We start from the raw sequence: 123,089 nt of genomic DNA, 5'->3' as shown, positions 1-123,089 counted from the left end.
ATACACACATACATACACATATATATATACATACATACATACATATATATATTTATATACATACATACATATATATATTTATATATACATACATACATACACACACACAATAAAAAAAGAAATGCACCTTTTAATGCCCTTTGCAGTGTCTCTAAACAGTTAAGCAATAGTTGGTGTCCACCTGCATTAACGACTCCACGCTTTTCCTAAACAGTCAATAAAACAGAAATAGATTATTTTTTTAAATGGTAAATGCAACAACAGATAACTATGCTATCAATGGGATGACTTTATTATTGGGTTTTACCATTGCCTGCCGTATCACTTTGCTCGTCTCCTGCCAGGACCTGGATGAGCTGTGTTTGCAGTAGAGCCTTTCTAGCAGTGTCATTATACGGCTCTGTTTCTCAGACTCTGTGAAAAAGCACAAACAAAATATTTACAAAAAACAAAAGGGAATAATTTTTTGGAATGTAACCTTAAATGATACTATAAAAAAAAAAACATTTGTGTTTCTTTTAAAGGTGACATCAGATGCCCTTTTACAGGATCTGATTCTTTAGTGTCCTAAAGAAAAGTCTATAACTTTGATCAAAATTAAGGTATTGTAAATAAACAATTATAATTACACATACATACATTTATACATACATACATACACACACATATACATACATACATACATACATACATACATACATTATATATATATATTTATATGCAAGATTGACACCCAGTGGTTGAACTTGGTGCACTCCAAATCAAAACACCTTTTCAACTGGACTCCCACACGAAGACTCCACGGGAAAGCTATTTTCTTGTACTTATAACACTTTAATGCAAAGTTTCGTTTTTCTACAAGAATGCCATTCAAGGCGTGCTCAGCAGCCACATTTTAATAAAACTATAGCGCTTCACAGCGAAACTTTTTTTTAACAATATACATATTTATTGGGTAACAAACACCTTACAATGCAACAGGCTTCACACATGACTATAGATTTGCATGCTCTCATTAATTTAAGACACAACATTTTAAAAATTGTATTGTTCAAATAAGATGGATATAAAAAAAAAAAAAAAGTAAAAGCTTAACTTTACCCTGTTTCTGTTTTACATCTTGACTGAACAGTCTCAACCAATTATGCAGATAATGATTATCAGCACCATTGTAGGAATGAAACTTAAGCAAAAAGAGAGTGTTCGGCTCTTCTCGATTGAACAGTCAATCGAGAAGTAAACTTTTCTTAGCAGACAGCAGGTAAACAGAAAGAATAAATGATCAAATCATTGATACATGAGTGATCGGATACTGAATAACACCCAGCTGAAGTAACAGGCCTGCTGTATGCCTGGGTCTGTAAGCGACACTGCTGGGTCTGAAGACAGACCTCCATCTGCCCCTTAGTGACCAACAAAAAATAAACAGAAAGATTTAGCATTTGTTTTTTTGTGTCTGTCTGAATTTACATTGAGTGTCTGTTGAAACACAGACGGCAATGTGCTGCGTTTTGGTCTCACCTGCACTTTTGCTGAACTCTCAGAAACTCAACACACCGACACGTCAGGAAACGTCAGATTTACTATAACAGATTTACATACTAAGTAGGGCTGTGCAATTTATCAAAATCGAATCACAATCGCAATTTAAAAAGTTGTGATTAGTTAAATCGCAAAAGGCTGCAATGTAAAAAATAAATAAATATATATATATAAAATAACATCAAAACCAGTCCACTATGCTTCAGAAAATTAAACATGCTAGACTTTCTGCGATGGTGTCGTAAGGCATCGCAGACATAGTTCACGAAAACCGAAACCACGCCATTACACTAGAAGAAACGATTGAATCTTGTGTCACAACACCCAAGGAAATTAAGAGCTGTCACTGAATTGTTGCCACGGCTTTCAGATAATTGAGCTGAAGCTCGAATTGAATTAAAATCAGCTTGAATTAAAAATTGCAAAAGGTAAAAAAAAAACTAAGCATGCTTGACATTATGTTTTGGATATTCTGTTGAAGGATGGCTCCTCCTCCAAATATTACGTCACAAACACTGCTCAATGTGGGGGGCATTGTAATCCATAAAAACAAATGTGGCCACATTGCACCAGGATAGAGTTGGGCAACTGGCGTCAGAATTTCATCTCTATACCTTTGATTTTTCTGGTTGAATACCCACAGCCCTGTTGCATCCTGTAGGTCAGAGGTAGGGAACCTGTGGCTCTTTAACCAAAAATATGTGGCTCTCCAGCTGTCTATCTTCAATAATATTTTAAAGTTTAAAAAATCATAGCTGTCACTAGAAATCAGTTTCCTATTGAAAATACAATTACGCCTTTATATTGTATTTTTTTTTTACAGTAAGATGAATAAGAACTGTTTACAATAATAGGACATTTCAACCAATGCGCAGGTGTGGCACTATGGTTTACCTTGAATTGCGACACCAATAAAGGGCAAGCAACTTACATTTCAATGGTAACCTCACGCACGTAAATTCAAACAACATTTATGAAGGGCGATGACAAAATGGAAAAAAAAAAATCTAGAAATTGTCTTTTCTTCATACATTGTGAGGTGTCATATTTGTTTATTTTTGAGTTGTGCATGGACATAAATAAAGGTTTTGTTTATGAATAAATAAAGGTTTTGCTACATACCCACACCCTCAATGGCTCTTTAAAAATACATTTGAGAAATAAAAAACAAAAAACAGCTCTTTGCTGAAAAAATATTCCCAGCCCCTGCTGTAGGTCATCTTGCAGACTGACTGCAGACATTAAACTATTTTTTTTTCGGGCATGCAGGGTCAGGTATGTTATCCGTCTTAATCAATTTGGTATTGTTAGCCATTGTCTGCCTCTGAATCCTGTGGTCTACCTAAATTTGGCATTTTATACGCTTCCTGACCTCAAGCGAAGCTTTCAGAGCCATAAATGGTGAACTCTTTACAAATAAAGACATCTGTCAATTGGTACCTAATGACAAGCAATGATGTCTGACGATCACCGAATGCCATTAATGATATTTCAATAATGACAGCATTGACTAATAATTGATGTTTTGGATGCATTTTGAAAGAAACACATTTTTTGTTTCATAACAAATAAATAAAGTTTATATGTAGGCTTATATATAATAAACATGCTTAACACGCATAAACAGACACTAACCTTAATCAATAGATTTTTGTCCCAATCACCAAAACTTAGTTCTGGCTTTGGTTTTGGCACTCCTCTTATTATTAGATATAACTAAGGTTTTTCACAAACGGACAGGCCAAAATCTTAAGTATTACATAAATGTTTCATGCGTTGGGCTGATATTTTTATGTCATAGCAAGAAGGCATGGAAGAAGTTTAAAAAAAATGGTCCAACCACCTTTTATTCATTCTAACTAAATAACCCCACATGAACAGCAATCCCTTTATTTTTTCTGTTTATTAGTAATTTAATTGATGTACAGTAAATATTTACTTTGCAACACTGATGCTAACCTTCGCCACAACACCCCAAAAACACTCGAGATATCTGACCGACGACTCGGAAACCGTGCACAACCTGTAAATGTAAAATCCACTGGTCTTTTCTAAAGAATAATCAATGCATTTTGTAGATTTTAACTGACACAATTAAACTTTAAGCAAACAGGAAGTATGTGCTTGTACCGGATCCATCCTCCGCTCGGAGACGATCGGAGCCCGCGGCTGTGCCTCCCTGGGATGAGTCTGCGACCGGACTGCTGCTTTGCACCGCCGCCATCTTCAGAATTTGCATCCAACAGTTAACCCGATACCAGTAAAGCAGAAAAAGCTAAAAACATTACACCAAGACGCTGTCACATTAAAATCAGCCCTCGTTAAAACAGACAGCGAACAAAGCGCATTAAACCGGCGGAAATGCCGAACAACAGACCGAGAAACTGAAATGACGTCACGTCATCTTCTTCTTCCCTTTTTCCACAATGTATTTTGTCTATATATCGCCACCTGGCAAATAGGCTGTAGCAGATAACATTCGAACGTTCTTCTTCTTCTTTTGAGTTACTGGCGGGCTGGTGTCATATGCACATGCCGCCACCTACAGTTCATATAAATATATATACTTTTATGCTTACCTAAATTTCTCCATCAGGACTCAGCTGTCAGCTGCCACTACGTGTTCAGCTCCACCTGCTTCCAGACTTAGTCCCTCAGGGTCCTTTTGATATATTTTAATTTAAATTATTTATTATATTCTTTCGCTCAATCCTGTGTTATATAGATATTGTATTAATACCCTATACCCTAAACTATCACTATTAACATTTATCCCTAATACATATTCTAAGTTTCTATCTTTACGTCCATTATTATCTAAATATTCTATTAATTCCCTCCTCCCTTGTATATATTTCCTGCAATCAAACATAACATGTTCTACTGTTTCTCTGACTCCACAATGATCACACAAATAATTTTCTTTAACTCCCAGTATTGACATAGTTGAATTTAATTCAGTGTGACCAAGTGTAACAGGATAATTTCAGGCATATTGATTTCACTATATTTTTCTCCTGTTACTGTTCATTTAAAATTGTTTTGTGTTCATAATATAAATGTAAAAAGAGTCATGCGACAGTGACAGTGGTTTCACCTCTTCTCCCCCTTGGGGTTAATATCAAGATGGTATAGTCCAAGCGGCCATACCTGTTGCACTATTGTTTGAGCGGTCTTTTCCAACCTTTTCCCTGAACCAAAGAGTGTAATGGTACGAGCTGACGCTGCCGAAATGTCATAAACATAATAACATTCTCTGTGCAGACTCAAACTGGTGTCCTCTCATCATTCACTAAACAACGCAGAGTAAAAGAGAGTACGGTTACACTGGTGCCGTGACCCGCGCGATTGTTCAGCGGCTGCCGAACAACCGAGATTGCTGCACGGACCGTGAGGCGTCGGACCTCATGCTGGACGGACCCCGAGGCGTCGGACTTATCGTGCTTCACGGACCGCGAGTCGTCGGACTTCTCGTGCTTTTTCCGTGTCATCGATAGGACTCGTGGACTAAAGTTGCGGTGATTGGACGACGTCAGACTTTGCTGATTGATCGCGTCGTTGAGGGAGCACACAGACTGTATCCTTATACCAGCTGGACTGAATGTGTTATGTGGAGGTTAATTTAGTAATGTCTCGAATTTTAAGGGTTTGATTATGTGTACCTGACAAATTGAAGCTTGCCTTGATCATACAGCTTTGGGTTTATTTGGAAAAAAAAAAAAAAAGGTGTATTTTACTATCTTTTTTTTTTTATTTATTTTTTTATTTATTTTCATGCATGATAATTAATGATGCACTCTAACAAAGATACTGGCAGTTTGGGTGAATATCATTTGGGGAGGGGCAGAGGGGTTTTGCCATTCAGTAGTTTGTGTATTCCTGGGGAGATGTGTAACACAGATTCTGATGCTAATAGAGTACAATTTTCTACCCCAACGTCGCAATGATATTCCCGCCTCTAGAGATGAGTTTAACTGAACCATACAGTGACTTTATCTAATGAACAAGTGAGACAACTGAGCTCTGATATTGGTCAGTCGATTAAAGCTAGCTTATTTTCTAACAATCAGCTACCGACATCTAACTCGTGTTCTGACTGTCAGAAGGGCTCACATGTGACTCAATGTTGGTCCACAATCATTGATGCTTCAAAGATGAATCTTGTACTGAAGAGTGGTAAAGAACCACCATACTTTCGTGGTGACAGTGCAGATAAATGCTCGATCTTTGAATGGGAAGATTTAATGAGAGCCCACCTTGAAAAAGGGAAATTATTCCACACAAGAATGCATTGATGAGCTCATAAACAAATGAATGGGCCGAGCGAGGGATGTCATTCACATGTGGTTGCGCAACAGTGCCTCAGTTTCAAGAACTGTTGATGTAGATATGGTGTTTCGTATCCTCAAACAGCACTTTAGTGGTGTAATATCCACAGGTCTTCACCTGGCTGATTTTTACGCCACCAAGCCATTCCATAATGAGGATCCTTTTGATTATTGGATCAGATTGAATAAAGCTGCTGACTTTAGCTGAACAGCATCTTAAGAGTGAGGGTAGATCTTTGCAGGATCGGGACATGGAGATCGCTGTAATCTTCATTCATAATTATCCTGATAAAGGTCTATCAATGATGTTTTTGAGCAAACCACAGCGTGAATGGACAGCGGTTGAGGTGCAAGATCGATTGGATGAATTTGTGAGAGACCGTAAAGTATATGAGTGTCAGTATATGAGCAGCTAGTGCTGTCAGTACTGATGTATATGGCACACCGGCTAGTAAGTCTCAAACTGTTAGGCCGTCAGGAACTGCATTCGAGCCCGACCATGTAACATGCGAAACTAACACAATGGACAAAATGTTAAATATGCTAGAGAAAGCATTGTCATGTAACACACAGTCCAACAAAGCTACGGGCCATCACAAATACAATGTTAGGAGACCACAAGTGTGTAAAGTTTGTCAGAGTAATAACCACAGCACAGTTGCTCACTGCAGACTACACAGGCTGTGCTTCAGTTGTTACTTACCTGGACATACACGTGACATGTGCGAGAGGTCGGCATCACAGCCTGTGCCAACCAGTTCGACTGAAGCTGGTGACAGTTGCAGGCAGAAGCCCTCTCAGGGAAACTGTTGAGCCTCCATCTGGAGGAGGGCGATGGTAGGCACATGAGTTTAACCTCCGTTGATGATGATGATATTGAAGTCTGTATATGCTTTGGTGTGTGAAAATGTTCCTAAGTCAAGCAAAGTAATTTTGCAAAATACAATGAGAACTGCTCAAAGTGAGAGTTTATTCTATGCTAATGTTTTAGTGCAGGATAAAATTGAGTTAAAAGGAATGCTTGATACTGGATCGATGGCGACTACCATCAGTGCGGACACAATACCCATGTTAAAACAGGCAGGCATAATGACCGAATGACATGCTGGCTTCTGCGGATATTGTTTTAGTGGGTTGTGGGGGTAAAACAAACCAGTTCAATAGGACTTTGTGATTTGAAATTCGAGGTTTATGGGTACAAGTTTATAGTCCCTGCTATTATTTGTTGAAGGACAGATTGATCCCATTATTTTGGGTACAAATGTGCTTAAACCACTCATAAGTACATTTCAAGTCCAATGATGGATTTTGGCGTGTTATGGGTAAACCTGATGCAACATGCCAGAGTGACAGTAGTCAGTTTCTTCGCCTTTTGTCTAACCTGGAGAGGTGGCGAGGGGAGTCCATCCCATGATAAGGTTGGAACATTGAAGTTAAAGAATGCTGTAACTCTTCAGCCTATGACTGAGCATTTGGTGTGGGGTCGGTTGCCTACAGGTACAGTGTTATCAGCAGGCAGTACAGTACTCATTGAGCCATGTGCATCGCCTTGTGTGAATAAACAGATTATGGTTGGCCGGATAGTTTCTCCTTTGTGGGGTGATGGTTGGTTACCCATGAAGATTATTAACCCCACTTCCACTGAAATAACTTTGCGTAGAAACTCAAAAATGCAGATGTCGCCCCTGCATTGCCTTAGAGGATTTTGACCAGTCAGCTAACTCTTTCACTGCTTCAGCAGAATGTGGGAAAAATGCAAAGCAGTAGTTCCTGCTGTAGTCTTACCGCCAGAAGCCTTTGCAGTAACCTCAGTGATGTGAATGATAAGCTGGAAATGCTAGGGCTTAGCTCTATACCAATTGGTGACTGTGAAGTTTCTTCACAGTGTAAAGAGAAGCTTATTGACCTGATTGAGACTTACGAATCTGTCTTCTCTAGACATCACCTGGATTGTGGTGAGGCACAGGATTTCTGTCATCGCATCAGGTTAACTGATGACCGACCATTCCGGTTGCCATATCGTAGAATATCACCTGGCCATTATCAGAAATTGAAAGAAACGTTAGATGAGATGGAAGCAAAAGACATAATCCGCAAATCCTGTAGCGAGTATGCTTCTCCCTTGGTTTTGGTGTGGAAGAAGAATGGCGATCTACGAATTTGCACAGATTTTAGATGGCTTAACGCCAGAACTGTTAAAGACGCCCATCCTCTTCCACATCAAAGCGATGTCCTCGCTGCATTGGGGGGAAACATGTTTTTTAGCACCATGGATCTGACGGCTGGCTATTACAACATTCCTCTACATGAACTTGACAGAAAGTATACTGCATTTTCATCACCACTGGGATTGCATGAATACAATCGTCTCCCACAAGGACTATGTAATAGCCCAAGCCACCTTATGCGCATGATGCTGACTATATTCGGTGACCAGAACTTTTAAGTCTTCTGTGTTATCTTGATGATCTGTTGGGTTTTTGCGAAGTCTGAAGAAGAGAGTTTGACTCGATTGGAGATGGTATTTCAACGCCTTAAAGTTCATAATTTGAAACTGTCACCCTCCAAATGTCAGTTTTTGAGGCGTTCGGTCAAATTTCTGGGTCACGTAATTTCCCAGCATGGAATTTCAAGGGACCCAGATAAAGTGGAGTCCATAGTTAAGGTGACAGAGGCCGATTTGATGGAGTTGGATGGTGTGTCTCCTTCGCCATCTAAAATACGTTCCTTTTTAGGGATGGTAGTCTACTATCAACATTTCATCGAAAACTGTTCAGTGCTCGCTAAACCGTTGTTTTCCCTGATAGGTGGACAGAAAAGACCTCGGAAATTGAAAGGCAGAAAGAGACCGGTGTTGTGCCGCAAACTTGGCCCAGATGATTGGACTTTGGAGTGTAAAAAGGCATTCGAGGACCTTAAGGCAGCTCTCGTTGAGGAAGTACTTTTAGCTCACCCTGATTTTAGCAAACCATTCATATTGTCTGTTGACGCATCTACAGCTGGACTTGGCGCAGTATTGTCGCAAATTCATAACAACAGTGACAAAGCACAACCGATAGCTTTTGCGAGCAAATCTCTAAATCATGCTCAGGCGAAATACCCTGCGCATCGCCTTGAATTTTTTGCGATGAAGTGGGCGATTTGTAATAAGTTTAGCCATTGGTTACGGGGTCACAGGTTCACTGTGTGGACAGACAACAACCCCCTGAAGTACATACTGACCAAGCCCAGGTTGGATGCCTGTGAGCAGCGCTGGGTGGCGCAATTGGCACCGTTCAACTTTGACATCCAGTATATCCCTGGCACTAAAAATGTGGTGGCTGATGCCCTGAGTAGGGAGCCTTTTGTGCAGCCCAAAATATTGCATAGATTGACTAGGGCTCCGTATTCCACCCTTCTCAAGCATGCAGCCAATTTCAAAAATGATGATGTGCAGAACATGTTTCGGCTTTCAGCTGAGCTTTCAGAGTTGCGGGATGAATATGGTCAGGAGGTTGGGGATGCGGCTCTGAAGACTAGGTGTACTGCTGGATGTGTCTATGTGCATAGCGAGGAGATTTCTGCTGTCATGCAAAAACATCAGCATTGGGAAGATGCAGGTACGGTGAGAGCCATTTCACATGTGCAATATTTGGAGTCTCTTGCGGCTATGAGCCAGAACCCTGTGCCGGTTTTTAACCATGATGAACTTCTAGCTGAGCAGGTCAACGATGCTGTTGTCAGTCGGGTCAGGTTTTTCATTGACCGTGGTCGTCTTCCATCAAGGCGTGAAAAACTTCACGAGGCACTGGGCACATTAAAGATACTGAGACAGTGGGGTAAACTAACTGTGCGTCTAGGGATTGTTTATCGTGTGTCCAAACACCCGGTGACAAAACAAAAAATGTATCAATATGTTGTTCCTGAATCTCTGCGAATGACAGTGTTGAAAGGTATTCATGATGATGTGGGGCATCAGGGCCAACAGCGCACTTTAGGTTTAGCCAGGCAAAGGTTTTATTGGGAAACCATGGAAAAAGATGTTAAGGTATATGTCCATAATTGTAAAAGATGCATTGTGAGCAAGGCTCCTGAGCCAGAGGCTAGGGCACCACTAGTTTCCATCACCACTTCGTCGCCTCTCGAGTTGGTCTGTATAGACTTTTGGTCAGCTGAAGACCACAACAATAAGTCTATTGATGTTTTGGTCATCACTGACCACTTCACTAAGTTGGCGTGTGCGTATCCTTGCCCTAACCAAACTGCAAAAACAGTTGCGAGAGTTCTTTGGAACAATTTCTTTTGCATTTATGGCTTTCCTGTGAGCATTCATTCTGATCAGGGTGCCAATTTTGAGAGTTTGTTGATTGCGGAGTTGTGTCAGTTGGCTGGTGTTGAGAAAACACACACTACGCCGTATCACCCGATGGGCAATGGCCAGGTGGAAAGGATGAACCGCACTCTTGGTAACATGATTCGTGCACTACCGCCCAGATCTAAAGTCAGATGGCCACAACTGCTAAATACCTTGACATTTGCTTATAACTGCACGGTTCATGAAACAACAGGTTTTTCACCTTTCTTTCTTATGTATGGCCGTACCCCGAGACTACCGGTGGATCTTATGTTTAAGAGTGTGCTTCTGAATGAAGAAACCGTTAACATTGACAAGTATGTGCAGTCACTTAGACGGGACCTCTGTGAGGCAATTAAACTTGCACAGTCGCATTCAGAAAAGCAGCAACGGAAACAAGCAGACATGTACAACAAGAGATGTAAGGGACAATCAGTTGACATTGGTCAGAGGGTTTTGTTGGCAAACAAGGGTGAAAGAGGGAAAAAGAAACTGGCAGACCGTTGGGAGAGTACAGTGTATGTTGTGGTTGGCAAAAACTCAGTGTTGAACACGTACAAACTCAGAAACCCTTCAGGTGTGGTTAAAACTGTACATAGGAATCTGATTATGCCAGTTGATTTTCTGCCATTGCCGGATACAGATGCTGTTGAGGGACAGTTATCCGATGTGAGTGATGATGAACTTGAGACCTCCAGCATTGAAAATGTTGCGGAGGATAGAACCACTCAGTGGGTCGCTGACCTCTCTATCAGCACTGGAGGCGATGGGGCAGTCAGTAATGAATTAAATGAACAGAGTGTGATGTGTGAGGGGACTGATCAGGCAAGTGATCATACGCAAGGTGAAGGGGATTTTACTGCAATTTCTACAGACGAGTGTGATGTTGCTGATGTGGACTCCCAAGTTGAGGCTCGGTCAGTATGTGACGGGGGGCTCTGGTTGTGGACCTTCTCTTGCTGTACACCCATCCGCGTCGGAACAGACAGAGTTGCTTTTGAAAAGACCTAGTCAGAGTGTGGGTTTTCGCACTAGACATGGCAGACTTGTGAAGCCACTAAATAGGCTTATTCAGACCATGTCCAATCAATTTGTTAAGAATTTATTTGGGTGAACCAACATTAGAAACATGGTTGCTGTGAAGGCATTGAAAGTAGTTTTTTTTATTTATTTTTTTTCTTCATTGTTACAGTATTAATGTATTTTCTGTTCAGATTACCTTTATAAGGGATAAGATATTGAAGTACATTCTGCAAAGACTGGTTATGCCGTTAAATAGGCATGTTCAGATTGTCTAATCTGGTTATGACTTTCCTTGGAAAAAAAAGGAAAAAATGTTTAAGCTTTTGTGTATTTTTTTTTTTAAATGTACATATTCAATCTTATCTCGCAATAGAGTAATACACATTTGCGTGTAGGATATTGAGATAATTAATTATGCAATCTTGGATGTGATCTATTGAAAAGATGTGTATATGGCATGTCTTCCTATGGTTGGGTAAAGGAGTAGCTAACCTTTGTCTTTCCTAGTCCTTCAATGGACAACAATACTGTTGGTAGACTTTCTTCAGTCTGTAGTTTAATGATCACACCTGATTGCTGGGTAACTTGACTGTAGAGTTGAGTATTTTGTGTATGTTTTTAGATATTTCTCTCCTGATGTTATTAGTTTTATTTGCTGTTGTTATGTTAGTTTTTTTTTCTTTTAACTTCTCTCTGAGTATGAGTTACTCTTCTGTATGGGTTTCCGATGTTTATGTAAAATTTAGTGAAATCTGGTGGGGTGAGTGTAACAGGATAATTTCAGGCATATTGATTTCACTATATTTTCTCCTGTTACTGTTCATTTAAAATTGTTTTGTGTTCATAATATAAATGTAAAAAGAGTCATGCGACAGTGACAGTGGTTTCACCTCTTCTCCCCCTTGGGGTTAATATCAAGATGGTATAGTCCAAGCGGCCATACCTGTTGCACTATTGTTTGAGCGGTCTTTTCCACCTTTTCCCTGAACCAAAGAGTGTAATGGTACGAGCTGACGCTGCCGAAATGTCATAAACATAATAACATTCTCTGTGCAGACTCAAACTGGTGTCCTCTCATCATTCACTAAACAACGCAGAGTAAAAGAGAGTACGGTTTACACAAGCCTCAGTCTAGTTAATATAACTTCTTCCTTTCTGTTTCTACCATATACATTTATTTTGTCTCTACAATTTTTGAAATTTTATATAGATGCCGATAATTCGAAAGTTCCCAAATGGTTCCCGTTTTGTTGTCTTTCGGGGAACGTTATCTGTATTTTTTTATTATTTGTTTTTTTTGCTAACCAAAATCTAACCAAAATCTTCCCAGAACTTTCCCTTATTTTTTGATGGTTATTTTTTATAAATTAGGGAGAACCTTCCCAGAACGTTTCCTGGAGATTATTTGTAGTTTTATTTAAAAAACTAGAGAGAACCTTCCAGAATGTTTCCTTCAGGTTATTTGTGGGTTTTATTTTCATAACCGAGAGAATCTTCCCAGAACATCCCCTGTTGATTATTTTTTGATTGTATTTTTTAATGCGATTGATAACAGACACACACACACACACACACACACACACACACACGCACACACACACACACACACACACACACACACACACACAGTGTTATTTAAACTGAAACGCCTGGTTTTAGACCACAGTAATTCATGGTGTGAGGTAGGCATGGGCCGGTATAAGATTCTGACGGTATGAAAACCTTGGATAAAAATATCATGGTTTCACAATATCACGATATTGCGATTACTGCTCTAAAATAAGTTCTTTATATATTTCTGGGGAAAAAACTAAAACTTTTTCCATTTAACACAATATATTTATTTGTGAAAGATTTAATTATTTGGAGCAGTAAAGATATGAGGCTAAATAATTAAAATAAATCATTGACTCCTGCTGTCTTCATTAGTTTAAAAAACAGATTTCTTTACAATTTAAAACAGCATCTTTGGATATCTTTTCTGCTGGAGATACTGTTGTCTTAATAAATAATAATAAATAAATAAATAAATAATAATAATAAATCTTTAATATACCTTAGAACGGTATTACAGAAAATTTTGGCGGTTTTAAAACCTTGACTTTTCCAAACTGTGATACCTTGAAAATGGTTATCGCCCCATGACTAGTGTAGGGGCCTTCTTTTGTGGTCAATACAGCATCAATTTGTCTGTGAAATGACAGATTCAAGTCTTGCACAGTGGCCAAAGGGATTTTGAGCCATTCTTTCAGCAAAAAAGTGGCTATGTCACTACGTGATGCTGATGGACGAAATATGTGGTTATATGAGTGCAACAGATTTCATTGTGACATGTAACTAATTATGTTGTGAAAACTGGAACGTTGCTACAATGCAACTTAGCGACATTGCCAGTTAGTAATCAAATGTTGTGACAATGTTGTGTACTGAATTGTGACAATGTTGTGTACCAATGTTGTGTACCAATTTTCTCGTTTTTAGGACGGTTTTAGGATGGACAATAACTTAAGCTTGTTTGCCCCATAAATGCAAAATATTTTATCAATTACATAAAATTAGAAAAATCCACTTTCTTACCTACTTACTTCTTGAGTCAGAGCCATCAGAATTTGCTTGGGCCATTAAGTGGACATTTACTCAGAACCAATTACCTCATAAACATCTAGTTCTTGAGGTATATACCTAAAGGTTATGGTAAGTGATTGTCTAGCAAGATCGCAAAGATACATTGTAGCAACATAACTGGGATTTTCACTTTTCCAGTTGTCACAACGTAATTAGTTATGTTGTCACAAAAAAACTTTGGTCGTACGTATAATGGTTAGCTGGGATAGCCTATAATTAAAATTATAAAAATATGATAAAGCATTTCAGTGGTATTTAGCGATGTTTAAACTTAACAATATTTTATTTTTTAGAGATTACATACAGATTAATGATAATTAAATGCATGGAAAATATAAACATACAAAAGTTAGTCCAATGTTACATATTTGGAAACCAATACAAACCCTATAAAATTTTCAAAGACAGCCAAACACAGATACTGCATTCATCCATTAAAACATTATTCCGTTTTCCTTTGTACAAATACTAGGCCATTCTGAACATTATAGATTTTTTTAACTGTTGCCTAGTAATAAAGTGAACACATTAGTTGAAATAGTTAAACAAAACAATAAAAAAAAACATTGTTTATTAACATTTCCATGAGCCCCATGCTCTTCATAATGTGGTGCAAAAATTTAAGACGTGATAACAAAAGACAATTTCAGCAGTTACATAATTATTTTTCTTCTTTTTTAATTTAAAATATCTTACAATAATTACCTTTACAGTTTCAGAAATGTAAGACTTTACATTTGAAAATAACAGAATTGGAGACTTTAATGTGTGGCAGTTTTTTTTTTGTTTTATTTTTGCAGTGATAAGTCATATTGTTTCTGGATTATGGTGCGCTAACTCACAGAAGTTAACCCCCGCTTTTGGGCATCCCTCTTCCGACCTCTTTATGCAGCCCAAAGGACCGAGCCGTCCCGGGAGAGACCTGCAAAAACCCAGAGTTGGACCATGGGCCATATGGCCATTCAACGCCGGCGCAGATCTGGACAGTTTCATCCAGCCTGGCACCTCTTTGTGTTGAAAAAGGGATCATTTGTCCCGATGGGGTTTCAACCAAGGCTGAACCTGGACGCGGGCGTCCCACGTGACACTTTTACCACAGGAGACAGGGATCATTTGTCCCAATTGGGACTTTGCAAAGGCTGAACCTGGACGCAGCCGTCCCACGCGACACTTTTAACACAGGAGATAGGGATCATTTGTCCCGATTGAAGCTATTTTTTACTGCACAGATAGAGGAATAATAAAGACACTGAACACCATATGACCTTTATTGTTAAATATTTATTCAGGAAGATTCAGAGTCTTCTGTTGCTTCGAGGGGGTGTTTCCCCTTTGAAGGCTGCCATGGCAGTGTCCTCCTGCTAGTTCCCTCCTGAAAAAAAACAAAGGCCAGTTAGCTAACACCACACGTCCCTCTGTTGAGGTCCATGCCAAAAAGGAACTAATTTACCAGGGGTGACCCGGGACTCTCTGTCCTCTTGCGGCCCTTGCTTGAGTGGCGTTATCTGCCCGCTGCCTCCTCCTCCTCCTCCTCCTCCTCCACCAAGGCCCTCTCGAAGAGTCTGCGGCACTCACGTGCTTGGAGAGGGCCGAGGTGAAGCGCGTAGAACTTTTCTGAGGTTGAGGTGTTGTGGCACATGAATTGCGCCACCTTCCTGCGATCCTCGGAAGAATGTGAATTCTTTGCCTGCGTCAGAGACAGACAGACAGAGACTTTTTGGGGTCAAAGCCGCTGGCAGTCATGGGGGTCAGCGGGGGGGCACTGGCATAGATACTCACGTGGGTCGCGGTGGCAGTTCGGACGTCAGTGAAGGTGGGCTTGCCGGGAAGCCCCAAGCCCAGCCGCTGGTGCCCCAGAGCAAAGATTATCTTTTTGCCTTGGGGCACCAGTGCTATCGCTAAGTTTAAACCGTTGTGGTGTAACAAGTTGTTGGAAAAGTCTAACCCCACTTCAACTTCCTTCTGTCAGACGGCCTCGAGTCCAGCCAGACACCAAGGCAGCAGTGGCGCTTCTATGGTTTTCTGACCGGCTACCTGACCTGCATCACGGGCCATAGCTGTGGGTCTTCCAGAACCTGACCATCCAGGAGGTCGAAGAGGCCTCCAGGAGCCCGGACGAGTCCGCCTATGTCATTACAGTGAGTGGAACTTTGCGGGTGGGGGCCACCAGTGGTAGGCGCTCACAGTCATCTTCTCTCTGTTTTTCCCCAGATCACCACGCATAAGACAAACTGAGCCTTCGGCGCGGCCAGTTGTCTCTCAACAAGGAAGAATACAGCTGGTTCCGGAGGTTCTTGCAGCTGCGGGCTAGCCTCCCCGGGAGGAGCCAGGCCTCCTATTTTTTTTTACTTCCAGACCCAGTCCCTGTCGAACCCTGAACAAATATTTTCAATCTGCGTGGACCAGCATGGGGCTCCCGGCAAGCCCACCTTCACTGACGTCCGAACTGCCATCGCGACCCATGTGAGTATCTATGCCAGTGCCACCCCGCTGACCCCCATGACTGCCAGTGGCTTTGACCCCAAAAAGTCTCTGTCTGTCTGTCTCTGACGCAGGCAAAGAATTCACATTCTTCCGAGGATCGCAGGAAGGTGGCGCAATTCATGTGCCATGACACCTCAACCTCTGATAAGTTCTACGAGCTTCACCTCGGCCCTCTCCAAGCATGTGAGCGCCGCAGACTCTTCGAGAGGGCCTTGGTGGAGGAGGAGGAGGCGGCAGCGGGCAGAGAACGCCACTCAAGCAAGGGCTGCAAGAGGACAGAGAGTCCAGGGTCACCCCTGGTAAATCAGTTTCTTTTTGGCATGGATCTCAACAGAGGGACGTGTGGTGTTAGCTAACTGGCCTTTTCTCTTTTTCAGGAGGGAACTAGCAGGAGGAAACTGCCATGGCCGCCTTCAAAGAGGAAACGTCCCCTCGAAGCAACAGAAGACTCTGAATCTTCCTGAATAAATATTTAACAATAAAGGTCATATGGTGTTCAGTGTCTTTATTATTCCTCTATCTGTGCAGTAAAAAATAGCTTTGAACAGGACAAATGATCTCTATCTCCTGTGTTAAAAGTGTTGCGTGGGACGGCCGCGTCCAGGTTCAGCCTTTGCTAAGTCCCAATTGGGACAAATGATCCCTGTCTCCTGTGGTAAAAGTGTCGCGTGGGACGCCCGCGTCCAGGTTCAGCTTTGGTTGAAAGCCCATCGGGACAACTGATCCCTTTTTCAACACAAAGAGGTGCCAGGCTGGACAAAACTGTCCAGGTCTGCGCCGGCGTTGAATGGCCATATGGCCCATGGTCCAACTCTGGGTTTTTGCAGGCCTCTCCCGGGACGGCTCGGTCCTTTGGGCTGCATAAAGAGGTCGGAAGAGGGATGCCCAAAAGCAGGGTTAACTTTTGTGAGGAAAGGCAGGTAAGCACCAACCACATTTAAAACAATTTTAAACGTTTAGGTGTATCTTTGATTTTTATTTAAAAATCTCTGATTGGGGAAAGGTACATTTTATGAACAAACTTAAAATAATGTAATTCCATCTATGATTTGACCACTCCAAGAGCTTTGTCATGTTTTGAGATTAGAAACCAAAGTATCATTCAGTCTAGCCAATAATACATCAGCAGTTTTTGTTCAAGAGGATAAGCATGCTGACATGCTGATCTCAAGGGAGTATTTAGGATTTTTATGACTGCTGGAGGCTCTTTCAGACAGGGTTGGGGAGAGGGGTGCTGGACACCTGAGAGAAAACGGAAGTGTCCATCTTACCAAACCAGCAGAAAATAAGCTCTTTTGAGGAAAACCGGACAATGATCTCTGATGGACAGCTTACTCTTCATCTTTTCAGTGGAGGTTTTCAGTTTCTAAAGTGGAAACTGAAAAATAAAATATACTACTGTAGTTAATTTAGGTGCTTTTGGGTTTAAGGAAATTATGTGCATCATTGTCACTGTTGATGGGTTTGTGTGTTCTTTCTGTATGTTATGTGTCATGCCTTGTGTGTTGTCGTGTGCAAGGGTGTGTGATTTGTTTACCTTTTGTGTGACGGCGTGCTTTCTATCAGCTGACTTAATCATCCTCCAGCTGATCCTTGTTTGCTGACTATATATTTCAGCCTGTGGTTACTGCTGGTGATCAGTCCGTTGTTTGTCCTTGTTCCTGTCTATTGTTCCCCAGATTCCCTCGCTGTCTGTTGATGTCTTCGTGGTGACCTGTGACTTTCTTTTGTTTTGTGCTTTCTTGTCGCCAGAACATCCTGTGGTATCCTTTGATACTTCCTTCCTTTGTTCATTATTATTAAATACTTGCTTTTGGATCCTCTCTGTCTTAGTTTCATGACAGAACGGACTGATCAATCATGGATCCAGCGAGTATCCCCGGCCTGGCTGAGTTTGTCTAGCAAGCCACCACACGCATGGACAGGCAAGATGAACAGATGACCACCACCAGTCGCGCTATCCAAGCGTTGGTCACACAGGTGTCTGAACTCACCACACAGCTGCAGCATCTTCATACTGCTGGTGTCCAACAGCCTGTTGCTGCAAACATTAGTCCACCTGTTGTGTCCGTATCTGATCAAGCTGCTCGATCTTCCGAGCCTCGCCTCCCACCTCCGGCCTTCTACTCCGGAGAACCGGAGTTGTGTTGTGCCTTTTTAGCGAAGTGTTCCTTGTACTTTTCCTTCCAGCCTTCCTCATTTTCCACGGAGGAATCGAAAGTGGTGTTTGTCATCACGCTTCTCATCAGGAGAGCAGCGCTATGGGGTACCGCTGTGTGGGAGAAGAAACTCCCATGTTGTTCTTCATTTAAAGCCTTTTTAGAGGAACTCAAGAAGGTTTTCGATCGAGCCGTGGCGGGCAGAGAGGCGGCCCGGATGCTCACGGAGTTGCAACAGGGACAGCGGAGTGTTGCTGATTACTCCATTGAGTTCCGCACCCTGGCGGTGAAGAGTGAGTGGAACGCTCAGGCGCAGTGGGACGTCTTTCTTCACGGGTTGGCAGATCGTATAAAGGACGATATCTTTGCTTTGGATCTTCCTAAAACCCTGGATGGGCTCATTGATCTAGCCATTCGCGTGGACTCTCGTCTTCAGCTCCGGGAGAGACACACACGACACACATACACTCAGGAGAATTCCCCTCTTCCGGCTGCCACTGTATTTCCGGGGTTGGTGGACACGCCCCTCTCGGAACCTGAACCCATGCAGATGGGCCGCTCAAGGCTTTCGCTGGAGGAGAAGCACAGACGCCGCAGCGAGGGCCTTTGTATGTACTGCGCTGGTACGGGGCACATCGCGGCTCATTGTCCCGTAAAAGCCAGAGCCCGTCAGTAGGTAAGAGGTTACTGACGGGTGGGGTATCTTTGGACAAATCCTCTCTTGCAGCCACACTTCTGAAGGTTAAGTTGGAGTGGTCATCTGGGAATTTTATGACTAAAGCACTTATTGACTCTGGTGCGGAGGGAAATTTTATTGACTCTGATTTAGTTCAAAGACTTGGACTTCCTGTGATTTCTCTCTCCCAACCCATATCTGTTCATGCTCTCAATGGTTCTCTCTTCCTTCCATTACTCATTCCACTTGTCCTATAAGATTGATCACCTCTGGTAACCATTCTGAAGTTATTCATTTTCTTTTAACAGAAGCTCCTGTCACTCCAGTGGTCCTTGGGCACCCATGGTTGGTAATGCACAATCCACATATTAATTGGAGGCAGGAATCTATAATCTCTTGGAGTGAGAGCTGTCATGCTACGTGTCTGTTGTCTGCCTGTTCTTCTGTGTCTCGTTCTGTTTTTCAGGAAGAACACATGGATCTGTCAAACGTGCCCAGTGAGTACCTCGACTTGAAGAGAGTGTTCAGTAAGTCTCGAGCTGCTTCTCTTCCTCCACATCATCCCTATGACTGTGCTATAGAGTTATTGCCAGGTACGTCTCCGCCTAAAGGAAAACTTTATTCGCTCTCCGCTCCAGAGAGGGAGGCCATGGAGAAATATATTTCTGATTCTCTAGCAGCTAAGATCATCCGTCCTTCTTCTTCACCAGCAGGGGCGGGGGGGGGGGGGGGGGGGGGTTTGTGAAAAAGAAAGATGGTTCCCTCCGTCCTTGTATAGACTACTGAGGGCTGAACGATATCACGGTGAAGAATACATATCCTTTGCCGCTGATGTCTTCTGCCTCCGAATGTCTGCAGGGGGCGTCCTTTTTTACAAAATTATATCTCCGCAACGCTTACCATTTGGTCCGTATTCGAGAGGGCGATGAATGGAAGACTGCTTTTAATACCCCAAGGGGGCACTTTGAGTATTGCGTTCTTCCTTTCGGTCTGTCCAACGCCCCTGCAGTCTTCCAAGCACTCGTGAATGATGTGTTGAGAGATATGCTAGATCAGTTCATTTATGTCTACCTGGATGACATACTGATATTTTCCCATTCTCTCCAGGAACACATTCAACACGTCAGGCGAGTGCTTCAGAGGCTGCTAGAGAATGGGCTTTATGTCAAGGCGGAGAAATGCGTATTTCATGCACAGTCTGTTTCTTTTCTGGGACATATCGTGTCGGTCGAGAGGATGCACATGGATCCAGAGAAAGTTCAGGCTGTGGTAAATTGGCCAACCCCAGACTCCCGCAAGGCCCTGCAGAGGTTTTTTGGTTTTGCCAATTTTTACCGGCGTTTTATTCGCAACTTTAGCCAGCTCACCGCTCCTCTGACTGCCTTAACCTCCACCAAGACTCCGTTAAGGTGTTCCAATGCAGCACAAGTTACGTTCGACCGACTGAAAAGCTGCTTTGTTTCAGCCCCCATTCTCATTGCCCCTGATCCATCACGGCAGTTCGTGGTGGAGGTTGACGCATCAGAGGTGGGGGTCGGTGCTATCCTGTCCCAGCGCTCTTCCTCGGACGGCAAGATGCATCCCTGCGCGTATTTTTCACATCGTCTAAACAATGCAGAACGAAATTATGATATTGGTAATAAAGAGCTGCTGGCTGTCAAGCTTGCGTTGGAAGAGTGGCGTTATTGGCTAGAGGGTTCGGGGGTTCCCTTTATCGTTTGGACCGATCATAAAAATCTGGAGTATATCCAATCCGCCAAAAGATTGAACTCTAGGCAGGCAAGGTGGGCATTATTTTTCGGACGTTTCGATTTTTCCATCTCGTACCGACCAGGTTCTAAGAATGTTAAGCCTGACGCACTGTCTTAAATTTTTGATCATTCCGAGCATGCATCACCTCCTGAATCCATCGTACCACGCAGACTTTTTATCTCTGCTGTCACCTGGGAGATTGAGTCGAGGGTCCGCATGGCCTTAGAAGGGGTAACGCCTCCGCCTGGATGCCCACTGAGTCATTTATTTGTGCCAGAGGAATTACGGTCTGATGTCATCCGTTGGGGTCACTCTTTCAAGTTGGCCTGTCATCCGGGGGTGAGTCGCACTTTGTCTCTAATTAAACAACGATTCTGGTGGACAGTTATGGCTCGTGACAAAAGGGATTTTGTATTGGCTTGCTCAGTTTGCGCTGTTTCTAAGACTTCCAATCGTCCTCCCGCTGGACTCCTTTAGCCGCTGTCAGTGCCGTCGAGACCCTGGTCCCATATTGCGCTAGATTTCGTCACGGGTCTTCCCTCCTCCAATGGGAATATGGTGATTTTGACCATAGTGGACCGGTTTTCGAAAGCCACTCACTTCATTCCTCTGGCCAAATTACCATCAGCTAGAGAAACAGCGGCTGCTGTCATTGATCATGTCTTTCGTATCCATGGCCTTCTGACAGATGTGGTTTCTGACAGGGGGCCTCAGTTCATCTCTAAATTTTGGAGAGAGTTTTGTCATTTACTGGGGGCGACTGTTAGTCTTTCTTCTGGTTTCCACCCTCAGAGTAACGGTCAGACAGAGAGAGCTAACCAGGATCTTAAACGTATGTTACGATGTTTAGTGTCTTAGAATCCATTGAGAGCCAGCAGCTCTCATGGGTGGAGTACGCACATAACTCTTTACCAGTGTCTGCCACGGGCCTCTCTCCATTTGAATGTAGCCTAGGGTACCAGCCACCTGTATTTCCCAGTCTGGAATCTGAAGTCGTGGTTCCCTCCGCCCACGCTTTTGTACAGACGTGTCAACGCACTTGGAACAGGGCCAGACAGACCCTCCTTCAAGTGGATTCGCGCACCAAGGCTAAAGTCGATCGCCACCGGTCTAAGCCTCCCGTTTACGTCGTCGGTCAAAAAGTGTGGCTTTCATCTAGAAATATCCCTCTCCGCACCGTATGTAATAAACTTGCACCCAAATTCTTTGCAGCCTCAAACTTCCTCCAGCGTACAGGAGAATCCATCCCGTATTTCATGTTTCTAAATTGAAGCCCGTTTTTCATACGGCCATAAATCCGCCTACTCCAGTTCCCGGTCCCCCCAAACCCCCGCCCTTCGTGGTGACCTGTGACTCTTTTTGTTTTGTGCTTTCTTGTCGCCAGAACATCTTGTGGTATCCTTTGATACTTCCTTCCTTTGTTCATTATTATTAAATACTTGCTTTTGGATCCTCTCTGTCTTAGTTTCGTGACAATCATGTTCCCTTTCTTTCTCCTTGTGCTATTCTACATTCTGACACCTGCAGCTAAAAAAGGATACACAATGTACAGGACTGGTCAAAAGTTTGGAGTCTCTTCTGCTTACATCATTACAATAAAACAGAACTAATGTGATTTTTTATATATATTAAAAAAAAAACAGTTTTTGTTGGCGCAGCCATTTCGTGTATGATAACCGGTAAATAATCTTAGGTTATACGGAGGTAAAATAACACACTTCTCTCCTCGGTTTTATGCTGAACCGAATGCTGAAATTAATGCATTTATTTGCATATGTCCAAATATGGAATGCAGGTAACACGACATGTGCAGTGTGAGGGCACACCCAATAGTAACGCTAACACCGCCACTTGCACTCATACTGTACAGTATACAAACTGTATAAAGTAACACAAAAATACAGTCTTCCATCCCCTTTTTTTGTTGGATTTACATACCAAACAAGAAACCTTTAAATTATTCCAGCTTGAACTTTGTCACTGGTTTAGTCATGACATCTCTTCTGTGGGGCAATACCCAACAGTCACTTTTCCATCGCTCAGTGCCGATCAAATGAAATGATACCGTACATCCACATGTTAGCATCTTTGACGACACTGGATTCTTTGATAGTGCAATGGCACCTTGGTTGTCCTCAAAGAACTGTACAGGCATATACATGGAGTCATTTTCCATACTGTCCAACAACTGTACAAGGTACATGCTTTCTTGTGTGGTTACAGTCAGTGCCATATACTCTGCCTCACATGTCGATAAAGCTACTGTGGATTGTTTCTTTTACTTCCATGAGATCAAAGGACCATTTGCAGAAAGGCTGAAACAGTACCCTGTTGTGCTTTTTTCTGTCATTTAGATCTGATGCAAAATCAGCATCACAATATGCCACAAGTTTGAGTTTTTCATCACTTTTCTTGTAGCATAGCTCCTGAATAACTGTACCCCTCAAGCACCTCATGACATGTTTAACCGTAGACCAGAGCTGTTCATTTGGTTTGGACAGATATTGAGATAGTTTACTAAGAACCCAACTTAGATCAGGTCTAGTTCATGTCATTAGATAGATCAAACTACCTATTGCCTCACGATACCTTTTAGGATCAATAGGATCGCTATCACTGCCGTAATCCAATTTCTGCTCACATGGTGTTGATCTGGGTTTACAATCTAACATATTGAATCTCTCCAGTATTCTCAATATGTATCTTTTCTGGTTTACCCTTACAGTTCCTTTACTTTGATCGAAATCAATTCCCAGAAATTGTTTGAGCTTTCCCAGATCTTTCATTTCGAATTTTGATGTCAGCATTTCTTTCACATCCTTCAGTAAATTGTTGTCACCGGCAGCAATGATGAGATCATCTAACCAGATTATTATGATCACTCTGTCTTTTCCACTTCGTTTACTGTACACACAGTAATCAGCCAAATTCTGTACGAAACCATTTTCACTAAGATACACATGTAACATTTTGTTCCAATTTCTTCCTGATTGTTTTAAACCATACAGTGATTTGTTCAGTTTACAGACTAGTTTATCACCACTGTTTGATTTGACTTCAAATCCTTTTGGCTGCTCCATGTAAATCTCACAATATATCGGAGCGTGCAAGTAAGCTGTTTTCACATCCAGTTGGTGAAGTTCAAGATCATATTGTGCTGCCATTTGCATCAAGGCTCGTATTGATGTGATATTAGCTGTTAATGAAAAAGTCTCTTTGTATTCTACACCCATCACTTGACTATAGCCCTTAGCAACATATATGGCCTTGTACGTCTCTGTCTCGTCTATATTACGCTTAATAGAGTAGACCCATCTACCCCCCACTGCATGTTTAACTTCTGGTAGTGTAGTTAGGGTAAATGTATGGTTTTCTTGTAGTGAGCTAATTTCCTCTTTCATGGCCTTAACCCACATCTTAGACTCATTGGAACTCATAGCTTCCTCAAATGTTTGTGGTAAATCGCACATTCTGTAACAGTTATCAACATTTGTTAGAATCTGATCATCACTCTCCACATCAGATACATAGTCTGTCAAATACTGTGGGGCTCTCCTATTTCTCTTAGGATAATGTGCACATTGGTTATCACTCTCAGTTTGAGCATAACTCTGATTCTCTGTCTCAGTTGTCTTTTCTGGAATCTGATCACTAATGTTATGTGTTGACTGGAGAGATACATATCTTTCTCCATGAGAATCATCATCTGACATTGGGATTTTAGTCTGTGTCTGATGATCAGCGACACATCTTGTTATGAATTTCACAAGTCTGTGCTTCAGAACCTTTTCTGTGTCTGGATAATAAATCAAATATGCAGGGCTGTTTTTATCATACCCTACAAAAATTCCGTTTTCACATCTAGCATCCAGCTTCTTTTTGTCATGTTTGTAGGCGTAACATACTGTACCAAATATTCTCGTTATGGAGAGATCAGGTTCCTTCCCAGTCAATGCATAGTATGGGGTTTGGTGTATACGGCTATTGTAGCACCTGTTGCGAATTGCTGCAGCAGTCATTACAGCATAGGTCCACAACATCTTGGGCGGGCCGCTCTCTAAGAGCATGCATCTTGCCATCTCAAAAAGTGTTCGCCAATTTCTCTCAGCAGTCCCATTTTGATGGGGCGAATATGGCGCTGAAGTCTCATGGCAGATACCATTCTTACTTAAAAGAGACTGAAACTCTTTTGCCGTGAACTCTGTGCCATTATCTGACCTAACACACTTTATGCGCACATAAGGTGCTGTGTCAGCAATGAACTTTTCAGTTGCCCTTGCAGTGTCACTTTTAGATTTTAAAAAGTAAACAAATACTGCACCTGAGTAATCATCAGTAAATGCTAAAGCATACTTGAAACCTTCTTTAGCTTCTGGGTCAATTGGACCAGCTAGATCTGTGTGCACTAGTTCGAGTGCAGCTTTAGCTCTTTTATCGGGCTCCCTGTTTCGGCTCTGTACAAATTTACCCTGTGTACAAATTTCACAGTATAGGTTAGATTTATCAATCTTCCCTGTTATTTTTATCCCCTTCACTACATTTTGCAATTTGGAAATGTCTTCATAATTGCAGTGACCAAGAATTTCGTGCCAGGTTTGGATATCATAACCTGAGTTACAATTATCACTATCACCATCTTCATTTACAGTGTTCAGATAATACAGTCTATTGTACTCATGTATGAATAATTTTGTACCGTCCTTATGAGTCAGTTTGTCCTGTCCTTGATGGAAGCTGATCGAAGCTCCGTTTGTTGTTGCTGCTTTGACAGAAAAAATGTTTTGTGGACACGACGCGTTCCTTAGTATTCATTTCCCGCGCTGTCAATCAAGTGCACCTCTGCGTCACCTCTTCTCAGCGCAACTTCACTCGCCTTGGTTCCATCTGCCAGCTCAATGTAGTGTTTCTCTGGTTGGAATTTGTCATCAAATTGTTTTAATTTTTCAAGATCAGTAATGATATGCGATGTTGCGCCAGTGTCAACCATCAGCCCTTTTCGCTGTACTTCATATGATCTGTAATCACTTGCTTTGAAGATAAATGTGTGTTTGTCATCATCGTTTTTATCGTTAGCCAGTTTAATACCATCTCGCTTTTTTCGTCTACAGTTCTCATCTCTGTGTGTTGAGCTTTAGCTGTAATTACACCATTGTCTTTTGCAGTTTAAGGTTGGGCATGTACGCATTTTATGCCCTTTTTGTTGGCAGTTGTAACACGTAATGTCCGAGTATGCGAGCTCTTCTCTCCCCTTGCATCCCGAGGATGAGGCATTTGCTTTCATCACATTATCTTCACTGGAGTCACTGTGGAAGTTTTTAGTACTTTCAAAATTTCTTAGCTTCATTTTAAACTCAGCAAACGTTATTTCGGGGGCGCTATAGAGGATTGCATGGAGTAGACGTGTTTTGCTGAGCTCCTCCACACCAACTTTACAATTTAAAGAAATTAGCCGTCTTCAACTCTAACTATATATCATTGCTTTCTGAATATCTAATTGAACTGTTTTTTCACTACTCTGTCTATATTTTGATACACGAGAATGCCCTTAAAGCAACCAAAAGCCTCAAAAAGCTCTGGTCAGTTAGCAGCCAGCCACGAGGAAGCTAACCCCACCATCAGCCAAACAACCGTCGACGTAGACATACCTCCTGCGTGGGAAAAGATTTCAAACAAGATTCTTGCAACTATACATGAGAGATTTGACAAGTTTGAGGAAGACTTTCGATCTCTCCAGACGATGCGGGAGTTTTCGGAAAGAGTAGAGGCTGTCGAATCTCAGGCGCTGGATCACGATGGCCGACTGCACTCTCTTGAAACGGCTGTATCGGACGTGCAGAAATCTAACAAAAATCTCAAAGCTAAGGTCAACGACCTAGAAGGGCGATCTCGGCGAAATAATATTAAAATAATTGGAGTTCCAGAAGGAGAGGAGAAAGGGAGACCGACTGAGTTTATTGCGACACTTATTCCAAAACTACTTGGTGAATCCCACTTTCAAAGGCCACTAATTATTGACCGCGCTCATCGCGCGCTCAAACCAAGGCCGTCGGAGGGAGAAAGGCCCCGCATCATCATCGCCCGTGTCCATTTCTACCAAGAAAAAGATCTGATCCTCCGGCTCCGTCGCGATCGCACTCTAGAGTACAACGGTCACAAGATATTTATATTTCCGGATTATACCGCAGAAGTGATGGAGCTACGGAGATCATTTGGTAATGTGATGGGAGAGCTCAGAGAGTTAAAAGTGTCACACAGTCTCCGTTTTCCTGCGCGCCTCAGCTTTCAGCACAATGGACAGCTCGTGACCTTCTCAGACCCTGCAGAGGCGGCTAAATATGTGACATCCAGGCTAAGATAGAGGATCATACACAACGCTGATATCACAATCAAGGTACTTTTTAATGCTGCCGAGTAAGTCTTGTTTCGGCTTAACTAAGATGACGTACATTATACATTAATGGGGACGGCCTCATTATTATCAGAAACGTGGTAATGGAGCGGAACGGAACCACCGGAGCTGGGATATATCGTCACCTCCATGCGAATGGTGTTCTCCAGTCCAAGAAAGGATGTAGTGCTTCATGTTGGGGAAGCCTATTACGGGGGAGGGTTGTTGGACTTTGTTCGAAGTCGTGAAAAGTTCCACTTGTTCAGGGTTTCTATGTTTTTTTTTTTTTTTTTTTTTCCTTCGGAGAGGGGGAGGGGTCGTCTCGCCTCAGTGTTTCATTTTCTACTGTTTAAAGGGTAGATGACTACTAATAATCAAACCATGAATATAGTCTCTTGGAATGTGAGAGGGCTCGGTCATGTAATTAAAAGGAGCAGGGTTTTTGCACATCTGAAATCACTTAAGGCCGATATAATGTTTCTGCAAGAAACCCATCTTAATGCTGCCAACCAATGTAGACTTAGAGCTAACTGGATATCTCAGGTATATCAGGCCCCATTTAACGCTAAAGCTAGTGGTGTAGCTATTCTCTTTCGCAAAACTGTGGTATTTCGCCTCTCATCAATGGTTGCTGATCCTCAGGGAAGGTTTATAATGGTGATCGGTCATATCAACTCACTCCCCATAACTTTACTCAACATCTACGGTCCCAAATTTGATGACCCAAATTTTTTTCGGAAAATATTTAGCATAATTCCAGACACAAATACCACTAACCTTATAATAGGTGGCGATTTTAATTGCTACTTAGACCCATATATGGATAGACTTTCTACAAAACCACCACCCACGATTACTTCAGTGCAAATGCTTCATAACTTAATTAAATCTAGGAATCTAGTTGATATCTGGAGGCTTCAACATCCAACGGATAGAGACTTGTTTTACTCACACGGGCATAAATCATATTCTCGAATCGATTACTTTCTTGTAGCATCTGAACTGATTTCTAACATTGGCAAAACCAAATATAATAACATAATAATATCTGACCATAGTCCTGTCACGCTCCAACTTTAAAAAATATTCTGCCAAAGCGTAACTATTGCTGGCGTTTCAACCCTATGTTAATCCAAGATCCAACTTTTTTGTCATACTTAAATGATAAAATGGATGAGTATTTCTCAACTAATGATAATGGTGAGGTCTCAGACTCAGTCTTATGGGATACTTTAAAAGCTGTAATGCAGGGACACATTATTTCATACGAATCGTCTAAAAAGCGTGCTTTGAATAGCCGACTGCAAGAAATTGAAAATATACTCCCAAACTATGAACAAACATACAAAAAGTCACTATCCAATTCTGATTATAATAAAATTTTAAAATTAAAATATGAGTATAATTCTATCCTAAATAGACAGATAAGTACCCTACTTCTCAAACTTAAACAGAAACACTTCGAGCTGGGAGACAAACCTGGAAAACTACTTGCAAGACAACTAAGAGGAGAACAAGCCAACAAAGTAATTCATATGGTTAAAACAAAATCAGGTGATTTAATAACAAATCCTGATGAAATAAATGGTTGTTTTAGGGAATTTTATTCAGATTTATACACTTCTAAAGCTAATCACAATGACCCAAATTACGACAACTTTTTCTCAAAATTGGACATGCCAAAGCTCAGTGAGATCTCTAAACTAGAACTGGAATCCGAAATATTAATCGAAGATATATTAAAAGCAATTCATGCCTTTCCCTCAGGGAAAGCCCCAGGCCCAGATGGCTTTGGGTGTGAGTTTTTTAAAACCTTTAGCAAGAGACTAGCCCCCTATATGCTGAGAATGCTGCAAGACTCAATTAAGAAGAATACACTTCCAGATTCAATGTATGATGCAAATATCTGCGTAATTTTGAAAAAAGGGAAACCTGAGACAGATCCAGCTAATTACAGGCCCATTGCCCTTTTAAATTTTGATCAAAAAGTGTTGACTAAAATATTAGCTGATAGACTGGCACGACACATTTCTACAATTATCTATTTAGATCAGACAGGCTTTTTTCCAGGAAGGTTCTCATTCTGTAATGTCCGCCTTTTACTTAATATTTTATATGCAAAAGGTAAATTAACCAACAAACCAGCTGCAATTCTCTCATTAGACGCGCAGAAAGCCTTTGATCAGATTGAATGGCCGTATTTATTTGAAACGTTAAGGCAGTTTGGATTTGGAGACAAATTTATTAACTGGATCAAAATAGTTTATCTACGTCCATCTTCATCTGTTTTGACAAATGGCATCAGATCTAACCCCTTCGTATTGCAACGTGGAGTACGTCAGGGTGACCCTCTATCCCCTCTTCTTTTTAACATTGCACTTGAGCCATTAGCAGTAGGAGTTAGAACTAATCCACATATCCAGGGTATTCCTCTTGGCAATGCCAAAAGCTTGATCAGTTTATATGCTGACGACGTTTTACTTTACATCTCTGATCCAGTTTCTACTATCCCTAAGATTCTCAACTATATTGATAGTTTCAGTAAGTTGTCAGGTTATTCTATTAATTGGGAAAAAAGTGAATTTATGCCTTTAACAAATAATTTAAGTGACACTTTTTTAAACAATTTACCTTTTAAAATAGTAAACAATCATTTTACCTATCTCGGCCTGAATATTCCAAAGAACCCCAAACACTTATTCAAATTAAATTTCTTAGATATGATTAACAGAATCAAAGCTAACATTGAAAGATGGAAGTTGCTCCCATTGTCACTAATTGGCCGGGTGAATGTGATAAAGATGGTTGTTCTGCCAAGGTTCTTATATCTTTTTCAAAATCTCCCGATATATTTACCCATGTCTTTTTTTAAACAAATTGATTCAATTATTCTCTCATTCATTTGGAACTATAAAACACCTCGCATAGCCAAAGCCCATTTACAAAAAAATACAGATAGCGGAGGTCTTGGCCTTCCAATTTTCAAGCACTATTACTGGGCAGCAAATGCCAGAGCTTTCACATTCTGGCAAAGGGGTGTTCTGGAGGATGTGACATATGAGACTTCCCCATTATGGGTTTATGCCGAGGCCATATCTGTGCCAGAGTCCTCTCTCCCAACATTGCTTTTTACAGAGTGTAAATTAATTAAAAAACAAGGAAACTGTAATTTTGTGGTAAGGAATTCGTTACGGATTTTAAATCAGATAAATAAATTTTACAAATTACCTAAGGTTTCAGTCAATACGCCGATCTCACACAATCCTTCATTTAAACCTTCCCTGATTGACAGTACTTTTACAGCATGGAAAAGAAAAGGGCTATCTCACATAGGAGATCTTTACATAGACAATCAATTTGCATCCTTTACACAGCTGAAGGATAAGTTTTCTCTCCCGCAGTCTCATTTCTTTCGCTATCTGCAAATTAGAAACTATGTAAAGGAAAATATCTCACAATTTATAAACAAACCAGAAAGTCATATTATTCAGAAACTTCTATCCTCAAACCCTAATACTAGACACCTAATATCAAGCTTTGTTCGTGTTTTTGAGGCTCCAATATGCACTAAGCACATTAAGATAGCTTGGGCCATGGATTTAAATGAAGAAGTGGCTGATGAGATCTGGGAAGAAGCCCTGTCAAGAATAAAAAAGCTTCAATAAATTCAAGACATAAATTAATTTAATTTAAAGTTTTACATCGCCTTCATTTTTCTAAAACTAGATTAAGTAAAATCTTTCCCTCTGTATCTCCTAAATGTGACAGATGTGGTAGAGCAGAGGGGACTTTGGCACATTTATTTTGGTTTTGTCCTGTTCTTTATGAGTTTTGGTCCAGCATCTTTGAGTTGTTTTCCAGTGCTTATGGAACCACTATCCAACCTGACTACAATTTGGCTATTTTTGGATATTCAAACATAATGGACACTTTTCCTTCAACTCAACAGCAAGCCCTGATGGTTGGCATGATTACAGCTAAAAAGATTATCTTACTTAATTGGAAGTCTCCAAAGGCTCCCTGTTTTAAGAGATGGTTGAATGAGCTGCTTTATGTCATTCAAATGGAACGACTACGTCTTGAAACTTCACAGAAAAAAGCTGAAACCACATGGGGACCTATTTTAAGACTCTTGGGAATCTAGCATTTTACCTTTGGAAATTTTCATCTCTAACTCATATATTCATGACACTGACTTTGTAGAAATGTGAATACTGTCATCTTTAAAAAATTTGTTTATGCTACATATGTCATGTGTATACTTATATATATTTGATAACTGAGACGATTCCTCCCTTTGTTGTTGTTGTTTTTTTTTTTCTTTTTTTTTTTTTTTTCCTTTTTTTCTTTTTATTTTTTTTGAGGGGGTGGGATGGGGCTAATGTCAATTATTTTGTATTCTATTTATTATTATTTTTGTATTATTATTTGTATTGTACTGTGTTTGTTAAAAATCTTATAAAAATGGTAAATAAAACAAAATATTACAAAGCAAACGTTATTTCTATATCACTCTGTGTGATATGTATTGCAAACGCTTTAATTGAGTCCGGCAAGCCTTTCAAGATCATCGCAATTAGAAGTCCATCACTAAGGGTTTCCTCTGCATTTCTTAGTGCTGTAATTGCAGTTTCCGCTCTTATAATATAATCTGTGACACTCTCACTTGGTTTCTTTTGCAGAGAAGTTAACTCGGTATACAGAGAAATGATTCGCAGCTTCCCTTTGCCAGAGTAGTAGGCCCGTAAAATCCGCAGAGCTTTCCTACCGTCATCCACGGCATCTCTCAAGACAAGAGATAAACTTTTGTTATCCAGGTACTGGATTAACTCTACATATGCTTCTTCATTTTTATCAGCTCCTTCATCATCATCAGCAGCACGTGCGGAGGCCTCTGATAGCACCGTCTCTTTCAATCCTAGCAAGCGCATGTGTCCTAAAACTTTGTTTCCCAAAGTTCATAATTTTTCTCATCTCCGTCGAAACATAACCTATTCCATCAGTTACTCACATCTCTCCTGGTCCCATAACCTGTTGGCGCAGCCATTTCGTGTATGATAACCGGTAAATAATCTTAGATTATACGGAGGTAAAATAACACACTTCTCTCCTCGGTTTTCTGCTGAACCGGAATGCATTTATTTGCATATGTCCAAATATGGAATGCAGGTAACACATGACATGTGCAGTGTGAGGGCACACCCAATAGTAACGCTAACAGTTTTCTCTATTCATTATTCTTGGAAATCAAAGCTGTATTTTTTACATTATAACATCAGTCTTTGTCACATGATGTCACATGATCCTTCAGAAATCCCTCTAATAAGCTGAAAATAATTGTGCTACTTAATACCTGCTTAAGCGGAAATATTTGTTTTCAGGATGCTATTAAAATTTATTTATAATCCAAAGTTCCTAAAAATCATATGCCAAATTATAATGTCTTTTACTTTATAGAAATTTCATGCATTCTTGTTGTCATTGTAAACGCACAAGGAAAATATGTTTTAAAACATGCCATTATTTGTGCAGACCATTTCATACAAAATTGGCTAATTGGATAGCACTGCTAAGCTAAACTAAACTGTAAGCCTCTCTCGAAACTGTTACCACACCTAAATGCTCAAAACATTACCTTTTATAGACATTGTTTTTAAAGTGTAAAAATGCATTTCCACTTGATGTGGGCGTGCAAGGTCTGTGCGTGCTTGTTACATGCACTCTTGTCCTGGTGTTTGTTCTGTCTGCAGCGGTAATTCATTCTCAGCGTATCAGTCTTTTATTTATCGTTCTTGGTCCGATAACTGCTGCTTGCAGCTATATTTCACAATTGTATTTGCAAGCAGCCTCCTCATTGCAGTTCAGACAAAAGAGTTGAAGCTGCTATCAAGGTAAGATCTTTGCCAAATGTGCACTGATAAATTATGCGGTGCACCAAGGCGTCGTTCACGCCGACTCCCGGCTACCACGGCCCCTGGGTGCAACCGCGTAAGGTGCTTACCAGGTCCCGGGGCAGAACGTCTCCTCCTCCGGTGTTCGAGATCCCCAAGGAGAACCGCTTCGCCCCTCTCCGCGAGACGGGTCGCGATGTTGCCATCATTGGCGACTCAATCGTGCGCCACGTCCGCTCCACTTCCTCCAAAGGTAACAAAGTACGCACTTTCTGCTTCCCTGGTGCCCGAGTTAAGAATATTTCTGCACAGATACCTACTATCCTGAGCGCTGCCGAGAGCCTCGGTGCCGTCGTCCTCCACGTGGGGACGAACGACACCGGGCTCCGGCAGACGGAGATCCTGAAGAAGGACTTCAGGAGCCTGATCGAGATGGTTCGACGCACCTCGCCCGCCACGCAGATCATCGTTTCTGGACCGCTTCCTACCTACCGCCGAGGAAATGAAAGGTTCAGTAGACTTTTTGCTCTGAATGAATGGCTATTAACATGGTGTGAAGAACAGAAATTGCTCTTTGCCAATAACTGGAATCTTTTCTGGGAGCGTCCTAGGCTTTTCCGCGCTGACGGGCTGCACCCCAGTCGAGCTGGAGCTGAACTCCTGTCGGACAACATCTCCAGAACACTTCGCTCTATCTGACTAGTAAGTAAAAATTCACAAAATTCACAATTTAGCCACACAGACTCCTATTCGTCCCACATAAATAACAGTAATGCATACCTAGCTAACCCCATAGAGACTGTGTCTGTTCCTCGTATTATTAGATCAAGAAACAAACGTACTGTGTGCTCCAGAAATAATCTATTAAGAATTAAACCAGAAAAAACACTAAAAAGTGAAAATACAAATTTCATGAAGCTTGGTCTCCTAAACATCAGGTCACTAGCACCTAAAGCACTTATCATAAATGAAATAATAACAGATAACAAACTTAATGCACTCTGTCTCACTGAAACCTGGCTGAAACAAAATGACTATATTAGTTTAAATGAGGCAACTCCTTCAGGATTCTTATATAAGCATGAGGCTCGTCAAACTGGTCGTGGTGGTGGAGTCGCGTCAATCTTTAGTGATATTCTTAATGTTAATCAGAGAAACGGACTTATGTTTAGCTCCTTTGAAGTACTAGCGCTTAATGTTGTCCTTCCAAACACTATGCAAAAACCTATGTTATCTCTCGCTCTAATCACCATATATAGACCTCCAGGACCCTATGTCAATTTTCTAAAAGAGTTTTCTGATTTTATCTCTGACTTACTAGTTAAAACTGATGAAATACTAATTGTAGGAGACTTTAACATCCACATAGATGACGCTAACGACACATTAGGGCTCACGTTTACGGACTTGCTGGTCTCACTAGGAATAAAGCAAAATGTTATTGGTCCAACTCATCGCCTAAAGCATACACTAGATCTAATTCTGTCTTATGGAATTGAGGTCATTGATGTAGACATTATACCACAAAGTGATGATATTACAGACCACTACCTCTTACTATATAAGCTGTGTTTACCTGAAATTAGCAGATCCGCTCCGATATATCGCCCTAGTAGAACTATTGTTCCATCCACTAAAGATGAATTTATAAATAACTTACCTGATCTTTCTCTACTTCGAAATGCACCCGCAAACGCAAATGACCTTGATGTAGTAACCAGCAGTATGGATGCCATCTTTACTAGCACTTTAAATACTGTGGCACCCATCAAACTAAAAAAGGCTAGAGAGAATAAAACTACACCGTGGTATAATAGTCATACCCGCGCTCTCAAAACAGCAACCCGTGCCCTGGAACGTAAATGGAAAAAAAACTAATTTAGAAGTCTTTAGAATTGCATACAAAGACAGTATGTCCAGCTATAGGAGGGCTTTAAAATCTGCCAGGGCTGAGCACCTCCGCAAACTGATAGAAAATAATCATAACAATCCTAGATTCTTATTTAACACCATCGCTAAATTAACAAATATTCGGTCATCTTTGGAACAAAATGTTCCACCGCAAATTAGTAGTAATGACTTCATGAATTTTTTCAGTGATAAAATAGAAGGCTTTAGACAGAAAATAGGAGATTTTAAACTTTCTGCACCGCCTTATACTTCAGATCCAGTAAACACGCCTCTGAATCTAAATAACCTACAGTGCTTTAAAATCATAGAACAGGAAGAGCTAGACAAAATTATAAATAGCTCTAAATCAGCTACGTGTATATTGGACCCAATTCCGACAAAGTTACTGAAAGAATTGCTACCTGTTATAGGAGAACCTCTTCTTAACATTATCAACTCTTCTTTATCTTTAGGCCATGTTCCAAATCCTTACAAGTTAGCTGTTATTAAACCTATTATTAAGAAACCACAACTGGAACCCAGCAACTTAGCTAATTATAGGCCTATTTCAAACCTTCCATTTATATCTAAAATACTAGAAAAAGTTGTTTCTGCTCAATTATGCTCCTTTCTGCAGACCAACAATGTTTTTGAAGTGTTTCAGTCAGGTTTCAGAGCTCATCACAGTACAGAAACTGCATTAGTGAAAATAACCAACGATTTACTCTTAGCTGCTGACCAAGGGTGCATCTCGCTATTAGTTCTACTCGATCTTAGTGCGGCATTTGACACCATTGACCATGGTATCCTTATTTAATCGCTTAAAGTCTACAGGTGTCCAGGGACAGGCCCTACAATGGTTTAAGTCATACTTATCTGACCGTTACCAGTTTGTGAATATTAATGGACAGCCTTCACAAATCAGCCCAGTAAAATACGGGGTGCCTCAAGGATCAGTTTTAGGCCCTTTACTGTTTACAATATACATGCTACCCCTGGGAGACATTATTAGAAGACATGGGATCAGCTTTCACTGCTATGCAGATGATACTCAATTATATATTTCAACTAAACCTGACGAGACGTCTAATCTGTCCAAGCTAACTGAGTGTATTAAAGATGTTAAAGACTGGATGACCAACAATTATCTTCTCTTAAACTCAGACAAAACAGAATTATTACTTATTGGGCCTAAATCCTGTACACAGCAGATCTCACAACTCGACCTACAATTAGAGGGATACAAAGTTAGCGTTAGTTCTACTATAAAAGATCTGGGTGTCATATTAGACAGCAATTTAACTTTTAAAAATCATATTTCCCATGTCACAAAAACTGCTTTCTTTCATCTGAGAAATATAGCTAAGTTACGAAGTATGCTATCCATCTCAGATGCAGAAAAGCTAGTCCATGCTTTTATGACTTCTAGGCTGGACTACTGTAATGCTCTGTTTGCTGGCTGCCCAGCATCCTCTATTAACAAACTTCAATTAGTACAAAATGCAGCTGCCAGAGTTCTAACCAGGTCTAGAAAATTTGATCACATCACCCCAATTTTATCCTCCTTACACTGGCTGCCTGTTAAGTTTCGTATTGATTTTAAAATATTGCTTCTTACATATAAAGCTTTAAATAATTTAGCTCCTGTTTATCTAACCAATCTTCTGTCTCGCTACAATCCAACTCGCTCTTTAAGGTCTCAAAACTCAGGGCTTCTGGTAGTACCTAGAATAGCAAAGTCGAGTAAAGGAGGTCGAGCCTTCTCATTTATAGCTCCTAAACTCTGGAATAGCCTTCCTGATAACGTCCGAGGCTCAGACACACTCTCCCAATTCAAAACTAGATTAAAGACCTATCTGTTCAGTAAAGCATACACTTAGTGCACCACTTAGGGGGCTTCCACACAGGTTATGCATCTTGCTGATATACACTGTGAACATCAGCTACGCTAATTATTTTCTTTATTCTCCATTTCCACCTGGGGATACTCTTCCCGAGGCCCTCAGACTATGCAGAGTCACTGATTCGATCCAAGACCAACGACGAGATGATCCCAAGGTTTCCATATCCTGGACCTGGCCGAATCCTGAGCAACTACTGCGATGGTCATGGAAGAGTGGAGAACATGAGACTGTTTCCTGTGACGCTCCAGAGACAGACGAGTCTTCGCTGAGGCCAGCTTCCAGCCTCCGCCACTGAGACTGCAGCTCTGCACAAGACGTTTGGCCAGCGGAGAAATTAAAATGGTCATGCCCAACTGAGCCTGGTTTCTCTCAAGGTTTTTTTTCTTCACTTCCGCCTTTAGTGAAGTTTTTTTTCCCTCTCCGCTGTCGCCACTGGCTTGCATGGTTCAGGATCTGTAGAGCTGCGCATCGTTGGATTTGCTCTTCAGTATTTGGACTCTCAGTAGTGATTGTTAAACCACACTGAACTGAGCTCAACTGAACTGAACTTAAACACTACAAACTGAACTACACTGTTCCTATTTACTGTGACCTTTTATGTGAAGCTGCTTTGACACAATCTACATTGTATAAGCGCTATACAAATAAAGGTGAATTGAATTGAATTGAATGCACATCATAACCTTTTTTTCCTTCGAACCAGAGAGGCTTGCCAGTGGAACAAACGGTGACGTGCTTTAACTTTGTCATTTATGTGAAAATCGTGTGATTTTTCATGTAATGGACATTATTTGATTTGCTTGTTCATCAGGTAGCTCGACTAAATGCCCAGCATATTCAGACCAACTTTCTTTAACAGTCAACTAGCTTTAATTTACAGTAAATATGTAAAATGGCTGAAAATATCTTTTTTCTTTCTTTTTTGATCAAAAGGACTCTATTGACATAATGCAATGCAAGATTCCCTTGAGGAGGTGAGACTTGCTATCATCAGTGAAATTTGACCAGTCATTCACTATGAGATGCAAAAAACCTTTTCTCTTTGTCAAAAAGAAGTTGTTGAGATTCAGCCACTAGTGGAAGAAATTAGAGAAAGGTGGCCTGGACTTTTTTTAAAGGAAGAGGTAAGTCACTATATTGCAATTGCTTTGGTTTCATTTAAGGTAGTGATGATAGTGCTAAAAATAACAAACAACATTGTTATTATTATTATTATTATTATTATTATTATTATAGGTAATTCAGAATACTTCTGTATTCAAGATTTTTCTGAATATTTACATTGCTATATATATATATATATATATATATATATATATATATATATATATATATATATATATATATATATATATATATATATATATTGTGTGTGTAAATATTATGTATGTTTTTTGTATACTGTAGATTTGCATGGAGTTTTCTCGGATCTGTAAAGTAGATCTCCTGAGACAGTTCATGGAGTCACTTGATAAATATACAGCACCTCTCCTGAAACTCTACAGAAAAAGAAAAGATTCATTGGGTCCAGAGATGAAGACACTTTTGGACAAGATGAATGAGCAGGTACTCATTAAGATTTTTTTACTTATACACCTGTGTGATGTTTTTAACATGTGCAACATATTTTGTCCTGTCAAACACAAAAGCATGAATTTCATGGTCAGGTAAAACAGTCCAATAAAACGTAATTGCAACAATTTAATTGTCAAGCCCTTTTGCATTCATTCAAATTGTGTCAAGTTGTGTTTTGACAGTGTGATGGAAGTAAGTTAAGTAATAGATGTTTCACTTGTTTTGAGTTACCATTTCAAATGAATACATTCAAAGAGGAACATAGAAAATTTATGTTGTTTTTAACTCAAAGTAATTGTCACATGAAACTTTATGTTTATGGAATTTTATTTTCAATATTTGATAATGCAACCATTATCAAATACCATTGTATGGAAACCACAAAATTCTTTTTTAAATTCTTATTTTGTGTTTTACACAAAATAAAGCCACAAGGTTTTTCAACAGAATGAATAAAATACTATGCTCAAAGTACATTTTTACTTACAAAACAATTGTAATCCATTTGTTGAATTTACAAAACTTTATAAGATTGTAAAACACCCTTTGTTAATGACTTTCCTTTAGGTCACTGATATTGTCACCCTTTGAGAAAGAGCAGCTCTTGAGGGATTGACAATTTTTCTGCGTGAAAATTCTGCTTGCTTTCTCAAGATGTGTCTGGTAAGTTACCCATTTTCATACCCTATTCTACATTCATTAGTCTGCTTGGTAACACTTTATAGTAGCTGCACACTATAAATAACTTATTTAGCATTAGCAAATATTTAATTTATTATCTGTTAAGCATTAACTCTACATGAATAGATGTTAGTAAGCAGTTTATAACTACAGCTACAAATGCTGTAATCCTGACTTAGAAGCACATGTGTAAAGTGCTTAATCATTGTATTATTTTTACTTAAATGATTCATTTTTCATTACTAATTTAAGTATTGCATTATTTACAAACCAGTTATTTAAGAATAGTTGGTGTTTTTAAGATCATTCAGAATGCGTAAGTAAATGATTAATAAACTATTCAAATTAACATTTATATATCTTATTATTAAGGTATATAATAATAGTTACTTTTTATGTTAATAAATGCTTTATTAACTTAACTTCATCCAGTTGTGACCTACTCTAAAGTGAGGACTATTTATGCTTTATAAATCCCTTATAAATGACAATTAAAGGCTCAGTTATGTTCTAAACAGGACAATAAACAACATTTACAATATACAAATGAAACTATCAAATAAAAAATTAATCTTTGCAATCTTATGTAAAATAAAAGTTTAAACATTGCTAAATAACATTCAAATGTTGTCAATATATTGTTCAATAATTATATTGTTGTTGTTTTTTTTCAATTTGCAGTATGTTTAGATAAGATAGCAAAGATGTATTGTTCATTTAATACGGAGCCTTTAATTGTCATTTATAAGGGATTATAAAGCATAAATAGTCCTCACTTTAGATTAGGTCACAAAACTGGATGAAGTTGAGTTAATAAAGCATACAAAACATGCAAAGTAACTATTAGTATATGTCTTAATTATAACATGTATAGAAATGTTAATTGTAATAGTTTATTAATAATTTTAATACTCATTCTGAGCGATAAAAAAAATAAAAACTATACTTAAACCACTGGTTTGTAAATAATGCAATACTTAAATTGGTAATGAAAAATAAATCATTAACAAAGTATAAAAACACAATTATTAAGTACATTATAGATGCTTACAAGTCAAGAATAGAGCATTTGTAGCTGTATTTATAAACAGTTTACTAACATCTATTAATGTAGGGTTAATACTTTACAGATAAGCTATTAACCATTTGCTATTGCTTAATAAACTATTCATAGTGTGTAGCTATAATGTGTTACTGTATGTAAGTACAAAAGTATTACATGTTTCTTTTTTCATTGCATAATAATAATAACAATAATAATTAGTGATTAATATTACACATCAATTAATTTCCCCTTCCATTACTTAATCTCCTATAAGGACACGGACCCTGAAGACCACAGCACCAGAGATGTAAGGACAAGAATCCTCACTGTGGTGTAAGATGATGTTGGCACTTCTGCATCCCTGCTCTATGTGATGAACCTTGCTTGCTATAATCCTGGAGGAGGCCATAGTGCTTCAGGATATTACAGATCTGCCTGCAGCTTTCGCTTACTTGTTCGGTCTCTTGTATGCACTGACTATGGAATACCCAAAAGAACTCAAATATACTTTTGAAGTGATTCAGCATGTTTTCATGGAAGTTGGTGGCACATGCTCTGCGAGAGTTCAGTCTCTGAAGTCTAATTTTTAAACATGCACAAAGCCGTTTTGCAAATGGCATTGCAACAATCATTGGTTACAAAAAGTCGTGAGTGTAACTGTATAAGCTTACTGAATTTGATTAATTTTTTTTTCATTTAATACACAGGTATGTGATAAAGTTAAAATGTTATATGAAAAATACTGTACTAAGGTTTGCTGTTTAAGATGCAATATTACTGTATTCTCAGTTTTGATATACCAAAAAACACTAAATGCTTTATAGGTTGTTTGGACTGAGAATGTTTTGAAGTCTGTTTTTGGACTTGGTGTACTTTGTTGACAAAAGTGCAGTACACTTTATAGACTGTTTGAATGGAGTGGCTTTTAAGGTTTACTCTGATTAGATGATTTTATATTCATCTGGTTTGAGTGTTTGGACACAATAATAGCTTGGTTTTAGTAAGCTTGCCAGTTATTTTATGTTGAGGCAGTGTACAAACTTTTCAAATCTGGAAACATTCAGTACTAGTTGTGTACAAACTTGCCCAATGCTAAACACTGCTTATGTCAAATGCTGATTTTGAAAGAAAATGTTTGTATTGTTTTTTTAACACAGTTAAAAAAATTCAAAAAGTGAACTGACTTTTCTTGTGTATTTAATTTGAATCCTAAAAATTATTAGTGAATGCATAATGGATCAGTTTGTCCTATTTTGTTCAGTAAACAAAAAAAATCTTGTTGGGTAAACATGATAATTTTTGTTCAGCAAACAAAAGATCTTGATGAGTAAACATGATAATTTTTGTTCAGCAAACAAAAGATCTTGTTGAGTAAACATGATAATTTTTGTTCAGCAAACAAAAGATCTTGTTGAGTAAACATGATAATTTTTTTTAGCAAACAAAAGATATTGTTGAGTAAACATGATAGTTTTGTTCAGCAAACAAAAGATCTTGTTGAGTAAACAAGGAATTCAACAAAATATTTTGAGTTGACTGGTCTTCAGACCCTGTTTGTTGAGTTAACTCAAAAAGCTGTGTGTGATAGGTTGCCTTATTATTTTAAGTTTATTCAACTTTTTTTTTTTTTTTACAGTGTGAACAAAAGGCAGGTTAACAGAGTTTATTGTATCAACGTCAAAAATAGGCAAAATAGTCAGGGCACAGAGGGGAAAGACTTAACAAGGATCAAACCTGGTCCATGACAGCGTAATGTGGTCATATTATAATGTCATGCTTTACATTTAATCATTTAACTTTAAAGTACAAAATATTTGTTAACTTCTTTATGTCTTATTGGATTCATTTTTTCTACTAAAGCTATTTTTATTTAGCACGCAGGCACACAAGACTTAAGTGACTTCATCCTCAGAAGTTTCTGGTTTAGCTGACAGCCTTTTCTTTAAATATACTGTGCCAACACTTTTTTTCATTGACAGAAAGGATTGGACAGACTTAAAGGGCACCTATGGTGAAAAGTCTACTTTTCAAGCTGTTTGGACAGACATATGTGCATGTATGGTGTATAGACCGTCATATTGGGGTGAAACAAACACACCCACAGCCGCGTGTCAGAACAATTATAAAGGAAGACGCGGTTTGAGGACGTTAAATCAGGTTTATTTTGTACATTACCATAACAGATATTCATACAGCAGTGGAGATTAACCTGTATCCTGTCACATTTGCGTGCAAAAAGAGTGCAAATCTAAATGGGCACTCTGTCTGTCCGTGTGTGTGTCTACTGCGGTGTGTGTGTACGCGCGTGAACTTTGTGTGACCCTGCCATGCAACTGCACAATAAATACTAATTGGAAAAGTTCTTACTGTAGTATTTCTCACAAATGCTACGTGAGATCTGCTTCCTTTAAGTCTGTCTGTTGTCTGACGCTGTCGAGGGAGGACATTAAGGCACGCAGAAAGGCACGTAGAAACGGTGGGCGGGGAGGACTAGCCTTAAAGAGCCCATATTATGGGTTTTTGAAAATGCTCTTGAAAAGTGAAGTGAAATGTCCAGCTAAGGCTTAAATCTGTAAGTGTACAGTGTTTAAAACTGTTGATTCATCTATAAAAGAGTCGACTCATAGTGCTTCAAACGAGTCGTCTTGATAACGAGTCATTAGGTGTTTCGTGATGACGCGGCCACGAAACAATTAGTCGCGCGCGCAAACCCGGGAGATTTGAAACCTGCGACCCCGCCCACTAACAGAAAAAAGCAACACACACACACAGAGACCGGTCGAATGAAGTCAGGCTGTGCAGATTGATATTGACAGTCTAATTAATGATGAAACCTTAGCAATATAGCCCAGCCTTGAGCAGATCGAGTGCTTCTGGAAACTACATGCTTACAAAGAAGACTTCATCAGTTTGTTAAAGGAAGGATCAGTAAAGACTGTCAGAACATGGATCAGTGCATCATGAATCAGTTTCTTCACCCATTTCACAAGTGTAAGTACGTGCGATTAAAATTATTGCCTCGTTTACTCTAGTTTGCAAATTATGTATTTAGTTGTGTTTTGTTACTTGTAACCGCGTGTTCTGTATAAGGTTAACTCTTTATTTTCTAATATCGCGTGTAAAGCCACGTCGAAAACGCGACGCGTGCCGCTTTGTTTACGGATCGTCAGCTGTTCCTACACACATGCAACGGTCAAGTTTCAAAATAGTTCAGCTCAGGTTCGAGGTGAGGTGTCTAAATTGCACCCAGCAAGCTGAACTGGCGCTCTAGGCGTGTGTGTTGTGTTCTCTGGGGAGGAATGTAATGTGTGTGCGCCGCCCTCAACGCGATAGTGAAAACGAAAGGGACCCGTTAGTAAAGTGAGGACTGGGTCGCGGTTGAAATTGAAGAGGGGGGGGGGGGTTATTATTCGCGGATATAACTGTGGACGCGGGTGGTGAGGGAGGTGTCGCCGACGCCTCTATGGACGCGCTGGCCCTGTGTGTGTGTGAGTGTGTGTGAAAAGAGCAGGTTAGACTATGAAGCGTGTATGCACTGTGACTACTTTTATATTGTTGATTATCTGCTGGGCATTTCACTCTTTCTCGTGCTGAAGCCTGTCAGTGTCATCGACCAATCGCAGCAGGCTGTCATCGGTCCAATCAGCGCAGATTAGCTTCGCGCTGAGGACGGGTTTGGGAACAAATGAATCGCTAAACGATTCATATGGGAGTCGCTGGAATAATTAGGTAAAAATAAATGCAGATTATAAGACCATGAAAGTGTTTTTTGACCTTGCATGCATATTAGACTGTTGTTGGAGACCCTTACAACCAAAATATGACCCTATTTCATGTATAATATGGGCTCTTTAAAGTAGTAGTACACCAAAACCACCACCCAGTGAAAAAATGTATAAATAGGAATTTAATAAAAGGTATAATAAAAAATCTGATGGGTGTTTTGAGCTGAAACTTTACACACACTTTCTGGAGACACAAAACACTTATATTAAATCTGAAAAAAGGGCTAACCTAGGTGCCCTTTAAGGAAACGGCAGGTTGGACAACAATTTCAAGGCTTACAATGAACAAATGTATTATCAAAAGGAATACATTTTGTCCATCCATACTGCAGTATTGCATTTAGAAGCTTAATGTCAAAAACAAATTGTACAAAAAAGAGCTAAGGCCTATATTTCATTGCCTTGTCTACTGCAGATTCTGTGATTGCCTGCTTTGTACTGAAGTGATTGTACATGATGAAAGTACTCTTAAAGCATGGGTGACATTTCAGGGAGTGGATGTTTGCCATAGTAAGGATGAATTACAATGAAGACGTGTACAGGCTGATGAGCGTGATGCTATTGGCAAACAGTAAAAAAAAAAACATGCTTCCAAGAGCATAACATTAACAGTTCCTCAAAAAAATTAACTTTAATCCAGATGCCGAGATCAAGCCCCCACACCTGAAGTCCTCAAAAGTATAGCTTTCGATTCATGAAAGAAAGTCAGAAGACATAACAATAAATTAAGTCTTCAGCAACTGATTGATAATAAAAATATGAAGACAATTAAGTTCTCCAAAAGGTGTGTAATGAGGAGTCTGAGGCTGTGTTAGAATCCATATGCAGAAGTTTATTAATGGGATTAGACAGAGACATCAACGGGTAAACAAGCGGAGAGTCGGCAACATGTAAGCAGTCCAAACCAAACAACAAACATAGGGCCAATTCCAGAAGACGTAGTAGTAATTCAGGCAGAGGATCAGTGCAACAATAATGTCCAAAACAGATGAAGATACACAGGGGCAAATCCAGAAGACATGGTGAGAAGGCAGGCAAAAGTTTAAGGCAACAATAAGCAGGCCAATATAGAGCAAGAGGGCAAAGACAGATAACGTACTTGATCAAAGCAGGCAGGCAGGGTCATACACAGGCAGGCAGTCATAAGAGTCTTTTGGAAAAATGCTTGGTAAGGCAGGTAGACTGGCAATACTTCACCAGGAAGCATGGCCTGAGCACTCACTGAAATACAGCATAAACAGGAAGTGACTGCAGAGGAAGCGGAGCTGAGTCAATAATCGGGCGAGGGCTCCTGGTGTGGCGTTACAAGGTGCTATTACATCCAAAAGGAGTAACGTTGTGGGTCAAAAAACGCAATCCGACTTTTCAACCGAAGATGCAGAGATGATGTTGTTTATATTGATGCCACAGGAAGCATTATCCAAAAATTAAAAGGACAATCAGCACCTATTTATGTGTATGAGCTGGTGGTGAGACATCCTTGTAAAGGGTGTTCCCCAGTATTGGTAGCAACTTATGTCACCTGCCACCATACCACTGCAGTTGTAGGTTTTTTGGAGTCCTTTCAAACAGACTATTACAAGTTGTTTGGAAACAATCAGTGCGGAGACCATTGATGATAATTCAGTCCATTGCATACACTTTCTGCAAACATACTTTGGAGAGCTTGACCTGCATGTATTATGACATTGTCACTGGACAGTTGACAGAGGTCCAGAAGATTCCAATTCTTTATCGATTCCTCAGCCACATCATGAAGAAAGTGAAAGCAGTCTGCAAGAAAGAGTAAGTTTGTTTTTTATTTAAGCATAAAATGTTTTTGTTATGGTACAGAAAGAAACAAATATTTATAGTCATAAATGTCATTTTCAATGTTTGCAGTGAAAATGTGGAAATCAACATAAATTAGGTAGCCAATTATTTATTCATTCATTTTCCTTCAGTTTAGTCTTTATTTCAGAGGTTGTCACAGCAGAATGAACTGCAAACTTTTCCAGCATGTTTTACACCCAGTACTGGGAAACATCCATACACACATGCTGTACACTATGGCCAATTTAGTTTATTCCATTCACCTATAGCACATGTGTTTAGACTGTGCTGTAGCATTACTTATGAACACATAAATGTACAGTCATTCTAAGATGTAAGCATGATAATACTCATCATTCATTTACAAAATAAATCTTACTTTTGGACAGTACTATATGTTAACCTTCAATGTGTCATGTTTGTCAGTTCCCCAAAACACTACAGACTGCCCATGCACCACTTTGGACTCCTGAAAAGTGCAACCACAATGATGGAGATGAATTACATCACTGTTAGCAAGATAACTGTTAGTTGTGTTCTCCAGCTCCCATATGATGACAGCGTTCAAAAGCATTTCCAAAATCTTCAGAACAGGACGGAGAGAATGGTAAAGTATCAAGGAAGTTACTGGTTAAAAAAATGACTGTCAGGTTTGTTTGTTTTTTGACAGAATGCAACCATCAAAGGCAAAATGCTTTTTAGTATTAGTAAATACAGAATAAAATTATTGTTATTTATTTTGCAGATGAAAACAGCCATTCACTATTTTCATGTGTCATTCACCAACATTCATGCCCAGCCTGTTAAAATACTTTTTCCCTCAGGCACCTCTCTGGCTTGGTCTCATGTTGCGTAAATGGACTATGTTTGTATACTTTTGGTTATTGTTGTCAGGATTCTGCCACTCTGGTCTTGTTAATTCTTGTTTTAGTGGCAGTCTAGACACTAGTCCTGTCATGTCTTGTGTTGTGTTCGACTTGAGTTTTCTCAGGTCGAGCACTGCTTTTGTCATTTTGTGTGTGTGTGTCTCTGTAGGAGCGCCATTTGTGAACCCGCTTGGACTGTGTGCGTTCCTGCTTGCACGTTCACATGCACCGCGTGCTTGTGTTGTCATGAACACGCGGTTAATGAGTTCTCTCATTGGCTGTGTGTTCTTGTCTCGTTTGATGTGAGAACATGGCTTGTGTTCTCTGTCATGTGCTCTCCCGTCTGTTGTTTAGTGCCACCCTTCTTGTTAACCCATTATTAGTTAATTATGTTCATCTGTTTGTTTGTTAATTTACTACTGCTTATATTCTCCTCATGTCTGCTGTCCTGTGCTAGTTCGTCGTCGTTTATACCCCTGTCTGTTTGTGTATTTATTTGTTTTGTTAATGTTTTCCTCTTTGGGGTAGTTTATAATACCCATTTTCTTTGCCTTTGAGTATTCGCTCCTTTTCCCCAACCTCGATCGTGACAATTGTGGTATAAGGCCAAAAATAGTATATATTTGACATTGTTAAAGTGATAGTTAATCCAAAAATGAAATTTATGTCTTTATTTCCACATCTTTCACTTGTTCAGAATATTCTTCCTCTGACAAAATATGTCTTTTATGTGTTAGTCTATCATTTGTATCTAATTGTTTGCTAATTAAATACATTCCCCTTTTTTTAAGAATGCTCAACAGTATTACAATTTTAAATGATTACACTTTCTGGATTAAACCACACTCAGTGAAATCTTCAAAAATAATTAATACTGCAATTGTCTAGGTAATCTTGGCCACCATAGAAAAGGACCAGCCTATAAATCTTTGTCCGCAAACTTTATGCATAGGAGAGAATCATCCACACAGATCCATCTTCAAAAAATTTGTACAGTACATATTTGTTTTCTAAAACACATAATACATGTGTATAAAATTAAAATTGTATACTTTAAATTAAATTTATGCTTTAATTTTTTTAATAATGTAGAACTACAGAGAGGAAAACAAAACACAGGGTGTTATGGAAAAAAGTCAATGGGATAGACGGTGGTTTGGCTCAAGGAATTCACCTCATCCGTGGTATTGAGGGTGATGAGAGTGCTGTTTATTCACTCCCACTACCAACAATCCCTGCTGGTCATGGGACACAAACCTGCAACATTTCACCCACAAGTCCAACTCACTATTAGGCCATGGCTGCTCCCAAGGCAGATTGGTCTGGTAACATTCCCAATTAGTTTGTGACATCTCCATTTACATCATCCCTTTAGGGAAGAGAACTCCATAAATAACAGATGTTTTATATTTGTTGATTTGTCTGGTCAGCTGTCCAATGACACATAGGGTATATGTGGAACGATGGAAACTAAGAAAGCCCAGCAAAAAAAGAAGTCCCTTTCAAGACAACCAAAAACGTATTGTATTATCATACAACTTTGTTACATTTAAATGTAACTATTATGGATATAATGAATACCGTGGCATCATATATTTAATGATAATGTGTAATCGGCACATTTTATTCTAAATTATGTTTGTTTAGGCTGCTGTGAAAGACTGTCAAACAACTGTGGTCGGACCAAAGACAGGCACTGACACCACGTTAGGCACCACCTCTCTTGATCCAGGCAGTTTGGTGACGTTCTTTACTCATCAGTTGAATGTCAGAGGACGTAGAACATAAATACTTCTGCGAACAATGGGGCAAGAAAGACCTGTTGTGGGTTATGAGCTCACAGGACTAGAACTAGTTAGTTTAGATGGAAGTGTAAGCAGATCTTCCCAATATGTATACTCAATCCAAGATTCCTGTGTCAAAAGAGAACCTACTCAATCATGATCTTGAAAATGGCCCTATCTCAAAGGAACTAAACTGAAAAGAATCAATGCTGACATTGAAACCTTGATTGGAATTAATGTTCCAAAAGCAATGGAACCATGGAAAATAGTGAACAGTCAAAGAAACGAACAGTGTGCAGTCAAGACTGTATTAGGATTGGTGGTTAATGGCCCTCTCAATTCTTGTTCTACTATGAATAAAACTGGATTAGTATCAGTGACGACCAACCGCATCTCAATGGAGAATCTCAAGAGCCTGCTTAGCAGACCACATAACCACAAATTTTCTGAAAATGATTATGATGAGAAAAGAGAAATGTTGGTTGAAAACAAATGTTCATGAGCATAGCAACCTCTTCAGCAGATCTAAAATACAGGAACTACCATTTACCACTGATAAGGATGCTACCTTGCTAGACAATTATGAAATGGCAGCACAGCGTATGTCAAACTTGCTAAGAGATTAAAAAAGGATTCTGTGTATGCAAGTGAGTACAGCCCATTCATAGAGGATGTACTGAGTAAGGGCTATGCAGAAAAGGTGCACAAGAACAACTGCAAAGGAGTGATAGTTTTGTTTGGTATATACCACATCATAGAAAGCACCCCAAGCAAAAAGCCAAACTTAGAGTTATTTTTGATTGTTTATGTTCATACAAAGGTGAATCTCTTAACTCTAAGCTCCTCTTAGGTGTCTGCTTCAATTCAGAAATGAAAGAATTGTAATAATGGCAGACACTGAAGCGATGTACTATCAAGTGCGAGTTCAAAATCATCACTGTGACTTCCTTAGATTGCTGTGGTGGGCAGAAGATGTCAACCAGCCACTTGAAATATATAGGATGAATGTCCATCTTTTTGGGGCAGTGACATCACCCAGTATTTCCAATTTTGCTTTAAAACCAAACAGGAACTGACAACTCTGAATCGGTACAGGTCACAGATCATCAACACAATCAATTATAGTTTTTATGTTGATGATTGTCTCAAGTCTGTGGCCTCAGTGAAAGAAGCAATCACGCTCACTAAAGATCTCAGGAAAGCCTGCACACCAGATTAATTTACTTTGAATAAGTGGGTGAGAATTATAGAAGTATAGAGTGTCTATTGTTAAACAGCTTAGCTTAGACAGTGAGAAACCCCCTCTTGAGAGGGCACTTCAAATCCAGTGGAACGTCTTAAAGGATGTCCTTACCTTTCGGTAGCAGTCAAAAACCAAGCTCCCACAAGATGTACAGTCCTTTCAATAGTCAATTTCATCCATGATGCACTAGGGTTCCTATGCCCATTTGTTCTCAAGGATAAGCAAATCCGGCAAAGGCCCTGCCATAAAAAAGTATGGGTGGGATGAAATAATTCCTATGGAAATGATGAAACCTTTGCAAAGATGGCTCGTAAAGGTAGGCCAGTTAAGCAGAATTAAAGTAGACAGGTGTATAAAACCTGAAAATTTTGGTGTTATAAAGACTGCAGAATTACATCACTTTTGTGGCACAAACAAGCTAGGATATGGGAAGGTCAAATTTACCGACAGCAGTAAAAATGTCACCTTTGTACTGGGAAAGGCCATCGTTATTCCCCTGAAGCGGATGACCGTCCCAAGATGTGAGCTTGCAGCTGGAACACTTGCTGTGAAAGTTGACAATGTTGACCAACTTCACATGCAACTGAAAGATTCTACCTTTTGGACAGACAGTACAGTGGTACTGAAGTAAATCAACATTGATTATGAAGTACATAATCAAACAAAAGAATTTCATATGTTGCCAACAGAATTGCAGTGATACATAACCTCTCACAGGTACATCAATGGAGATATGCGTGTTCTGGAGACAATCCGGCAGATGATGCTTCACATGGATTACAGATTAAATTCCATTTGAATTCCACTAGGTGGTGGAATGGTCCTCACTTCTTATAGAAAAATTCTAAATAGCCCAAAGTACCAGAAGATCTTAATCACCTTTCACCAGATGATGCAGAAGTGAAAAGAGAAATCCCTATGAACTACTTGAACCTGCAGAATAATGCAACTGCCTAAATCATCGAGTATTACTCCTCATGGAGCAAACTATTGAAAGCTGTTGAATGGTGGCTAAAGCTCAAAAGACTAGTGATGCTTCAAACTTAGAAAGACAAGGTTCTTGTTATGGATTCCAAGTGGAAGTTTGAGAAAAGGACTAACCGCAGAAATATTGAAATTAGCTGAAAGGTCAATCATTTGCTACAAACAACAGCATTACTTTGATCTCGAACTTACGGTCCTGAGAAAAGGTGAACCCAACAAAACAAACAGTTCAATACACAAGCTGAATCCAATCATTAATGAGGGCATCTTGGGAGTTGGAGGAAAATTAAGGCCCAATCCCAATTCTACCTCTTAGTCCTTCCCCTTACCCCAACCCTTTGTTTTGTGCGCTCCCGCTAAGGGGTAGGAGTGTCCCAATTCTCTTTAGCTTGCAGGCGTAGGGCTAAGGTCAAAGGCTAGACACCCCATCAAACAAAGATTTTTCAGGGCCACACTCGAAATCAAGGGGTAAGAAAATTTCCCAGAACACACCACCCACAGCTACACCCGGAAGGAGATCCACAAATTAATATTTTTTGTCATTTTTTACAAAATTGTCAATTTTTACAAAAACAAGCACGTTTTAATATATTTATAACCACGTTCATGCTTTACCAGCATGCAAAAAAAAAAACGCTAATATAAAAAACGCTAAATTTCACAATCTATAATCCCTAATAACAACTCCTGTATAGCAGACCCACAACATTGTCACTCGATGACACACGAATACCCTGTCAGAAAAGTCTAGTGGCTGGAAATTAGCTTTTTACAGTGTCTGCTATAATGTTAATGTTGTTTTTGGTGTGTTTACATAGATGAATATGGCCACTGTGTAAATGCACAGTATTACGATCTTATTGCCACATTAGATCGTTATGATACATAATATATGACTACAGTGATTTCCTGAAGATAAATACCAAAAAATAGCATAACTGGATTAACTACAGCAGTCGCAATCGTCTAACCTCAAATGAAGCATTAGATTGCGATGGCATATGATGACGTGTGCAGGTGCTGTAGAGGTGTCCCAATTCTTAGGGGTAAAGCTGCGGTCACACTGGGCTTTTCCTCCCATAGACTTCTGTTCATACGCACGTGAATGCGTCAGACCAGAAGCGAAGGGTCATGTGTTAAGTTTCGCAGTTCGCTGCAGTGCAAAGTTCAAGCTTGGTGAACTCTGACCTGCAAAATCACATCACTTGACTGCGTGAGACCAATCGAGGATTAAAACAGGACCTCTCTGGACAGAAATTTTAAATATGGAGCAACCGCTGACTTTTTTTAAATGTCTAATCATCTTGTTTAATCCCGCCCCTTTTTGCAGCGCCAAACAACAGAATTTCGCATACACAAACTCTGGTGTGACCGCAGGTTAAATTTTGAAGCCCTTCCCCTTAACACTCTTTTTTAAGGGCCAAGGGGAAGGTGTAGGGGTACAAAATTAGAATTGGGATTCGGCCTAAGTGAAGCAGCTTTGCCGGTGAGTATGCATTTAAACTGATCCTGTGTGATATCCATCTAAAGGTCGGACACTCAGGACAAAACCACATGCTCTTGAGATAGTCAGAGATTCTGGTTGCCATCTGCCAACTCTTTTGCTAGAAAAAAATAATAAAATCATGTGTCTTCTGTAGATGAGCACAGGCTAAAGCTGGAGAACAAAAACTGGCCAACCTACCAGAGGACCGTGTTACTCCTGACCTACCGCCTTTTTCACACGTGTGTATTGACTATTTTTGAAGTTAAAATAGGTCGCTCTATCATAAAAAGGTGGGGCATCATATTTACCTGTCTAACAAGCCGAGCTATTCACCTTGAAGTAGCTAGTACACTAGACTATTACATCAATAGTATTCAGCAGTTTTTATTTCGAAGAGGACCAGCTCTGACCAACAGAACTGACTGTGGCACCAATTTTGTAAGTTCACAAAAAGAATTGAAGGCTGCTTTGAATCAGATGGACCATCAGAAGGTTCAAGATGCATTGTTGAGCAGTCATGTCAAATGGATATTTAATCCACCTTTTGCAGCTCATTTTCAAGGAGTCTGGGAAAAACTAATCAGACTGGTAAAAGAAACACTGTTTTCAGTGCTAAAACATAAAATATTGGATGATGATATGCTGCAGACAGCTTTGTGTGAAGTTGAATGCATTCTCAACGATAGGCCCATTACAACTTTATCAAGTGACCCAAATAATATTGAGCTCCTAATGCCAAATCATCTCTTGCAATTAAAAATCCAAAGCTCTTCTAGCATCTGGACTTTTCAGTAAGAATGCTATATATATAGCAAAAAAAAAACAAGCGCAATACCTTGCTGACCTTTTCTGGAAAAGATGGAGTACTGAATATCGCCCTTCAATACATCAACGGCAAAGATGGGCTAATATCAAGAGAAACTTCAAAGTGAATAACATAGTAGTCATAATAGACAATACAGCACCAAGAAATTCCTGAACCTTGGGTCGTGTGGTAAAAACCCGGCTGGGGCCTGAAGGTCTTGTCTGCAGTGTTTTGGTAAAAACTAAATTCTCTGTCCTCCAAAGACCCATCACCAAACTCTGCTTGCTTCTGGAGGCTGAAAACACTGACAACACAATGGCCGCTGGTTTGTTACTTATTTAACCCACTAATTCTTTGATTCAATCGCATCTCTGTGCATGTTTAATGTTTATGTGCTCTGAAGACTCCCCTGCTAATCTCAGGAGACTAATGAAAGCATTAGCTGCTACACACTGACTCCAGCTGCAGTGCACGTTTTGTAAATCCCTTTGCCTCTTTTATTGTGCATGGACACTCTGTGAACAGCCAGCATCTTTTGCAATAACCTTTTGTGTTTTATCCTGTTTGTGCAAGTTTTCAGTAGTCAGCTTTTGGGAAACCGCTAAATCAGTCAACTTCTCCATGATTGTGTAGCCCACAGAACTAGACCGAGAGACTATTTAAAGGCCTTTGCAGGTGTTTTGAGTTAATTAGCTGCTTGAAGGTGCGGTCACACTTGACTTTTCCTTCCACAGACTTCCATTCATACGCACGCGAATGCGTCAGACCGGAAACGCGGGGTCATGCGTTGAGTTTCGCAGGTTGCTGCGGTGCAAAGTTCAAGCTTGGTGAACTCTGACCTGCGAAATCGCATCACTTGACTGCGTGAGACCCATCGAGGATCAAAACATGACCTCTCTGGACAGAAATTTAAAACATGGAGCAATCGCTGGCTTTTTAATGTCTAAACATCTTGTTTAATCCCGCCCCTTTTCGCAGCGCCGCACGACAGAATTTCGCACACACAAAGCCCGGTGTGACCGTAGCTTGAGAGTGTGGCACCAAGTGCCTTCAATACTGAACCTCTTCACAATATTCAAATTTCCTAAGATACTAAATTTGGGGTTTTCATTAGTTAAATCATCAAAAGTAAAAATAAAAATTATCATTTGACATATACCAGTCTGTGTGAAATCAATCTATACATTATACATGTTTCACTTCCTAAATGGAATTAGTGAAATAAATCAACTTTTTGAAGATCTGGGTCTAATAAGTATATGACCAGCACTTGAATTTGCTACAATAATGATCAAGGTTTTGAGGATGGATAGATCTTGCAGCGATCTCAGATCAGTTAATACAGATATTCTAATCTGATTTGGAAACTCTTTTTAAGAACCAAATTAGCTTCTGTTTGTTCTGTTCTCAAGATTAAAAGATCCTTTATCTGCCAAATCATCTCAGATGTTTAAGGGATGTGCAAATAGCATACACCTGATCAAATCTAGACTGTGTGTTGCTTTATCAAATGTAAATGTTCTTTAAAACTCTAAAAGAGTTTGTTCATCTAGCATTATGCAACATGAAACAAAACTTATCCAGCTTGAGCTGAGTCATGGGGCAGTTTTATACTTCACAGTTGATTTAAAGCTCAATTTGAAGTGACTGTGTATTGTTGTGAAGCTGCTTTAAAAAAACAAATAATAAAAAAATAAATAAATTAAAAAAGACATACATATACACATACATACATATATATATATATGGGGCGGGATAACAAAAAGACAAACAAAAGTGTCTTGGTTACTTTGGCCAGTGGAAGAGAAATTCACAATCATTTGTCCTCCTGTTTAACAGCAGTCCAACTTCAGCAATTGTGGATTATTTTCAATTACATATGCATATGTATTGTGCTGCAACCTGAGGCCTGAAAATTGTAAGTTCCATGAGAGTTGACTGAGGACAGAACTTGTAAAGTCATACAGGAGAGGGAGGCAGAGTACGTTTTGAATATGAGCCAAGAGATACATTGGAGCACTAAGACAAACAACTGTGGATGTCCACTGTGTATTGCACACTGCAGTGAACTGTTGGTGGAATGCTCTTTGTGTAAGGGATGGTATCATCCCAACTGTGTGGAAATACCACAAAATGCCATTATTAAGGATGAGTAGAACTGCTCCAAATGTAGCATACAAAGATACCAACCTGATATGTTTGGTTCATTTAAAATGGATAGTCCCCCCCCCCCCCCCCCAAAAAAAAAAAACAAGCAAAAAAAAAAAAAAAAACCTCACGATTTACTCACCTTCAAATAGTTACAAACATGCATGAGTTTCACAAATAATGATATTTTGAAGTAAAATGATAAAACTGGAACCATTTAAAAACAAATACTATAGAAGTCAATAATTACAGGCTTTTGAATTTCTTCAAAATATATTTTGTGTATAAGATAATTCATAAAAGAAAAAAAAACACTCATACATGTTTGAAACAAGTATATATGTTCATAAAATGTTCATAACTTAACTATCCCTTTAAGTTATATTGGTAAGGTATATTGACATGTTTTAAATACTTCCTTACACTTGACTGGACACAAAGTTGTGAAAAAACAAGGTAATAATATCCCAATTCTCCAAAACACAGCAGTATGAAGTCTCTTCATATCAGGTATGCATACATATGGGATGTCCTGTACAAAAACTGACCGTTGATTTCTTCTACTTATTAGAAATGCAGCCTTTATAGCCATCTGAAAGATAACAAAGTCCCAATTTTCCAAAACGCAGCAGTAAAAAGCTTTCATATAAAGTATGCATACAGTATGGGACATCCTTTACAAGAACTTACCATTGTTATTTTTTCTACTTATTAGAAATGTTTTTTAATAACACTCAATATTATGTCAGTGCCACATTTATTCAAGATGCGGCAGTAAGAAGGTGTCATATGAAGTATGCATATAGTATGGGACGTCCTGTACAAGAACTGACCATTGTTTTTTTTCTGCTTATTAGAAATGGGGCATTTATAGCCATCTGAAAGGAAATAATGTCCCAATTCTCCAAAACGATGCAGTAAGAAGTCTTCATCTGAGGCTTGCCTATATTATGGGACCTCCTGAACAAGAACTGGTGATTGTTCTTTATAGCACTTGTATTATGTCAATGCCCCATTTCTCTAAAACGTTGCAGTAAAAAGTCTTCATCTAAGGTTTTCATGTAGTATGGGGTGTGCTGTTTAAGAACTGACCATTGTTTTCTTCTACTTATTAGGAAATGGGGTCTTTATAGCCCGTAATATTATGTTAATGATTTCTTCAAAATCCTGTACAAGAAATGACGATTGTTTTACTACTTTACTACTTATTAGAATTGGGGTCTTTATAGCCATCTAAAAGGTAATAATGTGCCATTTCTCCAAAACACTGCAGTAACAAGTCTTTATCTAGGGTATGCATACAGTATGGGACATCCTGTACAAGAACTGATCATTGTTTTTCACTACTTATTCGAAATGGAAGGGGCACCACACGGGCAAGATTGACTGCGCTAGCACGCTCCACCTGGGGATTCGCCTCGTACCCCCTGGCTGCTCCGTCATCGAGGAAGGTAAGAGCAGAGCACACGCAGACCGGGCAGAAAAAGGTGCCCTTAGCGCTGCATGAACATGCTGTGCACCTCCGGGAAGAATGGGACAGGAGGCTTAGAGGGTTTCCCCTTCTTATCTGCCACGTAACACCAACATATCAGATTTCATATCTGGAGCCTCGCTTGCCATCTGAAAATGACAGCCCACCCTCCGATGCAGTAATGGACATCTGGTCCTTGGTGTCAGCCTCTTAGAGGGCGACCATCCCAGAGGATGGAGCACTTCTCTCACTCGAAGCTTGGATGGAGCGCAGTGAGGAATGGGAGTTCTGCAAGCCCAAGGACGGCAGATTGACCCTCACTGTGACCCTCAGATCTGCCAGAGTGCCAACTGCTACTTTCAGGGGACAACAGGGGTAGTTTGTCCTTTTGCAAGAGCGAGCTGCGATCTTAGCTGTGCAATAGAGATGCCATCGCAGTGATGGCATGCACTGCCCCCTAGCACCGCATTAACATGCTGAAACCCCAGAGATGCAACACAGTGCTCGTGCCCATTATCTGTGGGCAGGGAACCACCGCATCCAAAAATGCACAGTCGGAAAAAAAAGATGTGCTGCACGACCGTGTTGCTCTTTTAGGATAATTCTTTTATACGCACCGCTCTTGAAGTACTGGTCTAGCGAAATGCCCAGGTATGGATTAAGCCCAGCTCGACCACCGCTGCTCGTGATGTTGCTCACACTGGAACCGGGAGAAATCAGCCTCTCTCTCACACGAAATCAGAGGATGACAAAATGTCTCTTTCAGTCTGCAAGTGAGGTTTCTGAAAGCAAAAAGGTGCTTTGCAATGCATGCCTGGCATTCTTATTCACAATTGATTGTGATTGCTGCCAGCTGCGTGCACTGGCGCTGACAATTCATTGGCATTTCATTGGCCTGTTTTATTTCTCTTTAGATAATTGGCTTTCTAACAAAATCCTCATAGTGGAAGTTTCCCACATTTTCAATTTTTCAATTGCACACTAACAAAATTCAAAATCACCCACTTGTAGCTGATTTCTTTCAAAATTCTTACAGACCTCTAGGATCCTGAGTCCAAAATGAGTCCAAGTTTTGTTCCTATTAGCCATTGTTAACCTTTGCTTAATGTTAATTGGATGATGGTGGCCATGTTTTTTGACATGTTCTTCTTTACATTCTTTTTATCTTGGACACAGACACTGCATGCCAAATTTTAAGTTGATTGGACAATTGGTTGTTTGGTTACATATTCTGTGATGTTTTAGCACCGTCTAAGTAAACCTCTTGTTTGAAATATTTTGAGGGTGATTAAATAGTGAATAAATTTAAGAACTGTACAAACTGAGAATTTTCCATTACACTTGCATATTAAGCTTAAAAAACACACAAAATTAAAATGTTATGTTTTAAAAAGATACTGTAATTGATCATCATGTAAAAGATCATATAAGGTTATGTCTCATAAATGTACTTTTTATTAGTCTGAGATATTGTGTATGAGATACTGGGATGTGTGTAATCTATACGAAGTGTAAAGCTGATCGGACAGCTCTTACATAATGCCCTGCGTTTGTGACATTCTGAAAAGTTGTTTACAACTCACTGCACTGGCGTGCCTGGAAAACATGAGCATGGCACATGACATGCACTCCCCTCCCAATTTATGTACGCATCTCCATTTGAAATAACGAATTTTAGTGTGCAAAGATGCAATATGTCAACAACCCCTTTATTATCTTTGGCGTCGCCAAAAACAAGTTATTGCAAGTCATTTAACTTTAATTAAGTCCAAGTTAAGTCTTGAGTCATGATAAGTCCAAGTCATTTTCCAAGTATTTTTTAAATATTTGTCAAGCAAGCCTCAAGTCAAAATTTTGCGACTTAAGTCTGACACGGGTCAATTTTTGACAGGTGCCAGGTGTCTCAGCGTTTACCCGAAGACTTTTAGGAAGGGGAAAAGGAGACAGAAACTATTTTACTATTCTTATTAGCCTTTATGCATTTCTCCCAAGTGCTGTCGACTACACTAGTGCCAGTCAATGACAATGAGTAGGCAAAAGAAAAAAGAAAAAGACACCCAAATATCCATCGCAAAATAAAATGTGACATTATCAAAAGAATTATACAGTGGTAGAGCGACCATCACACACTTCTCTTCAGAGCTCGCCGGAACTGTGCGCTTACATGTCAAAGTTAAAACAACCACAGAAGCAGTCATCTTAAAGGGGACTTGACATTTGTATCCAATGCACATCAAACATTAAACAGCCATTACAGATTCCCCCTGTAAATAAGGGTGACCTCAGCCGTACACAACTGAGCCAAATAACCCAATAACAATTCCATATGTGAAATGTTGTCAAGTTACCCAAAACAGAGAATTTTGCATAAGTTGGTTACACACTAACATACATGATAGTGAATCCAAAAACATAATTAGTAACAAAACTTTTCCTGTGCCTTTTACATAAGATAATAAATTAAAATATATAAACATTAAGAATATAAATGTTGAAACATACAGTAAAGAATACAGACTGTACTCTAAGTCAGTGGTTTTCAAACTGGGGGTCACGACCCCTGCAGGGGTCGCAGAATAATTTCAAGGGGTCGTGAGAGTGATTTAAAAATTGTGTAATTTTCAGTGATTATTATAAATATTTTTCAGTATTATAAGTGAAAGCTAATATTTTCAGATTTGTTAAAAGATATTACTGATGAATTCATAAAGTATTTAGGACACATTCAGGCAGAATGCATCTTTGTACTTGAAACGCAGCACTCAGGAATAGTTTAAAACTTGTCATGTCAACTTGCCACAGAAAACAAAGCCCGCAACGCTTGCCCCGCCTTCGCGCTCTTCTTATTGGCCCACTGCTCTAAGAACTGAACATGAATGGATTGGTCAAAATCAGCTGTCAATCACTCAGTCAACGCCTCCTGTCTTCAGATGACAGGAGCTACAACCGCGAAAATGTAAAGCGCTGAAGATGAGAGAATGAAAACAACACTGACAGATTTTGTCTTAGAAACACCTAAAGCTACAAATAATGGCACATCTGATTACTGATCATGTGGTGAATGTTAATCCACCATCTACATTTTTCAAAGAGTGGATAAAAGACTTCCATTGGCTTCAAGTCCGCTATGAAAATAACTAAAGCATTCACTGTAAAGTCTGTGGAACGGAATTTTCAGGTAACTGTTTGCCACATCTACACATTTTAAGCACGAGAGGTTCTATTTAATCCTTCATTTAATCATCAGACACTGTCAGCTGTACAAGTTGCAGCTATATGTAAAATTTAACACCACATAAACCATCGCAAAAGGCCTTGCACTGACTAAGATTAAACTAATATTGCAGCTCATGAAAAGACCGGTATTGCTATTAAAATGACGTATGCAAATAATAAGGGACATGTCAAAAGCATCTGCGCAATATCAGACACCAGGCGTGAGAACACATCACAGTTATCATTAACAGATTCATTAATGAATTCATGTCAAGCAGTGCGTGCAGGGCCGGTGAGCAGTTCGTCCGTGTATCTTTTGGTCACTTAATTATGTTATAAAATGTATTTTCTTGTGATAATGGGATTTCGTTGAGACATATTTTCCTCACGCATGCATATATATTTTTTTGCTTGTTAGTTTTAATTAGTGTTGATTTCAAATGCAATAAATCTGTTTATAAAACTTGTAGTAACAGTGCGATAATTGGTGGGCGCCACTAAATTTTGGCTGGTGCGCCTACATTTTTAAAGTTAGGAGCACCAGTGCTACCAAGTAAACATGTTAATTTTGAGCCCTGTAATGTATAGTAAATATAGTTAAAATATTGTGAACAGCTTAAAAAAGTTATTTTCATTGTTTGTATATGCTTTGGTAGTGAGGGGTCACGAGTTCTTGACAATCTTACATTGGGGGTCACTGGTTTAAAAATTTGGGAACCACTGCTCTAAGGAACCATTTACCCCATAGAACAGAATACAGAACATGGTGGATAACTTTAAATGTTCATAAAAATATGGCATCACCTCCACCTAACAAAACTACTATTTAAGGGCCAGTTTGTTTGTGTGATATATATTTGTTCATCTATTTGTCGACCAATCAATCGTAATTTGTGGTGCATGTCATGGTCTAAGGTCATAGGAATGTCTGCCGAAACCACTACGACCAACAGTAATGTCAATGTCTTGAGTCCCACCGTCAACTTGCATGTTCAGACAAGCAATTAAAATTGTGCCAATGTAATGATAGATCAGAAACTCTGGCAGTCTCAGAGCCTGATCCGTAACTCTTGTCTATTAAGTTTACTGACGTAGAGCCCACAGGGATTCCCTCCCCCAAGAGATCGTCAGTTGAAGCCAATGTAACTGAACTTGACTCAGGTTTTACTTCTGTCACAATTAGAGGGTTCTAGGTATGAAAAGGCAACATATTCACAACATGAAACATCCCTGCGTCTGCTCCTGTACTCACATCAGCAAGTCTGTAGTTTAGGTCTGACCGCTTCTGCATAACACGATAAGGACCAGCAAAGATAGGTGTCAACTTTGCAGTGAAGTTTGACAGAGCATCTGACTTCAGATGAGTCTTCACTCTGACCAGGTCATCCACAGAGTAAGAGACAGTCCGATATTTTTTGTCATAATATTTCTTTTTTTTTAAATGACTCCATGGAATCAGCTCTCAGGATACAGAACACACAGCTCCTCTATTCCGTCAAAGTTGGGCTGGGTAATAATATCAAGAGGAGTATTTAGTTCTCAAACGTACAGTAGCATGAACGGACTAAATCCAGTACTTTCGTGGTGGGCCGTTCTTACGGCAAAACAAATCTGGGGCAGGTAACGATCTGAAACTGTATTCTTGTTGTCAATGTAGGCATGTATTGAAGTCTTTAATGAACGATTCACCCTCTTCTTCGCATTCGTCTGGGGGTGATGGGCAGTGAGTCTGTGCTCAGAGCTCAGGGCACCAAGCACATGTCTGAAAAGTTCACTGACGAATGGAGATCCCCTGTCAGAGATCAAATATGTGGGCGCACCATGTTGTGCAAAGACCTCGCATAGCAATTTGCTGGCGGCAACTTGAGTAGTAGTCACCACTCTAACCTCAACCCACTTTGTAAAATAGTCCACAAAAACTAAAATAAGTAAGCGTTCCCACAGGGTGTGCATGGTAAAGGATCCACAAAGTCCACCCCTGTGTTCAAGGGTTTTTGTGGACATATGGGAATCATAAATCCAGCAGGCTGGGTTGTTTAGAGAATTGGCAGACTGTACAGGAGGCGACACACTGTTTGGTATCAGATGATATCGCAGGCCAGTAAAACCGAAGCTTGAGTCTTGCCAGTATTTTTGTCATGCCCAAATGTCCAGCACTGGATGGTCATCATAGTATTCTAACAGACTCCTCCTCATAGCTGTAGGTGCATACAAATTAAGGTGTTTTATGAGGTGAAGATTGCAGGACACTTTGTTATCCACAAAGTCCATCCTGAACTACAAACTCTGACAATTCACCAACACTTTTGTCGTCATGCTGTTCCAACATCTGTTAAAGACCTTCCCTATCTGCAAAAATCACATGGGGTAAAGTGCATAGGTCAAGGTTACCAATAATTGCATAGTTAATTTTTTTTTTCAATTTAACTTTATTTGTATTGTTTTTTCACAATGTGGATTGGGTCAAAGCAGCTTCACATAGAAGATTATAGTGAAATGAAACAGTGTCAGTTTCCAGAGTTTAAGTTCAGTTCAGTGTGGGATAAGTCCCACGGGTTTAACACTGAAAGCCACAGGGTTGCGAGAAAGAGCATCAGGCACTTTGTTATCGCTCTCGGGTTTATGAACAAACTCAAAGTCAAAGTCTTGTAATCTCAGAGACCACAGAGCCAGCCAGCCAGAGGTATTTGTACGAGACATTAGCCATCTCAAACTACTGTGGTTGGAAAACACTGTGACATGTAGACACTCTATGTATGGCCGAAAATGTTCAAGGGACCATATTACACCCAAACACTCTTTTTCTGGTGTGGAATATGTTCTCTCAGACTTGTGAAGTGCTTGACTTGCATAGGCCACAACCACACCTTGACCCTTACTATCTCTCGCTCGTTTTTTTTTTTTATATAACTTTTTCAGGGTTTTCACCTTTAATGTATTGGACAGTAGAGATTATTGACAGGAAAGCAGAGAGAGGGGAAGGATCGGCATAGGACCACGAGGCGGGAATCAAACTTGGGCCGCCATGAGCACCGGATTGCATGTGTTAACGCATTAACCACTACACCACTGGCGCGATACTATCTCTCTAAATAAGATCTGCATTAAGCCCTACAGCACACGCATCTGTATGGATTAATAACCGAAGAGAAATTTCTGGGAACCCAAAAATAGCAATATTGGAAAAAAGAAAAATAAGTTGAAGTCCTGGCTTTCCCTGTCCAGTACTATACTGACCGTGTTTGCAAGAAACATTGACTGTACTGTACTGTACTCTATGTGTTAAGGGACATAGTCTGGCAGCTGCAGCTCAGGGGCAAGAAAAGCAACCTCTCTGCAAAATTAGCAGTTCTCGATGCCATCGAAGACAGAAGATGGCCTAGTTGAATTCAGTGGTTCAGGTGTCAATTTGTAATGGGTGCCAGGTGTCTCAGCGTTTAGCCAGAGACTTTTAGGAAGGAAAAAAAGAAAGACAAAAACTATTTCGCTATTCTTATCAGCCTTCATGCATTTTATGTGACAAGTGTTGTCGACTACACACATGCCAGTCATGACAATGAGTAGGCAAAAGGAAAAGAAAAAGACACTCAAACATCCATCGCAAAATAAAATGTGACATTATCAAAAGAATTATACAGTGGTAGAGTGACCATCACACACTTCTCCTCAGAGCCTATCGGAACTGACCAGAGCTCCCTGCATGCACGCTTACGTGTCAAAGGCAAAACAACCACAGAAGAAGTCATCTTAAAGGGGACATGGCATTTATATCCATTGCACATCAAACATTAAGCATCGTTACAAATTGAGCTGATGAAAACTAGACCCAATCACAGTAGAGATTTGTTTGTCTAATTTTAAAGTAATCTAAAGAACTCCTAGATTCCATACCTGATAGGACTTAAAAGCTGATAAAGTTCCAAGATTAAAGGCTTTCATATTTTCTGATGGCCTGAAAACTATCAGTTTTCTTTTTGTTTTGTTTTCTCTAAATTTAAGTATAAAAAAGCATTGAGATGGCAATATATAACCCCATTAAAGCAAGACTGTCAGGGTTCTGCCACTCTGGTCTTGTTAATTCTTGTTTTGTGGCAGAATCCGGACACTAGCTCTGTCTTGTCCTGTCCTGTTAGTGCTCGGCTCGAGTTTTCTTGGGTCGAGCACTTGTTTTGTCATTGTCTGGGTGCGCGTCATCAAAGGTGCGCGCGGACCGTGCGCGCTCCCGCTTGATGCGGGCGCGCGGGGTCTGCGCGTCCTTGGGACGCGCGCCCTTGTACTCGTGTTTGTGTTTTGTTTCGTCAGCATCGCGCTGTTTCATTCTCAGCGTCTCCGTCTAGTTGGTTTCGGTTTTGGTTGGCGCTGAGATGAAACATGCGCGTTGCATTTATGTGAGCGCACGGTAAGGTGTTCACTTATCGTGTGCTCGTGTCTTGCGTCTGTTGTCAAAGCACGTGGCTCTGTGTTTACATTGGTCACGTGCTTTTGTTGTGTGCTTCAGTGTCTTGTCATACAAACACGCGGTTAATGAGTTCTCTCATTGGCTGCGTGTTCTAGTCTTGTTTAATGTGAGCACCTGGCTTGTGTTGTCTCCTTGTGTCAGGTGCTCTCCCGTCTATCGTCTAGTCCCACCCTCCTTGTTAACCCTTTATTAGATTCACATGTCTAACACCTGTTTTGTTCACCTGTGTGTTAATTTACTTCTGCTTAAATTCTCCTCATGTCTGCTGTCCTGGGCCAGTTCGTCATCGCATCATATGTTGTCTATACTTCCCCCGTGTTCCAGCTCCAGCTCCAGCCTTGTCTTGTCAGCCCAACCAAGTTTGTTTCTCTGTTTGTTATAGTTTAGTGTTTTCCCCCTCGGGGTGGTTTTTGTTGTTTTTATTTTATTTTAATTAATAAATCATCCTGTTTCTGCACTTGAGTCCTCGCCCCTTTTTCCCCCCCACGAACCGTGACAGTACGAACTGGCCAACAGAGGACTCAGCAAACAGGATGAGTATTATTATCCTCCCACCCACCACAGCAGAAGAGAGACAGAGGCGCCTTCAGGGGCTGATGTCAGCCCGTCAGCAAGGTCTGGAAGTAAGAAGCTTTGCCCAGACTTTTTGGACCTATGCTAGGGGGCTTGAGTTTGATGACTCTACTTTGAAGGAGGCTTTCAATCTCTGTCTCGATGAACCCCTGCCACAGTGGGAGATGGATCAGCTTGGGGTGTTAGACTTCTGGGGCTTCTCGCTTTACCTCCACCATCGTAAAGATTGGCAGATCCTCACACCCCCTCCAGCTGATTGTGGCGAACCCTGCACCCCTCCTTCCCCAACGAGTTCAGCTCATGACCCTCCTCTGACTCGGTCGAGTAAACGGAGGTTGCAGAGAAAGAGGGCTGCCCAAGCTGCTGCATCAGCCCCAGAGCGCCCGCCAGTGTCGGCTCCAGCCCCAGAGCGCCCGCCAGTGTCGGCTCCAGCCCCAGAGCGCCCGCCAGTGTCGGCTCCAGCCCCAGAGCGCCCGCCAGTGTCGGCTCCAGCCCCAGAGCGCCCGCCAGTGTCGGCTCCAGCCCCAGAGCGCCCGCCAGTGTCGGCTCCAGCCCCAGAGCGCCCGCCAGTGTCGGCTCCAGCCCCAGAGCGCCGCTCCGTGCCGGCTCCAGCCCCGCTCATTGCCCTGCCGGCACCACCCAGACGTCTTGCCCTGCCGGCACCACCCAGACGTCTTGCCCTGCCGGCACCACCCAGACGTCTAGCCCTGCCGGCACCACCCAGACGTCTAGCCCTGCCGGCTCCATCCAGACGTCTTGCCCTGCCGGTCCCGGCCCGGCTCCTTGCCTTGCCGGCACCATCCAGACGTCTTGTCCTGCCGGCCCCGGCCCGGCTCCTTGCCTTGCCGGCACCATCCAGACGTCTTGCCCTGCCGGCCCCAGCCCGGCTCCTTGCCCTGCCGGCTCCCCACGGGCCTCCAACCCAGCCGGCTCCCCACGGGCCTCCAACCCAGCCGGCTCCCCACGGGCCTTCACCCCAGCCGGCTCCCCACGGGCCTCCACCCCAGCCGGCTCCCCACGGGCCTCCTGTCCAGCCGGCTCCAGCCCTGCCGGCTCCCCGCAGGCCTTCATCCCTGCCGGCTCTCCACAGGCCTCCTGTCCAGCCGGCTCCAGCCCTGCCGGCTCTCCACTGGCCTCCTGTCCAGCCGGCTCCAGCCCTGCCAGCTCCCCATAGGGCTCCAGCCCTGCCGGCTCCCCATAGGCCTCCTGTCCAGCCGGCTCCCCTCAGGCCTTCAGTCAAGCCGCCTCCAGCTCTGGTGGCTCCCCTCAGGCCTGCTGTCCAGCCGGCGCCCTTCAGGCCTTCAGTCAAGCCGCCTCCAGGCCTGCCGGCCCCCCACAGGCCTCCAGCCCTGCCTGTTCCCATCAGGCAGCCTGCCTTGTCTCCCCTGACAGACTGTCCCTGGGTCGTCCCTCCTGCTCCTCCCTGGTGTGCCCCTCTACCACCCTGGACGGACCCTCCGGCTCCACCCTGGTTTCCTGCCGGGGGTACTGACCCATTGAACCCGCCCTGGACTGTCCTTCTAGTCCCTCCCTGGTCCTGCCCTCCCATCCCTCCCTTGTTCGTCTTGTTGTGCTTGGTGCTCTCCCGTCTATCGTCTAGTCCCATCCTACTTGTTAACCCTTTATTAGATTCACATGTCTAACACCTGTTTTGTTCACCTGTGTGTTAATTTACTTCTGCTTAAATTCTCCTCATGTCTGCTGTCCTGGGCCAGTTCGTCATCGCATCATATGTTGTCTATACTTCCCCCGTGTTCCAGCTCCAGCTCCAGCTCCAGCCTTGTCTTGTCAGCCCAACCAAGTTTGTTTCTCTGTTTGTTATAGTTTAGTGTTTTCCCCCTCGGGGTGGTTTTTGTTGTTTTTATTTTAATTAATAAATCATCCTGTTTCTGCACTTGAGTCCTCGCCCCTTTTTCCCCCCCACGAACCATGACAAAGACGAGAGAACAGTCATGACCAGTCTTTTCAAAGGTAATAGAAAGGGTATTTCTGCATTTGTTTGGTAATTATAGCAAACACTTGTGTCTATCTCCATGATAATGTGATTTCTGATTTGACACTCCTCTTATGAAATTTGGCATAAAGTGATGAGCCATCACTCATCCAGTTTGCCAATAAATTAAAAACAAATGAAACATTTAAACAAACAACACATTTTTTATTTTATTGCATTTTACAAAACACCACAATATATATTTTGGTGGTTGCTCTGGAAGTTGTGAGGAGGGCTAAATACTGTTACAAAAATGTTTGACATTCTCTAAAGCTAGTGTCTGCCTGGCTCATAACTCCAACCTGCAGTGCAAAGTCGATGCATTCCATATGAGGGAGCATCTGTAAATGGAGATTCTGGATTTGCAGAACATATTTACACTTTGATTAATTATAAACAGAAGCATGAACCACTATAGTTCATAGCTTTTTTTTTTCTTTTTAGCTACCACTTATCATTAACCCTATATGCATATATATTTAATTTAAATCACCACATATTAGTTATTATGATCTTTTTTTTATTTTTTATTAGTATACAATGAAATGTAGTTAACTAAATGTACGCTTAAATCATTTGTGATTCTTTGTAGCTATTCCTAATGTATTAAGGCCATGTTTGTACCTGGTATGAAAATCACATTTTTTTTTTTGTAATAAAATATGCAAAAACACTTGCACTTTTGCATTATTGCAAACATCCCCAAGCATTTGTAAATCTAGAAAAAAATCCATTAAATAATGACTAGTTCTGTGTAATTGTTGTCTGTTAACAGTAATCCGCACTTTGCAACATAATAACTATTGCAACAGAAATAGACAAATGTGCCATACATTTATATGCCATAAGTGTTTGACAGTGTAATTAAATACTGAATTAAAACTTGGTTTGTTCAATGGAATTTTATTTTAAATATTTCAGCATTAATCCACCAAATCAATTGAAAAATAGTCACATATCAGTTAATGGACACTATAGCATTAAATATCACACTCATACAAGATTTTTCATTATGATGATACAAAGTACTTTGATAAAATATACAGGTAATAATAATAGTAATAATTATATATTTTACCTAATCCAATTGGCAGTTCATTGTGCTGTGGTGACCCCTAAATAAGCAAGGAATAAGCTGAAGGAAAATGAGTGAGTGAGTGATGTTACCTTATCATCTCCATTCAAAACCTAATCTCCAAATATTCCACTCCCCTTTCATTGCATCATCAGCTTCACCTTTGTGATTGTTTTGAAAACTCAACTTCTAGTAGTCAGAACACATATTCTGCATATAAAATGTGTTTTCAGTAATCTGATTTCAAGCACTTAGCCGAGATAGTTACCATTTCCACCAAGTATTAACATGCGTGCATTTGACCACAGTATGGAAGAGAAAATATGTGTCAACCTTTTCCATTTAAAGTGATACTTGTAAGACACTCCCTTGAACTCAGATTAACAGTTATGATAACATTGCTGAAAGTTTGGAATTTAGCCCCGGCTGTCCATGAGTTATATAAGTGCCCTGCACTTCAGGAACTTATTACAGTAACGCCCATAGAGTAGAGACACAGCCAGAAAAAAAAGCAAACGGTAAAGGCTGAGAAAGAGTTTAGGAGCAAGAGTATCTGGAGAGAAAACAGAATAAATGACCAATTCAAGCAAACAATGTCAAACTAACTATCAAAAGATAAGGCAGTGAAAGCTTAAAGGAAAAAGACATAATTGTTGAGGGGAAAAGAAGGGTTTCAGCAATAGCAAAGAGGCAAAGATAAGAACGTGAGGCTACAAAGAAACATAAGATATTTCAGAGGACATTCGTGTTGTAATGGAACAGGAACCACTGAGCTATGAAGAAGCCATTACAAGGGCAGCAGATGCTATTCATCGATTTCCTCTAAAAGATGTTCAGGGTGTTCCTCTCATGAGCACAATTGCTGACAATTGGAAATCCATTTCAGAATTCTGCCCTGATCCATCAGACCTACTGATCTCTACTTACCCTAAAGCAGGTAAAGTATATTATTATTGTGAATCATCCTAAAGCAAACTGTATGGCTAAATTAAACAATACAGTGGAATGCATTCACTTATTTACTAATATATAATATTTATATTCTGTTGTGGGGACAAAAATATATAATAACAAAGAACATTCTATTTAGCCTTTAAGATGAACAATGCTGCAGGAGTTTAATGAAGAGATACGCATTCTACCAGTTTTTATCTTTTTTAATGTGGATGGCGTTATGTGTCAGGCTTGACATGTCTCTGGTTCTTGTGGACAGCTAAAGCTTAATCAATTTGGTGGGTAAGGCAGGTTTGCAGCTCATAAATGCATATTTGCATTCCTAATAACTCCCCTCAGATTCCACTGTTGTAATATTATAATAGTTTTAGCTGTATTTGAATGAATAAAAATATATTCCTCTCAGGTCACATTTTCACAAGCCACAATTTTTATTTTATGGTAGATTTTATAAATAGGTATGCTATACTGGCAATGAAATCAATAGTTAAGTAAGTAAAATGCCTAAAACTGGTTTTCATTGTTTTGTTTTTTTTTATTTAAAGAGAAGCTTTTTTTTCCTTCGGTTAAAGGTCTGGATTATGCAGATTTTAAAGTATTTCTGAATGATTGATTATATTAGATTTTGAACCTATGTCAGTGTTGTAATTGGTTTTCTTTCTTTTTTTTGTTTTAAATCAAGTTTAATCATTAAATACATTTATGGAACAAATACATGTATATATATTGTTTGATAATATGAAAGTAAATTGAGCAGTAATATTTGAAATGATTGGTTTCCATCAAACTTGCATCAGTTGACTCTCAGCAGATCCACATTTGCCTAAAACATCTATCTAAAACAATTATAGTCCAGAACAGTCAATTAAACAATCAATTAAAAATTCAATGGGTCCAGTTACTAAAATTTCTTCAACAACAAGGTCCGAACCTTATGAAATCTCATGCATCCCACATCAACATCAACACTGTATATTTCATTTTCATTTCATTATTTATTTTTATGTTCACATTATGAAACATATTGCAAACAGGGGCAACTTCAGGCCTGTATTACAACAAATGTAAATATTTCTAAATAACAATAAAACCAAAAGTGCTTTGTCTTAAAAAGTGGAAAAAAGTTTTTTTTTCTTATTCTCTTCTCTGCTGTCCTAACACAGTTTAAACAACAATAGTAATTTTTTTTAAACAGCTAAAGAGACATTTGATGCCAATTTTTCAATAACCTAACCTGCAAATTAAAGCCTATAATTTCTAGTAATAATGGAAGAAGAAGCTTCTTGGTAACATAAAACAAAAACAAGCCTTTTAAACATATGCGCTATCTTTAACAGTCAGTTTTTACATTCTTTTTGAAGTTCAGTTTTTTTTTTCTTAGTGAGAGAAATGTGAGTGTGACTGCTCTGTCAGCAGCTTAAATCTGGGTTTGAATGTGGTTAGTGCCATTCTCATACACATGTGAAGATGTTCGTTGGTCAGCCTGGAACGGTGCTTGTTTTTTATAGTGTTTATGATGGAGAATGCTGAATCACAGTTATAAGTCGATCCAAACATGGTCAAAGTGTGCCGGGCTACCTTGGTAAGATCAGGGTAAGAAGCCTCAGGCACAATTAGTTGCCAGGAAGTAGCAGGGTCACTTGCTTCAAAATGTTCCCCAAGTGCAACATTTGCTTGCAGATCAGTGAGCTGCAGTTGTAGAGAACCAGGATGTGCCCACTTGAATGTCTGTGTTTTCTCCTGTATAATAACAAACAATTAAATATATGAAAAACAAACCTAAATTATAAAAATATAAAATCAAAAAGTAAAAAAAACTTACTTTTGAAAATTCCCTCACATCTCTGATGAGGTATGGACTCTGGATCAGCAAGAGGTGGTGTTTTCCCAGAGTGAAGCTGTCAAATTTTTGACTAAAGTTTCTCATCAACATTTCGATGAAGTCAGCATAAAGAAACTTGTCTGTGTCATCTTGAATCTGCTCCTTTACTCTTGGGAAGTGAAAATACCAAAAATGACACCATGTCCATATTGTGCTCATCTTGCAAAAACATTAAAAACTGTGTGGCCCTCTTACTCCTCAGCTGTTGTAAAACCATTTTAATTCCATTCCGAATGGACCAGATGTAAGCTAATGTATTTTTTTTTACTCAGCCATCTTTACTACATTGTTGTGTAACAGGAGATCGTTTCCATTTCCCTCAACTTCCCTCAAAAAATCTTTCAGGAGATGATGTTGATGAGACGAAGATGCTCAGAGGAAGTTAATTATTTACATCATGGTGCTCATTACTTCATGAAACTCTTCCTTCAGAGACGCACACAGAACAGTCTGATGGATTATGTAGTGGTATCCAATGAGATCTGGGTTGTCTTCTTTCATTCGGTTTACAGCCCCCTTCTCTCTTACTACCATGGCTGGGGCACCGTCTGTAGTAACTGGGATCACCTTTTTTCGGATCAATACCCCTCTTTATCAGCATCTCCTTAACGGCCTCATATAGGACCTCTACTCTTGTGTGTGTGTCAAGTGCCCTCACACCCAGCAAGTCCTCACAGATCTTTTTGTTTTGTTTGTGAAAAAATCTTACATAGACCAAAAGTTGCGCATTATCTGTGACATCTGGGGACTCATTCATGGCTAATAATATGTATTCTGCACTCTGTATAGCTTCCTCAGGCTGTGACAAGACATCATCTGCTAATATTTCAGATTTCCTGATTGTGGACGTAGCTGACATTGGAATTTGTTTGATTTTGTTACATAGTTCGTCTTTTTGTTTTCCTTCAAGCAGTGTCTCTGCAGCGGCACTCAAACACTCCTTCACAGCCGTCAAATCGCTTTTGAGAGAGTCATATGAGGGTTTCTCCGACTGTTACGACAGAGAGAGAGAACGAGAAAGCAGGCTGCTTCTCCCAGTCCAGAGTATGTGATATGCGGCGGCAGAAGTTCGAGCTGGGTTCCTCCCTTGCCTGGCGTTCTTTGGGTCCGGTCCTCCAGAACGGTTTGTATTTTTGCGAATTTCCTAAAAGAGCAACGCGGTTGTGCAGCGCGTGTTTTTCAAGACGTCGCTGCGACTGTGCGTTTCTGGATGCAGTGGTTTCTTGTCCCCGGATGATGGGCATAAGCACTGCGTTTCATGTCTGGGGGTCCAGCATGTGGATGCGGTGCTTGCGGGCAGTGCATGCCATCATTGTGGTGGCATGTATGTTGCGCAGTTAAGATAGTGGCTTGCTCTTGCAAAAGGGCCACCCACCCCAGTTGTCCTCCACTCTGCGGTTAGCACTCAGACAGATTTAAGGGGTTACAGAAGGAGTAAATCCACCGCCTTTGGGCATGCGGACCTCTCGCTATTCCAAGCGTTCCATCCAGGTTTCGAATGAGAGAAGCGCTCCGTCCTGAGATGCTTAGATGTCTATTGCTGCATCGGCGGACAGGCTGTCATTGTCTGATGAGGATTCGAACCCGCTCCCTCTTTCCGTGGTAGCGAGCACGGCGTCGGATCTAGAACCAGACATGATAACCGTGCTTTCCTGGGCTGCTTCGGCCATGGGCCTGGAGACGGTTTATCCCCCAGCCCCATGGCCGGACTAACTATATGGGTGTTATGTGGAGGATGTAAAGAAGGCAAGACCTTCTAGGCCTCCTGTCCCCTTCTTCGTGGAAGTGCACTGTAAGCTCACGCATTTTTGGAGGGCACCTTTCTCTGCCCAATCTGCGTGTGCCTCCGGCCTCACCACCCTTGATGGCGGAGCAGCCAGGGGGTATGAGTCGATTCCCCAGATTGAGAGTGCCATTGCGGGCCCGTGTGGTGCCTCTTCCTGGTGGGGTCAGCCTCATCTTCCGTCCAAGACGTGTAGGTTATCTGCCTCCCACGGGCTAGGCTGCTTCCGCCCTGCAAGCTTCTTCTCTGGGACAGGCACTGTTTGGCACCCGTGCCCAGATCTATGGAACCTCACGTATGGTCCATAGATGGAGTGCGGAGGACTTGGGTGACCTACCGATTAGGTGGTTAATCCTACTGAGGGGGTGGCATTACGATCATCCCTGCTCTGAGGACGCAGCGATGGCGGCACACTGGGAAAGCATCGCCTCATCATCCAGTTCCCAGAAGCACGAGACGTGGATATTAATACTATCCTGTTCCCCTCTCATGCTCACTTGGAGATCTCTCTTAGTGGTCTGCTCAATCCACTTGACTCAGTATCTTTAAGATTTCTGTCCAGGTAGACAACTCTGCTGGTCGCGTTGGCATCAGTCAAATAGGCGGGTATTTGGAGGCATTTACAATCTTTGAAATGTGCCAGAGTTTTGGGCCGGCCCACTCTCGCGTTTTTCCTGAGACCCCGCCCCACCAAGGTCCACTAGGTTCCTATAGCGTTCTTTTTAGACTACGTAGTAAAATTGCAAGCCCTGACCATGGAGGAGGCAGACCCAGCCCCTTTATTGCTGTGTCCTGTTCGCGCTTTGCATACTTTCAATTCAATTAAATTCAATTCACCTTTATTTGTATAGCGCTTTTACAATGTAGGTTGTGTCAAAGCAGCTTCACATAAAAGGTCATAGTAAATTGCAACAGTGTAGTTCAGTTTTTAGTGTTTAAGCTCAGTTCAGTTTAGCTAAAAAATCACTACTGAGAGGCCAAACACTAAAGAGCAAATCCAACGATGCGCAGCTCTACAGATCCCAAACCATGCAAGCCAGTGGCGACAGCGGAGAGGGAAAAAAATTGGCGAAAGTGAAGAAAAAAGACCTTGAGAGAAACCAGACTCAGTTGGGCACGACCATTTTAATTTCTCCGCTGGCCAAACGTCTTGTGCAGAGCTGCAGTCTCAGCGGCGGAGGCTGAAAGCTGGCCTCAGCAAAGACTCGTCTGTCCCTAGAGCGCCACAGGAATCAGTCTCATGTTCTCCACTCCTCCATGACCACCACAGTAGCTGCTCAGGATATGGCCTGGTACGGGATATGGAAACCTTGGGATCATCTTGTCATTGGTCTTGGATCGAATCAGTGTCTCTGCATAGTCTGAGGGCCTCGGGAAGAGTATCCCCAGGTGGAAATGGAGAATAAAGAGAATAATTAGCGTAGCTGCTGTTCATAGTGTATATAAACAAGATGCAGAAACCTGTGTGGAAACCCGCTAAGTGGTGCACTGAGTGTATGCTTTACTAAACAGATAGGTCTGTAATCTAGTTTTGAATTGAGATAGTGTGTCTGAGCCTCGGACATTATCAGGAAGGCTATTCCAGAGTTTAGGAGCTATAAATGAGTAGGCTCGACCTCCTTTACTCGACTTTGCTATTCTGGGTACTACCAGAAGCCCTGAGTTTTGAGATCTTAAAGAGCAAATTTGATTGTAGCGAGACAGAAGGTTGGTTAGATAAACAGGAGCTAGATTATTTAAAGCTTTATATGTAAGAAGCAATATTTTAAATTCAATATGAAACTTAAAAGGCAGCCAGTGTAAGGAGGATAAAATTGGGGTGATGTGATCAAATTTTCTAGACCTGGTAAGAACTCTGGCAGCTGCATTTTGTACTAATTGAAGTTTGTTAATAGAGGATGCTGGGCAGCCATCAAACAGTGCATTACAGTAGTCCAGCCTAGAAGTCATAAAAGCATGGACTAGCTTTTCTGCATCTGAGATCGATAGCATACTTAGTAACTTAGCAATATTTCTCAGATGAAAGAAAGCAGTTTTTGTGACATAGGATATATGATTTTTAAAAGTTAAATTGCTGTCTAATATGACACCCAGATCTTTTATAGTAGAGCTAACGCTAACTTTGTATCCCTGTAATTGTAGGTCGAGTTGTGAGATCTGCTGTGTATAGGATTTAGGCCCAATAAGTAATAATTCTGTTTTGTCTGATTTTAAAACAAGATAATTGTTGGTCATCCAGTCTTAAACATCTTTAATACACTCAGTTAGCTTGGACAGTTTAGACATCTCGTCAGGTTTAGTTGAAATATATAATTGAGTATCATCTGCATAGCAGATAGTCTTCTAATAATGTCTCCCAGGGGTAGCATATATATTGTAAACAGCAAAGGGCCTAAAACTGATCCTTAAGGCACCCCGTACTTTACTGGGCTGACTTGTGAAGGCTGTCCATTAATATTCACAAACTGGTAACGGTTAGCTAAGTATGACTTAAACCATTGTAGAGCCTGTCCCAGAAACCTGTAGACTTTAAGCGATTTATGAGGATACCGTGGTAAATGGTGTCAAATGCCACACTAAGATCAAGTAAAACTAATAGTGAGATGCACCCTTGGTCAGCAGCTAAGAGTAAATCGTTGGTTATTTTCACTAATGCAGTTTCTGTACTGTGATGAGCTCTGAAACCTGACTGAAACACTTCAAAAACATTGTTTGTCTGCAGAAAGGAGCATAATTGAGCAGAAACAACTTTTTCTAGTATTTTAGACATAAATGGAATTGTGGTTTCTTAATAATAGGCTTATGAACAGCTAGCTTGTAAGGATTTGGAACATGGCCTAATGATAAAGAAGAGTTGATAACATTAAGAAGAGGTTCTCCTATAACAGGTAGCAATTCTTTCAGTAATTTTGTTGGAATTAGGTCCAACATACACGTAGCTGGTTTAGAACTATTTATAATTTTATCTAGCTCTTCCTGTTCTATGATTTTGAAGCACTGTAGGTTATTTAGATTCAGTGGAATGTTTACTGGATCTGTAGTGTAACTCAGTGCAGAAAGTTTAATATCTCCTATTTTCTGTCTAAAGCCTTCTATTTTATTACTGAAAAAATTCATTAAGTCATCACTACTAATTTGTTCCAAAGATGGCTGATTATTTGTTAACTTAGCAATGGTGTTAAATAAGAATCTAGGATTGTTATGATTATTTTCTATCAGTTTGCAGAGGTGCTCAGCCCCGGCAGATTTTAGAGTCCTCCTATAGCTGGACACACTGTCCTTGTACGCAATTCTAAAAACTTCTAAATTAGTTTTTTCCATTTACATTCCAATACACTGGTTGCTGTTTTGAGAGCGCGGGTATGACTATTATACCATGGTGTAGTTTTATTCTCTCTCCCTTTTTTAGTTTGATGGGTGCCATAGTATTTCGAGTGCTAGTAAAGATGGCATCCATACTGCTGGTTACTACATCAAGGTCATTTGTGTTTGCGGGGGCATTTCGAAATAGAGAAAGATCAGGTAAATTATTTATAAATTCATCTTTGGTGGATGGAACAATAGTTCTACTAGGGTGATATATCGGAGCGGATCTGCTAATTTCAGGTAAACACAGCTTATATAGTAAGAGGTAGTGGTCTGTAATATCATCACTTTGTGGTATAATGTCTACATCAATGAACTCAATTCCATAAGACAGAATTAGATCTAGTGTATGATTTAAGCGATGGGTTGGACCAATAACGTTTTTGCTTTATCCCAAGTGAATGTAGTAAATCCATAAACGCGAGCCCTAATGTGTCATTAGCGTCATCCATGTGGATGTTAAAGTCTCCTACAATTAGTATTTTATCAGTTTTAACTAGTAAGTCAGAGATAAAATCAGAAAACTCTTTTAGAAAATTGACATAGGGTCCTGGGGGTCTATATATGGTGATTAGAGCGAGAGATTTTTTGGGGTTTTTTAGGTTTTTGCATAGTGTCCGGAAGCATAACATTAGGCATTAATACTTCAAAGGAGCTAAACATAAGTCCGTTTCTCTGATTAACATTAAGAATATCACTAAAGATTGATGCAACTCCACCACCACGACCAGTTTGACGAACCTCATGTTTATATAAGAATCCTGGAGGAGTTGCTTCATTTAAACTAATATAGTCATTTTGTTTCTGCCAGGTTTCAGTGAGAGTGCATTAAGATTGTTATCTTTTATTATTTCATTTATGATAAGTGCTTTAGGTGCTAGTGACCTGATGTTTATGAGACCAAGCTTTATGAAATTTGTATTTTCACTTTTTAGTGTTTTTTCTGTTTTAATTCTTAATAGATTATTTCTGGAGCACACAGTACGTTTATTTCTTGATCTAATAATACGAGAAATAGACACAGTCTCTATGGGGTTAGCCAGATATGCATTACTGTTATTTATGTGAAACAAATAGGAGTCTGTATGGCTAAATTGTGAATTTTGTGAATTCTTACTTACTAGTACTTTTGGGGACCGTACTCAGAGCTTTTAGATCCTCAGAGCAGCTCTTTATCTGCAATGGTGATCGGCAGAAAGGAAGTGCCATATCCAAACAGAGGTTGGAACAAACCCACTGAACAGTGGATGGCATCTTCCTCATTAATCAAAGTGCGCATCCTCTTGGGCATTAGCACCCAGCACCTCTCGAACAGACATTGTAGTGCTGCGGGCTGGGAGACACCTAATACATTTGTGAGATTTTTTAAAGAGCCCATATTATGGGTTTTTGAAAATGCTCTTCCATATAATGTGTCACACAGCTCTAAGTGACGTGAAATGTCCAGCTAAGGCTTAAATCTGTAAGTGTACAGTGTTTAAAACTGTTGATTCATCTATAAAAGAGTCGACTCATAGTGCTTCAAACGAGTTGTCTTGATAACGAGTCATTAGGTGTTTCGTGATGACGCGGCTACGAAACACAAGTAGTTGCACGCGCAAACCCGGGAGATTTGAAACCTGCGGCCCCGCCCGCTAACAGAAAAAAAGCAACACACACACACACAGAGACACACACAGACACCAGTCGAATGAAGTCACGCTGTGCAGATGAATATTATTGACAGTCTAATCAAAGATGAAACCTCAGCAATACAGCCCAGCCTTGAGCAGATCGAGTGCTTCTGGAAACTACATGCTTAAAAAGAAGACTTCATCGGTTTGTTAAAGGAAGGATCAGTAAAGACTGTCAGAACATGGATCAGTGGATCATGAATCAGTTTTTTCCTCCATTTCACAAGTGTAAGTACGTGCGATTAAATTTATTGCCTCGTTTACTCTAGTATCTGGTTAACTCTTTATATTTTCATATTGCATGTAAAGCCACGTTGAAAACGCGACGCGTGCCGCTCTGTTTACGGATCGTCAGCTGTTTCTACACACATGCAATGGTCAAGTTTCAAAATAGTTCAGCTCAGGTTCGAGGTGAGGTGTCTAAATTGCACCCAGCAAGCTGAACCGGCGGTCTAGGCATGTGTGTTGTGTTCTCTGGATGATCACGCTGCCCTCAACGCGATAGTGAAAACGAAAGGGACCCGTTAGTAAAGTGAGGACCGGGTCGCGGTTGAAATTGAAGATGGGGGGGGGGTTATTATTCGCGAATATAACTGAGGACGCGGGTGGTGAGGAAGGTGTCGCTGCTATGGACGTGCCGGCCCTGTGTGTGTGTGTGTGTGTGTGTGAAAAGAGCAAGTAGACTGTGATGGGCTAGGAGATCTCCTCGCCAGTTCTTGGACTTTTTGCTTGATAAAATAGTTAGTCGTCGGTATTTTCTAGTCCATCGTCTGTATTTACATTCACCCACTGACAGCCAAAATCCACTATGAAGCATGTATGCACTGTGACTACTTTTATATTGTTGATTATCTGCTGGGCATTTCACTCTGTCTCACGCTGAAGCCTGTCAGTGTCGTGGACCAATCGCAGCAGACTGTCATCGGTCCAATCAGCGCAAATTAGCTTCGCGCTGAGGAGGGGTTTGGGAACAAATGAATCGCTGAACGATTCATATGGGAGTCACTGGGATAATTAGGTAAAAATAAATGCAGATTATAAGACCATGAAAGTGTTTTTTGACCTTGCATGCATATTAGACTGTTGTTGGAGACCCTTACAACCTAAATATACCCTATTTCATGTATAATATGGGCTCTTTAATATTTGAGTGGAGCCGATTTACTCATGTGTGCTGGGAAACCCTGGTGAATGAGGAAATTCGGTTAGGTGTTGTAAAACGCCTTTCTCTCTAACACAGAGATACGTGCGCTTTCTCACTGTCAGTTGAGTTCCCCCCTTGGCGAACCCTGCAGAGTTCCTTCAAGGCCCCCCAACATCTGACTCAGCGGAGGAATCAGGTAATTGCCCATTATGTTGTTGGCATGGCCGCTGGTCAGCCCGCGTTCTGGGTATAGGTGCCGGCTATGTGTGATCCCCACTGGCGCTGCTGTTTGCTCACACAGCCAGGATGTATCTTCCCTCCCCGCTAACTTTTATCTTTTCTTATGAGTACTCCCCCATCTCAGGGCTTGTCCAAATGTCTTCTCGCCACCAAGTCTCCCCTATTTGGGCAGCAGGTGGCTTCCACAGTGTCCTCCCTATCAGTACTGCACACTTTCCCAACATACTGTCGAATTTAAAATTCCTAGAGTTTAACTAGGTGCATTTTTACAATTCCCAAAAATTATATCTAAATCTGTAAAACTTTTGTAAAACGTTGGAAGACTGCACCTCTGGTGATGCAGGTGCGCTCACGCTCATGGCAACCTCTTTTTCCATAGATTTTCCCATAGTGGAAGTTTCCACATAGCATTTAAGTTTCCCTCCCGAAGGGGAACGCAACAGTTATTAAAGTAACCCTCGTTCCCCAGGACAGAAATGCTATGTTCCTTTGCCACAATGATGGCCCCTTAGCTGTTAGCCGCGAAAGGCTCTGTAGCTAGAAAAGGATGCCTCAGCTTGACACGTGCAGCGCTTATATACAAGATTAATTGTAAGTAGCCCCAGCTGTTCATGCTGACGCTGCCAACTCATGGGCATTTCATTAGCCTGATTGGATACTCTTTCAGATGATTGGATTCTGACAAAATCCCCATAGTGGAAGTTTCCACATAGCATTTTCATTCCCTCCCTTAAGTAACTAAAGTTACTTAAGTAAGTGTTTTGATCTTTTCTCAATAGGAGGCAATATATCACTGCATAAAACATATGCCAGAACTCTCAGCAGATCACATCTATCTAAAATATGTATCTAAAACAGCTATAGTCTAGAACATGGGTCTCAAACTCAATTCCTAGGGCTGCATCAGGGTTTTGCTCCAACCCTAATCACAAACAGCTGATGAAACTTATCAAGGTGTTCAAGACTACTAGTGTTGCGATAATCTCAACTGAATGTATCCAGTTATCTCAATAGGAGGTTTGTACAGGGTCCTTTAAGCCTAGTTCACACTACATGACTTTAATCATCGGCAGATCCCTGTGCCGTTCACACTACATGACTTGATTTTGTGCCTTTATCACTGTGGTGTTTGCACTATATGGCACTATGTAAATGACCCAAAAGAGGGAGGTCACAAACTTCATGATCTGACACTAACAGCTCTGTTAAGCTACCAAACCACAGCCAATGAAATGCTGATGGAGGAGCTGTCAGAAAAAGCTGTGACATCACTGGCAGCGATACAAACTTCTCTCAGGTGATGCATCAGCAGAACAATCACTCATTTGCAAGGTTCAAGTGGATAGATCTGGCTAACACTAGAACTATTGAGGCAGTCAGAGTTTTTAATTTTGTAATTTAATAACTTTGAAATAAAACTGACATATCTATAATACCCAAGAGCGTCTAGAAGATTATTACTGTTTGAGGTTAAAATTCTGAGGGATGATGGATATAGGCTGATGTCTTAGCTTTAAAACTGGAAATGATGTAAGTTTGTGTGGAAAAGAAACGGTTAACTCAAATAGTTGAGTTTTTACAAGTGGACTATATACTGGTTGAGGATTTCTGAGTCATACTCCCTCTTTGGCTTTCTGGTGCGGCAACCCCTGATAAAGCAGGGAATAAGCTGACGGAAAGTGAGTGAGTGTTTCCAGTTTTAGTTATCTCATTATCTGAATTAACTGTTTCAGTTTAGCTGATCAACCTTTCTCTAACTTCTGTATTTCCTCAGTTATGTGTCTGGTCTCTTCATGGTCAGTGTTTCCCAACATTACGATATGTGCGTCTTAAACACTTCCTTTCCCCCAGTACTATATCACCCCCCAACTCCATCTTTCTATGCCCCACTTCAAATTGTCTAATAACCTGTAAAAATTTAATTCAACTAAATCCTTTTGAATTCTTTGGAATATCTACAGCAAGGTACATTATCTTATCTGCAGCCAGTTTAAATGCAAACTCTGCAAGAAAACTGGATCTATCTGATGGCTAATGGGAATGAATTCACTTTTTTGCCAATTAACACAATAACATGAATTATAACTAAGAGCTTATCTGTGGTGCAAATTTTGGTTAGGCCAATTTACTTATGTCGCATATCTTTGGAGGGTGGGAGGAAACCAGGGAACCGGGGGTAAACCTATGCAAGCATGGGGAGAACATGTAAACTCCACACAGAAACGTTGACTGGCCTGGTAAGGACTTGAAACAGTGACATTCTTGCTGTGAGGCAACAGTGCTGAACACTGGGCCACTGCACTTTTTATCTAGGAAAAATGGGAGAAGTAGGGGTGAAAAGGGGAAATTCTTCGAGGTGTAGATAACTGTGGTATTAAACTCTGGTTATTTGTAGGACTTAGGAATGGTCTGATTGGTGAATCATATATTAGTTAATGCGGGACCAGCCATGGTCAATCATAAGTACTTCATCCTCTCGAAATTACTTTATAAACAAACTTCACTTCAAAAGTTCACACTTAGCTGATGTTTGATTATAAAGCATGTTTGGCATGCTGTACTGGGAAAGAGCCCTGGGCTCATAAGATCCTTGAGTCTCTCCCGTTTGCGGGGCGAGAGAGGACTTTGAGTTCAGGTAGATCTTGAAAACTCCCCAAAATGCCTTTTTTAGCTCAGAACAGCAGCAGCATATAAATGAACCCCCCAAAAAGCAGAAAGATCAATGTTATATCCAGCTGCTGGATATAATATTCAGAAAGATGAGGGAGAAGAGAGGCTCCTGCGGGAGCAGCGTTGGAAGCAGACTCCTCTGGGGGCGGTGGCGGTGATGACTAATGCGGGCATCAAAGTCCGGAGTAACACTCCTGCAGGAGTCAGAGCCCTGGGGAAAGGGCGGGATCCAGCAAGAGAAGTGAAAAGTTAGGGGGCAGTGAGGACTCTTGGTAGTATAGCATGGGCTTGGGGAAGGACAGGCTAAAAAGAACAGTAGGGAAGAAAGGTAGTGGAGGGACTCCAACTTTAGATATAGGGGTAATGAGAGGCAATGTCAGGGTCGTGCTCGAGCCTTTGAACTCCTGTAGGTGGGAGTCGACTGGTGAGGACCAGCTGGGCTTCCTTGAGGTGGTATTAGCTGAAACGCATGTAGGCTTTAAAAACATCAGAGGATCGCCATCCAAAGGCCTGGATCTGTTGTTGGGAGAGCCCATTGTGGGCTGCTGTGGTGGCTGTTCCTATCCTGAATGAATGGCTAGAGAATGGTTTGGAGGAAGCCTGATAGGCGGCGGACTTTTTAAAAATGTTTTTGTAAATAAAAATGTGTTCCTGGATGGTTAGCATCATCAGTAAAAAGTGGGGCGAGGGGGTTAGAATCTTGGGATCTCCTTATGTCGAGGAATCCTAGGAGCGTTTGAAAGGGGCATGTGAGGGAGGGGAGTTTAAAAATATAAAAAAATATATATATCTTTTGCATATTTGTTCTGCTTTGTTTAATAAAGAGGTTTCTTTATCCTACAAAGTTGGATCGGAGATTGTAGGGTGGATGGTGGAGTTGAAATTAGATGTTATTGTAATTTCAGAGAATCTAAGGAAACCGAAAAAGGCTAGAGTGCGAGCTGTGTGGATGGACTGGTATCCTTTATGTAGACTGTGTATGCATTGGGCAGTGATGGTCTCAGGCAGAGATCCATGAATTGATTGTGGAAATAGGATTCCGCTTTACTATCCATAGGACTGGCTTGAATATTCTTGTAGCGTGGAGATGAGAAATTAATGAGGTGGTGGAGAGTAGGGGAAAATAGGGAAAAGATGCTTTGGAAAGGTGTGGAAGTGATCGATTGTGTTCCAGGCTGTGAAATATGAATTGGAAGGTTTTGGGGGTGATGGTCTGTAAGATGGGGGAGATGGAGGTTTCAGGTTGTAAAGAGAGTGGTTAACAACCATGTCAGTTCTGAATAGGGAGGGGCAGGAGTTGGATGGGGCTCCACTTTCGGACCTGGCTGTCAGAACTTCTGTGAATATGAAATGCTGGCAAGGTGTCATTATGGTTTCAGTCTTTATTTTGCTCTCCCTCTGTATTATTACATCGCATGAATTGCTCAAAGGGTGTTTAATTCTGTGATGAATGCTGAGAATAACTTATAATGTCCTGGTGTTGGTTGATTGCTGAAGTAGAGAGGGTAGCCCAGGGTTCTTGGAGGTGGAGTCTGGAGGTAGGGCGGCTGGGGGCATGGCTTCTTCAGGTTGTAGTTGTTTCGGAAGGTTCAGGGGGATGTTGGCTTAGGGTAGGGGAGGGGGTTAGGAGTTGGGATAATGATAAGGGGGATAAGATCACTGAATTTATAAAAAAAATCAAAGCATAGTGATTTGTAATGAATGACAGTTCACCGGAAGCGATGTTGGCTAAAAATTTAAGTTTGTGTGAATGTACCCCATAGGACAAGATAAACTTTGACATGAGGTTCTGAGTGACTGCTGAAATGCTGGATTTCTGGCTGAAATAACTTATCAGCTTGATAATTTGCTTATATTTATTTATTTTAAACAGACAATTTAATAAATGTTTCCTTTGAGAAACCATGTAATGTTTGTACATTTATTGATAACAGCTTCAATTTTATCCATATTAAATGGCAATGACACTATAGTAAAGTGTTGTCTTAAGGCTCGTTTCCACTGACTGGTACGGTATGGTAATGTTCGGTTTGGTACAGGTCACCTTTATCAGGCTTGCGTTTCCACTAACAAGGGTACCCTTTTGGTGGGCGTGGTGTATGACAGAAAGTTTCAGTCGACGTCATTCTCACTCGAGGAAATGTCTACAATAAAGCTGTAAGGGTCACTTACATATCATATGAAAAGCACTTCTCACAAAACAGATGCTTCATACACATAAATACTTGTGTAGAAATGTTTATTACTAACTTTTCAATGAGCATGAGTTGATTATAACTGCAGATCAATGACAGTGCGAAACAGCCTACTGTAACGTCTGTAATTATATTAAATAACTAAATAAATGAACATATATGAACACATACAGCCCCATACAGTCTCCGATATGTTACCAACTACAGAAGAACACACACAACAGACATTTCGTCTGTATTTAGGTTCAAAACAACACAAAATATAGCCTACAGTCAGTGAAAACCTCTCATCTGTGTCTGTAATCTTGAGTAGCACATGTAGCCTCTGTTAGAGATCAATTCCATCATTCTGAGTTCATATTAGTCCAAAATGTGAAGATAATAAGTTAGTTAATCATGGCATTTTGTTCATGTTTGCTGAATAAATAATGTGCTCCTTTTTTTCTGGCTTCTCCTTTGTTTCTTCACGCTTCACTCTCGTGTTTGTCAGTGTCTGACAGGATCAGGTTTCAAAAGCACATCAATAATCAAGCACAGGTTATTATCATCAGCTCAAGAAGTTTGTTATTTCAGATATAATGTTAGACACGCGTTCGCGCTTGCAAGAAAGCGAAACCGCTCGCGCCTCAGACTGGCTCGTAAAAAACTATGCGGCACAGGGTAAATATGCTCTTCTTCTTGGCTTTGTGGCTGTACATCCAGACGATGACAAGGTTTGTTTGAGCCCAGATCGATTATGGCTCGTTATTATATGTATTTATAATTCCGCTGTAATCTCTCGGCTGTGTATTTCAAACATGGCGGGTTTTTTGTTTTCATTCTGGCTTGTTGCGTAAGCGAATGACGTATCTCTGTAAACCAATAGCATTTAGCTGCGCGTGTGGCTCCACCTTTTTGTACCCTTTCTCGTGTTTGGTACCCTTTCGAAAGGGTGCCGAAAAAGTGGTACGGTACGGTACGGTTCGGTTCGGTATGCTTTTTGACAGTGGAAACGGCCATAAAAGCGTACCAAACTGAACCATACCATACCGTACCACTCAGTGGAAACGGGTCATTATTTCACTGTCGGGCTGGTGTCATAAGTACATGCTGCTGCCTATGGCTCCTATTTATATTCATTCATTTTCTTTTCGTCTCTTTATTAATCTGGGGTCATCACAGCAGAATGAACAGATGAACAATGAACATGTTTTATCCAGCATATGCCCTTCCAGCTGCAACCCATCACTGGGAAACACCAACACACTTCCATTCACACACATATACTACAGACAATTTTAGCTTACCCAATTCACCTATACTGCATGTCTTTGGACTGTGGGGGAAACCAGAGCACCTGGAGGAAACCCACGCAAACACTAGGAGAAGATGCAAACTCCATACAGAAATGCCAACTCACCCAGCCGGGGCTCGAACCAGCGACCTTCTTGCTGTGAGGCGAGAGCACTACACCGCTGTGCTGCCCTCCTATATATATACTATATACAAAGGTGCATATCTAAAATCTCTCCATCAGGACTTAGTTGTCAGCTGGCGCTGCGTGTTCAGCTCCTCCTGCTTCTCAGTAAAGTGCTCTCTATAAAAATAGCATACAGTTGAAAACAGAATTATTAGCCCCCCTAAATTATTAGCCCCCCTGTTTATTTATTTTCCCCAATTTCTGTTTAATGGAGAGAAGATTTTTCAACACATTTCTAAACATAATAGTTTTAATAACTAATTTGTAATAACTGATTTTTTTTCTCTTTGCCATGATGACAGTGAATAATATTTTACTACATATTTTTCAAGACACTCCTATACAGCTTAAAGTGACATTTAAAGGCTTAACTAGGTTAATTAAGTTAACTAGACAGGTTAGGATAATTAGGTAAGTTATTGTTTAATGATGGTTTGTTCTGTAGACAGTCAAAAAAAATAATTGCTTAAAGGGGCTAATAATTTTGACCTTAAAATAGCTCATAAAAAAATCAAAAACTGCTTTTATTCTAGATGAAATAAAACAAGTAAGACTTTCTCCAGAAGAAAAAAATATAATCAGATATACTGTGATAACTGCCTTGCTCTGTTAAACATCATTTGGGAATATATATATATATATATATTAAAAAAAGAAATTCAAGGGGGGGCGGGGGGTGGGGGGTGGGGGTGGGGGGGGGTGGCGAATAATTCTGATTCAATCATCATTGTGATTGACATATGATTGCCCATGTCTGCCTTGTCCTTCATTAAATAATTGTAAAAATGCATTTGTGTTTGCCTCTAATGCTGCAGTACGCTATAAATGCAATGGAAAAAGAACAAATAGAAACACACAAAAACTTAAATGTAGTTTGGACCTAATTCCTTATCCTGCAACACCTCTTTTTGGGCAATACCAATTTTTCATTAGCCCATTCATTCCTAATGAGATCATTATTTAAATCATTATTTATTAGGAAACTGTAATTCTGATAAGTATAAAAAAATATGCCATTCATCTACAGCCTATGGCTTCTCAACTTGCTTTGCAGTTGTTTTTACTCTTTTATTTGAATGGCCCATCAAATATTTATTTATTTATGTATTTATTTATTTTGCATAAGGCTTAAGGCTAGTCTGAGACTAAACTGCAATATGGCATGTCTTAAAATACAGCTGTGTCATTGGTTTGTCTCAAGATGCAATCCAGTAATATTCATCTGTCTCTGTATTGAGGCACTACCTGGACTCAAGAGATAGTGGATCTTCTGCTGAACAATGGAGATGCTCAGGTGTGTAAGAGAGCACCAACAGCTGTCCGTATTCCCTTTCTGGAGATCTGTGCTCCTCCGCCCATACCTTCAGGTATACATTCAAACATTTTATAGCATGCCTTTTCATACATAAAATGGTTTTGTTATAATAAGTTTGTGTTACTGCACTTGTAAACAAACACATTTATTGCATATATTTATTTATTTGCTTTATTTAGGGCTCGAATTGCTTAAACAGATGAAACCACCAAGAGTCATCAAAACTCACCTGCCCATTCAACTAGTGCCTGTTGGATTCTGGGAAAATAAATGCAAGGTTATAATTCAATTAGATTCAGTTAAACTGAACTCAAATCTATACTTCTGGTTAAATACTTTTTTATAAATGTCATTATTTGAATTTTCACTCTGGTAGCCTTCTCATCATTTGCATACACATTATCTAGCATATCATATATTTGAGAAACAGTGTAGAAAACAGTATATACTTAACAGGTCAACATGCCATTACAATCCAGACTCATAAAATCCTACATAGTATGTGCAGGATGTAAAACACAAATTGCTCATAACTAACTTCATTTTCGCAGACCTTGGCAAGCATTTTTTTTTTTATTCACAAACATAAATATTACAATCCCTATCAAAGATACTATCTAAAAAGCTTAATAGTGAAAACATAACATTTATGAATTACCTCTCACTACAAGGTAAAGCAAATTATGTAAACATCTTGCTTTTTCCCAGGTCATCTACATGGCAAGGAATGCAAAGGACAACCTTGTCAGCTACTTCCACTTTGATCGTATGAATCTTACCCAGCCTGAGCCAGGACCCTGGAGTGGATACATCCACAAGTTCATGAAAGGACAATGTAAGGGAAACATTTATATTTAAGTGGATATATACAGGGGTTGCACAATGAAATTGAAACGCCTGGTTTTAGACCACAATAATTCATTAGTATGGTGTGGAGCCTCTTTTTCCAGTCAAAACAGCATCAAGTCATCTTGCAAATGACAGATACAAGTCCTACACAGTGACCAGATAGATTTTAAGCTATTCTTCTTGCTGAATAGTGGGCAGGTCACTACATGATGCTTGTGGAGGAAAATATTTGTGGCTCAATAATATTTAGATCTGGTAAATGTGCAGGCCATGGAAGATGTTCAACTTTGTTTTCATGTTTGAGTCCTGGCTGGGCCAGTTGGCATTTCTTTGTGGGCTTTACATCTTCTCCCCATGTTCATGTGGGTTTTCTCTGGGTGCTCTGTTTTCCCCCACAGTCCAAACACATATGCTATAGTTAAATTGTATGAACTAATTTGGCCATAGTGTATGAGTATGGGTGTGAATGAAAGAACGTATGGGTGTTTCACAGTAAGGTGCTTGGTTGCAGTTGGAAGGGCATTTACTGTGTAAAACATATGCCAGAGTAGCTGGCAGCTCATTCCACTGTGGATCAGGAACTAAGCCGAAGGAAAATGAATGAATGAATGAATGATTGGTTTTGTGATCCAAGGTCAAATGTGAATGTCAGAGATAATATACATCTAGCTGGTTATTTTCACTGAACAAAGCCTGAATCACATTGTCTTAAGGCCGGCTCACACTGTATGATTTTTAATAATCCTGAATGATTGTAGCATGTCAGACTGCATGAACATGGCTCATATGTCACACTGTTAGATCTCAGCTGTCAAAGTCAGACTGAACGACAATGAAGATGCGCCAAACACAGAAGAAAATGCCCCTGAAGTTTGACATCATCTACCCGTGACACTTTCACTATCTGAAATGAGTTCTCACAGCAAACGTAAACAATCTGTAGCGCCAATTTTGTACATGCTGTCTCAACAATAAAACCAGGAAGCAAAAAACATTTCATTTTGACATTTCCTCACGGTCATTTGAATTGTCGCGTGGATTGCATCATGAAATTCAGAGCTCCTACAGCTTCTTGGATTGATGCTCATTGCAGCAATTGTCACACTGCAGGAAAGTGTCTGAAATCTTCTGACACTGACAGAACTTCATTGGAGGAAAAGTCTGATCGCAACAGGCACTAAATTGCTGTCTGTGAACATGTCAAAGCAACGATAAAAGACCACAGATTTTAGCCTAGGATTTCAGGAATCTCTTAAGATTTCCCAAATTTGTCTCAGATGACAAAATCATGGCTGAAATCTCACAGTGTGAGCAGGGTTTTACTTTCAAGTTCAAGTACTTGATTTTTGGGCAAAATAGTCCTGTTGTTACCAGGGAAGTGACACTGACAACAGAGGTGCAAATCCAAATACAGGTTTATTAGCAAGTTCAGGCCAGCAACAATCAACACAGGAGTAAACAGATGTATGAGGGCAATCCAGAGTCGTGGGTAAAATAATAGGCAGATGGTCACACGTAAGGCAACAAACAGGATAAAAAAAAACAAACGAGGATCAAAAACACAGCAAAAGAAGACAAAGGAAAACGTGTTGTAGTGTCACTAAAACAGTAGACAAGACTCAGCACCACTGTGTGTATTTGTGCTGCTTATATAGTGCATTAATCAGTCCTCGAGCAGCTTCAGCTGTGGAGGTGTAATCAGTCAGGATCTAGAACATGTGTGTGAACGGAGTGCATGTATGGAGTTGTAGTCCATGAAACAGCGTATTTGTAGTCCGTTAGAACTTGTGAGTGTTTTCCAGCGATTTATGGTGTTTTAGATCTTTGGTGATCGTGACACCTGTACTACAAACACAAACTTGTTAAGTTGCTAGTTTTTCCACTGACTTAGGATATAATAAATGTCTAATCTGGAACCTTTGGTTAATCTTGTTTGTCTTGTGTTTTTACAGTAGGTTGGGGCTCTTGGTATGACCACGTAAAAGGTTACTGGAAGGAATGCAAGGAAAGGAATATTCTCTATATACTCTATGAGGATATGAAAGAGGTTATTTTAGTTAACGTCTTTTTAAAACCTTTTTCTCAAATGTTATTTAATTCATGTTTTTAGTTTATCGTTTCATATGTTCTTGTTATTTCCTCTCAACAAGAACCCTTCTAGAGAAATTAAGAGGATCATGCACTATTTGGACCTGTCTGTTTCGGAGGATGTCATAAACAAGATTGTGCAGCTGACATCTTTCCATGTCATGAAGGACAATCCAATGGCTAACTACTCATACATCCCCAAACCTGTGTTTGATCAGTCCATATCTGCTTTCATGAGAAAAGGTCCGTATAAACACCTTACCAGATATCCCGAAATCATGTATTCAAAATTAATTTGTTGTTTTAACTTTTAAATGTTTTAGTTGAAGAATGTGGAACAAGATTTATACTACTGTGATAACACTTTCATAACTGTTCCGAAGCTTACTGGGATGTATTAATAATATGAAGTTATCTTTAGCAATGGTTTATCATTTTTGTCCTGGGAACCCATTGCTCTGCCCATTTTGTATGTCTCTGTTATCTGAAACACTTAGTTCAGTGCACTGAGTTATCTCATAATGTGCCAATGATCTGAATAAGGTATATTAAAATCATATAATACAAACTGTGCAAAATGAGTCCGCAGATAGGAAATATTGAAACGATAAAAAAAAAAAAACCTTGCTAGTTGATTAGTTATGAAATTTCAGCACAGGAAATCAAATTACTCTCGAGTCTCGATCCATCATCAGTGAAGTCTGACCCCCTCCCGGCTGCTTTTTAATTCCTGCCATAGTAAGTGTTAAGAGATTTTATCACGTCAATTAAATTGTGCATATCATATAATGAAATATTTTACATTGTGTGTGTGATAAAACTTGCTTTAAAAGTTACATATAGCAACACATACACATAGCCTATATACAGTAGCAGGGAAAAAGAGAGACTGTAAGAAGCTGAATTTCAGCTATGAGGGTCTCCATTATGTTTAACTTAAAGTACGACAAGCAATATCTAAAAGCTGTTGTTGTTATTATTATTTTTATTGAAGCTTCTGTTATGCTAGTCAGAGTTTTCTTTGATTAAGTATACACATATAAATGGATCCACGAAAGTGCTGTACTGTTGCTGGAACCAAATGTCCAGTCAAACAAATTTCCTTTATTTGAATAAAGTTTAATCTTTGCAGAACAACTCTGCAATGTAACCTAATTAAACAATGGGTGTATTGCACTTAAAAATTTATATTCTTAGACTTGGATCTATAAAAAAAAACTGTGTTAAGGTATAGCTAAGAGTGGACCAAACCAACCACATGGAAGTATGACTAAAAGAGGGTATACTTAACTAAGAACATTTCGTGAACCACATATTAATGATAAGGTAGAGCTTAAAGTTGAGATCAACATCAACTTAACAATGATGCATATTTAAGAAGGTTTTGGAAAATGCAGCTTTGGTTATCTGCAATTCAAGTTGGTTTTAGTTTATGTTAACTCACTTATTTAAATCGAAGGTAAAGTTTTTCCTATATTTAATGTTCTTTCTATATTGTCATAATATAATATAATATAATATAATATAATATAAAATAATATAATATAATATAATATAATATAATATAATATAATATAATATAATATAATATAATATAGGGTGGGCCATTTATATGGATACACCTTAATAAAATGGGAATGGTTGGTGATATTAACATCCTGTTTGTAGCATATTATTATATGTGAGGGGACAAACTTTTCAAGATGGGTGGTGACGCTGGTGGCCATTTTGAAGTTGGCCATCTTGGATCCAACTTTTGTTTTAGGAATAAGAAGAGGGTCATTTGACACATCAAACTTATTGGGAATTTCACAATAAAAACAATGGTGTGCAGTGGTTTTAACATAACTTTATTCTTTCATGAGTTCTTTTACAAATTTCTGACCACTTATAAAATGTGTTTAATCTGCTGCCCATTGTGTTGGATTGTCAATGCAACCCTCTTCTCCCACTCTTTACACACTGATAGCAACACCGCAGGAGAAATGCTAGCACAGGCTTCCAGTATCCATAGTTTCAGGTGGGGCACATTTTGTATCTTCAAACCACAGACAATTGCCTTCAGATGACTCTAAAGATAAAAGTCTAAGGGGGTCAGATCGGGAGAAACTGTTCCACTGGAAACTGTTCATCTGGGAATGCTCAGACCTGACACCCATAATGTGGTGGTGTACCATCTTGCTGGAAAAACTCAGGGAACATGCCAGCTTCAGTGCATAAAGAGGGAAACACATCATCATGTAGCAATTTCAATTATCCAGTGGTCTTAAGGTTTCCATTGATGAAGAATGGCCCCACTATCTTTGTTGCTTATAGTGTGAAGATACAAGATGTGCAGCACTTGCAACTACAGATATTGGAAGCCTGTGCTGGCATTTCTCCTGCGGTGTTGCTATCAGTATGTGAAGAGTGGGAGAAGAAGGTTGCCTTGACAATCCAACACAATGGGCAGCAGATTGAAAACATTTTATAAGTGGTCAGAAACTTGTAAATAACTCATGAAAGAATAAAGTTACGTTAAAACCAAGCACACCATTGATTTTCTTGTGAAATTCCCAATAAGTTCGATGTGTCAAATGACCCTCTTCCTATTGAAAAAAAAAAGTTGGATCCAAGATGGCCGACTTCAAAATGGCCACCATGGTCACCACCCATTTTGAAAAGTTTGCCCCCACACACATACTAATGTGCCACAAACATGACGTTAATATCACCAACTATTCCCATTTTATTAAGGTGTATCCATATAAATGGCTCAACCTGTATTATTTTTTAGATTAGATTTGATTCAATTTATTTTCATCACACATGTACAAGTACAAGGCAACGAAATGCAGGTAAATGGAACCCCCCGACCGTGCACAGACATCACAACTCCAGGGAAGACAGGTCACAGGAGGTGGAACAGGAAATAAGATACATTCAGGAAAGAGAGGCAAAAAAAAAAATCCCTCTCACCTTGCTCTTAAGTTAGAGCAATGTGAGATCAGGGAGAAAGAAAAAGCCCCAGCAATCTAGCACAAAAACACACCGACAAGCCATAACATTGCCACAGGGGATAGGAACAGGGGGTGTGGATATAGTCTGGTAAGGGCGGGCAGCCATCAGGTCCTGCAGCCATGGAGGCGCTGGTCACAGACCCGCCTACCCCCTCCAGTGGGTGAAAGCATACGAAGGCGTTGGATTGGGGCCAGGAAGTGTCATGCTGTGTATCTGTGTGTGTGTATGTGTGCGTAAGCCTGTAGAGTCCAACAGGTGTCCTTGACAGGGATCAGGAATTTCAGAGCGTCTCCTTATCTTGCTATCCGGGAGAAGTTGTTTTCCTCCAGCCGAGGCCGTCTGGCAGGAGAAAAGAAAACACAGGGAAGCCGAAAGAGTAGAAAGATACTTCAACTTTAGGTCAATACCTGCCAATTTCACAGATATTTAATGTCCATCACTCGTCTCCAGATCTGGCCAAATTTTGTTGCAAAGCTGCTAACTTCACCCCAATGTTTTCCAGTTTGCAATCTAATATTGCAGTCTGATTATTAGCAAGCCTGCCCATCAGCGCTTCAATCAAGCCGGCCAGCCTGGTGGGGTTTTGAGCAGCACTGACCGCTTTCATCAATCGTCGATACGCCAGGGCCCCGCATAAGCCCATCAGCAGAAACCCTGTTATCAAAGTTCCGAATAGGTAAATGTCTTCAATATCCTCCAGAGACAGAGCAGCCAGACACAGGACGCGCCACTTCTCCCACCCGTCCATCACGTATCCAGCTGCAAACGTCCCCGCAGGACAGGTGGGCTCTCCCGAGCCCAAACTTCTCGTCGAGAAGATGGTGTCAATCGCATTCAGAGACCAGTTGATCAAATACATAATTCCTTATTCGTTTGGATAGCAGGGCACGGAGAGCCTCAGAGATAGAATAAGACAAAGACAAGAGGAGCTAGCGAGGAGAGATATGGGACGGAGAGGGAAAAAGTGCGACCGCCTTCACCGAGAGCCAAAGAAGAAGCCTAATATAACTGTTGTTTAAGATTTAAATATGGTTCGGCTGTTGTGACATATTAGACCAATCATAATGGCAGTTGTATTGTTGTTGTAAAAACAAATGATATATCATATGTATTTGGTGTTCAATATGAATGACTAAGTGTGTTTATTTGCACAGGAGAGGTTGGTGACTGGGTAAACCATTTCACCCCAGCTCAATCCAAGATGTTTGATGAAGACTATACAAACCAGATGAAAGATGTGGACATACCCTTCCGCTTCAACATTTAATCTCTAAATAATGTATGCAATATTAAACTATATTCAATATCATAAAACACTTTGCTTGATTTGACTGATTAGATATACTATGTATGAATACAAACGCAACACATTACATAATTTTCTGTATTTCTGTAAAGATTAGCCTTTATATCAAATGTCAAACAGTTTGCTTTCATTCATTTTAATATTATTAATTACAGTTTGATTATTTGTAGTTTAGGATTTATATATATATATATATATATATATATATATATATATATATATATATATATATATATATATATATATATATATATATATATATATTCAATTGTTGTCATTTTGGTCACATCTTCGGCCAATGAAATATAATTTACAATGTGTAACATGTTTAGCATGATTTAACACAATATTAAAATGTTTTGGCTGGCTGTTGGCTTGATTCAGCACACTGACTTCAAATAAATTTGAGTTTAAATATACTTAGTTCACATGAACATTCAGTATCGAAAACTGATTCTGTTAAAGGAACTTAATATTTAAGTTAAATCTAAAAATCTAAGTTAAAGTTAACTTAAAATTTAAAGTTAAATCTATAAATCTGTAGATTTAAAAATTAAAATAATGTAATAATTTAAAAAGTAAGGGTGGCATGGTTACTCAGTGGTTAGCACTGTCGCCTAACAGCAAGATGATTACTGATTCAAGTTTCGGCTGGGCTGCTTGGCATTTCTATGTGGAGTTTGCATGTTCACGTGGGTTTCCTCTGGGTACTACGGTTCCCCCCACAATCCAAAGAAGTGATTTAAATAAAATAAAATTGGCTTTAGTGTGTGCGTGTGAACGTGAGAGTGTATGGGTTAAGAGTTTATGGGTGTTTCCCAGTACTGGGTTGCGGCTGGAGGGGCATCCGCTGCGTAAAACATGCCCGAATAGTTAGAGGTTCATTCCACTTTGGTGACCCTTATAAATAAAGGGTCTAATAAGTTAATGAATATCGTTTCAAAGCAGCTTTAACAGAGAAATTCTAGTCAACTGAAACTGCAACAGTTGTCACAGTTTAGTTAGTTTAGTTCAGTTGTATTTAGCCCAAATATCCTCATTACAGAGAGAAAAAAGTGACACCATAATATCAATACTTTTCTTGTGTACATATACAGGCAGCATTGGAAGATTGCCAAGAGTACTAATCCGAAACAAAGTATCTGGAGCACTATTAAGTTTGCCTTTACGATACTCCAGAATGAACTCAAGTTCTTGTACCCTCAGGCCTTTGGCACGTAAATTAGATGAGAGTTTGTCTATGTAGTTTTAAACACTCAAAGAATGGAGGCATGGACAGTGGCAACAATGAAAGACTTCCCCACTAAATAATGTCACCAACATTCTACCACCCCAAGAAACACGTTAAATACAGTATTTGCGGGTTGTAAATTAAAGCGTTGCATTGTTCCCTGTAGTTAAAGGGTAAATACAGCATTTGGAGGTTGTAAATTAAAGTGAAGCATTGTTCCCGGTAATTAAAGGGTAAATACAGCTTTTGTTCCTCCTCGTTCCCTGTAGTTACAGGGTAAATCTTGAAGATAGTAAAATAAATATACAAACACACAATACATTCCTTTACTTTGTAACCTTTATTTTTCTAAATAGGGATTTTAAAACAATTCATTTTAATCAAACACTTGTCTATCATTGTCTATAATCAAACAACAAAATACATTTCCTTCCCCTTTTTTTCTGGCATCTTTTGCTTGGCTTCTTTTTTTCTGCTCTTCTTTTTCTTAATCTCCACTGAGGACTGATGGTAAGTGGCTGATGGAGTCCCATGGGTCTTGCTGCTGTGCATTTTATATTTAAAAAATATGAATAGACAAAGGCTTTTAGCAAGCTATAGACATGTCTCTTTCGCTGTTTATGTATGTTTCACAGCCCCAAATGCTGTATTTACCCTTTAACTACAGGGAACAAAGAGGGAAGCTGGACTTCAACACACAAGTGTGTATTTAAACAGTAAGAACAGAGAAAACTACAGCAGCAGTTGTATTTTACACACTACATTACACACTACATTTTTCTAGAAAAACATCACATATACATCCACTGAAATGCAACAGTTGGTCCCCCCTCTGCAAACAACAGTAAAGATGCTAGCCTGTTTTAATCTGCATTAAACCCTGACAGTAGGCCTATACAGGGACGTAGCGGACATTTTAAAAATGGGGGGGACGGCTGTATGAGATCATACATTGATATAATTATTAACCACCTGTTTCTAAATGGTCTGTCTCTAAAAGTGAGGGGGATGTATCCCCCCCGTCCCCCGCGGTTGCTACGCCCCTGGGCCTATACCATGCAAAGTTATTTGTTGGTAGTGAAGTTGAGAAATTGCTGGTGGTGGTGAGATCGATGAGTGAACTTTCATAAGTAGTGCATGGAAATGTATATTAATATTGAATTTAAGATTTAAAATACATACATTATACAATAAGCTTTCATAATTTCACAGGCTGTAAACATTTTATTCACCAAACAACCCATATAACCCAAGCACTGAATAAGAGTAGTATTATTATTGTACTTACCCAGGTGTTTGCAGGTTGCAATAGGTTTTCACTACCCTGCACGATTCTTAGTATGTATACAATACTTATAGAAAGGTACACAGTAAATTCAAAATACTTACGCAGTTCTTTGCATGTTAAATATCTTTTTGTTAGCCCCTTTTTACCCAAACATGATGGTCTGTTCCTTTTCACTTTATAGAAAAGTACACCATAAATTCAATATACTTACGCAGTACTTTGCGTGTTGCATATCTGGTTGTTACTGCATTATTACCCAAGCATTACTGTTTGTTCCCTTATACCTACACATACGTTCTTTATACTTATACTACACTTACAGAAAAGTACACTATGATTTCACTGTACTTACATGGTACTTTGTGGGTTGTAAAAGAAAGACTTACCAACTCTTTTTGAAAACATATTTTGTTTAGCTTAGTAATCCATACGGAAGAACACAACACAGAATTCGCCATCTAAGCCCATTATCCTGCTAATCAGATCATGCTTCCACCATTCCAAAAAAAACCCCCCAAAAAATTATGACGACAGCCACCTAAACGCATGCACGGCGAACACAGCGGCTCTGCATGGTTAGAAAAAAGTCTGCTTCATTTCATTGTTGATAAGTTGAAATTGACCCATATAACCTCAGGATACCACTGTGAGCTGATGCTGCAACAACAAGTACATTTGGGAATAATAACTACCATTGCGAGACTTCAATATTCACCTCATCAGAGCATCTTCTCTTTCTCCTTCATTTACGGGCGTGTTTGTGTTGAAAGGTTCAAATTGATAAGGAAGTGGACCTGCACAGTCATCAACCAGATAATGTGACTGAGGGGAATCTGATGGAGAAAAAAATCTTCCACTTCCACACAGCTCTCAGATCCGCTGTAAACACTGCCACTGTCCATCTCCCTTGTGTCTGTGTTTGGGTTGCTGGCGTGCAAATTAGCTTTTTTATGCATGTAATGAAACTTCCCTTTTCATGCAAACCCTTCCCTCTTTCGCCGCTGAACACCAAAGCAGAATGAACCGGCAACTTATCCAGCATATGTTTTTACGCATCGGCTGCTCTTCCAGCTGCAACCCACCACTGGGAAACACCCATACACGCTCATTCACACATAAACTATGGACAATTTAGCTTAGCCAATTCACCTATAGTGCATGTCTTTGTAATTGTGGGGGAAACCTGAGCACCTGGAGGAAACCCACGGCAACACGGGGAGAACATGCAAACTCCACGCAGAAATGCCAACTGACATAGTCGAGGCTCGAACCAGCGACCTTCTTGTTGTGAGGTGATAGCACTACCCACTGCGCCACCTCACATAAACTCTTTTCACTGAAATTTTTTCTCTTTTCACTGAAATTTTTTAAAGTAAACAATCAGATTTTTATATAATTTTGAAACAAAACAGTTTCAGGTCTCAAAAGTCTTGTGAACATGAAATTTTTTCATTTCAGTGATTTAATATTTTTTGGGTTTTTCACAAACCACACACAAACAAAATCATGTACATAAATGTTGCTTACATATTATTGCAGCCCAGTTTGTGCAGTTTACTGTGGTATTAGACTTTATCCACGCATATATTTATAAGCAACTGAAAAAAAGCACAAAAGTCAGGGCACATCAGAACTTTCCCAGGAACACAAAACACTATAAGACCCCAGAGCGTTAGATCTCTCAATCCGCCCATTCCACTGGGAATGATATACAGATGTGAGGCTTATACTGATGTGGATGTTCTTGCAGAAAGCCCCCAGACCTGGGAGGTGAATTGTGTACCTCTGTGAAACAATTCTATTGGAAAGTCCATAGACTCTAAAGACATGGTGAAACAAAACTTGAGCTGTCTTCATAGAAGTGGGGAGCCCGTTCATGGGTACTAAACTTGTCGATTATAACCAAAAATCACTATGCAATCATTAGACACTGGTAGATCTGTGATAAAGTTGATGGACAGGTAAGACCATGCGTGCTGTGGAATTGGCAGTGGCTTCAGCAAACCAGATAGGAGATCCTTGGAGGTTTTGGACTGTGCACAAGCTTGGCTTAACTTAACATATTCAGTGACCTCCTTAGACACGGCAGCCACGAGAATGAGTTCTTAATAAAGGGTCCTTAATAAAGGGTCCTGTAAATACATGGAGGACCCGAGCTTATGCATGTGTGTACTAATTGCATGACTCTATAAAGAAGAGACTGAGGAATGAAGGAGTTAGGGATCCAGTACAAGGTTGCTCTCAGTGGCCCGTTGGAATTCTTCCATTATATCCCACATAACAGGTAGAATGATGTCAGACGGTGGCAGAATGGGTTCTGGTGCATGCTCTTTGTCTGGTGGGTCATGTTGACGAGAAACGCCATCAGCCTTACTGTTTTTGGTGCCTGGGCAATTTGCAATTTAATAACTTGGATTTAGTGTTTTGTCACTTTTTATATATTTAAGGTTGTCTATTGTCAGTGATGACTTCAAATGGGTAGTTTCATCCATCTAGCTAATGTCTCCACTCTTCAATAGCAGCCTTCATTGAGAGCAGTTCTTTATTTCCGACATGATTAGTGGCTCTCTGAAGATGTTAACTTGCGGTAGAAGAAAGTGCAAGGGTATAACTAGGTGGGTTCACTATGGCATTGGAAAATGACAGTTCCTATTTCACCATCAGATGCATCCATTTCAACAATGAATAGAATATTTGGGTCTGGATGTTTGAAGATGGGTGATGGAGACTTTCTTTGAGTCTTATGAATGCTGAGGTGGCTCCTTTTTGACTGTTTAATCTTTGATGGTTTTCCTCTTAAGAGGGATGTGAGGTGCTTCAATTAAACTGTGGTGGAGTATGAAGCGGCAATAGAAGTGACAAATACTAAGAATCTCTTAAGTTAATTGACAGTGGTAGGTTGTGCCCATTTTGTAACTGCTGTGATCTTAGAATCATCCATCTCTACTCCCTGGTAACTTATGTTCTATACATGGAATGTGGTCTGCTTCACATGGAACTAGAGGATGTAGAGTTGATGCTCGAGTAACCATGAAAACACAGACTTCACATTCTTTGTTTTCTTCAGCAATGCCATAAGGAAAATCCACAAAATAGGAAAAAGGGTAAACAAAAAAAGAAATAAATAAAAAAGCCATATTCGAAAAAAAAAAAAAAAAGAAGTCAAACAAGGAACACAGTGGTGATACACATGGCAAACAAGCAAGATCAAGGCAATGTAAAATATATGACCACCATGGAGGAAGCTTCAGTAGAAGAAGTGGAGATGGCTCTGAGAGGATGCCTTCTCCTGGAATGGTATTACATACAGTTTATATTCTAATTTGCACGTTAAGTGCAATTAAAGTATACATTTATAATTATAAATATAATTTTCTCTATCAGCAAATATTAAATCTAATTAAAAAAAAAAAAACACACACACACCACACACACAAAAAATATATATAAAAAGCACTTACTTGCTATAGTGCCTTCACCAATGAATAAATTGCTGAGGAATATTTACAACGGTACATTAACACGGAACATTAACACGGTTTGAGGCATCTTGTCCTGATAACGCTGAAAAGAACTTAAATTACACTTTCAGTTTTGATCGTACAGATAAGAGCAATACATCAATTGAAACTGTTGAAGTCTACTTTTTTGTGCACACACAAAATAAACTGTGTGGGTATTCCTTTTCTCTCTCCGTGAACTGTTTTTTAGAAATGAGTAAGTAAAATGCACTGAAACCCACGAAGCTTTGATAATACAATCGTGCAAGTAAGATGCACGCTCTATATAAACTGTGGTCAGAAAAAAAAAACACTGCGAAAACTCCACGATTCCAGATAGATACTGTCACGCTGGTAGACAGAGATGGTTTTTTTCACAAAGCTTATTAAATAAAAAAAAAAAGTCACTTATCACACATGATTCAGAGGGTTGATATACATGCTGTCGTGATCTTCATTCACAGCAATATAGGTGTCAACAGGGGATATTATCGATCTCACTTGAAGTTCACTCGTATGAAATTCAGCAGGTGAGCAGACACGCAGTTCATCTAGAACAGTGGTTCTCAAACTGGGGGTCGCGACCCCTGCGGGGGTCGCAGAATAATTTCAAGGGGTCACGAAAGTGATTTAAAAATTGTGTAATTTTCAGTGATTATAATATATATTTTTCAGTATTACAAGTGAAAGCTAATATTTTCAGATTTTTTAAAAATTATTACTGATTAATTCATAAAGTATTTAGGACACATTCAGGCAGAATGCATCTTTGAACTTAAAACGCAGCACTCAGGAACAGTTTAAAACTGCTGTCATGCCAACTTGCTGCAGTAAACAAAGCCGGCAACGCTTGTCCCGCCTTCGCACTCTTCTTATTGGCCCACTGCGCTAGACTGAATCATTCAGTTAACGCCTTCTGCCTTCAGATGACAGAAGATACAACCACGAAAATGTAACGCGCTGAAGATGAGAGAATGAAAACACCACTGACAGATTTAGTTTTAGAAATCAGCTAAAGCTACAAATAATGGCACATCTGATTACTGATCACGTGGTGAATGTTAATTCACCATCTACACTTTTCGAAGAGTGGATAAAAGACTTCCATTGGCTTCAAGTCTGCTATGAAAATAACTAAAGCGTTCACTGTAAAGTCTGTGGGACGGAATTTTCAGGTAACTGTTTGCCATATCTACACATTTTAAGCACGATAGGTTCTGTTTAAACCTTTATTTAATGGCCAGACGCTGTCAGCCATGCAAGTGGCAGCTATATGTAATTTTAGTTTCATTTAATTTAGCACCACATACACCATCGCAAAAGGGCTTGCACTGACCAAGATTAAACTAATATATATATATATATATATATATATATATATATATATATATATTTTTTTTTTTTTTTTTATTTTATTTTTTTTGCTTGTTTTGATTATCGTTGATTTCAAATGCAATAAATCTGTTTATAAAACTTAAAATAAGTCATTTTATTGTTTAGATATGTTTTGGTAGTGGGGGGTTGCGAGTTCTTGACGATCTTACATTGGGGATCGCTGGCTTAAAAGTTTGAGAACCACTGATCTAGAAGATAGCTGATGTGGTAAACACAACACAAGAGTAAGCACTCCTCTAGGTCGCTGAGAAGGATCATTAAGCATGCAATGATCATCTGATGAGGAGTATAGAAGCACACAGTTCAGAGTGATAGCAGATCTTCAAGTAAACATTAGATAAGAATATTTAGCGATGTGACGTTGTGCGCAGAGGCTTCGAAGCATGTATCAAAAAAAACGATACATCTCGCAGTGAAGCAGTGTGCCGGAGCTTGATTCGTTTTGCCATCATCACATGATCAGTGACTTCGAATTTTGATTCAAAGGTTTAAACACCCCCATGGGTAAGTAAAGTGTATAGCGAGAGATTAGGCGTCGATTACATACATTTCTACTGTTTCAAAGCACTGCACCTGTCCCACACACCAGTAATTAAACTAAAATACAATAGTAATTTATAGTAAAAAGGTTTTGAACCATTCTAAAGTGTATTAGCGTCAGAGCCGGCCCAAGGCATAAGCGAACTAAGAGGCTGCTTAGGGCCCCGTGGCCACCAGGGGGCCCCCAAGAGTGCACGAAATGAATGAGTGACTTTCATTTTATGTTTGTTTGTTGGGTTATGGATAAGGGGTGGGACAAAACATATGCCAATTTATCATGTTATTTCCGGCCGCAATACATATTCTGGCGCCACGTATCGATACTTATCTAAATTTACAAAAGATATGAATTAGTCTTTCACACTGACTGCAACAGATTACACCACCAGGCGCTTCCCATAACAGCAGATCATCAGAGACACACCGGCGTCATGTAAACCGCTGACAGGTGAGCCATTGCAATGGTAGAAATCTCAGGCATACGGACATTCTTCTGTCCAAGCTGGACCAAGGTATTTGTGTTTCAGACATCCAGCTCCCCCGAATTTTCCGCTAGTTTCTTCCTCACAGACGCGCTTTCACTTCGCTATATCGCTCGCGCGTGCCCGCGGGCAGTCCTGTGACTTAAATGTGCTCAAACTTTTTAATTCCGCCAAAATATGTATTAGATAAAGATATCAATAGGGGATGAACATATAATTTAAAAGGCCTTGCGTTTATTTAACCCTTACAGATTTTGGCAAAGTCTTGTAGATGGTATTTTGGCTAAAAATATTAGGGTAATTAAAAAATCTTTTTAAATAGATGAGTAAATAACTGATGTTCTCCACTGCTGAAAACTTCATACGCGATCAGAGGAGTCTGTTCTCACCTCTCAGAGCATTCTGATCAGTTAAAGAAAAAATATTAATGCATAAAAATATTACAAATATTTAATGCATGATTGTTTATTCAAAATAAACCAGGGCTAAGCATAAAAACTTTCCATGTTTTCATAAAATAGGTTCATCAAGTTGTTTAAAGTTTACAGAAAACTAGAAAGCAATAATTGACTATTTTGACAGTGTTTACTTAAATGCATACTCCACAAAATTGAGATTCTGCTGCTATGATAGTGATGATTGTGATTTTCAATCACAAACTGCTCTTTGCACATCAGCATTGTAAAGTTGTTTGACAGCTGTGCGCTTGTTTTACATTGTTGCAATTTTAGAAACATGCTGTTATTAAAAGTAATGAATCAACCTTTTGATGCATTTTTTCATTTTTTTATAAATTTTTTTTCATTTTTGATGCATTTTTTTCATGATATATTTGTGATTGGTTTTCTGTTGATTTATCGCAGAATCACTGATATCGTGATTGAAGCAATAGTGCACGGCACAGCAGCAAAACGCTTCATAAACTTGGTGATAAAGAATAAGCTTCTGATTTATACATTGGTTTCAAATTTCTTATTACACAGCCATTAACTATGGATGGTAAATACACTGCAAAAATGATTTTCTTTCTTCTTTTTTTGTCTAGTCCAAATATCTAAAAAAATGTAACCAATAAACATTTTCTAGACAGATTTTTAGTCAAAATTATGAGCGTTTTTTTTTCATAAAAAAAGCTCAATAATCTGCCAATTAGGGTAAATAAAAGAATATTGTTTTTGGTTTTAAATAAGATTATTTTACTTATCTCATTGGCAGATTAATTTGTTCACTTTACAGAAAAAAAATTCACTTAATTTATAATTATTTATGAAAACTGATTTTTTTTTTCTAGATATTTTGTAATATGCTATATGCGAATATGTCTACAAAATGCTTCCTGATTTAATTAGAATTTGATGTAAATAGTTTAAAGCTATTTGAACTACAAAATGCATTTATGTTAACATTTATCCATTTTTTCAAAATTATTTTTATTGTCACTATTCTTGACTGCTTGGCAGCGTTTTGTGACTGAATAATAATAATGATAATAATAATAATAATAAGTATGCTATTGGCTACTTCCAACTGTTTTTGTTTCTGTCAACATTAATTACAGCTTAGATTAATGTTTTGTGTCTAATTGTTTAGTTTTGTGGCAAGTAGTCATATAAAAAGTGGGATCAATAGGCAGTTGATCAATAGGCAGTTGTTTCTGCAGTATAATATTTGGAATTGTCTTTAAACATATTTTATGATTTAAGTAACACAACTACAACAAATAAAATCGATAATGCATGTTTTATATTTGCAGTGTGCGAATAATCAAGGATCAACGATAATTTGTCACATTGTTTGCACCAAGGGGGCCCCAGCTAAAATCCTGCTTAGGGCCCCCTGAAGGCTTGGGCCGGCCCTGATTTGCATATTTTTCTACAACTATCTTTAAAGAAAACCACTCCATATCGTAGTATAGTGTTTAACGGAGAACAGCTGGCGAGCACAGCCCAAAAGCTTCACTCACATAGCCTCCTCCTTAGTGCATTCGCCTCCCTTGCAGGAATCACTGGTTCGATCCCCGCTTGGAACTAGTGGGTGGGTGAATGACTAATTGGAATAAGATGTAAATACTTTTAAATACCTTGGATTTTACTACAGTCATCTGTGGTGTAATGTAATATACATTATGTGTAAAAACTACAGTAATTGAGTTATTTGTTTATATTACTGTTGTTGTATTACTACATGAATGAGTTGGTCAGTTGTAAACATTTGACATTATTGCAACACAGTGCTTTCTGCACTTTAACCTGAAGAGGTCCTCATCGAGCTCTGATTTAGAAAGCTTCGAGTACCGAACCTTTTTCCAATACAATTGAGTTGAGCGCTACACTAGTTCAGAAAGCTTCATTTCACCATCACTAAGAATATTCACTTCCCTTGATCAGTATGACGGACTTGAAGACTCATAAGGAACCTCCATGGAAGAAGGGGAGACCACGAAGAAGCAAAGACAACCATCAGACTTCAATACCTGCGAGAAGAAGGTAGGCTTTTTATAGTGTCCTTTGATGAGGGAACACAGGTGCAGGTAATTAGAATGCCGTGGGGGTTCACGGGATTGGATGGAGGTGTTATGTGAAGGTGAGCGCTGATTGGGTTAGCAGGAACGAGCTGGGAGTGTGACAGATACACATGAGAGATATACCTGCATAAAACTTGGAATGTGCACTTTCCAATTAATTTTGAAAACAAATGTTGTCTCGCTAGGTAATCCATAGAGTTCTCTCGGCAGAGCGTGCATAACGCTGGTTCCTCCCGTGTCCGTCTTTAATACAAACAATGCCTGAACTCGTGCATGCCCACAAACAAACACAGTATGCTGTCAAGAAAGGTCATTTCATTTTCATTCAGGAATAAGTTGAAATTATGACCCATTTAACCTCACGAGACCACCATGATCTGATGCTGCTTCATTCAGAACATGACGTTATACATGTGACTTATTTTACTTTTTATTTATTTTACCGTAGTTGAACCTGTTAAAGTTTGGAAAAAGATAACTAAGGCTGCAACTATTTGGGCAAAATATATAAAAGGTCTTCAAATATTATTTTGATGTAAAGTACTGTTTTTCATGTTTATAATATTATTTATTCTTGTGTTTAAAGCTTTTGTCATTCAGCTACTTCAGTGTCTCAGAGTCATTCAGAAATGATTATTAAATGCTGGATTGATGCACAAGAAAGTTTTTGTTACAACAGTTTTGCAAACACGTTTCATACCATTTCAATTATATATTTTTTGTGCATGCTGTGTAAGTGCACAAACAGTGCTCAGCATAACTGAGTACAGCCCATTTTGAAAATTTGTATTTTTATCCATTTCTCAGTGAATATATGCAATGGATTTTGGTGCATTTAAACAAAACAGATTTATTAAACAGATATATTTATTTAAATAATATTTTAGTCATCAAACCTATTGATAAATTCATTCATTCATTCATTTTCTTTTCGGCTTCATACATCCATACACACTCATACACTACGGACAATTTAACCTACCCAGTTCACCTGTGCCGCATGTCTTTGGACTGTAGGGGAAACCGGAGCACCCAGAGGAAACCCATGCGAACGCAGGGAGAACATACAAACTCCACACAGAAACGCCGACTGACCCAGCCGAGGCTCGAACCAGCAACTTTCTTGCTGTGAGGTGACAGCACTACCTACTGCACAACCGCGACGCCTCATATTGAGAAATTGAAAAATATTGCAGAAAAAAACAATTACAACCTACACAATTTTAACTACATTTTATTTTGTTTTGCTTCTCTTGATTTTTCCTCATTTTTAAATTTGTATTTAATATTTTTCTATAACATAAATTTGGGTGTACTAATTTTGGACCGTTATCGTAAGTTATTTGTTAGATAAGCTCCAGATTTGGTGTCAGTACTGACTAATCTAATGTATATGCACAAATATTATATTGTATAGCTTCATAATAATGTTTACCCAGAGTGTATGCATAGTAATACAGCAAGTAATACATCAAGCATTTAGTTTGGGCTAGGTTTTGCAGCTGGACATTGCTTTACAATGCCCTTGATGGGTGAGTGAGGGAGTGTCTTTTGTCTCTCGAGGTGTGAATTATTCATTACATAGAGCTGAGATCACCCAAAACAGACTTAACAAAATGTAAATCTTTGTAATGTTTTCTTAGAATGAGAGAACAAAATAATTTTCACATAATTGTGAAGTAAATATTCTAGCCTCCAAGACTGGTTACTGTATTGTTAGTATTGTTCAGGCACATTCAGTGTGTTTTTTAACCTTATTTCAGCTACATTTTTTATTCCAAAACCTAACCACACATATTTTTTCAAAAAAAAAAAAAATGCAAACATGAACATCAATAATTGTCACATATTATTGTAGCACAGTTTGTGCTCAATAAAAATAAAATACATGTTGGCCAGTACTATGTAATATGTAGATGAAATAAGCACAAATGTCAGGGCATGTTAAAACATCTTAAGGGCCCCAAAATCACCTTAGACCCAAGAGGGATAAATAACTGAAAAATAGCTTCTATGAAGATCCCAGTGGTGCTGCTATTATGATCCTTTTTTCCTTGCCAGGTCTCTGCACAGGTCACGTGAATAAAAAAACTATCAATTGAATTAGAACTATGAACCAACTGAGATAAACTTGTTTTGCACTTTGCATCACTTGCCAACTTTCTGTACACTGTAAATTGGTACCTTGTTGAAATGTCATGGCACAGTGTATGCCTGGCCTTTCCCTTCCCACGCCATGTTAATATGCGACATACACTTAAAATGTACTTTTACAATATTTAAGTATATTTTATAAAATCAACTTGAAGTATACTTCTTTTTCATAATGGTTAATTAAAGATAGTTCATTAAAATGTCTATTAACTAGATTTTTACTATTGCATTTTTTTCTACAAGATTTATTTCTCTTTCACATTGTCTTTTTTCATAAGTCTACTTCATCAGTGAGAAAGAACATATAGCTTCTGTGCTACACTCTCCAATCGGTCCCTGTACTCCAAGTTTTTGTAGTTGTACTGTGGTACTTCATCTATTCCATGCATCAGACCCCAACAGCAGCAGGCAATCACTGCAGTACTGTCACTGTCACCTGGAACGAGAGAGATTTTAAATAAACAGAAATGAACATTGAATGAAAGTGAAGTTGTTTGTTGTACAGTCTGACTAAAACCAGTACAGAAACTGATAGCTTTCTTTTAATTGATTTTCAATTAAAACCAACATGATAAACCAACACACAACATCTCTAAAATCAAAGATTGTCATGTGGCTTCATAAAGTTTTCAACTAAATAACTAAGAGAACTTATCATTGTTACGAACTGTTACGATAATGTGTACCAGGTAATGTGTAAAATGGTAAATCGTGCATGTCGAAACTGCGTGTCGCGTTCCTTTATGACAACACGAAAAACTTTCTCCAAGACTATTTGTTCCTATTAGTTTAAATAATCAGTGGAGAAATGCATTTAGTTTTGCATTAAATGGGTTCATTTTGACCTGCAACAAGGAGTTCATTGCTGTGTCTAAATCATGCTGCGCTGTGTCTGTTAGATCAGCAGACCACATTCGTAACACTGGAGTAGAGATGGATATTACCTGCTCTTTACACACAAAGTAGGCCTACCTGAAATTTTAAATTAGAAAAGGCTCAATAATACATTGGACAGCTCTTCAAAGCACTGATTTCTTTTGTTTGTGCTGCTAAGTTTTGGAATTGGCCGCAGATACCAGAGAGCTACGCGCTGTGTCTAAGTGATGCCTCAAGTGCATAATTCGCACAACAGTTTTGAACTGTGAATCATTCTTCTAGTTTATTTTGTAGATACTGACCAACAAAAAGTCTTCTTCGTGTTTTACGGTGGTCAAAAACATTATAACTTAATGTTACAGTTACTGTACATGAAAACATGCTTTATGAGGTCGTCACATGTAAAGTTTAATATTGATGTTGTATTCGATGACTCATCCGCGTTCTCTGTTGTGTAAATTGATTATTTTTTCAGTGGTGGTTATGTATCGTCAGAGATGTTTAGCATAACATTAACCTGAGCTTTTTTTTAATGTTTCTTTGTAAGTGAAGCATTAAACAGACTAGAATACATTGAGATTTGCCTCTTTCTTCACATGTAAGAAATACGAATCCATGTTAGTCAGCAGTTTTTAAAGATATGTAACCTTGTGCTCATCAACATGATCTTAGCAAGTGCATTTTCAGGTTATTAGAATGAAAAGCTACATAAATAAATAGCTGTAGCGCTCTAATTCTTTTGGTAAACAGTATCTGTTTGGGAGAAATTTGGAGTAAACAGATCAAAATATGTAAATATTTTTTGTCAGCTAGTAATCTAATATATATTTTTGTAACTGCAGATTCCAGAAAGATCAAAACAAGGCCAATCAGGATGAGATGAAAATGTAAGTATTGCACATTTGCTTGTGACAAAAGAGGGTTATTATTAAAACATTAGAGAATTAAACATGGGAGCTATGCAAGAACCAGCCATTTCCATGCATATATCAGGAATGTACTTGTAATGAAATGAGTAAAGCATTGATAAACATGATAACATGTTAATTTGACAGTTGTTCAATTTTGACATTTCTCTGATGTTAATTGATTTTTTTGTGTGTGTTTTACTACTACAGGTGTATCAAGAATTCAACCAGATAGTTAGGAAGAATCTTAAGCAAGAATTCTATGGGTCTCTTGATCATCACTGTCCACAGCTGATTCAGATCTTCAGGTCAAAGAGAGGTCTCACTGTGTTGCCATTGAGTGCTTCCAGTACTTCTTGGTGATGACCCAACTGAGTTCTTCAAAGCATGTTTTGTAAGTATCATTAATAAATGTTTTTGTATACTTATATAAGTTTTTTGTATCATGTTTCTTAATGTGCATTTTTGTTAGCAATAACAATAAATAAATCACCCACACAATGTCTTATTGTAATTCATTAATAAATAGAATAATGATCAACACCTTTGAAACTCTAAAATGATAAGTAGAATAACATAAAATCTTTAGTAATTTATTTATATCAAATCTTTTCATGCCGTATGCAATGACTTGTATACAAAAATGTATTTAGTGTTTTGTAGTATTTTCATATTTTATATATTATTAAATACTGGATTTATTTAGGTGGTATAAAATATGTTTTACAGTGTTAATTACCGGAGAAATTCTGTTGCTGTCGGATAAACGAATATAATGAATGGAAATACATTGGCTTATTCATATAGACATTTAATGTAGCTAATTCTGTACAGTAATGTGTGATTTGTTTGCATCGGTTGTCACCATTTAAATAGTTTCATGATGGTGCAATGGTGTGCTTTATCTGCGTGATTCTGATTTGACATTCTTCTTTCCGCTAAACTCACACTGTCCTGAGGTGTAAATAGGCTATGATCTCCGGTAATTAACTCTGTAAAACGTATTTTATACCACCTACTTTGGTTGACGCCATCAAACATTCAGCTCAAAAGCTCCAGAGAGATTTAAAACATATTTTTCCCTTGGCTATATGAAACTTAATAGATAAGTCCATTTTATTTAAGAAAATTATTTAAGGATGGTGCATATTAATCAGGTTATTTTAAGTAAAGAAAACCTTTAAGCGTTTCAGAGCAAATAGATTTGATACAATATATGTTACGCTCCCACCACAGCAATTCACATCGGCTTTAAGAGAAAAAAAAAACATCATTTGCTAAACGTAGCAGTGTTAAATGTTTCAGAATGTCATGTTTTCACTATCTCATTCTACCCAAAGCAAAAGTTACGATGTAAAACAATAAATATCCTTCTAATCAAGTTTCATTTAAAATTGTATTTTTACAAAAAGAGATAACAGGATAATGTTGGATAATGACTGTAGGGAAAAAAGTGTATATCTAAATCTGTTTTTTCAAGATTTATTACTTAAGCTTGAAATGCAGTGCATTCTTAAACATTGTAGTTTTACAAATGTACAGATAAGCATTTTTATACATGAACATCACAAAAGGCCTACAAGAATATTCATTTAAACCCCATTTCTCAGTTAGAGAAGTTTCTATATCCACAGGTGCTGCAGTTAATCTGCGGGACAGGTAATCAAAAATAGTCTGCATATTTATGGATGGGTCGTGGGGGGATGAGATTAACCATGGGTTATGCAAATGTTAAGTACTTTTTCTAAAATATGTTATGTTTTAAACTGCGTGACAATTAGGGATGCAATGATTATAAATTTTGGTTGTAGATTATAGTCTGAATGAATAATAATGAAGGTTTTACAGTTATCACCATTATATGCATTTATTAAATTTAAAACACTACTAGTTTAGAAAATAACAATAAAACTGCTTATATTTTAAAGTGTTGTTTATTGCTGCTCAGTAACCAAATACAGAACAAAATAGTAATAAAAAACAAACAAACAATGGTCCATTTCTGTCTTTGGACTTAAAAATAAATGGAAAAGTTTGAAAACGACTAGCTGCTATAGTTAATCCAATGTACGTGCGTATTGGCACAACTTTATTTGCAGCAGCTTTTCTCATGCAACAGAAATGCAGCGTTGAGAAGTATTTAATGAATAAAAGCGGGGTTAATAGTGAAATTGGCTAATCATTGTACCCCTATTAATGATATCAGGGCATTGTACAAAAGGCCTTTTCTACAAACACATCCAAATGTTTTCGGCTGCTAGCAAATGTAACTCACTCTCCGCACAGCTTGTGCTGTATTGAACAGACGCACGTTCATTCAGTGTATTCATTATATTTATCTACACTACTCATATGTGCAACATGAAACTATTTAGCTTTTAAACATATAGTAATCTAAAAACAATTGCCAGTAAAACACAGCACAGCCATCACAGCAAAATGGATAATAATAATAATAGTAATAATAATAATGCAAATTTATAACTTTAATAATATTAATGATGATGATGATTATTATTATTATTAAGTAGGATATTGATTTTTTTTTTTGAAAAGTCTACTTTTATAATTTGACACATGCAAACCACTGCAGAAATGTTCTAACCAACAGGTCCATGTCATATACAGTACAGATACTTACTAAATAACCTATTAATTAAAAACATTATGGTATGCTGTGTTTTTTGTTTTCACAAGCTTTGAAGACGTAAGGTAAATTCCGCTTTTAAATAATAGGTCACCTATAGCTTTCCATCATGAGGCCGTGTTCCAAATGACATTAATGTTTTGAAAGTGCATTATGAAGGGAGTGCAATTGTAAACATGAAGATCGCTAAAACTGAACTGTAAAAAACTTTAAAAGCAAATTACACCTAAGAGAGATAGCTTTAATGCCTTTTTATTTTTAATCATTCCAAATTTAAATGTTAGAATGTTCTAAACAAATAGGGCATAGGGGGGATAAGTGGGAATAGAACACAGTCAGAAACTATGTTTTTACAGCTCCAGAGGTGTAGTTGCAAGAGCACAAGTTTGCGACTGAGTTTGCGAATGTTTTGGTTTTTGGTTTTGGGAAACGGCAAATAAACTAACTATGTTTGTAACGACAAAACTTGCGACCTTAGTTGGCTAACGATGGTTTTGGGAAACGCATCCCAGGTTGTGAATTATATTTTTTCCACACTACAGGCTAGTTCAGTGGTTCTCAAACTTTTAAGCCAGCGATCCCCAATGTAAGATCGTCAAGAACTCGTGACCCCCCACTACCAAAACATATCCAAACAATAAAAATGACTTATTTTAAGTTTTATAAACAGATTTATTGCATTTGAAATCAACGCTAATCAAAACTAACAAGCAAAAAAAAAAAAAAAAAAAATATATATATATATATATATATATATATATATATATATATATATATATATATATATATATATATATATATATATATATATATATATATATATACACACACATGCATGCGTGAGGAAACATGAATTTATTAATGAATCTGTTAACAATACGTTAACTGTACTGTGTTCTCACAGATAGTGTCTGATATTGCACAGATGCTTTTGACATATACCTTATTATTTGTATACATCATTTTAATAGCAATACCAGTCTTTTCATGAGCTGCAATATTAGTTTAATCTTGGTCAGTGCAAGCCCTTCTGCGATGGTGTATGTGGTGCTAAATTAAATGAAACTAAAATTACATATAGCTGCCACTTGCATGGCTGACAGCGTCTGGCCATTAAATAAAGGTTTAAACAGAACCTATCGTGCTTAAAACGTGTAGATATGGCAAACAGTTACCTGAAAAATCCGTCCCACAGACTTTTTTTTTTTCACAGTTATTTTCATAGCAGACTTGAAGCCAATGGAAGTCTTTTATCCACTCTTTGAAAAGTGTAGATGGTGAATTAACATTCACCACGTGATCAGTAATCAGATGTGCCATTATTTGTAGCTTTAGCTGATTTCTAAAACTAAATCTGTCAGTGGTGTTTTCATTCTCTCATCTTCAGCGCGTTACATTTTCGTGGTTGTATCTTCTGTCATCTGAAGGCAGAAGGCGTTAACTGAATGATTCAGTCTAGCGCATTGGGCCAATAAGAAGAGCGCGAAGGCGGGACAAGTGTTGCCGGCTTTGTTTACTGCAGCAAGTTGACATGACAACAGTTTTAAACTGTTCCTGAGTGCTGCGTTTTAAGTTTAAAGATGCATTCTGCCTGAATGTGTCCTAAATACTTTATGAATTAATCAGTAATATTTTTTTTAAAAATCTGAAAATATTAGCTTTCACTTGTAATACTGAAAAATATATATTATAATCACTGAAAATTACACAATTTTTAAATCACTCTCGCGACCCCTTGAAATTATTCTGCGACCCCCGCAGGGGTTGCGACCCCCAGTTTGAGAATCACTGGGCTAGTCTATGCCGTACAACAGGTAACAATTTTGCTTTTGACCTAGATATCCAGTCAAAGCGCCACACATCCCGGCATTATGGATATATTATTAGCTAATTATTATTATTATTATTATTATTATTATATGTTCGTATATGGGCATAATGCACTTTTTTTTTAAATAAGCTGATTTTTTTCTCTCTGCATTCGTGTGAAAGAGAAATGAACAGAGAAAATGGACAGACGATAAATAATACGCGGCTCACTTTGCGTGCGGATATGCCCATTTACTTAATTCATAACTGCCACTAGTTCTGAGTGCATGAGTGTTTTACATGAAGTGGCAGTTGGTCAAATATTTGTAACATAACCTGTAATAAATAATAAATAGCCTATTGACAAAGTAAGTTATGTAACAATCAGGTGATGTGCTCCACCGGCACGATAATCTTAATATTATTTTGTAGTGTGTGCTGTGCCGCGGTTTTCATATGCGCACATGTATGTTTAAGATTTGGGGTAATAACATCGCCATGATGGTCAAAGAAATCAAAACATTCTTTTCACCCCAACGCAATTAAACCATAGACTGTAAAATATATGGACGGAGTATCCGTGACGTCACCCATAGGTTTCTGAACACTGCAAAAGAAGCTACAAGTAGGCGCGGCCAACCGTCGCCATTTTGTTCGCGCGTCATCGCACCCACGGCGGGATACCAAACAAGGGCAAAGAGGCGGAGAGTGAGCGGAGCTACAGACGCCTGCTGGCACTTTGCTTAGACCCATGCTTAGACCTAGCAGACACTTTAGTTTGGGAGAAACGCTTGATACTTTATTACCTGCAACTTGTTTGTGTTCTGACCACATGTGCTTGGCTGTACACTATATCAATAAAGTGTTTAGACTTTCAAAAACATTGTAGTAATACATTGAGCCACTAAGCATTGTTCTTATGACGTTTTTCTATAGGAGGAAAATGCGAAATACGTTCCAAACACCTCAGATATAGTGTGTGTTAGTAAATGCAAGACTATTGATGAAATCCAGGCATAACACTGTATGATAACGCTTCAGATGACTGTTCTAGAGCCTACAGCTAATGAATCTGTCACATTCTGGAGTGTTTTACGGGTCTAAAGAAAAATATTAAAGATAAATGATCTTAAATAAAACAAATACATTTATAGAGATGGTATACAAGTATATAACTTTACTCACATGGGAAACGAGGCCACATTAATGGTTTGTGAGCACAATTAAGTGCACACAGCATCCCATATCATCTGATAATTGTAAGAAATAGGTTCAAAAGGCAGCTGACTGTGTAAAGCCACACAAAACAGAACAAAAATACGCTGAATATGCCGAGATCAGTGGCTAATCTGCCGGATTCAGCTGAGGTGAAGTGACGGCGACCAGCGAGACCTAGCTGTCACTCAAGTGGCCACGCCCTTAATTATGCAAACTTAATATAACCTAAAATAAAGGAAATGGATGAGTTATAAAAAAAATCACCAACTACCGACGCGGTATGAACGGCGGCAAAAGGGACAAATTGAAGTAGTGACATCTGTATATATCTGTGTATATATATATATATATATATATATATATATATATATATATATATATATATATATATATATATATATATATATATATTGTTTACTGTCATAGTGGCAGATCAAATAAATCAGTTATTAGAAGTGAGTCATTATAACTTATGTCTAGAAATGTGTTGAAAAAATTTTCAGGTGAGGAAAAAATAAACAGGTGGGCTAATAATTCAGGGGGGATAATAATTCTGACTTCAACTGTATATATATATATACACATATACATACAGATGTTACTACTTCAATGTGTTCCTTTTGGCGCCATTCATACCGCGGCGACAGTGGTACTTGGTGCGCCAGCAGCTTTTGACCGCTGGGTGGCAGTTTAACCACAGATATTCAGCTTTGCCTTTCCACAACACTAAACAGACTTTTCTGTGCGTACCTTATGTGATCAGATGTGTTCAATTAAAATATAATTTTGATTCAGTTTTCTTAGTAATAAACATGATCTTATGCTCGCTCAGCGCGCTTTAAGTTTTGCCGTTGTGTGCTGTGTGCTCGAGCGGAAAAGCGTGTTACTTCTGTTTCATTGTTCAGTCAAATGAAAGCACTGCAGAGTTTCTGTTGAGGTGACAGCGGGGTTTGGGTTGTCAATGTGAGTATAGCAAACTTTTAAAGATGGAAGAGAGTACTTGTGGTCGCTGTTTCAAGTTATCCAGAGTTGTATTTATAGATCTTGAATATCACAATATTATTAAAATTACAATTATAACATCGACAGCAACTCGACTCGCGCACACCAGCTGATTCAGTCGTTTTCTAGTGACATACAAAAGAGTGCAGGGCTTCTTTTTTTTTTTTGTCAACCATAAAAGGCAGCGCGGTGCGCCGCGCGTTTTTGGAACGTAAAGGCGTGCGCTTTGTGATCGGCCACTAAATGTACAACAAATATTTGTTAACTCTTTGGATGGTAACACATGCAAACACACGTTTCTACAGACGCATTTTGCCAAAGAAGCAAATTGAAAGAAGGATATTTCTGGTCACAGTTTCACACAGAGTTGACATTAACCAGCGCTAATGCAGATCACCTCTGTGCTGTCTGGAGCCGCTTTATAAACTTAAAAAAGCAGGCTGTTGATGATTTAGGGTGGGCTACAACCAACAAACCCCTTTTTTATTTTATTTATTTTATTTTTTTGAAAATTACAGTTATTAATAGTTCTTGTATAATATCAGCTTTTAAAATAGCCTACAATCTACGAATCAAACAAATCCAAAGATTTTCTTGATTTTGGTATAATGATAACTCCGCACCAAACTGAGGCTTTCATTTTATAGCTTATAAAACATGTATGCAATGTCATATGTAAGGGCTGTGACGGTCACCATGATGACAATCACTCTAGAACACACGTTTTCTGTTTTGTTGCCAAGTAGCCTATACATTTATGAATATAACGTTAACTTAGACGTGATACAGCAAGTTCAAGTTCAAGTTCAGCCATGAACCTCGCTGGAAAACTTATATTACATCGCCAATCTGGAAACATTTTGGATTCGTGGCGAACGAGAAAGGCGAATCAATAATTAGGATGAAGCTATTTGTTGGGCTTGTTTAGAAAAATAAGTGTTAAATGGACAAACACGTCGAACCTCCAGAGCTGCGGTCATGTCACCCAGCCCATGAAATGCGGAGCCAGCTCCGGTGTCATCTACTGAATGCAAATGCCCAGCTAGTCCAGCCAGGTATGGCAGAGAGGCCTTTTCAAAAATGGCCAAATACAAAAGAGAAACTGATAAATAGTAGACGTTGATGAGAAATGGAGCAGCATATTTGGTAGTTGAGAACGCACCGCTCCGCAATGTAGAGCTGGTTTCCGAGAAATGCAGGCGGCGGAGCAAGATACCCTCTTTGCCACGGTTGCGAAAAAGTATCTGCATGCGCTACAGGCACACTGTCTCAGTGCTGCTGGAAACATTGTAATCTCAAATAAGTCTCCGCTTAAACTGAACAAAGTCAACATGTTAGTTTTTCTGGCAAAGAATTTAAAATATGAATAGAAAACAAAAGGCGGAGAGACAGTTTTTTTTCAACATCTGACTTATGTTGTTACAAGCCTAGGCTAATATTTTTGTTCTTCGTTACTATTTATATTATTATTGATTAGTATTTGTGAAGTTTCTAAAATGTAACGTTTACTGTTTCAAGCAGTTAAAGTTATTTCTATTTAACTAGCCTACATTATTATAGGTTGTATTGTGTTGTTTTATCAACGAAAGTTAAACAACAAACATGTTCGTTTGTACGGATATTTAGCATAATACTTTGGTCTTTTTTGATTTCTTATTTTTTTACATGAAATGTAAATTAACTTAGGTAGGCTACTTGGGTACATGGGCGTAATTTGTTGGTAGTATACCGAGGAATGCTTAGACAGTGAAAATTGTCATCATTATTTAAAAAATTATAAATAAATAAATAAATAAATAAATAAAACTACTTACGGAAAGGATGAAATAAAGGAAAAGCATGCTCTTAATCATTCTTCATAATCTGATTCGTAGCTATACATGCAATAAACTTATATTGCGCCGACAAGAACAAGCTCTAAAAGGTAAAGTCTAAAGCCAGAGGAGTTATTGATATTAATGTTAGTTGTTAATATGATCGTAAACACTGCGTTGTATAATTAACGCCGTCATTGTGTCTTGTCTGCGATTTTTTTTTTCTCGTTGAAGAACAGAAAATTCATGTTATCGCCGTCTTCCCAGCCAGGTTTTCATGCACAGTTTCCGTTTTTGTTTCTTCTCAAACAATAAAGTTTCGCTATAGCAGGCCCGGCGGCAGGATATCATAAATGAGGGCGCAAGGGCGCAATCCCATTGCACTTGACCTGATGACTGAATTTGGTCCTTTCTTGTTCCTTTTATTTAGGCTATTTATTCATTCATTACTTTGCATTACCGATATAGTCCTACTTTTTATAGTAATAATAATGCAGTTTCGCTATTACCGATTTTATTAATGAAGGCAATGATACCGTTTACATTAATGCAGAAAGATCATGGTTTAAGCACCAAACAAGTGGTTTAAATTATGTTAGTCTCCTTATTTCTTTCCGTTTTATTTTAAATATTATAAATGTTTAAAGTTTTAGGTAAAGACGTCAAAATATGCCCACACATGCAAGCTAAACTAGATCATATCTGAGTCATCACGCTTTATTACCCAACCAAAATCAGCGAGGAAAAAATAAATGTTTTAAATCAAATTATATTTAAATGTTAAATTAAATAAAAAAAATGAATTTAAATTTTAAATGCCATTTAAAAATATTTGCTAAAATTAATGTGTTACTTAGTTACATTTTTAGGCATTAGCCAAACAGAAAGCCTGTCTACGGTAAATCCACACGCACTAAATAGCCTACCTTTTACTTTTATAACACTGTAAACATAACTTCGCAGGTCGATCATCTTGAAACGCAAAAGGCATTTTTAAGTGTCCTAACTTGACTGCTGCTGTAGAATGGGATGTTTTTTTTTACATAACTTTAAACGTGTGCTTTAGCTATGTCAAAATGAAAGCAAATTTTTTTAAGGGTTCTGCGTTTTGTCAATTGTATAGCTTAATAATAATAATAATAATAATAATAATAATAATAATGGATATAACAAATTATATTATTATAGTATAGACATTTTTACTAGGCTACTTTAATATTAATCCCTCACTGAAAAACTAATGTGAAAATGACTGGCAGCTGTGCTAAAATTAATATAATGGCAAATTTCTTCTGCGTTTTTTCCCTTTATAGCTCAATAGTTTTATTCAAAGAATTAGTTAAGCAAAACATGAAATAAATTAAGCTGCGTGTCTTCGTGATATCCACTAGTCCAGTTTTCTCCAGTGTGAGTTTAGAGTGCGCCTCCACCGCATGCGCATTTATGCCTGCACCAGATCAAAGCAGGTGTAAAGTCCAGCACAGAGCGCTGTTAGTTGTGCGTTTAACCAGCAATACCCGCTCCACTGTCTACACCACACAAATACTCGTTATTTGTGGACTTACTTTTGATAATAGGCTATATCATTACCTTTATCCTGATTCTATTTTTATTTTTATTATTCTATTTTCTTTGTGTTATATCCATAATTGTTTGCACTACTGCCCTTTTTGCACTGTCTTTGTACGCAGTGACGCTGCACTGCTTTGGCAATACGAATGTACAGTTATTTGTCATGCCAATAAAGCACCTCAAATGTGAAAATAGCCTAGGCAACAAATAACAAATCGGAGTCTAATAATAAAATAAATGCCATTTTCTTTTTCATACATGTGTGGGTTTTGACAATATGTGTTTAATTAAGCTATAAAGATTAGCCTATCAGATGAAATGCATAGTGAAATATTAAATAAATGTCTCTTTTGCTGAATATTTAATTAATCTATATCTTTAATATTTTTAAAATCACCTCGCTTTGGCCCAGAGAAAGAGGCGCGAGGCACCAGCGGACCTGTGCTTTCCCAAACAAAGACGTACAGTAACTTGCAGGTGAACTAAGCATAGTTTTGGGGGGGGGGGAAAGAATATAGTGATGAGTGTTTCCCAAAACCCTTAGTTTCTCTGTCGCAGATCCATCATTTGAATCACATCACTATTAACCCTGCTTTTATTTATTAAATGCTTCCCAACGCCACATTTCTGTTGCGCGAATAAAAGCTGATGCAAATAAACATTTATTTTAGTTATGCCAATGCCATTTTAATAGTTTCATGATAGTAGTTGCTGGTGTGCTTCATCTGAGTGATTTTGATTTGACATTCTTCAGCTAAACTTGCACTGTCTTGGCGTAAATGGGCTGTGAACTGTTGCTATTGAGGCTGAGGCATCAAGGTGTAAATAGGCTATAGTTCTCTCTTCAACTTTCAGGTTTGAGGTGGGGGAAGAAGTGGCAGAGGCAATTCAAATGTACCATCTCTAAATTAAAAAAGGCCACTTACGCGGCATCTGTGTGTAAAGATTATTACCTTATTTTTATTTTATTATTATTATTTATTTATTCATTCATTCATTCGTCATTCATTTTCTTTTTGGCTTAGTCCCTTTATTAGTCTGTAATTGCCACAGCGGAATGAACCGTCAACTTATCAAGCATATGTTTTACGCAGAGGATGCCAGGAGGGCCAGCTGGGGCTTCGGGACGGAGTGAAAGGAGAGGCAGACTTTGACCCGAGTCTGTGAAAGATGGCTTGCCATCATTATACTAGTTTTCCGATGGCACACGAGTTACATGCGCCAAACACATGAATAAATAAATTAATAAATAAGGGAAAGAAAACACCTAGCCTTATAGGCTGAGTTCTTTTTGATTATTATCGCCGTTAAGTTTCCGTTTTAAATGTAAGGCTGTTGCATAAAATGATAAAATTGCATAAAATGATACAATTTTAATTTATAAGTGACTTTGCTGCGTCCCCCTTGATGTTTCAATGACGCATAATAATCTATACACCATATTAAAGACACTTAAATAGTCTACTTAACACTTTCCTTAAGATCACAGATTAATATGCAACATCTAATTCCGGGGATGTTCTGGGGGCAGGGTTTGCGTGACATGCTGCAAGCTAGCCCGACAGTGAAAACGCGACATGATTTCGGCCTCACTGATGCCCATTAACACCTGACAGACAAGCTTTTGGTTATGAGAAGGGGGAAGGGGTCTCCACTCTTAAGTGTTTTTCACAAACATGAATACACAAAATCCAAAACTCCGACATAGGACGGATGGGGTAACAAAACCTATGCGTTTAAATACGAAACCGCATTAAATATGGGGCCTTATGAAAATGAATTTTTCTATGCACAGCAACTTCTGAACTGAACTAGGCTACCTGTTAGGGGTGGGCGATATGACCTAAAATTAATATCATGGTATTTTTTATCTTTTGAACGGTGACGGCATAATATCATGGTATTACTTTCAATAGCAAAATAATATACATCTCAAGGAAGATGGACAAAAGACAGTCTCACTTCTATCACTCTTTAAAAGTTTTGGTTTGGGTCATTGTAAATGCTTAGTCTCGTTATGAGCTGATCTTCATTTCTCTGTGTTGGTGGAATAAAGCAGGCGAGTCAGCCGCACCAATTTATGAGCAAACAGAGCAGGATTCTCATGATGACCACCAGCGCAATTCCGCTCTTTATTACGAGCTGTAGTTTCAGTGTAAACTTAGTAAAGGTGAGTTTCTTTGGCGATGATGTGTACAGTGTTAGATTTTATATTTAGCGGACATTTGCGCTGAACACGCGGTGAATGCAACGCATCAAGATTCGGGCACCTTCTCCGAAAACACTCGATTGATCTCAGCTGGCGGATCAACATTTACCTCATGTCATGATCGCTGTCATCTGCGCCATTATTATTATTATAACTTTAGGTGAGGTTTGCAAACCTGTGCACTTTTCACTCTTCAGCCGTTTGCATTTCCTGCAGTAACAAAAGCTCCCTGTTCATTATATTCATTATATTCAGACACACAAATGCTCCCAAATATATTATGAGGGCGCATAGATTAAATTTCGGGCGCTCATGCGACCAAAATGGTTGCAATTTCGAGCCCTGTAGTATAAGGACATGTATTCAGACCACAACTGAACGTTTGAAGAAAATTGAATGTCTTATTATTTAGAATTAGCTATTATTGATGTAAATGCAGGCGCATAATTGATTTATTACGGTATTGACGGTATTAGAAAATCCATGTCGTGGCGCAATGTCACACCGGTGATGACTATGACGATGGGTTAGTAATTATATTATAACTGGTTATGTTCAGGTCAATGAAATAATACCTTTAATAAATAAAATATGTTCGTAAGAACGTGGTGGGCCAGTGATTCCGTCGCTGTCATCAGTGGTTTAATGAGCTCAGGAGAATTCTGCTTTGCATTTTTCTATGCATTACTAACATCACTAAACCAGACATTTGTTTTATAAGTTAACCAAATATTCGCAGAGATTCAGCAGTTTTTTTTCTGATGCGTTTGCCAGTCATGCCAGTCAGTGAAAAAAAAGTAACCGTGGCCCTGTTTGCAGGTATTAATATTTGTTTTTTCGTCAATCTGATGCAACTTTTATTATTTATACAGGACGTTAAAATGCAATTAAAAGTTTCAAATCAATTAAACTCAATTTATAAAAAGGCTAGCCTATTTTATGCATTAAATATAACTAATTTCCTTTATTTCTGATTAGACCATGCATTTTAGACTATTTTACAATTGTAATATGTGCATATGCTTTTTTTAAATAACATTCGTTTAACAAATATTTTAGCGTATCGAAAGTAATTAAGTGACTTTTTTTTTTAAATTATAACCTTTATGCAAAAGGATCAGAGGATAAATTATCGTAGGATAAACGTATCTTATGGAAAAACACCAATTGACGGGCTCTGCTTTCGGTTTTAAAAGAATCAAGCAGCTTTAAAAAATATAATTTGCTGAAGAGAAATGACAGGAAAAAAAAGAAAAAGATTAAATATATAGGGACTGTTAAAAGAACATTTCTCTTTAATATATTTTTTTGACTCCGAAACATCAGCTAAGATTATGATGAATGACGGAGTTTCTCTATTGCCTGCTTCAGCAGTGCGTCCCGGTCCCGCAGGTAATGAACGAGGAGGCGGAGAGAATGCGCTGTTTAGTTTTGGCTTGATATATTTAAATAAAAACTAACACCGAACTGCTTTTAACGCTAAAAAAGTTAAACTAAAATGCACAACTCTTGTTGGTTGCACCCGCGGGATGCACAATGAAACGCGCCATTATTTTAATTCTATATTTGTGAAGAATGAGCCATGAGATTGAGATTTTTGAAGGTGATCTCTAGCGGCGAAGTTCCTGGCAGAGTAGCGAGTGAAAAAATGTGCATAAAGAAATTGGACAAGAGGAATAACATTTTAAATTATATAACAAGCATCGTATTCTTTCTAATCCTCGTCCAGTTTTAATACAAGTTGTGTTTTTTTTAATATTTGTGGCTGGGAAGTTTATTAAGAATATATTTATAATTATATATAATTAAATAAATAAATAATTATATATAATTAAATAAATACATAATTATATATATATATATATATATATATATATATATATATTATATATATATATATATATATATATATATAGAGAGAGAGAGAGAGGATAGAGAGAGAGAGAGAGAGAGAGAGAGAGAGAGAGAGAGGAGAGAGAGAGAGGAGAGAGAGAGAGAGA

At 39.1% G+C, this 123,089-nt stretch overlaps 2 protein-coding genes and 1 long non-coding RNA gene across 3 annotated transcripts in view; 2 read left to right on the top strand and 1 right to left on the bottom strand.

The window, feature by feature from the left end:
* The window catches only part of med1 (mediator complex subunit 1), a 35,177-nt gene extending 31,237 nt beyond the window's left edge, over nucleotides 1-3,940 (bottom strand). The window contains exons 1-3 of the mRNA XM_056469980.1: nucleotides 3,673-3,940; nucleotides 308-414; nucleotides 128-206 (exon numbers count right to left, since the gene is read on the bottom strand). Coding sequence (XP_056325955.1) covers nucleotides 128-206; nucleotides 308-414; nucleotides 3,673-3,781 — 295 coding nt within the window. The 5' untranslated portion in view covers nucleotides 3,782-3,940. The remainder of the gene's footprint in view (nucleotides 1-127; nucleotides 207-307; nucleotides 415-3,672) is intronic.
* Nucleotides 3,941-37,933: 33,993 nt separating this feature from the next.
* Nucleotides 37,934-40,887, top strand: LOC130238985 (uncharacterized). The gene is made up of 4 exons (XR_008838664.1): nucleotides 37,934-38,119; nucleotides 38,403-38,561; nucleotides 39,138-39,233; nucleotides 40,571-40,887. It is a non-coding gene; the product is annotated as an uncharacterized LOC130238985 (long non-coding RNA).
* Nucleotides 40,888-68,479: 27,592 nt separating this feature from the next.
* sult1st6 (sulfotransferase family 1, cytosolic sulfotransferase 6) lies at nucleotides 68,480-93,928 on the top strand. Its single transcript, XM_056469807.1, has 7 exons — nucleotides 68,480-68,933; nucleotides 86,601-86,729; nucleotides 86,857-86,954; nucleotides 87,386-87,512; nucleotides 89,479-89,573; nucleotides 89,677-89,857; nucleotides 93,769-93,928. The coding sequence occupies exons 1-7, from the start codon at nucleotides 68,750-68,752 to the stop codon at nucleotides 93,879-93,881; spliced, it is 927 nt and encodes a 308-aa protein (XP_056325782.1). The 5' UTR covers nucleotides 68,480-68,749; the 3' UTR covers nucleotides 93,882-93,928.
* The last annotated feature ends 29,161 nt before the right edge of the window (nucleotides 93,929-123,089 follow it).

This window comes from Danio aesculapii, chromosome 12 (genome assembly GCF_903798145.1).
Source record: "Danio aesculapii chromosome 12, fDanAes4.1, whole genome shotgun sequence".
NCBI classification, from domain to species: Eukaryota; Metazoa; Chordata; class Actinopteri; order Cypriniformes; family Danionidae; genus Danio; species Danio aesculapii.
The sequence above is the reverse complement of the archived record's forward strand: the minus strand, read 5'-3'. Positions and strand labels throughout refer to the sequence as shown.

What these genes read in the sequence shown, in the direction of transcription:
- sult1st6 (XM_056469807.1), top strand. Translation starts at nt 68,750, where the DNA reads ATGGAACAGGAACCACTGAGCTATGAAGAAGCCATTACAAGGGCAGCA. An exon ending in CTCTACTTACCCTAAAGCAG is followed by an intron (nt 68,934 to 86,600) that starts GTAAAGTATATT and finishes CTCTGTATTGAG; the next exon opens with GCACTACCTGGACTCAAGAG. An exon ending in TCTATGAGGATATGAAAGAG is followed by an intron (nt 89,574 to 89,676) that starts GTTATTTTAGTT and finishes CCTCTCAACAAG; the next exon opens with AACCCTTCTAGAGAAATTAA.